At 31.8% G+C, this 134,788-nt stretch overlaps 15 protein-coding genes, 2 long non-coding RNA genes and 3 other non-coding genes across 28 annotated transcripts; 17 read left to right on the forward strand and 3 right to left on the reverse strand.

Moving 5' to 3' along the window:
- The first annotated feature begins 7,024 nt into the window (after positions 1-7,024).
- LOC128035977 (uncharacterized) lies at positions 7,025-10,469 on the forward strand. Of its 2 annotated transcripts, XR_008192675.1 has the most exons (3): positions 7,108-7,732; positions 7,830-7,969; positions 10,343-10,469. It is a non-coding gene; the product is annotated as an uncharacterized LOC128035977 (long non-coding RNA). The 2 variants fall into 2 exon arrangements; XR_008192674.1 differs by lacking the exon at positions 10,343-10,469 and having other exon boundaries at positions 7,025-7,732; positions 7,830-8,761.
- Positions 10,470-13,592: 3,123 nt separating this feature from the next.
- On the forward strand, positions 13,593-17,271 carry LOC105781329 (palmitoyl-acyl carrier protein thioesterase, chloroplastic). The gene is made up of 7 exons (XM_012605868.2): positions 13,593-13,782; positions 14,563-15,146; positions 15,274-15,407; positions 15,641-15,754; positions 16,082-16,253; positions 16,348-16,416; positions 16,781-17,271. Exons 2-7 carry the CDS (start codon positions 14,649-14,651, stop codon positions 17,030-17,032), a joined length of 1,239 nt encoding a protein of 412 aa, XP_012461322.1. The 5' UTR covers positions 13,593-13,782; positions 14,563-14,648; the 3' UTR covers positions 17,033-17,271.
- Positions 17,272-22,466: 5,195 nt separating this feature from the next.
- Positions 22,467-26,116, forward strand: LOC105781326 (serine/threonine protein phosphatase 2A 57 kDa regulatory subunit B' kappa isoform). 2 transcript variants are annotated; one of them, XM_012605861.2, is made up of 3 exons: positions 22,467-22,704; positions 23,454-24,714; positions 25,380-26,116. In XM_012605861.2, exons 2-3 carry the CDS (start codon positions 23,551-23,553, stop codon positions 25,734-25,736), a joined length of 1,521 nt encoding a protein of 506 aa, XP_012461315.1. In that variant the 5' UTR covers positions 22,467-22,704; positions 23,454-23,550; the 3' UTR covers positions 25,737-26,116. The 2 variants fall into 2 exon arrangements, with proteins under 2 accessions (XP_012461315.1, XP_012461314.1); XM_012605860.2 differs by having other exon boundaries at positions 23,473-24,714.
- A 100-nt stretch (positions 26,117-26,216) lies between these two features.
- On the reverse strand, positions 26,217-42,652 carry LOC105781327 (sodium/pyruvate cotransporter BASS2, chloroplastic). 6 transcript variants are annotated; one of them, XM_052626572.1, is made up of 13 exons: positions 42,317-42,652; positions 42,104-42,212; positions 41,450-41,567; positions 30,009-30,050; positions 29,810-29,923; positions 29,641-29,703; positions 28,947-29,074; positions 28,170-28,251; positions 27,593-27,644; positions 27,400-27,497; positions 27,154-27,312; positions 26,641-26,730; positions 26,217-26,548 (listed from the first exon to the last, which is right to left on the reverse strand). In XM_052626572.1, the coding sequence occupies exons 2-13, from the start codon at positions 42,169-42,171 to the stop codon at positions 26,471-26,473; spliced, it is 1,092 nt and encodes a 363-aa protein (XP_052482532.1). In that variant the 5' UTR covers positions 42,172-42,212; positions 42,317-42,652; the 3' UTR covers positions 26,217-26,470. The 6 variants fall into 6 exon arrangements, with proteins under 6 accessions (XP_052482532.1, XP_052482530.1, XP_052482529.1 ...); XM_052626570.1 differs by having other exon boundaries at positions 42,104-42,219; XM_052626569.1 differs by lacking the exon at positions 30,009-30,050 and adding an exon at positions 41,322-41,363 and having other exon boundaries at positions 42,104-42,219.
- On the forward strand, positions 37,854-40,696 carry LOC105781325 (disease resistance protein RGA2). Its single transcript, XM_052626564.1, has one exon. The coding sequence runs from the start codon at positions 37,956-37,958 to the stop codon at positions 40,476-40,478; it is 2,523 nt and encodes an 840-aa protein (XP_052482524.1). The 5' UTR covers positions 37,854-37,955; the 3' UTR covers positions 40,479-40,696.
- Positions 42,653-45,947: 3,295 nt separating the features above from the next.
- LOC105781324 (probable inactive receptor kinase At2g26730) lies at positions 45,948-48,767 on the forward strand. Its single transcript, XM_012605857.2, has 2 exons — positions 45,948-47,400; positions 47,649-48,767. The coding sequence occupies exons 1-2, from the start codon at positions 46,107-46,109 to the stop codon at positions 48,239-48,241; spliced, it is 1,887 nt and encodes a 628-aa protein (XP_012461311.1). The 5' UTR covers positions 45,948-46,106; the 3' UTR covers positions 48,242-48,767.
- A 3,380-nt stretch (positions 48,768-52,147) lies between these two features.
- Positions 52,148-58,796, reverse strand: LOC128036229 (uncharacterized). Its single transcript, XM_052627155.1, has 3 exons — positions 58,549-58,796; positions 57,495-58,174; positions 52,148-53,232 (listed from the first exon to the last, which is right to left on the reverse strand). The coding sequence occupies exons 1-3, from the start codon at positions 58,794-58,796 to the stop codon at positions 53,177-53,179; spliced, it is 984 nt and encodes a 327-aa protein (XP_052483115.1). The 3' UTR covers positions 52,148-53,176.
- A 707-nt stretch (positions 58,797-59,503) lies between these two features.
- Positions 59,504-61,173, reverse strand: LOC128036036 (uncharacterized). The gene is made up of 3 exons (XR_008192824.1): positions 61,045-61,173; positions 60,494-60,580; positions 59,504-59,703 (listed from the first exon to the last, which is right to left on the reverse strand). It is a non-coding gene; the product is annotated as an uncharacterized LOC128036036 (long non-coding RNA).
- Positions 61,174-62,052: 879 nt separating this feature from the next.
- On the forward strand, positions 62,053-62,124 carry TRNAG-UCC (transfer RNA glycine (anticodon UCC)). The gene has a single exon. It is a non-coding gene; the product is annotated as a tRNA-Gly (tRNA).
- Positions 62,125-64,599: 2,475 nt separating this feature from the next.
- LOC105784831 (putative disease resistance protein RGA3) lies at positions 64,600-76,855 on the forward strand. Of its 2 annotated transcripts, none has more exons than XM_052626566.1 (2): positions 64,600-67,365; positions 76,840-76,855. In XM_052626566.1, exon 1 carries the CDS (start codon positions 64,773-64,775, stop codon positions 66,414-66,416), a length of 1,644 nt encoding a protein of 547 aa, XP_052482526.1. In that variant the 5' UTR covers positions 64,600-64,772; the 3' UTR covers positions 66,417-67,365; positions 76,840-76,855. The 2 variants fall into 2 exon arrangements, with proteins under 2 accessions (XP_052482526.1, XP_052482525.1); XM_052626565.1 differs by lacking the exon at positions 76,840-76,855 and adding an exon at positions 67,488-67,676.
- LOC128036230 (putative disease resistance protein RGA3) lies at positions 66,608-67,357 on the forward strand. Its single transcript, XM_052627156.1, has one exon. The coding sequence runs from the start codon at positions 66,608-66,610 to the stop codon at positions 67,355-67,357; it is 750 nt and encodes a 249-aa protein (XP_052483116.1).
- Positions 71,548-74,394, forward strand: LOC128036035 (disease resistance protein RGA2-like). Its single transcript, XM_052626573.1, has one exon. The coding sequence runs from the start codon at positions 71,868-71,870 to the stop codon at positions 72,813-72,815; it is 948 nt and encodes a 315-aa protein (XP_052482533.1). The 5' UTR covers positions 71,548-71,867; the 3' UTR covers positions 72,816-74,394.
- Positions 73,011-74,067, forward strand: LOC128032036 (putative disease resistance protein RGA3). The gene is made up of 2 exons (XM_052627157.1): positions 73,011-73,447; positions 73,491-74,067. The coding sequence occupies exons 1-2, from the start codon at positions 73,011-73,013 to the stop codon at positions 74,065-74,067; spliced, it is 1,014 nt and encodes a 337-aa protein (XP_052483117.1).
- A 5,839-nt stretch (positions 76,856-82,694) lies between the features above and the next one.
- On the forward strand, positions 82,695-83,729 carry LOC105784832 (disease resistance protein RGA2-like). The gene is made up of 2 exons (XM_052627158.1): positions 82,695-83,247; positions 83,377-83,729. The coding sequence occupies exons 1-2, from the start codon at positions 82,695-82,697 to the stop codon at positions 83,727-83,729; spliced, it is 906 nt and encodes a 301-aa protein (XP_052483118.1).
- Positions 83,730-85,791: 2,062 nt separating this feature from the next.
- Positions 85,792-85,863, forward strand: TRNAG-UCC (transfer RNA glycine (anticodon UCC)). The gene has a single exon. It is a non-coding gene; the product is annotated as a tRNA-Gly (tRNA).
- A 2,457-nt stretch (positions 85,864-88,320) lies between these two features.
- Positions 88,321-90,043, forward strand: LOC128036231 (putative disease resistance protein RGA1). The gene is made up of 2 exons (XM_052627159.1): positions 88,321-88,688; positions 88,742-90,043. Exons 1-2 carry the CDS (start codon positions 88,321-88,323, stop codon positions 89,994-89,996), a joined length of 1,623 nt encoding a protein of 540 aa, XP_052483119.1. The 3' UTR covers positions 89,997-90,043.
- Positions 90,044-93,326: 3,283 nt separating this feature from the next.
- On the forward strand, positions 93,327-96,312 carry LOC105781333 (putative disease resistance protein RGA4). Its single transcript, XM_052627220.1, has 2 exons — positions 93,327-96,023; positions 96,146-96,312. Exon 1 carries the CDS (start codon positions 93,454-93,456, stop codon positions 96,013-96,015), a length of 2,562 nt encoding a protein of 853 aa, XP_052483180.1. The 5' UTR covers positions 93,327-93,453; the 3' UTR covers positions 96,016-96,023; positions 96,146-96,312.
- Positions 96,313-106,911: 10,599 nt separating this feature from the next.
- Positions 106,912-109,920, forward strand: LOC105781321 (disease resistance protein RGA2-like). The gene has a single exon (XM_052627222.1). It carries the CDS (start codon positions 106,992-106,994, stop codon positions 109,302-109,304), a length of 2,313 nt encoding a protein of 770 aa, XP_052483182.1. The 5' UTR covers positions 106,912-106,991; the 3' UTR covers positions 109,305-109,920.
- Positions 109,921-112,194: 2,274 nt separating this feature from the next.
- Positions 112,195-112,266, forward strand: TRNAG-UCC (transfer RNA glycine (anticodon UCC)). The gene has a single exon. It is a non-coding gene; the product is annotated as a tRNA-Gly (tRNA).
- A 14,688-nt stretch (positions 112,267-126,954) lies between these two features.
- On the forward strand, positions 126,955-129,922 carry LOC105781320 (putative disease resistance protein RGA4). The gene is made up of 2 exons (XM_052627160.1): positions 126,955-129,526; positions 129,719-129,922. Exon 1 carries the CDS (start codon positions 126,955-126,957, stop codon positions 129,523-129,525), a length of 2,571 nt encoding a protein of 856 aa, XP_052483120.1. The 3' UTR covers position 129,526; positions 129,719-129,922.
- Positions 129,923-134,788: the final 4,866 nt, after the last annotated feature.

The following is a 134,788-nucleotide window of genomic DNA, read 5'->3' on the forward strand; positions in this document are numbered from 1 at the left end:
CTTACCAAAGTGTTCAATGCGAGAATTGTTGGATCGAGAGGCTCATAGTGGTGGTCTTATGGGTCATTTTGGAGTCACTAAGACTTATGATATTTTACATGAGCATTTTTATTGGCCTAACATGCGAAAACTTGTTGAAAAATTTTGCTCTACTTGCATTACTTGTAAACAAGCTAAATCCACTGTGATGCCTCATGGTCTATATACTCCTCTTCCTGTTCCTAGTTCACCTTGGACTGACATTTCAATGGATTTTGTAATAGGTTTACCAAGGACAAAGCGTGGACGAGATAGTATCTTTGTGGTTGTGGATCGATTTTCTAAAATGGCTCATTTCATTCCATGCCATAAGACTGATGATGCAACCCATGTTGTCGATCTATTTTTCCGTGAAGTTGTGAGATTACATGGAATCCCTAGGACTATCGTTTCCGATAGAGATGCAAAATTTCTTAGTCACTTTTGGAAGGTGTTATGGGGTAAGTTAGGTACTAAACTACTTTTCTCTACTACATGCCACCCTCAAATTGATGGTCAAACCGATGTGGTAAATCGAGTTTTGGGATCTTTGCTTAGAGCCATAATAGGTAAGAATGTTAAATCTTGGGAAGAATGGATACCCTATGTTGAGTTTGCTTATAATCGTTCTGTTCATTCTTCCACAGGTTTTACTCCTTTTGAGATTATATATAGCTTTAATCTACTTACTGTTTTAAATTTGCTTCCTTTACCTTTGAATGAGATTGTTAATTTAGATGGTGAAAGGAAAGCTGATTTAGTGAAAGAGATCCATGAGAAGGCTCGTAAAGCCATTGAGAAAAAGAATGAGTCCAATGCACATCGAGCTAATAAAGGGCGAAAGCAAGTCTTGTTTGAACCTGGAGATTGGGTATGGGTGCATATGAGGAAGGAACGATTTCCTTCTAAGAGAAAGAATAAACTTGATGCACGAGGAGATGGACCATTCCAAGTACTCGAGAAAATAAATGACAATGCTTATCGCATTGATCTTCCCAGTGAGTATAGTGTTAGTGCTACTTTCAATGTTTCGATCTTTCTCCTTTTGAATTTGATGCGTGTTGATTCGAGGACGAATCTTCTTGAAGAGGGGAGAATGATACGAGCCAAGGAGGTGACACTCAAGGGGTTGTTTTTCCTAGTGGTCCAATTACTCGAAGCAAGGCACGACAATTAAAATTAAAGATGAATGCTTTTGTCCAAGACTTTGTTGCTACAAATTTAATTCATCCTGTTCGTGACATTGACAAATACGAGAATGCAATTCACTGGACCAATCTTGGAATAGTGAAAGCCCATAAATTGGTGGATTAATCTTTTATGTATATTATTATTATTATTATTTACTTAATTCTCATTGGTTGGGACACATCATTTATGAGTTAAGTAATTTTATTGGTTAGGTTATTATTTATTTATTTTCTTAGATAATTTTAAAGAGTTTTATTAGGATTCAATTACTCTTTAAAGAGTTTTTATTAGGATTCAATTACTCTTAAAAGAGTTTTATTAGGATTCAATTACTCTTGTAATTTGCCTATAAATAGGCTTGTTTTCTACACATTGGGGGAGAATAAAAAAGAAGAGTATTTGTTTTCTTTCAAATTTGTGTGAGGCAAATTTTTTTGGGAGTAGAGTGATTCTTCTCTTGCTATTTAGTTTGGAGTTTGTTACTTTCGAGGGTATTTCGGAGTTGCAAATATTCAAATTTCTTTCTCGTTCATCGGTGTTTCTAGAGGTTATTCTTCTAGGGGTTTCGTAGAGAGCCGCTCAATCATTGGCGTTTTTGGTTACAAGTTAACCAAGGGTTTCATAGGGCAAATCTATCCTTTTTATTATTTATTTATTTATTATTATTTTAACTAATTTTATTTATTCTCGTTTTATTTCTAATTTGTGTTTCTCTTGTGTCTAGATCCGGGATTCCGTATCAATTCCAATCTCAGCTTTTAAAATAAAAAAAAATTGTAAAAAACAATCTCATACGTACAATTTTACATTTTTTTAAAAATTTTGATGCAAAATAAAAGTTATAATGGTATCGGTAAGAAAGAACCATGTAAATATGGACCAAGATTTTTGACGAACCTTACAAACCATATCTTCTAGAAACAGAATTTCTGTTATTACTGCACCAGCTTTATATATATATATATATATATATATAATTGAGAAAGGAAATTGAGTTGTTTGAGATCGGATCCAAACTCTAATACGCATAATATAGTGTGGTGTTTTAATTTTACACTTTCTTTAAAATTTTTGGTGCAAAGTATTAATAAGAATTATCTGAATACGGACGCAAGGTTGTTGACGAATCCTACAAAGCACATGTTAAAACAGAAAATTCTTTTATTGCACTATATTCTGTCTATGTTCTGAAATTTTTCTATATTTGATAGTTGGTATTAAGTTTTAATTAAATTTAAAGTTAAGTCGGGTTGGACATCTAAAATAATTGGTGAAGTTTGCCTAATGTTATTTTTATGGCAAAAAAATTTAAATGGAGGAGAAAATAATTTTTTATAAAGTTAGAGGTCAAATAAGTATTTACATATTTTTATTTATAAGACTCGAACTTAATACATCATTTAAGAGAGAATAAATTCTTTATCATTCGATCTAACAATTAGTAGTAACTAATTCTAATACACATCTGTACAAATCTATATGAGTAAATTTTAGATGTTCGTAACAATATTCTAGATGACCATTTTATTGATAACAATTTTTTTATTAATGTGCTACGCTTTAATTACATAAAACGTTTATAATTATACAATTTTCGTAATATTTTGTGTAAATAACAAAATGTTATTTGATTACACAAATTATTATAACATTCATATTTTTTTAAAAAATTACACAAAATATTATCTAATTATACGAATATGTGAAAATAAGAACGATTATGTGGTACGCTCGGTCATCTTTCCGTTTAGAAGAGATTAGCATAATAATTATTTTGAGCAATTTAACTAATGACAATCATTAAATTAACAAATAAATAAATAAATAAATAAAATGATCAAAATAAAACGAGATTGAATTAAATTTTTGAACTTAAAATGCATCATTTTTAATTATATTTAAGTAAGTCTCATTTTATATTAAATATTAAATATGGTTTTTTTAAACAATTAATTTCAATTTTCTATTAGTCAATATCGTTTAAGCTCAATTATTTTGTACTTAAAGAAATATGGTATAGTATTTAAAGGATATTCGTATTTTTTTGTTTTGTTTTGCTTGACAATATGAGAGCATCACTTAAAAAAATAATTTTTTTCACTTGAAATGATTGGTTGATAATGAGGTATGAGGTTAGTGCCGCTTGACACATTGGAAGCACTTAAGCTTACTGTTGAAAACATACAACTCTTGTAAATAATCTATAACATGTCTTATTTTCGTAATTAATTTTTTTAAGGATACTATTCATGCAAAAAAAGACCCACCAATGTTTTTGCAATCGAACTGGTTAGGTCACATGTTCTCGGTTTGACCAGTTGATTCAGTTTGATTAAATAATTTATTAAAAATTCATAAAAAAATATTAAAAATGAAAATATTAAATTTAACCAGAATTTTAGCCCGATTTAATATGTTTGTAGCAGTTCAACCTCTTTTTTCAGGCTAATGTACTAGTTGGTTCCCGGTCCGATTGACCAATTTGGTTTGATTCTAACAACCTTGGTCCGGGCAACTACTAAATAGAATTAAAAAAAATACAAAACACAAATAGATGAAAAATAAGAATATAATGAAATGAAACCGAAACTAAACAATTGCACATCTGATGAAAAATAAGAATATAATAGAACAAAACTCAAACAGAATAACTATACATGTAGTGGCAGAGCTAGAGAATTTTTTGGGAGGCCGAAATTAAATTGTACATTTTACGATAATAAAATATAATTTCACTATTTTAATAGCATATATTTTTATAATTTTAAAAGATTAAATAAACATTTTATCATTTTAGGAGGTCAAAATATAATTTTATTATTACTAATTTAAAATTTTATAAATTATTAAAAAAATTATAAATTACTTTTCAATTTAGGAGAGCCAGCGCCTTAACTCTGCCATTATATACATGATAAAACTAAAAACTTACACATATCATTACATATAATAAGACTCCAAACTAGATATTCAAAGTCTTAGCCTTTTTTTTTTTTTTACTGTATGTCTGAAAGGGATTTTCCAAATAAAAGTTTACCGCTTCTTCTTCGGAAGCTCAAATCCAAATGAATTTTACCGATAAAATTTTTTTTTACCACCGAACCAAACACGAGATTTAAGCTATTTCTAACAATGCAACTAGAAAATTCGAAAGTTTGGTAGCAGTAGGATGGGCTCTCTCGTCCGTGCAATGCCGACCGACCGACCGACCAAACAACCCTCAACTTCAACGGCCCTCTGATTTCTAATCTCGACAAAAGAAACATCAATGTTCTGTCGAGTGCGTGAGCGAATGAAAGCCCCCTTTTTTTCACTTACGTGGGCCGCCGAAAACGTGTGCAAAATGACGACAAGGCCACCACGTGGGGGGGAGAGAATAGAGATTGTTGGTTAGACGAGTATTGAAGGGCCTTGTGGGGGACTCTGCTTCTGCTGCTGCTGATTCCCTGTATCTGGTTCCTTCTCTCTACACGTTTTTTTACGGTTTCGCTACCACAATCAGAATAAATTAAATTCTCCTCTCTTTTTTATTTTACCATTTTATCTTCTTTTTTTCTTAATATCAATTTTACTTTTTAAACCGTGCGTTGACATGATGGTTAAGGTATTCACCGTTTTTGGTAAATTCACGTCCTCCTACTTTAGCAGCAATGTTTATACCAATCGAGTTAATAATAACATAACATATAATTTGTTCTTATTAAGCATAGTATACATTTTGATAAAATGAAACAAAATTGATAATTTAATTATTATTTTTATAAAAAACTTTAAACACTTAGATGAAAAATACAGCATAATGTGCGGTCAATTTGTAATTAAGTCTTTATTAATTAAACAAGTTTATCATTATCGAAAATTTGTGGTTGTTTAAGGGTTCAACATGCGTATTAAACATTATATGAAAATCACGATGTATAAAGGGCTCAAAATTGCAATTAATATGATATATCGATTAATTATTATCCATTTTATATTTCATAACATGTCAATCAAATATAATTATTAGTTCTTTTCCAAAAAGATAATCATATATATCATATATATTATAAAAGAAGGTATGGAAGTAAAATTGGAAATTTTGAGTTTTAAAATACTTCCTTTTAAAATATATTTAAAGTGGATCTCTTTTTAATTAATTTTTAAATATTGTTTCCTTGCCATTTATAATAATAATAATAAACAACTTTAAACAAGCAGTTTCTATGTTTAATTTCTAATATCATGCTTTTATGAAATTACATAATTGTTTTTAAAAATTAATTTAAAAAAATTAGCATGCATATTTTAAAATAAATTATTTTTAATTTTATAAAAGTTTACATAAATAATTAAAAAGTGAGTAAAATATATTAAAACACATTACAATTTGTTAACTATTATTGTACTTTAATTAAATATAAATTTCATAAAACTTTATTTAAGTGAAAAATTAAATTTTTTATTTATTTTAAAAATTACAAATTTAATTATAAATACAAAATTAATCTGTGCATCGCACGAAATAAAAATTAAATAGTATTATATGTGTGAAGAGAATATTAACAACAATTCATACTTATAAATTTTTAATGTCAAATTTCTTGTTGACAACCCATTATCCATAACAACACTCAATCATGAATCTATTTTTTCATATTTTAATTAGAAAATTTTAATAATTCATCATCTCATTCTTTTAATTATCATGCAAATTCTTCTGTCATCCATTTTCCTCAATTCTCAATTTACTTGAACCACAATCTAATCTTTAAATGCTACTCCAATAATGGCATTAATAACTTTAATTATCTTGGTATGTTCCCATTCAATTTTTTTTTTTCTTTTAAATTATTGTACTTACCAATTGAATTTTACTTCAGTTAAAATTTTTATAAAAAATTCATTATTTTTACAAAGTAAAACATAACACGATAAGGGTATTTTGTTCTTTTAATTATATAAAATTTAAAAGTTACGTATATGATAAATTTTGAAATTAAGGTACCAAAATTTCAATCAAAACTTCATAAATATATTTGTTACATACATGTTTTCAATTTACGTTATCATGTATTAATAAAGTTTTAAAAATTCGTTAGATCAAGTGTTAAAAAGTTTAATGCTTGTTGAGGATCGACCCGTATAAGCAATGAGATAGTAAAAGTGGAGAATAATAAACACAAATATTTTACGTAGAAAATCATCAAAGAGAGAAAAATCACTGGCAAATGATGTTTTGATTCTTCACTAAATGAGTAAACAAACGAGAGTATAATATGGAGAAAATAAACCTAAATGTACTAAATATATATTACCAAAAACCTCGAATATAAAGCTCAAAATCCCAAAGAGCAAACCGGTAAACAAAACTCTAAATCTCATAAAACACTCACGAAAAGGGTATAAAATGATCTCTATAATGACCACACAAAACTCTTACCAAAACTCATATGCGACTACATTTTGTCAAATAAAAGTCCTTGTTGATTGATATATCAAAACACGGATTCAAGACCCCTTTAAATAAGTTAAGATTAGAGTTTTAATCATACTAAAATATCACAGCAATAATCAAAGTTTAATTAGAGAAAAACAACGGAATTTAACTGAAAAAGAATACGATAATACTTCTTAATTAAATTCTCCACTTTAAATATTATAGATTTAAATATTATAGATAGAAATATTAATAAAGAAAGAGGTTTATCCCATTTAAAAAACTTGACTTAACTTCACTAAAATTTAGTCAATTTTAATTGTTAATATAAAAGAAAAAAAAAGCAAAAACAGCAAAATTGTAGTGGAATAAGGGTAAACATGTCATTCAAAAAAAATGAAAGGCTAGCTTCTACGAAATTGCACATTTAATCTGCGGAAAGTTAAAAAGGAACAAACAACAATCGTCAAACGTCTTATATATAAGTGAAGTAGTAACTTAAAGCAGTCATTAGCTATAAGTGCTTCAAAATCACAATCACATCATCATCAACTTCTTCAATCAAACAGTTCTGAGTTTCCGCCATGTCTGCAATCCCTAACTTTCTTTCAAGCTCCAAATCGACCCTTCGTTGCTGCAGCAAGTCTCAGAATCCTCGAGAAAAACCCAGTTTCAAAACCCGTTGTTCCTCGATGGCGAAGCAACAGAAAACTAGGTTTTACATCCTCAGACGTTGTATCACCATGCTTTTGTGTTGGCACGAACCGTCATGAGATCGTCTTCGTTACTGTTTCAGTTGATCGCCTCTAGTTTAGTTAGTTAGGTTAAGAGACAAAACATAACCCTGTTTTCTTTTCGGACATAGTTAGAAGACAAATCTGGGTTTCGAGATTGAGGAGAGCTGTGGGATATTTGAGGAGGAGAAGTTCGTGAAATTCAAGTGCTGCCGCTGCCGGCGGCGATGTTTTCTTCGTCTCGATATCCTGGGAAACTTAGATTAGTTATATGATTAGGATGGGATTGAAGAAAAAAGAGGTTTTCGAGGGGCATTTTTTTGATAAATACAAAGTGTAACTTCTTTAATTTTTACAAGTAACTAAAAAGGTATATTTTCTCATATTGCACTGATAAAGTTAAAAGTTTTATTGCCGATCACAAGTTCTAATTTTCGTATCTGATTCCATTCTTCTATTAACACTAGAGAATCTAGAAGAAAATCAAATTCTAATACTCGGAGTCTTCCGCTGAAGGGAAGAGTTGTTTATGGGCCGGGCTGTTTATTTATCTCGATTTGCCCGACTCAAGATGGACTGGACATGAGTTTACATCGCTTAATCTACGGTCAGTTCGACTTATTTTATTATATTTTATATTAATATTTATATATTTCTAGATTTAAAATAAAATAAAAATAATTATTTTTTAAGCAATAAGATGAGCTTTTTAGGCTGATTTTTAGTTTCTTTTTTTCAAAAGTGCTTAAAATTTCAGTCAAAAGCAACCTGTTCTGCACAGCTTTTCTTTCAAAAGTATTTTTTTTAAGCAATGAAGAACAGACTCTTAGATGAATTAGGCTTGAGCCTGAGTTTGGAAATTTTCTAAATTAGATTGCGATCCGTCTTGGTTCATGAACATCTTTATTCCAAAGTGTTTCCAAATACATGAAAAAAAAAATTATTGTTTGATCGATGGAATTTAATACTATCTGAGAATACATTTTACTAAATTATTTTCATATTATAATATTTTATTTTACTAATTAATTAATGTATTTCTCTATATTAATTTTTCTCGTCATATAATAATAAGTATAGCTGAAATGTTATTTGGAGAATATATTAAAAATATTTAGAGAGTTTCACCAAAAATTTTTCAAGAGTTTAATTAATTAATATTTAATTTCGATTTAAATAAAATGAATCACAAACATTAAAATGAGGGTAAAATTGCCAAAAAATTTTACATTATTATTGGTATATAAGTTTATGTAAGGAAGAGGTGGTATTGAAATATGTCAATGTTAACGGCGCCACTTTTTGCAACCACAAAAAAGTGTCGTGACTTCAAAATAAGAAAACTACCGTTGTTTCCTCTATTTGCTATAGTGAATTACAGTCTTAAATGTTAAAGTTACCTGTCGAGCACATTATTTTAACTAAAGCATGATTTGGTTTGCATATAAACCTTTAACAAGTATACTTTTTATATAATATTTTTCATGTGTGCATGTACCCTAATTTATATTAGAATTGATAAATAAATATCAATATTAGTAGCGGATTTGTTCAAAAGTTGAGCTATCTGTCTAAGTTTAAAGTTTCGTTCGAAATTTGAGAGGATTTGAATAAATATATTAGGTTTGAATAATGAGCTTAGGCTAAAAACATTGGACCTATTCGGAATATAGGTTAGGCTTGGGCTCAAATATTCAAGCCCAGTACTCAACCCGACGCTATTATATTATATAAATTGTAAAATTTAAAAATTAAATATATAGTAATATATAATGTTATGATGTAAATATTAAAATTTATTAAGTTGTTTGTATATAAAATTTTAATGAATAAAAAATTCAAAAAATTAAAAATAATATAGACGGATCTAAAATGAGTATGGGTACACTTTGACAAAATTTTATGCTTATATTTTGGCTGAATCAAAATTAAATAATCATAAAATCTATTAATAACATATTTAAATCCAATTGAACCTAATGTCCATGAACATCTTAATACATAGTTATTCCCTTCTTCTTCTTTTTTTTTTAAGTGTAATGAGTACAGATACAAGTTTGAGTAATCACAAGTATCAAACTATTACAAACGTACAGTCTAAGTAGTCACAATGCAGAACCAAACCATTACATTACAAACAGGCTAAGAGTTGATACAATCTTGATTAAAATCAACAAATTGATTGAACTAGACTAAAACTATAATAAGGTGCCAAACTTTTTGTACACCTAATTAATGTCGGTCTTAGGGTTTGGTATTAGTCTTTATAGTTTGTGAAATTTGTAAATTTAATCATTATACTTTAATTTGATTAATTTTAGTTTTTTTAATTATAGTTTGTCAATTTTAGTCCTTACTATTTTCAAATATTGGAATTTAATCTCGCCCAAATAGTAATGATTATATTCGTTTGGTTAATTTAATTTATTAATTATGTACTATGCATACAATTGTAGATTTGGTTCATATTCTCTAATTGGATCATTTTAAGTCTCTTTACTTTTCAAAATTTAAAATGTCAGTTTTGATGCCAATGACAAGTGGTTAATCTATTAATGAGATTTTAATCAAGTAATATGTGAAAATAATAAGATGATATAATATTACACATATGATACTATGTTTGGCACATTAGATCTTAGAAATAGTAAAAATTAACTTAATGAATTTGGTGACAATTGAAAATATAAAATTAAAATAAATTAAAATATAAGGATTAAATTCAAATTTTCACAAAATATAGAAACCAACAGCAGAATTTAACCATAAAAATGGATGGGATCTTTCACGCCAACATTAACATTGATAAATCGAATATTTAATATTATTATAAATTATATATGATATTACCATGTAAAATATGACAAGTGTTTGATGTCTTAAAACTGAATAAAAGAAATTTTAATGTATATAATGGTGCAAAATTAAGATTTTTATAATGGGGATATTTACGATCAGACCCAATTATCAACGCGTGTAGGTACCTCTTGGTCCACAATTAATTTCGCCCAATGGTGGCAGCTTGCATATGAGTGGCATCGTGGTATATTAATGACTCGCCGAGGTGGTCAAACGAAAAACCCGTGTGACGTGCAAATATCACTTTCATTTGAAAACTTTTTATTTGTTTATTTTGAAATAAACTTTTATTTATTATGATAGTTGTATTTTAATAAATTTAAAAATTTAAAAACTTTTATTTATTTGTCGCAGAATTATAATCCATTATATAAAGACTAATTATTTTATACATTATTAGTGAAATAAAAAAAATTTCACAACGAACCTCATGCGATAATTTGATACTTAAGGGTGTTTACCATTTTAAATATAATATGATTTAAATTACGCTAATAACGTTTATTGTTCAAACTTTAACCTATTATTATAATTTATTAAAAAATCCACAACCAAATTTAAGAAATTATCGTGTCTTTCAAAACTTCCACAAGCAAATATTATATAAATATTTCTACGTAATATTGAGGCGGATGAGAGGCTTTCTAGAATTTTCCTTTGACATGAATTTCCAAAAAGGTTGTTTCGACGAAGGGAACGAAGATTGAAATAAAAAGTAGACCGCAGCCAATTCTTTTCGACTCTAATTCAATTACAAGTCAAACTCCTTCCCAAGGGATTTTAGGACTGATAAAAAAATTTAAAAATAAAAAATCTACTTAAATACTAATATTCAATTCAATTTAATTTATGGTGAGCTTGGATGGGCGATTGGGTGCGGTGCGGTACGTTTAGCTTATTTTTTGTCTCACGCTACAGTATTTAATCTCACTGTCACCGCTGTTTTTACATTAACCGCAAGTAAACGCACCGTCCATCCAAATTCACCCTTAATTTCATTTTACATTATCTTTGATTATTAGTTAAATATATTTGATTCGATTTTTTTATTTCCATTAAACAAATTTAGTTATCCTTAAAAATAGTTATTTTAATCAAACTAATTTTTATATTTTTGCTGTGTCAGGGCCTCGGCCTTCCTAAAATAGAAAATTTTTCATTTAAATTTTTTAAAATTTTTAAAATTCTAAATTAGTAAAGATAAAATTATACTTTAGCCCTCTTAAAAATGATAAAAAATTGATTTAATCCTTTAATGATTATAAAGATTTAGGCTATTCAAATAGGGAAATTCTATTTTTACTATCGTACAAAATTACAATTTAATTTCACCCTCTTCTGGTTTCGTCCCTGATTGAGTATTAGCTTGATTGGTATAGACATTGCTGCCAATGTAGGAGGACGTGAGTTTTAATGCGTTAAAGCGCATTATCCTCTTATTTATAGATTGATGAGGGGTTATGGGTAGTTCTAGGCATTATACAAAAAAGAGATATGATCAGAACCTATAATGAGATTGTTAAAAAAAATAATTTTAAATTTTACAATATAAATATTTTAAATTTAAATCAGTAAAATAAATTTAAAATACTACAAAAACTAGTTATTTTAAAAGAATTAAAATTTACTAAATAAAGTGGTATAAATAAGAATTTATACGATTATTTAATCTCTTGATTAATCTAGAGTTATATAAAATAAATTATATTATTATGAATGTGCTTTATCTTTTTTATATAAAATTAATAAAACATAATATTTTTTTAAAATTTTAATAAATATTTTAAAAATATATATTTTTAATCATGTGGTAGTTGTGTCTTAATCTGATATTGGATGAGGATTGCCCCAAATTATGGTTCCACTAAATTGACGTATTGGGTGAGGATCGCCCCAAATCATATATATTATTTTATTTAAATTTAATTATTTTATTCTAGTCAAAATTGACATACAAGCCAAATATTTCAATTTATAAAAATAGAAAAATGAAGGAGAAAATGGAATCCCATTTTTGGTTAGCCATTTGTTTACCTAACTTCGTCCTAATGGCCAATGGGTCAAAATTTCTTTCAAATCATGAATATTTATTATTATTTTAATTTATTTCTTCTCCAACTTGAAAAAGAAACTATTATGCCCCCAAGCTATGTATTTTTGACTTTACCTTATTTACTTATTTTTATAAAAACCTTCCATTTCAAGTTTTATATATTCTATTTTTTTACTTCAAATGCCATTTCAATTTTTTATACTTATTATATGAATTATTATTTGTATATTGCGGAAAATTTTAATTTTATTAATAATTTACCATATGTTTTATTTTTTAGTTTTAAATACAATTTAAAAACTAATTAATGTCAATTTTCAACCCGCTTGTGAAATTAAAAATACAGTAAAATGATAAATTAAAATTATAATAATAAAATAAAATTAAAACAGTTACTATTTTTTAATATATTCTTTTAAAATTACAAGTACAATCACAAGTCTAATACATATAATGAACATATGAATAACTATTATCATAAGTAATTATTATAATGTATGATCAAATTGATAATCGAATAATATATGTATCTAAACTATAATAAATTTGGACATAGTCTTGTATGACCGAATTTAAAATAGACTAAAATTTAAATTAAGAAACCGCTCATGTTATTTATATGGGGTTATGTATGTTGTATTTTGGTTCTATTATTCACATCTTCGATTAATACCAATATTAAAAAAAATAAAACTCTAGTAAGTAAACATGTAGTATATGATGAGACTCAAATATAATCGCTTAAGATTTTAAGACCTTAATTCTTACTGAGTTTTGTAAAATTTTATTTTCATTTGATAAATAAGTTTAAACCTAATAAAAATATTTTAAAGTCTAAAATAAAATAAAATCAAAATCAAAATTGGATAAAAATATAACAACCTCTTAATAAAGGGCAAATTAGATATATATATATATATATACATGCCGTTATAGAAAAAATTAGGATTTTAGATAAATTTGAAAAAATTTAAAATAGATCGCTTTTATTAGATATCGATGACATATGATAAAAACGTTTTTATCACATGTATAAAAATGGATTTATTTACTTAAATTTCAAATCAAACGAATTATTCCCATAATTATTAATTAAAAGTGGCATATATGGCTAAACCTCTTAACTAGATCGAGGACAAAAATGTTTAATAGGAATTTAAAATTTAAAAATGTTAACCAACATGAATTAAGGGGTAAGGGCAACATGGTAAATAAGCGAAAGTGGTGTTACAAATTTGGAAAATTGAAAACAAAAAACGAAACCGATAGGCGGGAGGGACAGGGTGTACGCTATAAATAGAGGCGTTGGAGGCCGTTTCCCTACCACGTACTAGACAGCTGGCCTTGAATCTTCTCTCTTTATAAATTAAAAAGAAATTTAGACGAAATATAAAAAACAACACGAAAACCAGAAGAAAATAAGGATTTGAGGATTCTAAGTGAACTTTCTCGTCTTTGCAATTTTCTCGAGAAAATTGCCCCTCGATTGATTCTGTTTTTTGTTTGAGGTATGGACGCAAATGCTTTAGTTATATTTTAATTATCATCTTGTTTTTTTTTTCCCGTTTTTTTTTGGTTTGATTCGCGTTTTGCTAGTTGAAGTGTTGTTGCTCTGTCTGGTTGGCGAGAAACGGAAGGAAAATTCTAGATGTGCTTTTGAAAAAAAAAGGTTCTGAGTGATGGTTAGGTGTCATAGGAGAGTTGTTTTTCTTTTCATAGCAACCAAATACAGCTCAAAATGGTTAAGTTTTTCCTTCTTTCTTTAGAATGTCTGTTTCTCCGTCGTCTTTTCTTGTGATTTAGTGAAACAGGGAAACGTAAAAGATTTTTGAAAGAATGCTATGTTCTGTATTATAACGGATAAGGAAGCTGATATGTGTTCATGAATTGTTTGCTTTTTTTTTTTTATTATCTCTATTCTTTTATTTTTAAACTTTTTTTGGCTTTTTGTTATTTAAAATATTTTTACAGCTTAGATCTGTTTCTTTTTCTTTTTTTGGCTGTTCTGCTTCGTTTGTGGCATATTTACTGTGGTGCTCTGTTAAATTACTTTGTTTTTTAAGAAGATTTAAAACGATGGTTTCTTTGTAGAAATGGATAACTTGATTTTTCAAATATATGTTCTTTGGTTAGACTATAGAGAAAACTAAATTGGTAATTTGTGATGTTGCATTGAATTATTGAATATGTGAACATTAGAGTCATAATTTGAGGATTTTGTCATTATCTGCATTTGTTAACGCGACTTTTAGAAATATTCTGATTCTCTATTATAATATGTTATACAGTGCAGATGCAGCAGATGCTTTTCTAAAAAGCTTGCACGTCGTAAAAGAGGGAATTTGATAATAGTTAGTTTTAATTTATAAAAAACATGGTTGCTACTGCTGCTACATCCTCATTCTTTCCGGTCACTCCATCTCCTGACTCCTCTGACTCGAAAAAGAAAAGGCTTGGAAATGGATCAATTAACCTCGGAGGTGTCAAGTCGAAAACTTCTTCTGGAAACTTGCAAGTCAAGGCAAATGCTCAAGCCCCTCCAAAAATAAACGGAACCAAAGTCGTTACACCTCCGGCGGAAGTTTTCAAGAACGAAGATGGTGTCAGTTTCCATCCTCCGAGGACGTTTATCAATCAATTGCCTGATTGGAGCATGCTTCTTGCTGCTATCACAACCGTTTTCTTGGCTGCTGAGAAGCAGTGGATGATGCTTGATTGGAAGCCGAAGCGACCTGACATGCTTATTGATCCATTTGGTATAGGAAAGATTGTTCAGGATGGTCTTGTTTTCCGTCAGAACTTCTCGATTAGGTCTTATGAGATAGGTGCTGATCAGACAGCTTCCATAGAGACAGTAATGAATCATTTACAGGTTCGGTTTTTGTTACTTGGCTAGGATGTTTGAACAGTTTAAGGAATTATAATTTATATTTATTGATTCTTCGTGTGGAGGTTTGGCTAAGAATGAATTCTAATTAATATATCTTTCCTTTTGGCAGGAAACAGCACTTAATCATGTTGGAAGTGCTGGACTGCTTGTAGATGGTTTTGGTTCAACCCCAGAGATGTGCAAGAAGAATCTAATATGGGTAGTCACTCGGATGCAAGTTGTGGTTGATCGCTATCCTACTTGGTAAGATGTACTTTCTTGCTCATAGGTTTCTCTTATAGCAACAATTCATGATAAACCACTTCTTGCTTACCATGTGGTTGAATGTGATGTTACTAAAACTTGTGTTTTGCTGCTAGTTGGTGTAGCTCTTGAAAATTGAATTTCACCAATAGTAGTTTTCTTGCTTGGATGATACATAAACTGCTATGGCAAGCTTAACTCTTACATTGGACTTATTTGTGTCTTTCTTGCAGGGGTAATGTTGTTCAAGTAGATACTTGGGTCAGTGCATCCGGAAAGAATTGCATGCGAAGGGATTGGCTTGTAAGAGATAGTAAAACTGGTGAAGTTCTAACAAGAGCTTCAAGGTAAGCCATTGTATGGCTGGTTTTTGTTCTTACCTTTAAACAAACGATGCATTGATCTTCTGACTCTGGCATGAAAAGATCTCGCATTCATTGTATATTATCATGATATATAGTCTGATGCTCGTTTTCTTCTCAAAAGATGGAAATGGGAGTAGCCTAAATCAAATATCTTTGCTAAATCTTTGCATATTCGTTTTGCAATCATTTGCAAAACCATTGCTCGATACGTGGTTGAGATTTTGGTTTCCCAGGCAACATAGAGTGATTGTTCTTTTTATCTATGTTTATCGATTCCTCTGTTTTGATTTTGGTTTTGGTGATCTGCAGTATCTGGGTGATGATGAATAAAGTGACTAGAAGGTTATCTAAAATGCCAGAAGAGGTCCGAGGGGAAATAGAACCTTATTTCATGAATTCCGAACCTGTTGTTGCCGAGGATGGCCGTAAATTAGTGAAACTCGATGACAGCAGTGCAGAATTTGTACAAAAAGGTTTAACTGTAAGTCCAGCTGCTCTTATCACTCTTCTTCAGCTTGGTTTCGGTTGTCACCACTTATAAGCATTCTTATTGAAAGTTTATGTCTAATTTGCAGCCTAGATGGAGTGATTTGGATGTCAACCAGCATGTCAATAATGTGAAGTACATCGGCTGGATCCTCGAGGTACATAACAATTTAACCGTCTTAAATTTTTAATGTTTGTTTCATATACCTGTGATTCCAAGGAAGAACTTGCTTCGGCTCTAGAAAAATTCGAACTGATAAACCGCATTTATGATCCAACCTAAAAGCAAAAGTTATTTTCTGTACATTCCTTTAAAGTGTTTAAGTTGCATTCATTGATGAACACAAATCATTTGCCGATTTCTTTGCATTCCCTTAGATGTTTCCTTGGAACCAGTAGCTTCCCACTAAGAAACCGCGGTTTAGGAACTCGATGCTCGGAATCTGATTTATGCAGTATTATTTCTCCTGATTTTCACCAATTTGACATGCATTTTAATCGGAAAACTAATACTGGTTGCAGAGTGCTCCATTGCCAATCTTGGAGACTCATGAACTATCCTCTATGACACTGGAGTATAGGAAGGAGTGTGGTAGGGACAGCGTGCTGCAGTCACTAACTGCTGTCTCCGACAATGGTACCGATGAGATCGAGTGCCAGCACTTGCTTCGTCTCGAAGGCGGGTCCGAGGTCATGAGAGGGAGGACCCAATGGAGGCCTAAGAATGCCAAAATTTCTGGGAATGTGGGTCAGATTCCAGCTGATACTGCCTAGAAATCCAAGTGTTCTTCCGAGTTATATATGTTTCTATATTTTTTCATGTATGTATTTATCAATGTAGTATATGTATGTAGCTTCACTGTATATCTCTTATTTATTCTTTCTTTCTCTCTCTCAACCTTTTATTCATTGAATCAAGAAAACTGTCCAAGGAAATTAGGAGCAGACCATGCCAGAGAAGCATATTTAGTTATTCTTTATTGTTTTATTATATAGTTATCATGTGATGTGTATTTTAATTTCTTTTATTAGATTGCGATTTTTTTAAATTAATAACAGAAGTAAAATCCTAAATAAGTATTTCTTATAAATATCATATGGTATAATGTCATTCTACTAACCTAGAGTGTAATGATTTCCTTACTATTTATAATCAAGTGTTACGGTTCAACATTTGATGACTTTGATAATTTTGTGTTATGATTAAAACACGAATCTATACAAATTTATTAATGATAAATATATGATATAAAATATATCACATAAATACGTAAATTTATGGATGTATGTATGTAATAATTTTACATAACTCATAGATCTTTTTGTCTTATAACAATCAATTTAACATACTACAATTTGTTTATGGATTATCATTAAATAAAACTAATATTGAAATTAAAGAAGTCTACAATTAGGTCGATTGAGTCTTAATTTGATTAATATCGACATTGTTGCCGGTGCAAGAAGACGTGGGTTTGAGTGTATTGAAGCGCATTATTCTGTTATTTAAGGGTTAGAGAGGGGTTATGAGTAGTTCTAAACATTGTATCAAAAAGAGTAGATAAGATAAGAATCTATAAACTATAATTGAGTATTATTTATTTATTAATTTTTGTTTTATGATGTTATTTAAAGAAACTTAATAGTATTTTTTAAATCATTGGTAGAATTTTTTAGCTTCACTCACAATATAAATTTTATATTTGACATGTTTTTTGTAACACCTCTTACCCGATACCGTTGCCGGAATCGAGCACGAAGCGTTACGTAACTTAACTTACTAATTCGGAGCATAAAAATTTACTTTTAAAATTAATTCGCTCACGTTCAATCAATATGTCCCTAAAAAGGATCCTCGAGACCCTAAAACAAGTAATGAAAACGGTTCGGGTCCAAACCGGGAACATTAAAAATTTTCCAAATACTTAAACAAATTAAAATAATTTATTTCACTGTTCACAATAAAACTGTCTAACTGCACAGCAGTCGCTAAATTAATTATAACTCGAGTTAAGAAACTCAAAATTTAAATCCGTAAATTTTTCCTAAAACTAGACTCATATATCTTATTATCATAAAATTTTCAGAATTTTTAAATTGGCCAATTAGTACAGTTTATTAGTTAAATTTTCTCTATTTCACTGTTTGACAGTTTTGACCTCTAGTCACTAAAAATTAATTTTCTCTTTGTACAGATTTCATATGGTGCTTCCGCTAGTTTCTACTGAAAATAGACTCACCAAGGAATTAAGAAATATAAATTATAACTCATAATTCTTTCTGTACAATTTTTAATGATTTTCTAAATTCAAAACAGGGGACTTCATAAACCATTCTGGCTCTGTCACACTAAAATTCAGATATCTCATAATATAAAAGTTCTTTGCCTGCACTGTTTCTTTCATATGAATTAGACTCAATAAGCTTTAATTCTATATCTCATTCACTCTCTAATTCCATTTATACTAATTTTGGTGATTTTTCAAAATCATGTCATTGCTGCTGTCCAAAAACTTTACCATTGCAAATTTTTACTCTTTTATTATTTCTTTTAACTATCACATCAAACATAATCCTAATTAGCCATTTCAATAGCTAATTGTTATCGAATATTTTCGTGTCATCCTTTAGCCATAACATAAAGACATACACACAAAATGACTAAGTCCCTATACATGCCATAACTTAAAACATTTGTCAATGAAAATACTCAATTGGTAACTTACTAGTTGATAGTGTGAAGTGATCTTCCACGACCTCCAACCCGAGCTTGTTTGATAAGACTCTGGAACAAAGGAAAGGAAAGAGGTAAGCTTATAAAGCTTAGTAAGTTCACATGTAAAATAACAATCATTAGTAATGAATTTAGCTTATTACTAAGCTTTCATAATTTGCATAAATAATGCTAAGTTCATACTTTCTGTCTTACTCATCGGTAACCTTACCGAAAGCTCAGAATAAAAAAATAAAGCACCTTACTTAATAGCTTGCTTACGTACCTGCAACATCTCATTTAACACATTAATACTCTTTCATAATATAGGCATATTGCCAATCATGTCACAATGCGTCATAAGTATAACTGAAAACTTATCACTTACTTAATACTTGAATATACTCATTAAAATACTTTTAATATCATCAACTTATAACCTCAATATTATTAAGCCTTATGTACATACCTGTACTCTTTCCTCATGATCTTACCTTGTCATCTCTCTGAATTATTCTTTGGATTACTCAAATTCCTTTCCTTTGGAAACTTACCATTGCAATGTCTTGACATGGTCTTACGTGGTATCCTTGCCTTATAAACTCACCAATGCCATGCCTTGAAATGGTCTTAGATGGGATGTTTCCTTGCTACATTCGGCCATGTAGAAAAGAAATGAAGAAGACGATAGCTTATTTCATGTTATTTTGTCTTTATTCATTAATTAAGACATTTTACTAAAATGCCCTTAAATACCTTACTTACTAACCATGTCTATTTTTGTCCATCAAACTTTAATGATCTAATTACTATTTACGGACCTCTACTTTAAACCCCCATTTCAATTAAATACTTTATGAATTAGAACACATATTTTGCAACTTTTGCAAATAAGCCCTAATAGACAAATTAAACATGCAATCTATAAAATTTCTTATCGGTAGTCTAACACATGCATCTAATCAATCGGTAAATCATGATAATTCATCGTAATAAACTTTTCTATTTTAGATTTGTGGTTTCGCAACCACTATTTCGTTTAGGCCTATTTCGAGATGTTACATTTTTATAGTTGATTTTTTTACAAACCAAAACAAATGGATAATTTACAACCAACTATAAAAACCAGTCTAAAAATTGAAGTATAATTAAGGATCAATTTATTAATATTAAAAAAAAGACCCAACTTTCGTGAAGATCTTGGCGTTTATTTACTACCACTTTATTTATTTTTTGACTAAAACTGTCGCTATGCGAGATTAATTATTAATTTAGCTGAGACTATTTTTATTATAAAATTTAAAGATCACGTTGATTTAAACGTATTTAAGTATATATTAAATTAAGATTATGAGTTGATTATTTAGGAATTGTAGGAAAAGGTGTGTATATATATATTTAGAAAGAGTTCGCGTTGGGCCTCGGCCCAAAACCTTACATGGTGAAGCCACCGCCAGAAACCGGGCTTGTTATTTGATTTGCGAGGTTAAAATGAAGGAAAAAAAAGATTCTCATACGACGAATACGAAAGCGGCACGTCCCCGACATTCCAGCATTTGGCACCTGCGTGTCGGAGATTCATTTCTTGCGTTGACTTTAAAAGTTTGGACACCTTGGTCCTACTTTATCTTTCATTTGACCTTCTTACCCCTTTTTTTTGACTTTCTTACCTATATGGACTAAAGTAAATTTGTGTATCTAATTATCTTTTAACCTAATATTATAAAAATAATTTTATTTCTAAGAAATATTGAGAGCAGTTTACCATATTTTATTTTATCAATAAATGAATGCATTTTTTTATTTTTTCAAATAAATCATTTCTTATCGAACACATACTAAATAAATTATTAATAGTACATAATGAGACACTCACAATAATGCGAGTGAAAAATAAATTTTACGTAAAAATTTTAAAAATAATAATAAGACTTTGATTAAAATAATAAAATTAAAGTTTAGAAAATTCGAATGTGTCTTAACTTCAAATATTGAATACACATTTATTTTGAATTTAAATTTGTGTTTATATATAAAAATATAAATGATAAAAATCATAATAATATTTATTAATTATTTTAAAATTTAAAATTTTAATTCTTTAGTCAAATTAATATCGACTTGACTAATAATATTAACTCAATAAAATTAATAAATAATAGTATAAAATGTAAAGTTTTCATAATTAGTTACAAATAAGAAATAAAAGTTTGATATTATAAAAAATTTAAATACTAATTTAAATACAAAATTTCATAGATTTTTTAATATTTTGAAAACATTAAAACCCTAAAATAATATTCCGTGTGTAAAAGATCATTAGTGCTAAAATTGATTTTTTTATATTCTATTGTTCTTTTGGATGAACTCATATAATATATTATTAAATTATGCTATATTCATTAAAATTATATAATAAATATATTTATTAAAACTATAAATATATTTTAATTAAAATACTAAGATTAAAGGTTTAAAACTTATGGTAACTTTAATTCAAATATTATTATGTGCAATTTTATTATAAGTTTTATTGATTTATAAAATATAAAAATAAATAATATTTTGAAGTTTAAAAGATTAGATTTGGGGTAAATTGAATTTCTGAACTGAGTTAAATTAAATTTTAGTAAAATGACAGTTGACATTAAATTCAGAAATTAAATTTAGATAATTTAATCTTTTCATTATAAAAATATAATATAACATGAAATTAAATATTTTTCACATTTATTTCTGCTTGTTTTGACTTACAAAGACAAGTCGTTCAAAGAGAATTGACTAATTAATGTATAATATAACAAAGCCAAAATTCATTTATAAGAAAAAGTTTCTTAGTATAACCTAAAGATTCTCTTTAATTAACCACGATTTCATTCACAAATACTCAAAGAGATGAACTATAATTGTGCTAAGACAACATGTCCCGAACTTAATCATTAGTTACTAATTATTATTATCACCATTATTATATTTATAATTATTAAACCCCAAAAATAATGTATAATGACTTTTTTAGTCCTTTAACTTTACAAAAAAGTCATTTTAGTCCACAATTTAGTTTTTTGCCTCTTTTAATCATTGAACTTGTGTTTTTTGTCAAATCACCCAAAATAATGGAACATTTAACGTTTGTTAACTATGCTGATGTGCCATACACGTGGATAACATGTTAGCATTTAATTTATTTTTAAAATTATAAAAATTATTTTTAAAAATTTAAAAAGTGTAAAAAATATAAAAATAAATATTTAAAAAAATAATTAAATGTTGATGTGTTATCCACGTATATGCCACATCAACAAAGTTAAAAAAATGTTAACTTTTCCATCCATTTTGGGTGATTTGACAAAAAAACATAAGCTTAAGGGCTAAAAAAGATACAAAATTAAATGGAGAGCTAAAATGACTTTTTTGTAAAGTTGGAGAGTCAAATAAGTTATTATACCAAAAAATAAAAACACATATTGTCCTTCTGGGAAAATGCCATATTCATCATTCAAAGAACCTAAACGACTGATCTTACATGGAGAGATCCAATACCTGCAAACTAATCTCTTTTTCATCACTTTCAAACTCAGAACACTAATCCCATTTCTTCCCTAACCTTAAAACTACTGAAAAAAGAATCAAAATGCTGTTCTTTGTCTAAAGTTTAAACCTTTTTTTTTTTCATTTCTTTTTCACTTCCTTCTTTGTTTTAAAAACCCTTTTGACAGCTCAATAAATACAGGTATATTTATTCTTGGCTTAGCTGCATGATTGGTTTATTTGTTGGTCCTTTTGGGTCCAAATGTTTACCTAAATTTAGAAGCTTGATGATGACATTTTGTGTTGTTAGTTAAAAGTTGCTATTTTTTTTTTATAAATGAGATCTGGGTTTCTTTCCCCCCTTTTGGAGTAAAGCTTGTGGTTTGGTGTTAGATCTTTGGTGATTTTACTCTTTTGTTTTCACTTCATGTTTACCAGATCTGAAATTTATATGAAAATTTCCTATCATGAAACAAGATTCTATCTTTTTTTTTTCTTTTATAGTTTTATCACAATAATGCTGCTATTAGGTCCTTGTTTGTTTCTGAAGTTTATGACTTTTGTTTATGGAGAACTTAGTTTTCAAGTGATATAGTAGCAAAGTGAGTGCTTTTGCTTGATTTCTGCCAATTTTGAAGACTAGCTGGTTTTGGATAATTTCTACTGAATTTTCTTTATGTTTTTCATTTTTTTTAATCAGCTTTATATGGCTAGAAGCTTATTTTTCTAGCATCTGATAGTTGGGATTTCCCCAATTTTTTAGTTGCTGCATTGAGTATTATGCTTGTTGTTTAAAGCCTGTTATTAATCTTAGCATGGTTTCTCATACCGGATATCGAAACGATATGATTGAAAATATCGGAAGTGAATCCATTTCTTGCTAGATTATCATTACTGTATGAAATCTTCATGTTTTTTAATCCATTTTTGAATCCTTTTTTTCACTTACAGTTTAGAATTTCATTAACAGATCGAGTCACTGTAAGTCTGAAACTGTTGTAATCTGATTCGGGACGTTTTTGTTGCTGGAAGTTGATATATTGTCATCATGATCAAACAAATTCTAAGAAAACTCCCACGCAAGTCGCAAAAATCTGACTCGTTAGATTCAGCTGGAAATGATTCAGACAACCATGCTTCTAACTCGGATGATGGAGTTCAATGTACAAATTTTGGGAATAAAATATCAAGTCGATTACGTGTGGTTAAACGGGTGTCCTCAGCTGTTTTTCCTGCTAGCATTATGGCTGGAGTGGAGGCGGTTGAGCCAAATCTGTCTTTCAATAATGTTTCAAATCCACAGAAACCGAACCTGTTTATCAGTAAATTGAACCTCTGCTGCGAGGCTTGTAATTCTAGTGATCCTGATAAAGGTACTGCCGAGCAAGATCTTAAACGGCGAACATTGATAGAGCTTGTTGATTTTGTTTCTTCGGGGTCTGCAAAGTTCAATGAAGCAGCAATTGCTGCAATGTGTAAAATGTGTGCTATTAACCTGTTCCGAGTTTTTCCACCTAAATATCGGTCCAATACCGCTAGTGGTGAAGCTGACGATGAAGAACCAATGTTTGATCCCGCCTGGTCCAGTTTACAACTCGTATATGATCTATTTCTTCAGTTTATCAGTTACAGTTCTCTTGATGCAAAGGTCGCAAAAAAGTACATAGATCAGCCTTTTATTTTGAGATTACTTGACCTATTTGAGTCCGAGGATCCCCGGGAAAGAGACTGTTTGAAAACAATCCTGCATAGGATTTATGGGAAATTCACGGTGCACAGGCCCTTTGTACGAAAAGCTGTTAGCAATATCATCTATACTTTCGTTTTTGAAACCGAAAGGCATAACGGTATTGCTGAGCTCTTGGAGATTTTCGGAAGTATTATTAGCGGATTTGCTGTACCATTGAAGGAGGAGCACAAGATGTTTCTATGTCGAGTCCTTATTCCTCTACACAAACCGAAATCAGTAGGTGTTTATCATCAACAACTTACATACTGTGTTGTGCAGTTTATCGATAAGGACCCGAAGTTAGCTAATAGTGTGATTACGGGACTGTTAAAGTACTGGCCGGTTACGAATAGCCAAAAGGAGTTGATGTTTATAAGCGAGTCAGAAGAGATTTTGGAGATGATTAGCATGACTGAGTTCCAAAAGATCATGGTTCCACTGTTCCGGCGTATTGCATGCTGCTTAAACAGCTTCCATTACCAGGTAATTTTCCTTCAAACCACTACAATAAATGTCAAAGAGTATTTTTGCTGGTTTTGCTTTTGGTTGATTGAGAATCTATTTTTAAAAGCCAGTATAGCATTCAATCTATTTTTCATGGTGATCTATGTCTCTTTTATCAGCTGCATGCTATTGGGAAGAGTGGTTTTACATTCTTATAGAATCATTGTAGTACATGGCTCGATTCTTTTAGCCTTTTTCTTATGCAAACTGCGATGGTACCCCAATTCCCTTCGGGATCTGCTCTTTTAGGAGAAAGAGGCAAATTAGTTTTGGGACAAAATTTCCATGCAGTGAACTGTATGTTAGTACAATTTTAATCACAGAAATCGGATTCATTTTGTTGGTATTAGCATTTCTGTTTGCCTATCGATTATTCTCCTACATACTCGGTGAAAAATGTATATTGGCTAGACAAATTAATTTAATGGTGATGGACTATGTTATTTGGACTTGAGTGTGCGAGTGTTGGATAGAAGTATTTAGAGGGTTCTTGGATGGTCATATTCTGATTCTCGTGTATGGATATGCATTGGACATTCGTATTTTTAAGAAAAAAGAAGGGTCAGAACAAAGTAGATGATCGACGTCATGCATTGAAATGGCAATATGAATTTGTTTTCACCTTAATTTTTCCTCATTTTCAGGTGGCTGAACGAGCCCACATGCTATGGAACAATGAGCATGTCCTTAATCTTATCAAGCATAACCGGCAGGTAATTTTCCCTCTCATCTTTCCAGCCCTCGAGCGGAATTCACGGAATCATTGGCACCAAACTGTGCTTAATCTGACAAAAAACACGAGAAAAATGTTGTCTGAGATTGACGATGAGCTCACACTTGCCTGTGAGCGTAAGTTGGAGGAAGAAAACTCCCAGTCAAACGAGGCATCCGAGAAGAGGAAACTAACATGGGAACGCCTGGAACTAGCTGCTGGTTTCGAACCCGCAGCTGCTAATCTCGTTCCTCCTCTAAAACCGGCTACCTGCTCTGTTGCCTGTTAATCATCGGAGTAACTTTGTCGTGAAAGGTGAAAGGAAAAGGTAATACGCATATACATTTCTAGCTGCTATGATTGCAGCCATGGATGTTGCTTCTTGGATTTGGTCAGGTTTGTGAAAAAGGGATTTGTAGACAGAGTTGAAGATTTGCAAGCTATGTTACTCGGTTTGAGTTTGAGTATCGATACGAGTATGTTTAATTTTTTTTCTTTTGCATCTTTAGATGGGCATCGAAGGGTTATATCTCCGTACTTATGTTTGTTGTATTGAATATGGGTACTCGAAAGCAACAAAAGTTGCAAGAAGTATGTATTGGCATCGTATGTATTGATTATGGGCTGTTTTTATCTGTCCATATTTTAGTCTATTTACATTTGAAGTTATTGCTTATGGTTCCATTAAAAAAATGACTTGCAACAATGAAACTTTGTTCTTCTTTTTTAAAAAAATGTCTTTGGGGGTCTTCGAAAAATCATATCCATATCCGCAAAAATCAGAGCAACATTGTTTGCATTCAAGAAAAATGAAACTCAGAAATGTATTTGATGAAAGTTCAATGATGTAATTTGATGAAATTATTCATGATTGATTTACAAGCAGTCGCTTCGTATCTGTGATTCGACTCCTAAGCTTATAGCCCCTCGACTGCTTTGTATCCGTGATTTGAATCCTAAAGCTTATAGCCCCTCTTCAAGCTACGACCTCTTTTGTGCCAAAAGAAAATAGAAGCAATCTTGTCATTCCTTGAAATCATCCTTGTCATCCAAAGGAATTGGTCGGTTCCTCCAAAAAACAGCAAGGCCACTCCCTCCAAGCTGCATCAAATTAAGACAACCTCAATGGAAATGCAAGAAAATGGTGCAATGCTGGGATTATTGTAAGAGAAAAAAAATGGTCTTGTACTTACCGCCATGAAAACAACACTAACAGCAGAAGGAACCATTACAAGGGGATTAGTGAAATGTTTCTTGGCAAGCAAGAAACCAAGTGCAGAGCTCTGTGCATGTATAAAACAGAATACAGTCATCAATAAGCTCCACATGAAACTTTTGGTTACCCCGATTCTTTATTTTCTGTAAAGTACCCGTGTCCGATATTTATGTTTGACACGAATTTGAACATGGATATGGAGAATGGCCCTCTAAATATAATTGGAAAAAAAGTAAGAAATCATCATAAAAAAAAAGTAAGAAGAAATCATCATACACATGTTGGATGCATACTCCAACACTAGTCCCGAGTCCCAGTAAAACGAAATATGATGCATTAGAGATTTAAAAAGAGAACAATTTATCATTCCCTAAGGTTTTCTTTATTTACAAGGAAAGTTCCAAACATCAGTCGTGTTTTTCCTGATTACTTAAAAAGTTTCAAGAAATCAGATGATGTCTTGATATTTGTAATGAAGAAATCTTGTTACCTGCATTCCACATTCAATGGATATGGTACGAGAGGTGGATTCACCGAATGATATTTTAGAAACCCAATAACCAATTGCAAAAGCAGCAGCATGTAGGAGAGCAACAGGGAATATTAGCTGAGCTCCTTGGGTTTTCAACACTTCAGACACTAGGCCAATCTAAAGGCATGAATTTAGTTCTTTGTGTGGAAATAAGTTTCAGTATATTGTAAATATAGTTCATGAAAGAACGTCCTAAGAACTTACAGGGCTTGCACAAAGAAGAGTAGTCAGAACAACTCCGATTAATGGAGTCACTGAGATGATTTTTGAAGTGAATTTGGGAAAGTATTCATTGGCCAAAACTGCCACAAAGAAAGGCATTTGAATCATATGATTGTGTGCTAAGATTCATTAGATTTCATGATAATTGTAAGTGCAAAGAGTAACCTTCGATTACCTCCGATAACTGTTGGAACTAACACAACCTGAAAAGTGCTCAATGCAAGATCCTGCAAAAGATTTTTGGAAAAAAAAATCATTGCATTAGTGGAATCACCATAAATGAGAAGGTTAAAAATGACACTTTGAGATCTTTATCATCACTATAACGTACACTTCTAATGTCTTAGTGGATAAACAAGTCTAAAAAATTTGGTAGAGAAAACAAAGAGGCAAGTCCCATTATTGTGTATGTCAGTCATTGCACTATGCTCATGGTCTTTCTGGGATATTTGGCGAAAAGATCGGAGTACATTGATAGTGTAGTTAGTGGAAGTTTTTCAAAAAAGTTATATTAACTCTACAATACCAAGGTGTCCATGAGCATGGTGTAGTGTTTTCTCATGTTTCAGTCCATGTTAGTTCTAGTAGCTTATGAATTTAAAAACATGACTAAAGCCATGAACAAATGAGATATGTCTCCGATGTCAGAATAACTCAAAGAGATATTTAACCACTTTGACTTCTACACTGCATGCTACATGTATTCGCGAATTTTCTATGAAAAGACAATTATCTGATAAGAATAAACATACTACAGCTTTCACAGGAACAAGCTGACCAGCAAGTAGCTTTGTGAGGAGTGGTGTCATAACTATTGCTCCAATAGTTGAACACCTGCAAATATTCCAAAGGAAAATGGGGGAACTTTGAAGCTTGTTGTTTAATTTCAAGTTTCAGAAATATTGAAAATGCCTTAACAAATCTTTATGTCATTAAGTTAGTATACAAACGTAGTTCATGTTTGTAGTAAATTGTCCCATTAGTTATCATTTCAGTCATGCAGGTCAAAATATAACATAACAAAAACTAATTCATCCTCATAACCCTATATTGTTTGAAATAGAAGGCACTTTTCAGGCCAAGTTTAACTTCAAGGACATCATATGAAAATTGACAAAAGGTCCATCAGGTGTTGAACCAGTCAAATCTCAAGTTCCTAGTCCAACTGGTTGAATATGATGATTTCGTAACTTTTATGTCCAAAAGTCAATTTAATGTTAAAAAAATATCAAGTATAGCTGATAATTAACAAAAAAAGAATTCGAATTAATAGTTCAAATCTCATCAACTATAAATAGAACTTTAGAAAAATATATATATATCTGTTCTTTTTAGTGGACAGACAGATTTTCGACAAGTTTGACCATTACCCAATTTTTATATAGTCACTGGACTAGACAGGTTATACATTCCTGTTTCAACTGTTCTGGTTTCTTATTCCATGCCATAGGTAAGTAAAATATCACAAGTCTACACTATCAAAAACAAGCCCTTATATAGTTAGATGCATGGATGCAGTTTGATCTTACGTTGTCATGAGAACAGAAAGTGCCACATTCCCTTTAGATATATAGGTTGCAACATTTGATGCTTGACCACCTGGGCAGCATGAGACCAAAATAAGACCAGTTGCAAGAGGAGCAGAAAGTTTCAGTGTCTGAAAATCAAATTAGATGTTGTTCAGGATTCACTTATTCAGACAAGCTTACTAGGAAGCATTATAATGATGATGAACGAAATTTTATATATATACCAGAATCGACATTACAATGAATTTTACAAATGACGAGTTTAGACAACATTATGTCATATTTTATGCAGTTTTCAACCAACCTCTTTAATGGGAGATTTCTGAATCTATTAATAGCACAAAAGTTTTAACCAGTACTCTATAACTCAAATCAAATAACACAAAGGTCATCGTTGTTTGAAGTAATGTGTAATCTCTTCTTGCTATGAAGATGAAGTTTATCTCCACAATAAGTATAACCTATGTTGGACTTTTAATGTGAGAGCCAGATACATGTATCTGTCTGGTACCCGTATCTTCAAAATTTCCAAGTTTTTTTCATGTTTTGGAGGGTCCTTGGAGAGATATATCTCCATAACCGTATTTGAAACTGTGTTATACATGAGGAATTCAAGAAAAATAAAGAATCATAGCAACATAGAGTTTAACTCAACCAGCCTTAAGTATTGAGGCAAAAGCAAAATACGAATTACCGTTGCAATAGCAAATCCTAGCATAGGCTTGATTAGGTATTGAGCAAGAAAACCTACACCTACCTGCAAAATTGAAAATCAATACCATTAACAATGTAAACACTAAAACAAGTTCATTTATTTGTTTTACCAGCAATCTACCAACTCATGTGTGAATATTTTGGCTTACAGTCCATGGATTCCGTAGACAGCGTCTGAAATCTTCAAAGGTTAATGTCAGTCCCATTGAAAGCATGAGGAAACCTAGGCCAAGGGTGAAAAGATCTGTCTCTAACCATGTTACCTTTAGCATGGAATAAATGGTTAGGTAGCTAAGCAGCATTTGAATCATTGTTCACTAAAAGCAATACGAAAGAACTGAACTTTACCGCAGCTGGCTTGTAGATGCCAACAATAGCTCCCAAGGTAACCTGTTCATTAAATTATAGTTATAATGTAAAATTCAATACAAAATGCAGAGAGTTTTATCAAAACACTAAGAAAATCAACACACACCCACACTGGGAAAAGAGTTGTCAAAGTTTCAATTATTCTCTCGTACTGGTTCATCCCTTTCGGTGTCGGACTATCTCCGGAAACATTAGCAGCAGCCTTGCATTTAACTTTGGAGTTCCTGGATATAGAGATCATATTAGCAAGCAAATCCATGAATATTGGAGCTAAAATGACATGAACTACCAACTTCATATGTTGCTCAGAATCTTCATTTCCCCTAAATCACCCCTATCCAACACTCAAATTGGACATGTATTGGATATAAGTATGGGAGTATGATACCACAAATATATGGGAAAAATTAGAAAAAAAGTGAGCATATTTGGGCATATACTCATACGTGAAACTCACCTTCCAGTCCACGTAACCCTACTAAAGCAGGTATTAGTCATTGGTGAAGGGGCAATAGTAAGAAAAAAAGGAAAAAAGGTAAATGGGAAGTTTTAAACAAACATGGGAGACAGGTTAATAAAAATCAAGCCAGCGACCTCACAAGGTTCCTGAAGGCAAACTACTTCACTAACCAACAATTTGTTCTTTTTAACAGTCAACTCTATGATTGTTGAATCAGCCAGCTTTACTTCCTTGGGATGATCAAAGCAATGAATTTAACAGTGAAAAATGCAGTCTCGAGATTTTATAAGAAAGAAATCGCATTTAATCAAACACCTTGTGCTCAAAAAACTACCTTGAATCTAGAATAATGGAGGAAGGGGCTAAAAGAGCAGCAAGGGGACTATTTGGCTTGCTTTGCATTGACCAACCATTTCCATACAAAGAAATCCCAGCTCTAACATCTGAAAATTTCACATTCAAAGAAAATAAGAAAAAAATCACAAACAAATCCATTGGATAAACAATAAAAAATGAAGTCAAATCAACAAAGACAAAGAAAAGTTACCTAGCTGAGCTGACAGTACCCTTCTTCCAGGAATCAAGGACCATGGTCTTCTACGTATTACAGCTTCATATGCATGCAGATTGGTATCTGTGACGACAAATCTAGACAAAGCTGCCATCGTTAAAAGACAAAATAAGGAGCTATAATCTAAACAAGAGACGATTTTCAAGGGGTTATATTTGATTTCAAGGGGTTGAATTATGAAGGGTTTTTTTTTTAATTAAACCGAGGTATACAAGAAAATGGGATCAATCCCAATGTTATCGGTTAAGTCATCATCTTGTTGCTGCTGTCTTCTGGTTTTTCCTGTTGACAATTTCAGTGATATTTTTGTCGTTAGGTGAACTTGTGAGACCGACGATTCAACCGGAAATATGTTCTGCTGTTTATGATGTGGTGAAATACTGTTATTGTCCTTGTAATAAGCATAACTTGTGGATTTAGTCCAATACTTTAATTTGGTCAGTTTTAGTCCCACAGTTTTCCAATTGATCAATTTTACTTTAGTCTATTTAGTTAAATTATGCTATTAGTCTTGCACTATGCGTAAGGTCGTAGATTTAGTCTACTTCTCTAATTTGATCATTCTTAGTACCTAAAATTTTTGAATTTTAAAGTTTCAATTTTGACGCAAATAACAACTATTAAAGTCCTTAATAAACTTTTTGTGAATAATATGTGGAAATGCGATAATATGTTTAACACATAAGGTTTTAGAAATAGCAAAACTTAATGAATTTAACATCTATTGTTTGATCGGGACTAAAATATTAAAATTCAAAAAGTACAATGACTAAAATGACCAAATTAAAGTATAAGGATAAAATTCATGACTTATATATAGTATAGGGACTAATAACAAAAATAACCTTTTAATGTATTGGAAATGAATATGGAATACAATTAAAATTTTAATTAAATAAATTATTGCGAATTTAATAAAATTTAAAATTTACTTTAAGTCAATTTAATATTTTAATAATAAAATAAGGTTAAACTCATGCAGAAATATGTTTCTGATACAAATATGGGACACCAATATTATACAAAATATATTGAAGAGCTGCATTTTATTTAATTTTGTCCCTTTAAACCAGCTAAAAGTTCAAACATTAGGGTTAAAGTATTTGGAAGGTCCTTCTAGTGTAGAGATTAGATTAAATTAGTCCCTTTATTATTTAAATGGATTGATTTAGTCCTTACACTATTAAAGAATTCAAATAAATCTAAATTATAATAGAGTTAATATTTTCCGTATAATAAAGCGTCTTGAATTTTTTTTCAATTGCAGTTCAATTCTAAATGAACATTTCATTTATAGAGCTATAAAAATTTTAAAAATATTAACTCATTAAACAATAAATGTTAACTCTATTCCAATTTGACCTTATTTGATTCTTTTAATAGTACAATGACTAAATTGATCCGTTTAGTAGTAAAAAACTAATTTGATCATGTATCTATGATAGAGGGGCCTCTTAAGTACATTCACCGGCTAAATAGTATAATGTAATAATAGTCTTGTGTAATTTTTAATAGATTTGTCTAAGGGTTGGATTACTCATCTAAATTTAAAGTCTTGTTCGATATTTAGGAGTAGGGGTGTTCAAATTTCAGTTAAAATCAAATTAACCGGCTGAACCAATCTAATTCAATTAATCTATCAATGAGTCGATCTAATTTGGTCGGAGGTCAATTAATGATTTTTTGGAAGCTTGGTTATCGGTTAATTCAGTACGAAATTAGGTAATTAACCGAACTTAATTATTAATAATACAAGTTATATGTAGTTTTAATTCGGTTTTAAACTGATAAATTACCCTATAGATAGCGGTGAGATCTGAACCCGCATTTCAAAACTTTCGTTTCAGTGTTTATTGTTTTTTCGGTTTAGGAGATAGACTTCATCGTCTCACAAAATTATATTGGCATAAAGTTAAAAAGAGTTTGTTGATTCAGTATTGATAGCCATACAGTTGGAAATACCGAGTTGATCGTTTATCGTATTCAATCTACTGAAGAACACATTGACATGTCCAATTAAGTAGTTAGTTAGATTCTGTTAGGAGGAAATAGCAATCAGTTTTGAAACGGTTGGGCCATTCTAGTTCGCAAGGTTATCGGAGTTAAATCGTAGACTCGTGTTTCGTAGTTATTCATTCAATAAAGGTTAGTTGTTGGACATTCTTGCAATAAATTTACACATAGAAAGGTTAATAGTCCAAGGCATCCTCGATTATTATAATTGACTTATCGATCAAAGGAGAAAACTTGCTATTAAAATACTTATCGTAAATTTAGTCATATATGAACCCTAAATAAAATACTTCTTATACCCGTTAAAACCAGGGCAATTTACCAAAAAAAACCTTTTTTTAAAAAATTACTGAAATGGACCCGATATTTTATTATTTACCGGAATGGGTCATTTTCCGGCAAATCGCGTCCACGTCAGCGCGTTTGGTTGACGTGGCAATAAATCGCGTCCACGAGGGGGCGATTTGTTGCCACGTCGACAAAGCGCTACATTGACGTACGCTGATTTGCCCCCCCCCCAACAGTCCAAAAAAAACTATAAATACCCCTCACACCTTTTTTTTTTTCACAAACTAATCCCTATCAAATTTTCTCTCAATTTCCTCTAAATTTCCTCTCAATTTGCTATCAAATTCCTTCCAAATTTCTCTGAAATCCATATTTAATCTCAATTTGCTCTAAAGTTCCTCTTAAATTTCTCTTAAATCCTTTTTATATATATATATTTTTAAAATTTTTTAATTTTTTTAAACCGTAAAATTTTGTACTATTTCAGCAATGGCTGGAGAATTGACTCGTCTTGATAAGCATCACATATCGGTGGAACAAATGAAAATGGTAAGCGTTAAATTTAATTTTTAAATATTATTTAAGAATTTTTTATTTATGCATTTTTAGATAATTATTAATTTATTATTTGTTATAAAAGTCTGTAGATCGGATATTGGAATGCAATATCCGGAATATGCATGGTCCTCCATCACCGTTGGTAGAGAACTACCTGCGGGAAGCGAGTTTTTGGCACGTGGCGACTGTACTCGGTAGGCCGGGGATGTAAGGTGAACCCAAAACTAATCAGTGCGTTGATCGAGAGGTGGAGACCCGAGACGCACACATTCCATCTTCCATGTGGAGAGTGCACTATCACTCTGGAAGATGTCAGTCTGCAATTGGGATTACCGATGGACGGTTACCCAGTCACCGGGTCTGCCCAATCTAGCGATTGGGGAGCGGTGTGCTACGAGCTTTTGGGAAAAATCCAAAAACCTAACATGGGAAAAACGGGCAAATCGCGTCCCCCGTAACGCGCTACGTCAGGAAATTGCAGCCACGTCAGCAAAGCGCGCTGACGTGGCTGCGATTTCCTGGCACGTACCCTGACATCGCGCTGACGTGGATGCGATTTGCCGGAAAATGGCCCATTCCGGTAAATAATAAAATACCGGGCCCATTTCGATAAATAATAAAATACCGGACCCATTTCGGTAAATTGATAAAAAAATAAGCTTTTATTGGTAAATTAGCCTTAAAACCAAACCATTTATTTATCTAACTTATATTTATTTTGGTAAAAGAAGACTTATCTTTTAAGATTTAAAAGGAGGTTTAAATTTTATTTTTCAACCATTTAATTTAAAAAATATTTTCTCAATCCAAAACAAATATTTAAATTATATTACCATATATAATTTATGAATTTTATTTAAATAATATTTTAATCCATATACCTTTTAATGGGTAAACTATCAAAATAGTTATTTTGTTTACCTCAAGTTACATTTTAGTTACTATTGTTTGAAATATTATATTTTAGTCACTTACATTAACATTTTTTATGAAATCATCACTCTGCCGTTAAGATTTGTTATTTCTCAAATGATAGTCCAATATGACAGTTAAAATGGGTTTTAAATGTCAACGGTAAAGTGACCGTTCTCTTTGTAAAATGATAACAAAAGTAATTAAAAATAACATTTTAAATGTAAATAATTAAAATGTAGCCTAAATCAAATAAAAATGTTTATTTTGATTGTAATAGCCAATTTTGGATGGCCCGATACGGATAATTTAAAAACCAGAAACAAAATTAAAAGTCCAATAAACATGTCCAGTTTTTTTTTACAAACTCAAAATCAATACAGCCCAGCAAACTAAACCCTATTAACCTAGCCCAAACCTAAACCCATTAAGCCTAGCCCAGCAAACCAACTTAGCCCAAATCCCAACCCGATTGCAGAAACCCTAGCAGCAAACAACTTCCAACGCCGCAGCCACCAAGGCCTTCGTCCCCACGTGCCGAGCCTTTGCCCTCGCGCGCTCCTTCGCACGTGCGCCACCGCTAAATGCCACGCCTCCATGCGCTGCGTCGATCCACGCCACGTTACCGTACGACCTCTGTATACCTGCAAGAAGGACAAACAAACGAAAAAGGCAGAGAAAGCAAGCAAAAAGAATAGAAATCGCCAGCAAATCAGAAAAAATAGGAAAAAAATAAGAAAAATGTAAAAAAGGGATTCGGGGGGATTTCATTTTTTTGATCTCGGCCTATAAAACAAGGGTAGAACTTTTTTGTAAGGGGTTACAGAGACAAAAAACGCAAAAAAAAAAGCATACACAGATATTGTATACAAAGCATTCAGAGAAATCGAAAAGAAAAGTGTTTTGAAAGGTGATTCCTTTTTGATTTTTGAGTGTTATTTTCCTTTTTTTTGGTATTCGTCTTCCTTTTTATTATTGTAAGAGGAGAGTAAAAAGGAGGGAAGGAAAAACTCACCTTCGAGGTGGGAGCACCGGATCCTGGTTCACTCCGCCGTAATTGGAGTTCGGACTGGGCGAAGAGGGGGCTGAGGCGGCGCGACTCTTCAATGGAAGGGGATTAAGTTTTAGGGACTTTTTTTTATTTCTGTTTAGGTTAACAGATAGGGTTTTAAGGTGGGCTTAGGGGGAATCACAAAACGACACCGTTGAGGTCGGATTCAATGGCTCTGAAATGGTGCCGTTTTAAGCCGCGACCCGATGACCCGACCCAGACGCGGCTAGATCCCCGTGTTCTGGCGTAGGGAGGGATATTTGCGCGACCAGTCCTTCCCTTTTCTGGCATTTTTGAATCGGTGGTCTTCTTTCTTTTCGATTTAGCCCCCATATTTCGTTTTTGTTTCATTCCGACCTAGCTTGCAACGCCGCGTTTTAGGGAGCGGGATATTTCCCAATCAGGCCCCTCATGTAATACGCGTGTTGCAGCATGGTCCCCCGCTTTAGCTTAATTTTATTTATGCTCGGTTAATTCGATTCTGTTTGTGATTTAATCTTTCTTATTTTTTTTAGGAAATTATTGTTATTTTTATTTTTATACTTATTTTTATTATTATACTTTCTCTATATATTTGTTTTATATATATAAGTAACTATACATCTTTATAGAAAGTTAATTTTAATAAAAATACTTTATGTTTTTATATACATGCATATAACATGATTTCTTTTTCTTAGTATACGTGTATATATATATAATAATATATTATTATTTTCAAATGATATTTTCTTATGAATGAAAACTTTATTCCTTTTAAATTTGTTATTTTATTATTTATTTAACTTTTACACATTATTACTAGGTACACACTATTATTTCTACTAAGTTTTATTTACATAAATTAGAATGTAGACATTAATTTCAAGTTATTCATTTTTATTTTATTTCCTTATTATTTCTTTCCTTTATCAAATGGTATCAAATATTTGTATTATTCATTGTTATTATTGTCCTTTTGTTTTTAGTTGATTATGAATTTATGGGTTGCTTAAATTTTTTATGGATGTTTGTATAATATGATTTAAATCAATGTCGTATTGGCATATTATTCGTTTAATTGCTTCTAGTTTAAGTTTGAATTATTAGATGTATCGTTATTCAATCATGTTCCGTTTGTAAGAGTTGAATTTCATTAAAGCTTCATAATCGTTTTATTTTATAAACTTTCCAAAAAAGCTTGGTATTCATAGTTCTTGAGAGAATTGTACCCTAATTTACTGAGCTTCAATTTTTCTAGACGAATTTAGGTATCCAAGTGTTTATTTTATTTAAACCATACAATTTTAAAATAAAGCATTTAAGATTTCAAAATGTTGGATCCTAACTTACTGGATATGACATTTTGTTATCTCGATTTTAAAATAAAGGCAATATTCGGTGTTTAGGAATTTTAAGAAATTGAACCCTAACTTACTGGGTTTTGATTTCTCGATTGACCCAAATAACTAAATATCCTTCTCAAAACGTATGAATTTTTAAAACTTAAAAAGACGAATCTAACTTCGAAGATTGAATCGTTGCACTCTAACTCACTGAGTATGACGATTTATTTCTTTAAAGTGGGTAGGTCTTATTTTCCAATTCGATTATTAAAATTCTCTTTTCAAAGGATCGTATTTTAAAATCCTTTTCAAATTCTCGACACTAAGACATTAAACAATTGATTCGGTACCAATTTTGGGCGTCACGAGGGTGTTAACCCTTCCTTGTGCGTAACCGACTCCCGAACCCGTTTTCTCAAATTTCGCAGACCTAAAATTATTTTCAAGGTGATCCGATCACACCTCAATAAAATATTGGTGGCGACTCCCAGAACTTTCATTTTTAAAAGTCGATCCCGTTTGTTTTTTCAAAACTTAAAAATGGTTTCGACATTGATAGTTTACCTTCTTTCTTTTTTTTAATTTATCAACACAACGTAGTTAAGTTCCAGCAAGTAAACTATGAAGCCCAGTCAACAATCAAAAGCAGATATTTGGCTGAAAAAAATAAAATCATTATTGAGTGCCTCGATCATTCATTTGCCTTCCTTCCCCTCAGTCATTCAAGCTTTGCTCTAGAAATTCAATTATGGCGGAAACGTTTCTGTTCAATATTGCAAAAAGGGTTCTCGCCAAAATTGGCAATCTCTCTGTAGACGAAGTTCGCTTGGCGTTTAATGTCAAAACCGATCTGAAAAAGCTGGAGGACACCATGATCAGCATTAAAGCTGTGCTCTTGGATGCCGAGCGGCAACAGCACCAAAATGAAAAGCTGCGCCTCTGTATGTGGAAGCTCAGAGACATCTTTTACGATGCTGAGGACGTTATTGACGATTTCAAGTGTGAAGCTCTCCGGAAACAGGACGCCATCAATCATCGCGACAACAACTTAAAGGTGAGAGTTTTAGGTTCCTGTTGTTTGCCTCTTTCATTCTCTTTAAAAATGAGTCATAAAATCAAAGACATCAATGGGAGACTAGGCGAACTTGCCACTGAGTGGAAAAGCTTTGATCTAAGACAGTGTAGCGACAATCGACATGTTTTTCGCAGAGAGACCATCTCTTTTGTGGATTCTTCTGATGTTATTGGTAGAGATGAGGATAAAGAGAACATTATTAGTATGTTGATGAAGCCAAGTGAGGCTCGAAATGTCCCTGTCATTCCCATTGTTGGAATTGGGGGTTTAGGAAAAACCACGCTCGCTCAATTAGTTTACAATGATGATCGAGTTACTAGCCTTTTTCCTTTGAAGATATGGATCTGTGTTTCTGAGGAATTTGATCTTTCTAGATTGCTCAGGCTGATTATTCAGTCTGTAAATAAAGGAGAAAGATGTGATGATTCAACACTTGACGCCTTGCAAGCTCGTTTGAGAAGCCTTTTGACTGAGAAGAAGTTCTTGCTCGTCCTGGATGATGTGTGGAATGAAAATAAAGCAAAATGGGTTGAGTTAAGAAATTTGTTGAGATCGACGGATGGATTTTCTCCAAGCAAAATTATTGTCACCACTCGGAGTTTGAACGTGGCCTCGATAATGAGTTCAATTCCCCCTTACATTTTGAAAGGTCTCCCTCTTGAAGACTGTTTGACCTTATTTACAAAATGGGCTTTTAATGATGGTGATGAGAGACATTATTCAAATCTCATTAGAATCGGGGAAGAGATTGTGAAAAAATGCAAAGGGGTTCCTTTGGCAGTAAGAACATTGGGAAGCCTACTGTTTCAGAAAACGGATGAATCTGATTGGATCTATATAAGAGAGAGTGAAATATGGAGACTTGAGCAACATGAAAACGATATTTTACCAGTGTTGAAGTTGAGTTACAATCATTTGCCATCTCATTTGCAACGATGTCTTGCTTTTTTGTCCTTGTACAAAAAGGATGAGATCTATTATAGTGATAGAGTTATCTATCTTTGGATGGCAAATGGACTCCTTGAGCATCCAAAGCAAAATCAAGAGCGGGAGGATGTTGGCAAACGATATTTGAATGAATTACTGTCAAGGTGCCTCATCCAAATGGAGCAGGATCTGGTACATGATCTTGCATTAGATGTGTCTCAAAAAGAATGTAAAACAATGAATTCCGAAACAGAAACGGTTGATGAAAATGTTCGACATTTATTATTATGTGATGAGAAGTTGGTTGAAGTTCCACGTGTTTTGGGGGAAATGAAAAATGTTAAAACAGTAATTATCCAAGATGCTTCAGAGGCATCAAAGACTATTCATGAATCACTTATAAATCTATGTGTCTCCAATTTCAAGTATCTACGAACATTAGAATTAAGGGATTCACCATTAAGCGCTTTACCGAATTCCATTGGTACCTTGAAGCACTTACGAGACCTTGACTTGGCCAAATGTGAGGGTATACGTGAACTTCCGAGGTCTTTCTATAAGCTTCGCAGCCTGCAATTTTTAAATTTGGAAGGTACTGGTTTGAAGCAGTTGCCTGACAGCGTGCAAAGGTTGATTGAGCTTAGACATCTAGTAATAACCATTAAAGCTACTCATTTGAAAGAAATACGAGCAGGATGTTGGACTTCTCTTCAATACTTGAAATTGCATTATTGTACAAAATTAGAATGTTTGCCTGAAGGAATGCAGTATCTGAAGTCACTTCGGACACTTGTCCTGAATGATTGTGTTAAACTTGTCTCATTGCCAAGGAGCCTGAAATTCCTAAGCAAGTTAGAACACCTTGAAATAGTTGGTTGCCTTCTAATCAATTTGAAAATGGAACTAGAAGAGGAAGAAAAAGACCTTCAGTTAAGCCTTAAAACTCTCTCACTCTTCGTATTACCTGCATTAAGAGATTTGCCACGATTGCTTCTTCAAGGATCTTCTTCCACTTTGCAGCAATTACGAATTCAGTTTTGTCAAAACTTGTCCGTTCTACCAGCATGGCTACCGAATCTCACTTCTCTTCAAAAACTTGAGATTTTTAATTGCTTTAATTTGTGGGATCTACCGGAGGGAATAGACCGCCTCACCAACCTTAGAGAATTGAGAATTTACGGATGTCCGGAGTTGAGCAAAAGATACAGAGAAAATGGGGGTGAAGATTGGCACAAAATTGCTCACATCCAAAAGGTTGTTATTTGCTAATGAAGAATGAGGTATGTGGTAAAATTTTAATTTCTCTATCAGATTCGATTCCATATTATCTTTCAGTTGTAATTCTAAGAAGTGAGCTGTTGCTTTGGATATGTATCAACTTTTAGCTTTATGCATATTTACCTTTTCTCTTTATGGTTTAGCATCAACTAATTGTGTTTGTATTTTTTAGTTTAATTTTATTAATTGTTTATTTTGTGATGGAGAAATGATGCGGTTGTTATAAAATTGCGTAGTAGAGTTGAGAAATGACAAGAAAGAAAATAAAACATTTGAAAAAAATGTACACATCTCTCTCTTATTCTCTCTCCATTCACCATTCCAATTTGAAAGAAATAATTTTTCAAAAAAAAGTACCGAGGATCTACACACTATGAAAGTATCCACATTCGCATTGGTTTTTTCTGAAGATTGAACACAATTTAGTTAGTTCAGTTGGAACAAATTGCCGTTATTTTTGAGTTTGTCTTAATATATATAAAAGTAAGAATTTAATTTTTTTTTGAATCACGATAACATCCTTTAATGTTCATTTAATTACTAAATAAACATTAAATAAATAATTCATTTTTCTAAAAAAATAATAGAATTTTTCTTCATTTGAACTATATGGTTAAAAATATTAGATAAAATCATATCAATAATTCTTTTTATAATAGAGTTCTTATTGATTTGAGTTACACAGTTGAGTGTATTAATTATTAATAATATATATTATTTTAAATCAATTATCATTTAATTAGTGTTACCTTTAGCATGGAATAAATGGTTAGTTAGCTAATCAGCATTTGAATCATTGTTCACTAAAAGCAGTACGAAAGAACTGAACTTTACCGCAGCTGGCTTGTAGATGCCAACAATAGCTCCCAAGGTAACCTGTTCATTAAATTATAGTTATAATGTAAAATTCAATACAAAATGCAGAGAGTTTTATCGAATAAACTAAGAAAATCAACACACACCCACACTGGGAAAAGAGTTGTCGAAGTTTCAATTATTCTCTCGTACTGGTTCATCCCTTTCGGTGTCGGACTATCTCCGGAAACATTAGCAGCAGCCTTGCACTTAACTTTGGAGTTCCTGGATATAAAGATCATATTAGCAAGCAAATCCATGAATTGGAGCTAAAATGACATGAACTACCAACTTCATATGTTGCTCAGAATCTTCATTTCCCCTAAATCACCCCTACACTCAAATCGGACATGTATTGGATATAAGTATGGGAGTATGATACCACAAATATATGGGAAAAATTAGAAAAAAAGTGAGCATATTTGGGCATATACTCATACGTGAAACTCACCTTCCAGTCCACGTAGGTGAAGGGGCAATAGTAAGAAAAAAAGGAAAAAAGGTAAATGGGAAGTTTTAAACAAACATGGGAGACAGGTTAACAAAAATCAAGCTAGCGACCTCACAAGGTTCCTGAAGGCAAACTACTTCACTAACCAACAATTTGTTCTTTTTAACAGTCAACTCTATGATTGTTGAATCAGCCAGATTTACTTCCTTGGGATGATCAAAGCAATGAATTTAACAGTGAAAAATGCAGTCTCGAGATTTTATAAGAAAGAAATCGCATTTAATCAAACACCTTGTGCTCAAAAAACTACCTTGAATCTAGAATAATGGAGGAAGGGGCTAAAAGAGCAGCAAGGGGACTATTTGGCTTGCTTTGCATTGACCAACCATTTCCATACAAAGAAATCCCAGCTCTAACATCTGAAAACTTCACATTCAAAGAAAATAAGAAAAAAATCACAAACAAATCCATTGGATAAACAATAAAAAATGAAGTCAAATCAACAAAGACAAAGCAAAGTTACCTAGCTAAGCTGACAGTACCCTTCTTCCAGGAATCAAGACCATGGTCTTCTACGTATTACAGCTTCATATACATGCAGATTGGTATCTGTGACGACAAATCTAGACAAAGCTGCCATCGTTAAAAGACAAAATAAGGAGGTATAATCTAAACAAGACACGATTTTCAAGGGGTTATATTTGATTTCAAGCGTTGAATTATGAAGGTTTTTTTAAAATTAAACCGAGGTATACAAGAAAATGGGATCAATCCCAACGGTATCGGTTAAGTCATCATCTTGTTGCTGCTGTCTTCTGGTTTTCCCTGTTGACAATTTCAGTGATATTTTTGTCGTTAGGTGAACTTGTGAGACCGACGATTAAACCGGAAATATGTTCTGCTGTTTCTGATATGGTGAAATACTGTTATTAGTCCTTTTAATAAGCATAACTTGTGGATTTAGTCCAAATACTTTAATTTGGTCAGTTTTAGTCCCACAGTTTTCCAATTGATCAATTTTACTTTAGTCTATTTAGTTAAATTATGTTATTAGTCTTGCACTATGCGTAAGGTCGTAGATTTAGTCTACTTCTCTAATTTGATCATTCTTAGTACCTAAAATTTTTGAATTTTAAAGTTTCAATTTTGACGCAAATAACAACTATTAAAGTCCTTAATAAACTTTTTGTGAATAATATGTGGAAATGCGATAATATGTTTAACACATAAGGTTTTAGAAATAGCAAAACTTAATGAATTTAACATCTATTGTTTGATCGGGACTAAAATATTAAAATTCAAAAGTACAATGACTAAAAATGACCAAATTAAAGTATAAGGATAAAATTCATGACTTATATATAGTATAGGGACTAATAACAAAAATAACCTTTTAATGTATTGGAAATGAATATGGAATACAATTAAAATTTTAATTAAATAAATTATTGCGAATTTAATAAAATTTAAAATTTACTTTAAGTCAATTTAATATTTTAATAATAAAATAAGGTTAAACTCATGCAGAAATATGTTTCTGATACAAATATGGGACACCAATATTATACAAAATATATTGAAGAGCTGCATTTTATTTAATTTTGTCCCTTTAAACCAGCTAAAAGTTCAAACATTAGGGTTAAAGTATTTGGAAGGTCCTTCTAGTGTAGAGATTAGATTAAATTAGTCCTTTATTATTTAAATGGATTGATTTAGTCCTTACACTATTAAAGAATTCAAATAAATCTAAATTATAATAGAGTTAATATTTTCCGTATAATAAAGCGTCTTGAATTTTTTTTCAATTGCGTTCAATTCTAAATGAACATTTCATTTATAGAACTATAAAATTTTAAAAATATTAACTCTGTTAAACAATAAATGTTAACTCTATTCCAATTTGACCTTATTTGATTCTTTTTAATAGTACAATGACTAAATTGATCCATTTAGTAGTAAAAAACTAATTTGATCATGTATCAATGATAGAGGGCCTCTTAAGTACATTCACCGGCTAAATAGTACCATGTAATAATAGTCTTGTGTAATTTTTAATAGATTTGTCTAAGGGTTGGATTACTCATCTAAATTTAAAGTCTTGTTCGATATTTAGGAGTAGGGATGTTCAAATTTCGGTTAAAATCAAATTAACCTTCCGAACCGATCTAATTTGATTAATCTGTCAATTAGTCGATCTAATTTGATCGGAGGTCAATTAATAATTTTTTGGAAGTTTGGTTATCGGTTAATTCAGTACGAAATTAGGTAATTAACCGAACTTAATAATTAATAATACAAATTATATGTAGCTTTAATTCAGTTAAATAAACATTATCAATTTGTTGTTTTTTTATATGTTTTATACTTGTTTTAACCAAAAAAATAAAAAAAATATATAAGTTTTGGTTAATTTGATTAATCGACCGAATTAATTGAAAGATTTCAGTTCGGTTAACAATTAAATGATTAAAAAGTTCGATTAATTCGATTAATACTAATTCAGTTCGGTTAACCGTTTGAACACCCCTATTTAGGAGATTTTGAACAAAAAATTTAAGTTCAAAAAAATGAGCTTCACAAAAGAATAATAAAATTAAAATATGAGTTGAGTTTGGACTCTAACATTTAAGGCTCTAGTTTGACTTAGTCCAATCTATTTTAGATATTGTCATATATTTTGTAATTTATAATATATAATTTTAAGTTGTTTCTATTTAAAATTTTAATAAAATAAAAAATTCTTAAATATTTAACAAAAAATAAACTTTATAAAAATTAAAAATAACTTGGGTGGGTCTAGGCGAAGCCACAAAATATTGTTGGAAGGTCGAAATTAATTTGTATATTTTTATGATAATAAAATACAATTTTACCATTTAATAGTCCATATCTTTATAATATTTAAACAATTAAATTAAATATTTATATTTTTAAATCACTAATGTAAAAATTTACTATTGATGCGGCCTTAGGACCTGATGAGCAGAGCTGGTGTGGCGAATCCCAAGGTCCGCCGAGCTTCGACTAGTGAGGAATCAACGTAGCAACAACGCCAACCAACACCCTTGTGAGCAAGGGAGAGGAGAAGCACTTCAAGCCAAAAAGAAACAACAAAAGAGACCCAAGAGGCGGTTGAATAACCAAAGCATGGGATGGGCAAACAAATGTTGGTGAATTAATTAGACACTAAATTAAGAAATTATTAAAAGTTTTTTTTTTAATTACAAAGGGCATTTTTATCTCTTTACTTTTTTATATATAAAATCTATAAAAAATAACTTAAAATAAATTTATAAAAAATACTTAAAATTAAGACACCATGGCATTTAAAGTTATACCATTTCAACAAAAATTAAAATGAGGTTTTCTCATCAAACAACAATTCAATAGAGTTAAACCGAAATACATATTAAAAATAAACCTTCCTAATTTCTCTTTAATTAATCGAAGTGTAAGGAAATGAATTAACTCATAAGAACTGATAGTTAAGCTTAAGCAATACAGCTTCACAAAGACCTATAAATATTAAGATGAATAAATTGGTGAAATATAAGTCCATTCTCCATTATTTTCTTTTGATATCTTCACCAACTTAAAACATTGAAAAATATTTCAAAGAATGAGTGTGATATTTGGTAATAATTTTATAGGGTTGCAACCCACCAACATTGTAACCTACTACAAGTAAATCCCAATAACTTTTTATAAATATACATTCACCTTAATTTTTCTCACAGTTTAAGAGTAAATAAATGAAAAATAAACCAAGTGGCGACGAATGAAACAGACCATGGCAGTAACGAAGAGCGGCTGTCAAATGCTAGTTATTACTGATTGACGAGGTCTTGAATCGCCTGTTAATCACAATTATTATAAATCAAGTGATAAATCGGGTCTTATAATTAAAAATATAATAAGAACGAAAATGATAATTATAAAATATAAAATCAAAACGTGTACATTGTTGTACTTTATAATTATAAAATGATAACAAGGAATACTTATATTTGAATGTATGACATATGCCATCTATTTTTTTCATCTATAAAATGGATGGGATTTATTAACTTAACCCAATTTTATATTTTTAAAAATTAATACTTATCATATAAGTAGTAATATTTTTGGAGGCCACTGAATACAATGCAGCTGTCTTTAAAGTTAAAACAGTTCCCTTCCACATTACGTTCCTCTTTCTTTTATGGGTTCTCACCGGAAAATCGTTTCCGGTTCCGACTAGCCACCGAAGGAAACAACGGCAACTTAAAAGAAAACCATTTCTTTCCTCATTGTTTTACTACTAAAATCCCATCATGCCGGTCGTGAATTTTGTCTGTGTTTTTTTAGTTTCAGTTGTGATGTTTAATTCGAGAGTAAGCTCAGAACCGGTTGAAGACAAGCAAGCTCTACTTGCTTTCATTTCGGGAATTAGACATGCCGACCGGGTTAAATGGAATTCATCGACCTCAGCCTGTGATTGGTTCGGTGTTCAATGCGATGCCAACCGGTCTTTCGTCTACACTTTACGGCTCCCCGGTGCGGCCCTCATCGGTTCGATTCTGCCCAATACAATCGGTCGGTTGAACCGACTTCGAGTTTTAAGTCTACGAGCAAACCGTTTGTCCGGTGAGATCCCTGCCGATTTCTCCAATTTGACTCAGCTCCGTAGCCTTTATTTGCAAGGTAACGAGTTCACCGGTCCGTTCCCACCTAGTGTGACTCGTTTAACTCGTTTGACTCGCCTTGATCTTTCTTCTAATAATTTCACCGGTCCAATTCCTTTGGGTGTCAACAGTTTGACTCAGTTGACCGGACTCTTCTTGCAAAATAACAAGTTTTCCGGTTCTCTCCCGAGCATCGACTCGGACGGTTTAAACGATTTCAATGTGTCTAACAACAACCTTAATGGTTCAATTCCCGATTCGTTATCTAAATTCCCCGAATCTTCATTCGCCGGAAACATTGGGCTTTGCGGCGGTCCACTCCCGCCATGTAACCCATTTCCTCCATCTCCATCTCCGACCGAGCCCATTCCGCCCACAACTTCCGGTCAAAGCTCGAAAAGCCTTCCCACCGGCGCCATCATTGCCATTGCCTTGGGGTCAGCAATTGTTGCGTTACTGTTATTACTATTCCTCATTATCTGCCTCCGTAAATGGAAACGGAAGTCACCAAGGCGGCAGAAGGCGATACCATCGACGACACATGCAAGTCCGGAGGAGGAGGCGGGGACTTCCTCGTCGAAAGATGATATAACCGGAGGCTCAATGGAAATCGAAAGGATGATGAATAATAAGCTCGTGTTCTTCAAAGGTGGCGTTTACAGTTTCGATTTGGAGGATTTGATGAGGGCGTCGGCTGAAATGTTGGGAAAAGGCAGCACCGGAACGTCGTACAAGGTGGTTTTAGCGGTGGGGACCACGGTGGCAGTTAAACGGTTGAAAGACGTGGCAGTTAGTAAACGAGAGTTCGTAATGAAGATGGGAATGTTGGGTAAAATCATGCATGAAAACGTGGTTCCTTTGAGAGCGTTTTATTATTCCGACGAGGAGAAATTGCTGGTTTATGATTACATGCATGGTGGTAGCTTGTTTGCGCTGCTTCAAGGTAAATTATTTCATTATTTTGCTCCTTGCGGCTCATATTTGAAAAGAAAAAAAAATAGGTATTTTTTGAGCTTATTATTATTTTTAAAATTAAAAAATGTATTTTTTAATAATTTAATAATAAAATAATTACTTTATATTAATTAAATATTCTAGTATCTGTGTCATATATATATTATCATACTTCATATTCTCTTAATTATAAGTTCAAGTGAGTAAATTTTTAATTATAATGTAATAACTTTATAGGTAGCAGAAACTCGGTTCGTACACCGTTAGAATGGGACCACCGGATAAAAATAGCCCTAAGCGTGGCTAGAGGCCTCGCGCACCTCCACAGTTCACAAAACATGATCCACGGCAACATTAAATCTTCCAACATCCTTCTCCGACCAGACCACGAAGCCTGCATCTCAGAGTTTGGTCTTAACTCTCTTTTCAACACCAACACTCCACCTAGTCGCATCGGGGGTTACCAAGCACCTGAAGTAATTCAAACCCATAAAGTTACGGTGAAATCAGACGTTTATAGTTTCGGGGTGTTATTATTGGAATTATTAACCGGTAGGGCACCAATCCAACCATCAATAACTGAAGAAGGGTTTGATCTTCCGCGTTGGGTCCAATCCGTGGTTCGGGAGGAATGGGCCGCCGAGGTGTTTGACGCAGAGTTAATGGCATACCACAACATCGAGGAAGAAATGGTGCAAGCGTTACAGATTGCAATGGTTTGTGTCTCAACAGTGCCCGATCAAAGACCCGTCATGTCGGAAGTGGCACGTATGATCGGAGATATGATCGATAGAGGGGGAACAAATGGCGGTACGGCAGCCGCCATATGATCCGCTAAACAATGAAACAAAATTCAAAGTGTGTTGACCTTGAGAAGCCAACAATGGAGTTGAAAGTTTCAATTAAAAAAAAAAATCAATTCCATTTGCAGGCCATCTATAAAACGTTAAATGCTTGTATTTGATTTATTTTAATTAATTAATTAATTTTTTTTAATTGAGAGTTGGAAAGGTCGGCTAATGTACAAAGTGGAACCCCGGTCGTGCACTGGTTGATGGGTGATTACTGATTAGTTCATGATTTTATTATTTTAACACTTAATTAATCTAATTAGAATCTGTTTCAAGGATGGAATCAACACCGTTCAAGACCAGATCAGAGGCCTGGAGATGTTACGCGTGGCGAAATGGTGAGCTGGCTAGGCCGGCTTTTTGTCTTTTTCTTTTATTTAATTTCTAGAAAAAAAGAAATGTGAAACAAAATAGGGTGGAGGGGAAATTTGAAAAAATAAAATAAAAATCTATTTTTTGTGGTGTTCAGGTTACTTTTTATTTAATTTAGATGGATTTCAGTTTTTTTATTTAAAAGATGAATACTATAATTAATTGAATAAAGTCGAATACATTCGAGTATCAATTTATATAAATTATAAGTGATTTTTTTTCAAATTTTATTTTAATTTGAGTTTCATCATATTATATTTATTCTTATTTAAGTATATTCTAATTTAAGTTTAGTTGTATTTTGTAATGGTTTATCGTGATTATAGCTATCCAGGTGTGTATTGTTTATAATTATAATTTTATTTGTATTTATAAATTTTTAAAATGTGTTTAATTGCAATTGCAATTTCAAATATATATATAAATTAATATGTATATCTAAAATAGTGAAAAAAATCTTAAATTTTTTCTTTCTTTTTACGCAATTTGCTTCTTCTTTTTTGTTTTGTTTAGCAACAGTATCAACATTTTAGCTAGCTATCGCTCGCCATTTTTTTCCTCCCACCAACCCTCTCCGTCATTTTTCTCCTCATTCACTTTATGTCGTGGCAGAGCCAAAAGGGGTTGGTAGGGACCCCGACCGCCTTAAAATAGAAAATTTTCTATTTAGGCCCTTTATAATTTATAAAATTTTAAATTAGTAATAGTAAAATTATAATTTAGCCCCCCAAAAATAATAAAAATTTGATTTAATTCGTTAAAAATTATAAAAATAAATTATTAAAATGATGAAATTATATTTTTATTATCGTAAAAATATACAATTTAATTCTCACCCCCCAAAAAATTCATTTTGGCTCCGCCACTAACTCCATGTATCTTCTCTCTTTTTAGTTTGCAAATATATTTTGTGGGTACCTTTATTATTTTCACAAGTTGTGATGGACAAATGATGATGCTTGTCGTTATTGAAACTCCACCAGCCATCAGCTGTTTCTCTTGAAAAGTAGGTAGCTCTTCCTTGGTTTCCTAATCTTTTTCTATTTTGAGAGGATTTTAGAATAATAAATGATTTCATGAGTTAATTTGGACTCTTGTTGTCTTAAGTTTTATATATTTTTTATTTTTATTATTTTCCCTTGTTTAATAAGTCTTCGCTTTTAAAAATTGTTATCATCGTTAACAAAGTTTTGGCTTCAAGCAAAATGTTAGAGCTAATACGGATATAAACCACAAAACACATTATGAACTCAATAAAAATTCATATAATATGAATATAAAAATATTTTAAACACAATTATAAGATAATAAAATATACTTAATTGCTAAATCTACGAAATAGAAACATAAATATATTTTGAGCTTTTACAAGGATTTAACTTTTGTGTGATTCATGAAAAAAACCTTATAACCGAAACCTCAATCCAATTAATTTATGCATTTATCTATAATGAATATATTTTAATCTCATTTCGAATTTTAATATTATTTTTATAATATTTTTATCCAAATTAAAACTTTTTTAAAATAAATAGTTGTCTAAAATAGCCAAATAGGCATATTGGGCATTGGATTCTGCATATACAACTGGGTAATTTATTCCCATTACAACTCACCTAATCTTTGTGTTTTTCACCCCACAAACACACTTCACCTAAACTCTTTTAAGGTGCCATATAACTTAGGCTTTGGCATATATATATACATTATTTTATAAATATGTTTAGTTTGAAGTAAATAATAATTTTTTTATGTAAAAAAATTCATTCGTTAAATATATATTAATATAAACATTATTTTAGATCAATATGATAGAGACATCGGATTAATTCAAAATTTTATATGTATGACGAGTATAATTATAACATGAAATTCAATAGTTAGATTCTTAAATGATCAATCATAAAAAAAGTTATTTAAGGGTGTAACCATGTTAATTTTATATTAATGTAATTGCATTCATGTGTACACTCAATAATAATTTTCCATGCTGTTGGTTATTGTGTTAATTTTGTTAGTACGATGTTTAAAATACTTATAATTTTATCTCAAACCTTTAAAAATGAAAAATATCACGTGCTTAAACACATTTGAGCTCAAGAGTGTGACTAGAGGGAGCAAGTAGATCAGTTTCAATCCCTTATCGATAATGAGTTGCTGATTTTGTCCCTGTCTGAACCCTCCTCCTTCAAATTGTTACAATATCAATAATAACCCGAATCAACATTAAAAAAAAATCATACATTTAAAATATATTAGAATAATTATGTTACCATAAATACACATTGAATGTGACCATATGAGTCATTGAAAATCTCACCAATCTCATATTTGATGTAATTTATGATAATTCATTTAAATCAAATAAAATGAGTGGAGGGTTTGATTGAAACAATAATAAGGTGAAACACTGAATAAGGGAAGGTGGTTGAACATCATCTAATTCCTAAGAACAAATTAATAAAATATAAATGTCAATGAATTACTATACAGAAAAACCACAAAATTACAGCCTAAACCATTAATCTCATTTTGTCTTTTCATTGGATTTGGATTTTATTTTATTCAGCTGTTTGAATTTGGATGCTAACTACATTTCTTAATATAATATATGACATAAATATGAAAATAATAATAATGAAGAGCGGTGTAATATGAATTATTAATATATTTAAAATTTATAAATACATGTAGATTGAGTCTTAATTTGATTGATATCGGTATTGTTGTCAGTATAAGAGAATGTGCGTTAAAGCACATTATCTTTTTATTTAAGAGTTGGAGAAAGGCTCCATGAGTTCGAGTTGTTTTATAATATATTTTTTTTCAATAAATAAAGCTGAAATTAGTTAAAGCATTAATTTATTATTAATCCAAATATAATCAAAGGTATTAAGCTGTTCTGTGGCAGCTGCATTTGTTAAGGTTTGGGAGAAATTTTTTGTAACACCCCTTACCCGAGACCGTTTCCGGAGTCGAGCACGAGGCATTACTTAGCTTATCTTACCAATTCGGAGCATAAAAACTAGGATTGAAAATTTATTTCACTATTTACAGCAAATCTGTCCAATCGCGCAGCAGTTACTAAATTAATTATAACTTGAGCTACAGAACTCGAAATTTAATTCCGTAAATTTTCCCTGAAACTAGACTCATATATCTACTCACCATAAAATTTTTAAAATTTTTGGTTCAGCCAATTAGTACAGTTTATTAGTTAAAGTCTCCCCTGTTTCACCATTCGACTATTCTGACCTCTTGTTACTAAAAATAAGTTTTCTCACTGTAGGATTTTCATATGAAGTTCTTACTTGTTTCCACAGAAAATAGACTCAACAAGCTTTAATTCCATATATCATTCACCCTCTAATTCATTTTATACTATCTTGGGTGATTTTTCAAATTCACGTCACTGTGCTGCCTGAATTCTGTTTCTTTGCAAAATTTTATCCTTTCATGATTTCCATGCATAATTTATCACCTAATCTTTCATAACAACAAACACCTTCATCCTTAACCATTTTAATGACCATACATCATCAAATACTTACACATCACTCATTAGCAAAATCATCATTACAAACATACAAAATAACTAAATCCCTATACATGCCATAACTCAAACGTGTTTCGATATAAAATACCGAGCAGTTGTAGTTGATAGTGTGGACGGTCTCCGACTTCTTTAGGATCCTTGAAGTAGATTTGCAATACTATAAGAGAAAGAGAAATAAAAGAAGTAAGCATAAAGCTTAGTAAGTTTACTAGCAAATAAATAACAATATTTAACTTAAATAATTAAACTCAATGTCTATATCTCTAGTTTACTCTTTAGTTAATCTCATACTAGTTCTCTTACTTGTTTACTTAGAATACTTGTGTGCATAACTTACTCAATCCTTGCTGCATCGTTGAACATCAATTGATAGTATAATAAGTTCTTAAGTCTTACAACTTACCTGAGCTTGCCATTTATGCTTTAAACTGAACTTTCATGAACATGATTCATTTACAAGCCCGTTGAGCTACATTGGAATAATAAGGATACTCGGGTCTCTTCTGATAATAACATGCCAAAGCCATGTCCCAGACATGGTCTTACATGGGATGTTCTCATGTTGGTGCCCATGCCATGTCCCAGACATGGTCTTATAGGGGACCTCTCATCTCGGTGCCAACGCCATGTCCCAGACATGGTCTTACATGGGACCTCTCGTCTCGGTGCCCATGCCATGTCCCAGACATGGTCTTACAGGGGACCTCTCATGATCTTAAGGATGCCAATGCCATGTCCCAGACATGGTCTTATATGGGATCTCTTTACCCAAATGTCATGACATTCGTATCCAGTACCATCCTTATGTATCAACGGGACTTTCAAATTTTAATTCTCTATCATCTCATGCTTGGATCATCATCAAATAAATTCATAAAATAAATTCATAATTGCTGGAAATTAACATCATTGATAATAAATATTGAAATATTGCATTTATTTACCGTAAACTTACCTCGGTACCAATTATAGCCAAATTCACCAACTTAGTCTTCAACTTTATTCTTCCCTTTGTCTAACCTCGAGTTTCGTACTTCTTGATCTAAAATAGTAAATTTAACTTATTTGATAATCAAATTCATCAAAACAGCCCTCGACTCTAACATTTTCAAAATTACAATTTTGCCCCTAAACTTTTACATAATTACATTTTTGCCCCAAGGCTCGGAAATTAAACTTCATCTCTTATTCTTATGTTTTATAACATTCTGAACATTTTCCCTTCTATGGAAACATCAAATTCCCACTCTAACATGTACTTATGAACATTAGGTATTTTTACCGATTATGTCGTTTTACTCGTTTGCACTTAAAATCGCTTAGCAAAAGTTGTTTAACATAATTTATAGCTTCATATTCTATCATAAAACATCAAAATAAACACTTTTCACCTATGGGTATTTTTCCAAATATAAACCCTAGGCTAAATTATTGCTAGAATAAACTAAATTAAGCTACAGGGATCTCAAAACGTAAAGAACATTAAAACGGGGCTTGGGATCACTTACTATGGAGCTTGGAAGCTTGAAAACCCTAACTATGTCTTCCCCTTGCTGATTTCGTTCATATGAAGAAGATGAGCATAATTTGTCATCTTTTTCCTTTTAATTCATTTTAATTACTAGATTACCAAATTGCCCTAACTTAAAAATTTTCTATTTCACTTATCTCATGTCCATTTTGTCTACCAAGTTACCAATGGTATAATTACCATATAAGGACCTCCAATTTAAAGTTTCATAACAATTGGACACCTCTAACATGTAGAACTCAACTTTTGCACTTTTACAATTTAGTCCTTTTGACTAAATTGAGTGCCAAACGTCGAAATTTTCGAACGAAATTTTCACGAAATCATTTTGTGAAATTGTAGACCATAAAAATATAAGAAAAATAAAATTTTTCTCATCAGATTTGTGGTCCCGAAACCTTTGTTCGATAACCTCAAATTTGGGCCATTACAACTCTCCCCTTTTTAGGATTTTCGTCCTCGAAAATCTTACCGATAAAGAGATTCGGTATTGCTTCCTCATTGTCTCTTCCGGTTCCCATGTTGCTTCCTCAATCCGTGCTTTTGCCATAGCACTTTCACCAGTTACCTTTTTGTTTCTAAGCTCCTTTGTTTCTCGTGCTAATACTTTAACCGGTTCTTCATTATAAGTCATATCCGGCTGAATTTCTACTTCTGTTGGAGTAATAACATGTGAAGGATCTGATCGATACCGTCGTAGCATAGATACATGAAATACATTATGAATTTTGTCGAATTCCGGTGGTAAAGCCAATCGGTAAGCAACTGGTCCAATTCTTTCTATAATCTCATATGGTCCGATAAATCTTGGACTCAATTTACCCTTTCGACCGAACCGGAGAACTTTCTTCCAAGGAGACACTTTTAAGAATACTTTATCACCCACCTGAAATTCAATCTCCCTTCGTTTAAGATCGGCGTATGACTTCTGACGATCGGAAGCTGCTTTTAAACTATCTCGAATCAGCCTTACTTTTTCTTCTGTTTCCCGGATCAAATCAACCCCGTGTATTTTCTTTTCACTGAGCTCTGTCCAATATAACGGTGTTCTACATTTTCTACCATACAAAGCGTCATACGGAGCCATTTTAATACTAGACTGATAACTGTTATTGTAAGCAAATTCAATCAAAGGTAGATATCTTTCCCAATTACCTTGCAACTCTAATACGCAACATCGAGACATATCTTCCAATACCGAATTACGCGCCAGATTGGCCATCATGTCGAGGATGAAATGCGATCTTGAAATACAACCGAGTACCCAAAGCTTATTGTAATTTGTTCCGAAGCGAGACGTAAATCGGGATCTCATGCGATATAATGGAGACAGGCACTCCATGTAGTCTAACAATCTCGAGATATATACAATTCACCAATTTATCTAAAGAATAATCCATACATCTTGGGATAAAGTGCGCGGACTTTGTCAATCGATCGACAATTACCCAAATGGCATCTTTCTTCTTTGGAGACATCGGCAACCCAGATACAAAATCCATAGTGATTCTTTCCATTTCCATTCCGGTATAGTGATTGGCTGAAGCAACCCCGAAGGTACCTGATGTTCAGCTTTAACCTGCTGACATACTAAACATCTTGATACAAACTCAGAGATATCACGTTTCATACCCGGCCACCAATACATCTTTTTCAAGTCATTATACATTTTATTACCTCCCGGATGTACGGACATAATACCACTGTGTGCTTCGTGTAAAATCTTCTGTACAAGTTCTGAATTCTTCGGTACACATACTCTGCCTCTGAATAATAAACAACCATCAGTTCCAATCTGAAATTCTGAATCATTACCTGACTCACAATGCACCCGTTTAGCCTGTAATTTCTCATCATTCCTCTGAGCTTCACATATTTGTTGACGAAATGTCGATTTAGCTCTCAATTCAGCTATGATTGAACCATCATTAGACAGTGACAACCGGGTATTCATAGCTCGTAAAGCAAATAGAGATTTCCGGCTCAAAGCATCAGCTACCACATTAGCCTTACCCGGATGGTACTCAATAACCAAATCATAATCCTTTATCAGTTCAAGCCACCTGCGTTGTCTCAGATTCAAATCTTTCTGTGTCATCAAATATTTCAAGCTTTTGTGATCAGTACAAATATGACACTTTTCACCATACAAATAATGCCGCCATATTTTCAATGCAAATACAATAGCAGCTAATTCGAGATCATGTACCGGGTAGTTTCTTTCATGTGGCTTAAGTTGTCTTGAAGCATAGGCTATTACTTTATCTTCTTGCATCAAGACACAACCCAAACCATTTAATGATGCATCACTATAAATAATAAATTCCTTACCCGATTCAGGCTGTACCAACACAGGTGCTTTCGTCAACACCTCCTTCAATCGGTCGAAACTTTGCTGGCATTTTTCTGTCCATTCAAATTTAACATCTTTCTGTAATAAACGGGTCATTGGAGAAGCTATTATAGAAAACCCTTGTACAAATCTCCGATAATAACCAGCTAAACCCAAGAAACTTCTAACTTCAGATACATTCTTCGGTGGACTCCAATTGACAATAGCTGAAATTTTACTCGGATCTACCTTGATGCCTTCTGCGGATACAATATGTCCGAGAAAACCTACCTCTCGAAGCCAAAATTCACATTTACTGAATTTAGCATAAAGTTTCTTTTCACGCAGAATTTGCAACACTATTTTCAAATGTTCTGCATGCTCAGTTTCATCCCGAAAATAAACTAAAATGTCATCAATAAAAACTACTACAAACCTATCTAGATACGGTCTGAATATCCGGTTCATCAAATCCATGAATCTGCAGTGCATTAGTCAACCCAAACGGCATAACCGAAACTCATAATGCCCATACCGGTTCGAAAGTCGTCTTTGGCACATCCGCTCTTTTACCCGAATCGATAATAACCCGATCGGAGATCAATCTTTGAAAATATTGTGGCACCTTTCAGTTGATCAAATAAGTCATCAATTCGAGGCAACGGATACTTATTCTTTATAGTTACCTTATTAAGCTGCCGATAGTCAATACACAATCTCAAAGACCCGTCTTTCTTTTTCACAAATGCAATCGAGCACCCCAATGTGAATGACTGGACGAACAAAACCTCTATCAACAAGTTCTCAGAATCGTGCCTTTAACTCTTTTAATTACAGAGGAGCCATACGATACGGAGCTATAGAAATTGGGGCGTTCAGGAATCAAATCTATAGAAAATTCCACTTCTCTTTCGGTGGCAACCACGTAATTCCTCCGAAACACATCGGAAAATTCACATACAATCGGCATCGTCAGTATCTTTGACTCGAGATACTTTAGTATCCAACACATACGCCAAATAAACATCATACCCTTTTTCGACACACCTCGGTGACATCACTAAAATTACATCGATAATTCATCGTTCGATCGATTTAACCAAGTAATTCTCCATTCGCACTTCAAGACAACATATTTACATCTCAGTTTACTCTGCGTCATCTTTGAGTTAACCAATCCATGCCCAATATCACATCAAACTCATCAAAAGGCAATAACATCAAGTCAACCGGAAACAAATACCTTTTATCATCAGTGGACAATTTTTACAAACTTTATCCACCATCACAAACTGGCCCAGGGGGTTAGAGACTTTAACCATAAATTCAGTAGGTTCAACAGACAAATTTTTAACAAATGCTAATTTCGTGCATATATATGAATGTGCAGAGCCAGGATCAATTAATGCAATAACATTAGTATCATAAAGAGAAAATGTACCCGTAATTATATCAGGAGAGGACGCCTCTTCACGAGCACGAATAGCATACGTTCTCGCGGGTGCTCTAACATCTGATCTCGCTGCTGAATCTCTGGATGAACTCCTATTACTCGCCCCCACTCCTGGGTTTCTCTGCGGTCTACCTCTGGTAGGAGCATTACCTGATCTCGCACTCGTTATTTCTTCTCTTTTAGTTGTTTCAAGACAATCCCGAATAAAGTGATCGGATGCTCCACATCTAAAACAAACATTTTCACCTGCTCTACACTCTCCGGGGTGGCGTCTCCCACATTGAGAACATTCAAGCCTAGGAGGTCGAGTACTGCCTGTACTTGCAACTGTAGTGGTTTGAGCTCTAAAACCCTCGAATCTTCTACTTCTGCTTCGGCTAGAATATATCTGTGGAAAATGTGATCCGCTAGAGAGCTCCCTAGGCCTCTTAGATGTAGACTGAAATGATTTACTCATTTGCCTCTTCTTTGTATCCTGCGCTCCAGCTTCAGCTTTGCTCTTCTCTTTTTCTTTTAACAAGTCTTCTACTTTACAAGCTCTTTCTACCAGAACAACAAACTCTCTGATTTCCAATACACCCACTGATAGTCGGATGTCATCATTAAGCCCATCTTCAAATCTCTTGCACATGTTGGCTTCGGTGGATACAAATTCTCGAGCATACTTACTAAGTCCGACAAATTGCGTTCATATTCATCACGACATTTTACCTTGTTTTAGTTCAAGAAACTCCTTCCTTTTCGATCTATAAATCTCGGTGATGTACTTCTTTGAACTCCTCCTGAAAGAAATCCCATGTAACCCTCTCACTTGGTACTACTGACACGAGGGTCTTCCACCAATGGTAAGCTGAATCTCGAAGAAGTGAAACAACACACTTCATACATTCTTCCGGTGTACAAGATAATTCTTCAAAAACCCTGATTGTATTCTCAAGCCAGAATTCTGCTTTTTCCGCATCATCATCTTTGGTAGCCCGAAATTCTTCAGCCCCTTGCTTCCTAATCTTATCAACAGGTGGTCTCTCCCTGATAACTATACCTGCAGTTGGGGAAGCTACATGGGGAACCTGTGATTCTTGAGGGGGTGGAGGTCTTATAGCCGGATTCGCATTTAACGAACTCGGCAAACCAATCAGTCATGGCTTGGAAGAAGGCTTCTCTAGCTCCTCCTCCCTGTCTATCTGATGCAGGTCTTTCACTAACATTAACATCTGATGGCACCGTCCCTTCTGCGGGAATAGGCGCATTACTCTCTACTTCATCTGTACTAGCTCGTTCAGGATCCATAACTATAAAAGAAAACATTTTAAAATCGTCAGGAGTCGTCACACTATCAAAATATATAAGTATGGCATGTATAGGTAGACTCTTATTCATACTACATATTTCCGAGAATAGACTAAACCTGCTCTGATACCAATAAAATGTAACACCCCTTACCCGAGACCGTTTCCGGAGTCGAGCACGAGGCATTACTTAGCTTATCTTACCAATTCGGAGCATAAAAACTAGGATTGAAAATTTATTTCACTATTTACAGCAAATCTGTCCAATCGCGCAGCAGTTACTAAATTAATTATAACTTGAGCTACAGAACTCGAAATTTAATTCCGTAAATTTTCCCTGAAACTAGACTCATATATCTACTCACCATAAAATTTTTAGAATTTTGGTTCAGCCAATTAGTACAGTTTATTAGTTAAAGTCTCCCTGTTTCACCATTCGACTATTCTGACCTCTTGTTACTAAAAATAAGTTTTCTCACTGTAGGATTTTCATATGAAGTTCTTACTTGTTTCTACAGAAAATAGACTCAACAAGCTTTAATTCCATATATCATTCACCCTCTAATTCATTTTATACTATCTTGGGTGATTTTTCAAATTCACGTCACTGTGCTGCCTGAATTCTGTTTCTTTGCAAAATTTTATCCTTTCATGATTTCCATGCATAATTTATCACCTAATCTTTCATAACAACAAACACCTTCATCCTTAACCATTTTAATGACCATACATCATCAAATACTTACACATCACTCATTAGCAAAATCATCATTACAAACATACAAAATAACTAAATCCCTATACATGCCATAACTCAAACGTGTTTCGATATAAAATACCGAGCAGTTGTAGTTGATAGTGTGGACGATCGCCGACTTCTTTAGGATCCTTGAAGTAGCTTTGCAATACTATAAGAGAAAGAGAAATAAAAGAAGTAAGCATAAAGCTTAGTAAGTTTACTAGCAAATAAATAACAATATTTAACTTAAATAATTAAACTCAATGTCTATATCTCTAGTTTACTCTTTAGTTAATCTCATACTAGTTCTCTTACTTGTTTACTTAGAATACTTGTGTGCATAACTTACTCAATCCTTGCTGCATCGTTGAACATCAATTGATAGTATAATAAGTTCTTAAGTCTTACAACTTACCGAGCTTGCCATTTATGCTTTAAAGCGAACTTTCATGAACATGATTCATTTACAAGCCCGTTGAGCTACATTGGAATAATAAGGATACTCGGGTCTCTTCGATAATAACATGCCAAAGCCATGTCCCAGACATGGTCTTACATGGGATGTTCTCATGTTAGTGCCCATGCCATGTCCCGGACATGGTCTTATAGGGACCTCTCATCTGATGCTAACGCCATGTCCTGACATGGTCTTACATGGGACCTCTCGTCTGGTGCCCATGCCATGTCCCTGACATGGTCTTACAGAGACCTCTCATGATCTTAAGGATGCCAATGCCATGTCCAGACATGGTCTTATATGGGATCTCTTTACCCAAATGTCATGACATTCGTATCCAGTACCATCCTTATGTATCAACGGGACTTTCAAATTTTAATTCTCTATCATCTCATGCTTGGATCATCATCAAATAAATTCATAAAATAAATTCATAATTGCTAGAAATTAACATCATTGATAATAAATATTAAAATATTGCATTTATTTACCGTAAACTTACCTCGGTACCAATTATAGCCAAATTCACCAACTTAGTCTTCAACTTTATTCTTCCCTTTGTCTAACCTCGAGTTTCGTACTTCTTGATCTAAAATAGTAAATTTAACTTATTTGATAATCACATTCATCAAAACAGCCCTCGACTCTAACATTTTTAAAATTACAATTTTGCCCCTAAACTTTTACATAATTACATTTTTGCCCCAAGGCTCGGAAATTAAACTTCATCTCTTATTCTTATGTTTTATAACATTCTGAACATTTTTCCCTTCTATGGTAACATCAAATTCCCACTCTAACATGTACTTATGAACATTAGGTATTTTTACCGATTATGTCGTTTTACTCGTTTGCACTTAAAATCGCTTAGCAAAAGTTGTTTAACATAATTTATAGCTTCATATTCTATCATAAAACATCAAAATAAACACTTTTCACCTATGGGTATTTTTCCAAATATAAACCCTAGGCTAAATTATTGCTAGAATAAGCTAAATTAAGCTAGGGATCTCAAAACGTAAAGAACATTAAAACGGGCTTGTGATCACTTACTATGGAGCTTGGAAGCTTGAAAACCCTAACTATGGCTTCCCCCCTTGCTGATTTCGTTCATATGAAGAAGATGAGCATAATTTGTCATCTTTTTCCCTTTTAATTCATTTTAATTACTAGATTACCAAATTGCCCTAACTTAAAAATTTTCTATTTCACTTATCTCATGTCCATTTTGTCTACCAAGTTACCAATGGTATAATTACCATATAAGGACCTCCAATTTAAAGTTTCATAACAATTGGACACCTCTAACATGTAGAACTCAACTTTTGCACTTTTACAATTTAGTCCTTTTGACTAAATTGAGTGCCCAAACGTCGAAATTTTCGAACAAAATTTTCACGAAATCATTTTGTGAAATTGTAGACCATAAAAATATAAGAAAAATAAAATTTTTCTCATCAGATTTGTGGTCCCGAAACCACTGTTCCGATAACCTCAAATTTGGGCCATTACATTTTTAGAGTTGACAAACATATTATTTAGTTTATATAGTTATTTTAAAATTAATAAAAATATATACATTTGGAATGAATCTGAATAAATTATTATTCAGATTTATTTAAATTTAGATAACTGATTGTCCAGATTCATTCTATATGAGTGTAAAAGTTAAAACCATAAAAAAAAATTTAAAATTATAAAGAGATTCAAATATGTAAAAGATTAAAAAAATTATAAAAAATTAATTAAAGCGCACATTTAGAATGAACCAGAGCCGTCCTCGGGTGTCTTCTTGTAGTGCTACGTGCTGCGTCGGGTGAGGGTATAACAACACTAATCAATTAAAATTATGTATAATCAACAAAAAATATTTATTGTGATTAATTTCTTTTATTTTCTGATTTTTAAAATTGATAGGGACTAAATTGCTCAAAATTATTGAGAAGGACCAATTTTCTCACCATCAAAATTGAGAGGGACCGGAGATATGTTTTTACCAATCTACATAAAAAGCCCTTCAATATATTGAAATTTAATTTCACTTGCAAATTGTGTCATCAGGCGTTTGTAGTCCAACGGTTAGGATAATTGCCTTCCAAGCAATAGACCCGGGTTCGACTCCCGGCAAACGCATTTGAAATTTTTCACCTTTTTTCCTTGTTCTCCGATGGAATGAAGGTGGTAACTGGTGAGTTAGTGTTTGGTGGATGAAAACATGAGGGCCATTTGCCTACCAAAACGAAATCACACACACACAAAAAGAGAAGCATTTGTGATATTCGAAAGAGTTTGCTAAATTCTGTAGTATAACCCCCCACCTCTACACATCTAACCTTCTAACAATTTCTCCTTTTTTCTATTCATCAAAGCTTCACCATTTAATTTCTCTAAGGAGAGAGATGAAAAAAGAGTAGGGAGTGTGAAAATGGTTGAATGATTTACGTAATAATTTTCAAATGTAAACATCATATGAATAAAATAATAGTTGCTCTTACTCTTTATATTTCTTTAGGTGCTCGACGTTAGTATCCCAATAAATATTCAAATCCATAATAAGTCTTTAATAAGTTATGTGTTATGGTTTTAGAGACGAGCCATGAATTAGTTGTGTATTGGAGTTGATTTTGAGATAGAAGTGTTTAAACCACTTTCAACTTATAAGTTACTGTTTATCGACAAAATTATAAAGTAAAAAGTTTGAAGTTAAAAATACATCTTCCATCATAACACTGTAGAATAAAGTTATCTTTAGTATAAAATTTCTCTATTTTCAATACTTTTTTGGTAAGTTGGTATTAAGAATGAAAATGACATTAAATCAGACAAATACCATATATGAAATGAAGCAACAAAGAATATCACAAATTTTGCTTAATAGTGAAAAGGGCTACCCATGTTTTTGGATTAAGATACTGTCAAAGTTGAAGGGGTATTAGAGATTTCATAAACCCGGACACTCTTGTCTAGTGTGGCTCAAACAAGAATATGCTTATCAGGTATTTTCTCTATCTTAATTGCCTTCATAATTATTGTTACCATTCGATTTGTCTAATATTATTGAACCGCAAGATGACAGTTCGATGACTGATAATTGATAAAAAAAACTCCCTTGTGATAGCATGAAAAGAAGGCAAATAAACCGTTTCGATAATGATTGTTGCCAAATATGCAAATGCCCATGAATCTGCAGTCAAAGCAAAAGCTGAAATTTTCATTTTTCTTCGAGTACGTCTATCCTATATATAACTATACAACTATGCTCTTTTAAGTAACTACTAATCTCTGTATCCAGTGGCGAATTTAGGGGGGTTGGCAAGGTCCTGCTCCCTAAAATGTAAAATTGTTATCTAGGCCTTTAAGTTTTTTTTAAAAAATTTTAAATTAATAAAATAAAATTACATTTTGACCCTCTAAAATTATAAAATTTAATTTAATCCTTTAAAATTATAAATATATAGATTATAAAAATTAAAATTTCATTCAGCCCAAAAACTGTTCGGTTTCGCTCATGTCTGTACCATCCATTAGCTAATCTTTCTTCTTCTTCTTTTTGTTTGAAATTACAGTTCTAATTGAAATAATTAAATTTATTAAATTTAATTTTATTATTTCTAAAATTTTATGCGACAAATATATGGTAAGATGTATAATATCATGCCAATTTATTATTCTCACATAATACTCACAAAAGACGTTATTTTTTAATTTTATGAATTTAACAATTATCGTTTGAGCTATGATTAAAATTTTAAAATTCGAAAAGTATAGAGACTAAACATAATCGAATTGGAAAAAGAAACTAAATCTATAACTTATACATAGTACAAGACTAATAGCAATATTGAAGTTGAATTACGATCATTTGTTACGATGTCTTACCATTTTGTTCTTGTAAAAAAGGATGAAATATGATCCCAAATCTTGAATAATGTAATTAATTAGAACATGAATTAATTTCTTTACCATGTCACTGCCAATCAAGTCATAACATAAGGTTTTTTATTATATTTTTTCTCTCCCTTTAAAATTAATATTAGATAAATCCTTGATATTGAATAAGATAAGGTTTTTTATTGTGTTAATTAATGTAATCAATAGAATAATCATATCATTTGTCTTATTAAAGTTTCTCGCCATTGCAGCGTCAATCTCTGTAACCACCTAGATTTATAGCATCTTCAATCACAACTTTGTCGCCTTCATCGTACGGTTCACGTTCAAGAACATAAAAATAAAGCACTTCACCAATCAATAGTAGCCGTTGAGATGTAAACCGGTAGTTCACCCCCCAATTTATATCCTCAAATTAGAATATTAAAGTTGGCTAAATTTTTTATGCATTTTTTTATGAAATCGAATGGATGATTAAATTAGTTACATCATTAATTTTCAGTCTATCGTGTTGAAATTAAATTCATAAAAATTAAAAAAAATATATAAAATCTAATTTAATTGATTTTTTAACCAATTTGTAGTTGAATTGATTGTTTAGATTATTTTAAATTGATATAATCGATGGATTCTCTATCCATGTGATTTGTCCAGCTTTCAAAACACTAAACTCGAGTAATAGGTACGAAGAAACCCACCCCGGATCCACTGGCACAAATATTTTATAGCTTATAGAAACCCGCTCCTTGGAATTTTACAGATTTTAAGTCCCAGCCAAGGAAAGTCAAGTATCAAATACGATCTACCGCCACCAAGATATCTTGCTCAAAGAAAGAAAAAGAAAATCATTTGTGAGTGCTTTATTGATTGCCTTGCTTTCCCCTACATTTATGGCGGAAACGTTTCTGTTCAATATTGCAGAAAGGGTTGTCGAGAAAATTGTCGGTCTCACTGTAGACGAAGTTCGCTTGGCGTTTAATGTCAAAACCGATCTGAAAAAGCTGGAGGACACCATGATTAGCATTAAAGCTGTGCTCTTGGATGCCGAGCACAAACAGCATCAAAGTGAAAAGCTGCGCCTCTGTATGCGGAAGCTCAGAGGCATCTTCTACGATGCTGAGAACGTTATTGACGATTTCAAGTGTGAAGCTCTCCGCAAACAGGACGCCGTCAATCATCCCAACATCAACAACTTAAAGGTGCGACTTTTAGGATCCTGTTGTTTGCCTCTTTCATTCTCTTCATTTTCTCTTTCATTCTCTTCAAAAATGAGTCCTAAAATCAAAGACATCAATGGGAGACTAGGAGAACTTGCCACTGAGTGGAACAGCTTTGATCTAAGACAGTGTAGCGACAATCGACATGTTTTTCGCAGAGAGACTATCTCTTTTGTGCATTCTTCTGATGTTATTGGTAGAGATGAGGATAAAGAGAACATAATTAGTATGTTGATGAAACCAAGTGAGGATCAAAATGTCCCTGTCATTCCCATTGTTGGACTTGGGGGTTTGGGAAAAACCACGCTCGCTCAATTAGCATTCAATGATGATCGAGTTACTAGCCTTTTTCCTTTGAGGATATGGATCTGTGTTTCTGAGGAATTTGATCTTTCTAGATTGCTCAAGCTGATTATTCAGTCTGTAAATGCAGAAGTAAGATGTGATGATTTAACACTTGAAGCCTTGCAAGCTCGTTTGAGAAGCCTTTTGAATTATAAGAAGTTCTTGCTCGTCCTGGATGACGTGTGGAATGAAAATCAAGCAAAATGGGTTGAGTTAAGAAATTTGTTGAGATCGACGGATGGATTTTCTCCAAGCAAAATTATTGTCACCACTCGGAGTTTGAACGTGGCCTCGCTAATGAGTTCAATTCCCCCTTGTATGTTGAAAGGTCTCCCTCTTGAAGACTGTTTGACCTTATTTACAAAATGGGCTTTTAATGATGGTGATGAGAGACATTATCCAAATCTCATTAGAATCGGAGAGGAGATTGTGAAAAAATGCAAAGGGGTTCCTTTGGCTGTAAGAACATTGGGAAGCCTACTGTTTCAGAAAACGGATGAATCTGATTGGATCTATATACGAGAGAGTGAAATATGGAGACTTGAGCAACATGAAAACGATATTTTACCAGTGTTGAAGTTGAGTTACAATCATTTGCCATCTCATTTGCAACGATGTCTTGCTTTTTTGTCCTTTTACAAAAAGGATGAGATCTATTATAGTGATAGAGTTATACGTCTTTGGATGGCAAATGGACTCCTTGAGCATCCAAAGCAAAATCAAGAGTGGGAGGATGTTGGCAAACGATATTTGAATGAATTACTGTCAAGGTGCCTCATCCAAATGGAGGAGGATTATTGGTTGTATTTTACCTTCAAAATGCATGATCTGGTACATGATCTTGCATTAGATGTGTCTCAAAAAGAATGTAAAACAGTGAATTCCGAAACAGAAACGGTTGATGAAAATGTTCGACATTTATTATTATGTGATGGGAAGTTGGTTGGAGTTCCACGTGTTTTGGAGAAATGAAAAATGTTCGAACAGTAATCATCCAAGATGCTTCAAAAGAATCAAAGACTACTCATGAATCACTTATAAATCTGTGTCTGTCCAATTTCAAGTATCTACGAGCATTAGTATTAAGGAAGTCACCCTTGACGGCTTTACCGAATTCCATTGGTACCTTGAAGCACTTACGAGACCTTGACTTGGGCGTATGTATGAGTCTACGTGAACTCCCGAGGTCTTTCGATAAGCTTCGCAGCTTGCAATCGTTAAATTTGGGAGATACTGGTTTGAAGCAGTTGCCTGACAGCGTGCAAAGGTTGATTGAGCTTAGACATCTAGTAATAACCATTCAAGCTACGCATTTGAAAGAAATACGAGCAGGATGTTGGACTTCTCTTCAATACTTGGAATTGAGGTACTGTATGGAATTAGAATGTTTACCTGAAGGAATGCAGTATCTGAAGTCACTTCGGACACTTATCCTGAGTTATTGTCTTAGCCTTGTCTCATTGCCACGGAGCCTGAAACTCCTAACCAAGTTAGAACACCTTGAAATAGTTGGTTGCTTTCAAATCAATTTGAAAATTGAACTAGAAGAGGAAGAAGACAAAGACCTTCAGTTGAGCCTTAAAACTCTCTCACTCCTCGGATTACATGCCTTAAGAGATTTGCCACGATTGCTTCTTCAAGGATCTTCTTCCACTTTGCAGCAATTACGAATTGCGTTTTGTCCAGACTTGTCCGTTCTACCAGCATGGCTACCGAATCTCACTTCTCTTCAAAAACTTGAGATTGAGCATTGCGTTAATTTGTGGGATCTACCGGAGGGAATAGACCGCCTCACCAACCTTAGAGAATTGAGAATTTACGGATGTCCGGAGTTGAGCAAAAGATACAGAGAAAATGGGGGTGAAGATTGGAACAAAATTTCTCACATCCAAAAGGTTGATATTTACGAATGAAGAATGAGGTATGTGGTAAAATTTTAATTTCTCTATCAGATTTGATTTCATAGTATCTCTCCCTTTTATATGTTTAATGTTCGTTAAGTACTCATTGTGTTTGGAAACATTGCATGTATGGAATGTGAAGATGGAGATGGATGAATGAAGCAAAGGGTGAGGCTTTTACTTTATTTGCATTCAGATTTCACAGTTGAGAGATGTAATTCTAATAACTGAGCTTTTTATTTGGATATTTCAAATGCCTTCATGCTATAGATTGTAATGTATAAAATTTTATGCATATTTATGTATTCTCATGGTTGGTTTGTCTTTATAATTTAGTACATAAATAAATTGGTTATCCAATTATAAAAAAGTTACAAAATGTATGAGGTGCTAAATTGGTACATTTTGATTTGGTAATTATAATTATAGCATTGGTAGGTTTTTGAGCCACTTCCAAATCTTGATTTTGTAATGAGATCAAAAGATTTATTTTTGAGCTACACAGATTAGCACATAGCTGTGTGTTACGCATGGGTTGATGATATGACCATGTGACCTTTAAAAATTAAGATTCTTTTGAACTACACAGTTTTCGCTTGTCACACGGGCTGACGACATGCCCGTGTGGGTATTGTAGGTTAAGTTATATAATTTGTATTAATTATACGGTTTAATCACACGGCCGTGTGATTTTTGGGGAATTCTTATATTTTGGTCCATACGGTTACAATGAGTTCACACAATCAGGATATATGGCTGTGTGACTCCTGTTTGTTGAAGTTTCAATGTTTTTTGCTAAATTTTCAATTAAGTCTTTATTTGTTCCCATGTATATTCCAAATATACAGTTTTTTTTAGAGTAATGGATTAATGTAAATTTGATAAACTAAAAATATTTTAAATTAAATATTATTAAATAATTTTATAAAATTATTATATTATATTAAATATAAATATAATTAGTGAATAATATATAAAAACTAGTTTTTACCGTGTGATTCAAAGACCTACTGTATAAATTAATTAATTTTAAGAGTTATAAAATTATATAAAAATTAAATATAATAATAAATTATTTAATTAGTAAATTTAAACAATTTAAATGTGCATATGGTAATAGTGATTATGGGTATAAAATAATCATTGCACCTTTAATTAATAATAGTGTAAATTAATACTTATATATAGACGTATGAGTTTATTATATTCAAATTAAAATATATTATTTAATTAATTTGTATTTTTATTTATAAAATATTTTCATATATATATAAATTAGTACATATATAAAGATTTAATTAATTCATATATTTTATATAAAAATATTTATACACTATAATTTTAGTGTATATACTAAGATTTAATTAAATTTAATTTTAATTTTAAATTTCTTATTAAAATAAAAATAAATATAAAATTAAAATTAAATTAAATTAAAATTATTTTTAATAAAAATAGTGAAGAAATTTATCTCTATTTATATGGTAAAATAGTAAAGAAATGAACATTCATTCATATAAGGTAAGTAGGGAGTATTCTTTAACAAATGTAAGGGTAAGTGTGAGTACGAGAGAGTTCTCTAGCTAGTGTGAGAATAAAAGTGATATATAAGAATATATTTTAGTTAATACGATATTAAAATTAACTTTTAAATAAAATAGTACTAAAATTAACTTTTTTAATGATAAAAGTAAAGAAATGAGCTATGAGAATATTCTTTAATTAATGTGGGTTAAAATTAAATTTTAAAGAAAATAGTAAAGAAATAAATGCTTATTTATAGAGTAAGTGTGAGCTCGATTTTCAAAATTGATAGGATTAAATTACTAAATTTTTTGAGAATGACTAATTTTCTCAATATTAAAATTGAAAAGGAGTGGGGAGATGTTTTTACCAATCTACATAAAATTGAAATTTATCCTATTGAGCTATTAATGATAATAAAACAATCAATTAAAATCTTTCGTTAATGAAAATTGTTAGTTGATCGGTTTGACTATTAATAGTAAAAATTAAAACATCATTTTAAAATTAAAAAAATATATACATCTAGAATGAACTTGGATAATAATTTGTCTAAATTCATTCTATATGAGTGTAAAACTATAAAAAAATTAAAAATTAAAAATATTATAAAAAGTTTTAAATATGTAAAATATTAAAAAATAAAAAATAATAAAAATTTATAAAAAATAATAAAAACAACACATTTAGAATGACCTAGAGCCGTCCTCGACTATCTTCTTGTAATGCCATGTGTTATGTCAGGTGAGGGTATAACAACACTAATCGATTAAAATTATATATAATTGACAAAAAATATTTATTATGATTAATTACTTTTATTTGTTGATTTTCAAAACTGATAGAAATTAAATTACTCAAAATTATTGTTCAGGTTCATTTAAATCTAGATAATCAATTATCTAAATTCATTCTATATGAGTCTAAAATTATAAAAAATTAAAAATTAAAAATAATTTTTTTCACTTTGGTCTTTACAACTTTTTCTATCCCAAATTAGGGCATAATTAGAAACATGTGTATACAAATGAATGAGATTACATTTATACATAAACTTATTCAATTAGATCAATTATTAATTGATAATTAGATAATTCAATCAATTATGTTTGTAGTTAGACACATGTATATACAAGTTTATTTGTCTACATTTTTACATAGAATAATTTAACTAAATCAATAATTAATTGATTAGTTCTATAATTTAATCCATTCAAGTATCTCGACTCAATTTGTAATTAGAGGAATTTACAAGATTACAATCATCAATAGAGAAATATACAACTAATAAATACTCCTAAAATTACTTATACACCATGACATATACATTCATATATCCGATTGATTCAATAATGGTTTTACAATTAATCATATATTTTAAATTACTTGTACATCATTAATTCTATATAAATTACTTGATTTACAGTTTATTTTAATTTAATATAATATTCTGAAAAGTTTATAAAATAATAAATGATAAATAATATTAAACTTGGTATGAAAAGTGATAATGCATCCAATTTACATGTTTATCACGCTTAATTTTGATAAATCCTTGAATGAGATGCTACTAATTTTGGACCTATTATTTGATTTTTGATTAGGTGCAAAAGCAAACCCGAAAAGTTAAAAAGTCGAAAATGCAAGCTGTTGTAAAAGTTTTGAGCCAAAGAACGAGTTAATGGATAATGATCTATTTTAAGAACTTTTATTTTGGATTTATTTGTAAAATAAATACTTTTAATTTTACTTTATTTTTAAATAACTCTTCAATAGTAGATTGATGAGTATAAGTAGAATTAGGGTTTTAGGCGAGGTACAAGGAAGGGAGAATGGAATGGGGAATTGAACCTTCCTTGTTCTCAATTCTGTTATAACTCTTTTCTTTACTTGTGTATTATTGCATCATTTACCTTTTTGTTTTAAACTGATAAATAACCCTATAGATAGCGGTGAGATTTGAATCCGCATTTCAAAACTTTCGTTTCAGTGTTTATTGTTTTTTTTATTTAGGAGATAGACTTCATCGCCTCACAAAATTATGTTGGCATCAAGTTAAAAAGAATTTGTTGATTCAGTATTGATAGGCATACAGTTAGAAATACCGAGTTGATCGTTTATCGTATTCAATCTACTAAAGAACACATTGACATGTCCAATTAAGTAGTTAGTTAGATCCTGCTAGGAGGAAATAGCAATTAGTTTTGAAACGGTTGAGGCCATTGGTTCAAGTTGGGCCATTCTAGTTCGCAAGGTTATCGGAGTTGATTAAATCGTGGACTTATGTTTTGTAGTTATTCATTCAATAAAGGTTAGTTGTTGGACGTTCTTGCAATAAATTTACACATAGAGAGGTTAATAGTTCAAGGCATCCTCGATTATTATAATTGACTTATCGATCAAAGGAAAAAACTTGCTATTAAAATACTTATCGTAAATTTAGTCATATATAAACCCTAAATAAAATACTCCTTATACCCAATAAAGCCAAACCATTTATTTATCTAACTTATATTTATTTTGGTAAAAGAAGACTTATATTTATTTACTTTATTCCTAAAACTTCAAAGAAACCCCATCTTTATCTTTTAAGTTTCAAAAAGAGGTTTAAATTTTATTTTTCAAACATTCCCCCTTTAACCTAAAAAAATCCTTCTCAATCCAGAACAAACGCTTAACTATGCAAATATTCAAATTATATTACCATACATAATTTAAGAATTACAAAATTTAATGCATGGCTACTTCGATATGAATAGAAAAAAATAAAAGCATTATTGAGTGCCTCAATCATTCATTTGCCTTCCTTCCCCTCAATCATTCAAGCTTTGATCTAGAAATTCAATTATGGCGGAAACGTTTCTGTTCAATATTGCAGAAAGGGTTGTCGAGAAAATTGTCGGTCTCACTGTAGACGAAGTTCGCTTGGCGTTTAATGTCAAAACCGATCTGAAAAAGCTGGAGGACACCATGATCAGCATTAAAGCTGTGCTCTTGGATGCCGAGCGGCAACAGCACCAAAATGAAAACCGATCTGAACGTTATTGACGATTTCAAGTGTGAAGCTCTCCGCAAACAGGACGCCGTCAATCATCCCAACATCAACAACTTAAAGGTGCGACTTTTAGGATCCTGTTGTTTGCCTCTTTCATTCTCTTTAAAAATGAGTCCTAAAATCAAAGATATCAACCGGAGACTAGGCGAACTTGCCACTGAGTGGAAAAGCTTTGATCTAAGACAGTATAGCGACAACCGACATGTTTTTCGCAGAGAGACTATCTCTTTTGTGCATTCTTCTGATGTTATTGGTCGAGATGAGGATAAAGAGAACATAATTAGTATGTTGATGAAACCAAGTGGGGATCAAAATGTCCCTGTCATTCCCATTGTTGGACTTGGGGGTTTAGGAAAAACCACGCTCGCTCAATTAGCATTCAATGATGATCGAGTTACTAGCCTTTTTCCTTTGAAGATATGGATCTGTGTTTCTGATGAATTTGATCTTTCTAGATTGCTCAAGCTGATTATTCAGTCTGTACATAAAGGAGAAAGATGTGATGATTCAACACTTGACGCCTTGCAAGCTCGTTTGAGAAGCCTTTTGAATGATAAGAAGTTCTTGCTCGTCCGGGATGATGTGTGGAATGAAAATAAAGCAAAATGGGTTGAGTTAAGAAATTTGTTGAGATCAACGGATGGATTTTCTCCAAGCAAAATTATTGTCACCACTCGGAGTTTGAACGTGGCCCCGATGATGAGTTCAATTCCCCCTTATATTTTGAAAGGTCTCCCTCTTGAAGACTGTTTGACCTTATTTACAAAATGGGCTTTTAATGATGGTGATGAGAGACATTATCCAAATCTCATTAGAATCGGGGAGGAGATTGTGAAAAAATGCAAAGGGGTTCCTTTGGCAGTAAGAACATTGGGAAGCCTACTGTTTTAGAAAACGGATGAATCTGATTGGATCTATATACGAGAGAGTGAAATATGGAGAGTTGAGCAACATGAAAACGATATTTTACCAGTGTTGAAGTTGAGTTACAATCATTTGCCATCTCATTTGCAACGATGTCTTGCATTTTTGTCCTTGTACAAAAAGGATGAGCTCTATGTTAGTGATAGAGTTATCTGTCTTTGGATGGCAAATGGACTCCTTGAGCATCCAAAGCAAAATCAAGAGTGGGAGGATGTTGGCAAACGATATTTGAATGAATTACTGTCAAGGTGCCTCATCCAAATGGAGCAGGATTTTTGGTCGTATTTTACCTTCAAAATGCATGATCTGGTACATGATCTTGCATTAGATGTGTCTCAAAAAGAATGTAAAACAGTGAATTCCGAAGCAGAAACGGTTGATGAAAATGTTCGACATTTATTATTATGTGATGGGAAGTTGGTTGGAGTTCCACGTGTTTTGGAGGAAATGAAAAATGTTCGAACAGTAATCATCCAGGATGCTTCAGTGGAATCAAAGACTACTTATGAATCACTTACAAATCTGTCTCTCCAATTTCAAGTATCTACGAGCATTAGGATTAAGGAAGTCACCATTGATGGCTTTACCAAATTCCATTGGTACCTTGAAGCACTTACGAGACCTTGACTTGGGCGGATGTAGGAGTAAACGTGAACTCCCGAGGTCTTTCGATAAGCTTCGCAGATTGCAATCGTTAAATTTGGGAGGTACTGGTTTGAAGCAGTTGCCTGACAGCGTGCAAAGGTTGATTGAGCTTAGACATCTAGTAATAACCATTAAAACTACGCATTTGAAAGAAATACGAGCAGGATGTTGGACTTCTCTTCAATACTTGGAATTGAGGTGCTGTATGGAATTAGAATGTTTACCTGAAGGAATGCAGTATCTGAAGTCACTTCGGACACTTGTCCTGAAGCACTGTGATAGTCTTGTCTCATTGCCACGGAGCCTGAAATTCCTAAGCAAGTTAGAACACCTTGAAATAGTTGGTTGCCTTCGAATCAATTTGAAAATGGAACTAGAAGAGGAAGAAAAAGACCTTCAGTTGAGCCTTAAAACTCTCTCTCTCACTCTTCGTATTACCTGCCTTAAGAGATTTGCCACGATTGCTTCTTCAAGGATCTTCTTCCACTTTGCAGCAATTACGAATTCAGTTTTGTCAAAACTTGTCCGTTCTACCAGCATGGCTACCGAATCTCACTTCTCTTCAAAAACTTGAGATTTTTAATTGCTTTAATTTGTGGGATCTACCGGAGGGAATAGACCGCCTCACCAACCTTAGAGAATTGAGAATTTACGGATGTCCGGAGTTGAGCAAAAGATACAGAGAAAATGGGGGTGAAGATTGGCACAAAATTGCTCACATCCAAAAGGTTGTTATTTGCTAATGAAGAATGAGGTATGTGGTAAAATTTTAATTTCTCTATCAGATTCGATTCCATATTATCTTTCAGTTGTAATTCTAAGAAGTGAGCTGTTGCTTTGGATATGTATCAACTTTTAGCTTTATGCATATTTACCTTTTCTCTTTATGGTTTAGCATCAACTAATTGTGTTTGTATTTTTTAGTTTAATTTTATTAATTGTTTATTTTGTGATGGAGAAATGATGCGGTTGTTATAAAATTAATATCATAACCTATTTAATTTTAAGAATTACATACTTTATTGATTCGATCATGATTATAAAAAAGTAATTCTAAAGAATTAAAATATATTTATAAAATTTAAAATACAAATTACAAAATAAAAAATAAAAAATGTTATTCTTAAATATTAATAATTTCTTTTAAAATTTTAAAACATAGTTTGTAACTTGAAATTTCTAACCCTAAATATTGACATCAACATTGTTTCTTTTTCTTTTTTTGCTCAATGCTTTGCTTGGTAGACAGGAAAAAATTGAAAATATAATTTTTCTGGTAGAAAAGAAAATTTGATAGAAAAAGTAATTATCTTTCTCACCATTGCTTAGTAGAGTTGAGAAATGACAAGAAAAAAAACATTTGAAAAAATGTATAATTTTGAACTAACATACACATAACTCTCTTATTTTCTCTCCATTCACCATTCCAATTTGAAAGTATTAATTTTTCAAAAAAAGTACCGAGGATCTAAACACTATGAAAGTATCCACATTTGCATTGGTTTTTTATGAAGATTGAACACAATTTAGTTAGTTTATTTGGAACAAATTACCGTTATTTTGAGCTTGTCTTAATCTATAATATATATAAAAGTAAGAATTTAAAATTTGTTTGAATCGATGATAACATCCTTTAGTTGGTTTGAAGAATGATAATGGCATTAAACCGAATAATCAATAGCTATACCAATATAGAAACCAAGAAAATGCATATTCTTCAATTGTCAATGATTGATAAATGATTAGTACATGAAGCAACAAAGAATGCCAATTTTTGGAATTTTATAATGAGTATTTGCTATTTTTTTATCTATTAAATTTATTTTTGTGATACAAAAGTTTCCACCAAAAAGAAAAAGAGATGCTTCATTGGCCTTCTTTAAAGTTCAAATATGGCGGAAAGGTTTGTGTTTGGTATTGCAGAATTGTTTTTGTTTGATGCAGTGACTGAGGCTCCACCAACACCCTTTAAACCCAACTTCTTACTATTATATTCTCCAATCTTTGGCTTTTCACCAACCCATTAAAATGGGGCATATGGCATGCAATTCGCTATGCCATGCACGCACTTACATTATAATCTCTTCTCATACTTTGTTTTGTAGAATACATCTCAGATTTCTCAATTCTAATAATATCATTAGGAGATTATTAAAACCCTAAACATTGACACATTGTCTCAATTTAATTCTAATTTTAGTAAAATTATAAAAATAATTTTTAAAAATTTAAAAAGTTAAAAAATTAAAATATATTTCCAAATTTTAAAAATAAAAATAGATAAATTTATTATAACTACAAATTAATAATTACTTTTAGAACTTCAAAACATTGTTTGTAACTTAAAGTTCTAATCCCCAAATATTGAGATGAACTTCTTTTTTTTATTCAGATAATCTCTTGTTTGGTAAGGTGGAAAGAAAATTGGAAAATAAAAGAATTAAAGTGGTCAGAAAAATAGAAAGATTGGAAAATATAATTTTCTTTCTATAAATGTTCTTGCTAGGAAAAATAGAAAATTGAGAGAAAATGTAATATTTTTCTCGTTCATTGCTTATTATATTTGAAAACTGAAATGAAAGAAAATAGAACATTTGAAAAAAAGTATAATTTAGAATTAACACGTACACATCTCTCTCATTTTTTCTCCTATCATCATTCCAATTTAAAAGGATAAATTTTTACTCGTTAAAATAGAAAATGGTCATCATTCCATGGTTGAGGCAGGCCACCCAAGACTTTTACTTAAATTGCATTTAGATTTCACAGTTTAGAATTGTAATTCTAATAACTCTAGCTTTTGCTTTGGAGATTTCAAATGGCTTGATTGTAATGTTTGTTTGATATCTCAAATGCCTTCATGCTATGCCTTCTAACTCTTAACTTGTAACGTCTTTTGTATATGTATCAACTTTTAGCTTTATGCATATATTTATGTTTTCTCATCCATCCTTTCTCTTTATGATTACGAATTTAGCTTAATGCATCATTTAATCTCTACAATATACTAATTTTTTTTCACTTTGGTCCTTACAGCTTTTTCTATCCCAAATTAGGGCATAATTAGAAACATGTGTATACAAATGAATGAGATTACATTTATACATAAACCTATTCAATTAAATCAAGTATTAATTGATAATTAGATAATTCAATCAATTATGTTTGTAGTTAGACACATGTATATACAAGTTTATTTGTCTACATTTTTACATGGAATAATTTAATTAAATCAATAATTAATTGATTAGTTCTATAATTTATGGTTTTGCTTAGAAATTTGGTATGTTTAAAGTCTGTTAAGTACTCATTGTGTTTGGAAACATTGCATGTATGAAATGTGAAGATGGAGATGGATGAATCAAGCAGAGGTTGAGGCAGGACAAGGAAGACTTTTGCTTTATTTGCATTTGGGTTTCAGTTGTAATTCTAATAGGTGAGCTTTTGCTTTGGATATTTCAGACTCTTGCTTAATGGCTTCATGCCATGGATTGTAATGTTTGTTTGACATGTACATCAACTTTTAGCTTTATGAATATTTATGTTTCTCATGGTTTATTTGTGTTTATGATTTCGTATACTTTCTTCTTATTTTTGTTCATTAGTATCAATCGTGGAGCTATGATATTAATCTTGGGGTAAATTAAAACATATGAAAATTTAAAATATATATATCTATCTCGGACACGTACTTAAAACTGATATTTAAATTGAGTTCAAATAACATAAAAAAATTACATTCCTCTAACTTGTATAAGATCTTCAATTGCAAAGTCATATGTAAGTAGAGAAAAATTGTCTCCGAACATATAATTTAATACTCAATGCACACTCAATTAAATTTGAAATTTTAGTCCTGCAAGATTTTCCTTTTGGTGAATTAGCAAGTTGAAACACATGTTAATAATTTTGTATCATTAATAATCAAGATAGTAAAGTATAAGCAAATATTAATTCATTAATGTTTTAATATTTTAATTAATATTAAATTACATTCTGTGGTTGGATCATAATATGAGAAAGACAATTTTTATCAATAGATAATCTAAATAGTCCGCATTCTAATCAAAATTGAAGTGGATAACTCCCTGAAGATATTGACATGGATGTCATTGTCTGGATTGACAATAGTCGAACATGACCCAAGTTGAATTTATAATTAATTCTTTTACGGATTTATTCATTTGTGATATTCATAGTGTGTTATACCTTAATCCTGAGTGGATGATGGATTATATATGCGCGACTTGTGTAACACCCCTTAACCGTATCCAACACCGGAATAGGGTACGAGGCATTACCAAAACACATACACTTGTAAACGTATTTAACCGAGTTATAAAATTTCATCGTTTATGAGTTATAATCAAACATATGACCATTTATACACGAATCATTCATATATTTCCCAATTTTCCTCCTCCTCCTCTCCATTCCACATCCTTAATGTGTATAACACACTTAAACAACATTAACCATAATTTCAATATTCACTAACATGTATATTCAAAGCTGTTTATCCGAGTCAGAGTCACTAAATTATTTTTATCCGGAGCTACAGAGCTCCAAATTAAGATCCGTTAATTTTCCCTAAAACTAGACTCACATATCTTCATACCATAAAATTTTCATAATTTTTGGTTCAGCCAAATAGTACAGTTTATTCTTTAAAGTTTCCCCTGTTTCGCTGTCTGACAGTTCCGACCACTCTTCACTAAAAATTAATTATCTCATTGTACAGAATTCGGATGATGTTTTAGCTTGTTTCTTCTAAAAATAGACTCATTAAGGATTCTAACCATATAAACTATAACTCATAATCATTTTTTACAATTTTAATGATTTTCCAAAGTCAGAACAGGGAACCTGAATTCATTCTGACCTTGTCTCACAAAATCTATTATATCTCATGATTTACAATTCCATTGCTCACATCATTTCTTTTATAAGAAACTAGACTCAATAAGCTTTAGTTTCATATTTTATTCATCCTCTAATTCAATCTCTACAATTTTGGTGATTTTTCAAAGTTACACTACTGCTGCTGTCCAAAACTGCTTTAGTGCAAAATGTTGATTTCCATTTTGCCCCAAATTTCACAGTTTATACAATTCGGTCCTTTCTCAATTAACCCTCAATTAATCTAATTTTCTCAATTAGTACTTTACTAGACATTATAAGTTGTTACACAACTATTGAAATTCAGAATTTCCACATATAACTCTATCTTCAAACTCTTTTACTTTTAGGTCCCAAACATTCACTTTCTATTCAATTCTTTCAATAAAATCAGCATATGAACAATTTAAAGCTCTAATTTCATGCTAAATCATCATATACTTCCAGCACATATTCATATCAACTTTCAACTTCTTTCATAAAATCAAAACTAATGAATTTAACAAGTGGGCCTAGTTGTAAAAGTCATAAAAATACAAAATTTCAAGAAATAGTCAAGAATTGAACTTACTTGTAATAAAAATATAAAGAACCAGCTTGAAGAAGCCCTTCCATGGTGTTTTAGCTGATGAGAATTCAGAAAATGAAGAGAAATCTAGATAATTCCACTTGGGTCCTAACTTTATTAAGCAAATTTTGCAATTTTCCAATTTTGCCCTTAATTCTCCTTACTTTCTTGCTGATTTCATGCCTCTGCCGTCCAGCCCAAATAGACATTGGGTCTATTTGTCTTTTAAGCCCTCTTCCTTTTATCATTTAAGCTATTTAATCATTTTCCAAAATTTTGCATTTGTTACAATTTAGTCCTTTTTGTTCAATTAATTATCGGAACTTTAAAATTTCTTAACGAAACTTTAATACTAACTTTTTAACACTCCATAAATATTTATAAAAATATTTATGGCTCAGTTTAAAATCCCCGAGGTCTTGATACCTCATTTCGATTCTAATTATTTTAATATTTATTTCTAGTGCACTATTCACTATTTCAAAAATTTTCCTAACTTCATATTTAACTTATACTTACTAAATTAATAATATTTTCTACCCATTTGTCGAATTTAGTGATCTCGAATCACCGTTCCGACACCTCTGAAAATTCAAGCCATTACATTTTTTTTTCGTCGGATTTGTGGTCCCGAAACCACTGTTCCGACTAAGCCTAAAATCGGGCTATTACAACTTGTATGCTTTGATATAAATGAAAGCCCGAGTTTAAATAGATAAAAAAACCGAAAGGTAGTATACTACTTCTGCATGATATAGCACCATTCCACAATAATGGAATTCATAGTCCTCTAAAGACAAATGATATTCTCTCATTGACATTACATGATCGATGAAAAAAAAACAGTGACTACGAGTCATTTGTCATAAGACAAATGATTTAATTACTATACGTTAATAATTACTTTTTTTATATCAAAAGATGTAATGGAAAGTATGAGATAAGATAGAATCATACAAGAAGAACATATTTTATCTCAAAAAGATTAAAGATATCCTATAAGAGTAATACACTTATGGCAAGGTCATTAGACGGACACTAAATAAAGCAGCTTCCGTAATGATGTACAATAAGAGAGAGTTCAGTCATTATATTATAGTGGAATGACCCATGATTAAATAAGTTGTAATTAATAGGTCAAGAGTTGGAACTTAATTACAACTTATTTGAGCTCTAATTACATATGTCCAATAAGTCCCTTCGCTAGCTCGAGATAACCCAAAACGAATTGCATATAGAATTGATAGATTGTAGAATGAACGAAAATGATAAGTAAAGAAATAGATCGTATGTATCATTATCTGTAGTAAATGTCTTTTCTCACTAAGTACAAAAGATAACTTAGAAATTAATTTTAATTAATTGTAATTAAATAATTAAAGTTCAAAGAAGGAATTAAATTACTTGGTTTGAATAAGACAATTAAATTAATTTTCTTATAAATTCTAAGACAATAAAATTGTCAAGACTTTAATGAAATTAGAATTGAATTAAGAAAATAATTAATTGAAAAATTAATTTAGTTAAATTAATTAATTAAATTAAATTAAAAATATTTTAGATGATAAAAATAGTTATTTGATTGGATAAATTATAAATGCTGGATAAAAGTTCACTAACACATATAATTGTATCCAATATACAAAAAGCTCAAATAGACCTAGATACTACAAAGGGGTGGTAAACCCTAGTGTATGCTAGGGCATGTCGCCACCCCCTAGTTCTACTTCAAGTAGAACTCGTATTTTTATTAAAATATTATTATTGAATTAGACATTGTTCAAACAAAACTCTTGTATCATTTTTCTATAAATAAGAACTACGAGTAAACCTATGAACATACTTTGCATACACTTTTGAGTATCGATATTCTATCTAAAAATAGTGATAATTTTTAAGAATAAATTCTATTTTTAATAAGAGTACTCTTAGTTTTTAATTTATAGAAAGAATTAACTTTCCAATTGAAAGTTAAATGAAAATTTCATTTTGTGCACTAATTTGATTTGTTTGTGCTTCTTTTTTAAAAAATGGATTGTGCCTTAGGTAAGACTTTTTTAGCTCGGCCAGGCTCGGATTGGCAAAAAGACAAAAAAATCTACTATTTTCTTATTGTTTTCCTATTGTTTTCTCATTATTTTGCTACCATTTCACTATTATGTTACTATTTGTTTGTTATTGTTTGGATATATTGTATAACTCTTATTTTATTGTTAATTATGTTACTACTTTTGAGGCATTTGCTTGATAAGTTACACCCATCTTAGTGTTATTTAAGTATAAATTTTTTTAATTTGTTAAGAAATATTTATTTTAATGTTTTTAGTATTTTTGATGTATTATATTTTTAATTTTTATATACAAAATAATATAAAAATTAATTCAGCTGAACCGAGCATGGGTTTTAGTACTTTTATCCGATTCGAACTTAGGCAAAAATTTAAGCCCATTTTTCGGATCGAATTGAGCTTGGACCTAGTAAATGAGCCTAAATTTTGGAGAAGACAAGACCTAGCTCATATATTGGTCTGTAACAGAAAATGATTAGTGGTGACTGTTTTGTTATTTTTTGAAAGTTGAGTGACTAAATTGAAACTTGAATGGTTGTTTTGCCAATTACTCCAAAATTGAGTAATGGTTGGTGTAATTTACCCTATTTATTTCTTTCATATAATAAGGATTTTTCCTTTTTCCGAATTATATACCCCCAGCTCAGTCAAGTAAAGCCAATCAAAATGACAGATATTTGGCTGAAACTTCGATTTTGTTCAAAAAATTATTTTCCCGAGAACGAGAAGGTTTGTTTTATTTTTTTCAGATTTTGGGCTACAACAAGAAATTCTTTGTTTGATTTCCTACTACAAAAAAAGAAGAAGAAAAACTAGTCAATCTCTCTGTACGACCTTTCTTCGTTCTTTGCTCTAGAAATTCAATTATGGCGGAAACTTTTCTGTTCAATATTGCAGAAAGGGTTCTGGAAAAACTAGTCCATCTCTCTGTACAAGAAATTCGCTTGGCGTTGATTGTCAAAACCGAACTGAAAAGTCGGAGGACACCATGAGCAGCATTAAAGCTGCGCTCTTGGATGCTGAGCGGCAATAGCACCACAACGAGAAGTTGCGCCTCTGTATGTGGAAACTCAGAGACATCTTTTACGATGCTGAGGACGTTATTGACGATTTCAAGTGTGAAGCTCTTCGCAAACAGGACGCCATCAATCAGGGGCCAAACCAGAACAATTTTTTAGCGGCAGGATGAAATTTTAATTTTTTATAATATATATTTTTATAATTTTTAAAGGATTAAATCGAATTTTTGTAATTTTAGGGAGGCCAAAGTGTAATTTTATTTTTACTAATTTTATTTTATTTTTTTAAAATCTCAAGAGCTTAAATGACAATTTTACATTTTAGGGCCGAGCCCCTGCCAGCCCCCAGATTCGCCACGACCATCAATCATCCCAACATCAACAACTTAAAGGTGCAAGTTTTAGGTTCCTGCTGTTGCCAGTAAGAACATTGGGAAGCCTACTATTTCAGAATACGGATGAATCTGATTGGATCTATATAAGAGAGAGCGAAATATGAAGACTTGAGCAACATGAAAACGATATTTTACCAGTGTTGAAGTTGAGTTACAATCATTTGCCATCTCATTTGCAACGATGTCTTGCTTTTTTGTCCTTGTACAAAAAGGATGAGATCTATTATAGTGATAGAGTTATCTATCTTTGGATGGCAAATGGACTCCTTGAGCATCCAAAGCAAAATCAAGAGTGGGAGGATGTTGGCAAACGATATTTGAATGAATTACTGTCAAGGTGCCTCATCCAAATGGAGAAGGATTTTTGGTTGTATTTTACATTCAAAATGCATGATCTGGTACATGATCTTGCATTAGATGTGTCTCAAAAAGAATGTAAAACAGTGAATTCCGAAACAGAAACGATTGATGAAAATGTTCGACATTTATTATTATGTGATGAGAAGTTGGTTGGAGTTCCACGTGTTTTGGAGGAAATGAAAAATGTTCGAACAGTAATCATCCAAGATGCTTCAAAGGAATCAAAGACTACTCATGAATCACTTATAAATCTGTGTCTCTCCAATTTCAAGTATCTACGAGCATTAGAATTAAGGAAGTCACCCTTGACGGCTTTACCGAATTCCATTGGTACCTTAAAGCACTTACGAGACCTTGACTTGGGCGGATGTAGGAGTCTACGTGAACTCCCGAGGTCTTTCGATAAGCTTCGCAGCTTGCAATCGTTATATTTGGGATATACTGGTTTGTAGCAGTTGCCTGACAGCGTGCAAAGGTTGATTGAGCTTAGACATCTAGTAATAACCATTAAAGCTACGCATTTGAAAGAAATTTCTCTTCAATACTTGGTATTGTATGAGTGTTCCGAATTAGAATGTTTACCTGAAGGAATGCAGTATCTGAAGTCACTTCGGACACTTGTCCTGGGTGGTTGTGTTAAACTTGTCTCATTGTCACGGAGCCTGAAATTCCTAACCAAGTTAGAACACCTTTATATAAATATTTGCTCGAGCATGAATTTGAAAATGGAACCAGAAGAGGAAGAAGACAAAGACCTTCAGTTGAGCCTTAAAACTCTCTCACTCGTCGGATTACTTGCCTTAAGAGATTTGCCACGATTGCTTCTTCAAGGATCTTCTTCCACTTTGCAGCAATTACGAATTACTGGGTGTCCAGACTTGTCCGTTCTACCAGCATGGCAACCGAATCTCACTTCTCTTCATTAACTTGAGATTAAGGGTTGCTTTAATTTGTGGGCTCTACAGGAGGGACTAGACCTCCTCACTAATCTGAGGTAGTGAACACCTTTAACTATTAGACCATCACACAGGGTTCATCGTTAACAAAATTTTGTCTTCAAGCAAAATATATAATGAATATATTTATGCATTTATCTATAATGAATATATTTTAATTTCATTTCGAATTCTAATATTATTTTTACAATATTTTTATCCAAATTAAAACTTGTTTAAAATTTTTTTAAATAAATAGTTGTCTAAAATAGCCAAATAGGCATATTGGGCATTGTATTCTGCATATACAACTGGGTAATTTATTCCCATTACAACTCACCTAATCTTTGTGTTTTTCACCCCACAAACACACTTCACCTAAACTCTTTTAAGGTGCCATATAACTTAGGCTTTGGCATATATATATATATATATATATATATATATATATATACACTATTTTATAAATATTTTAAGGTTGAAGTAAATAATTATTTGTTTTATGTAAAAAATTCATCCGTTAAATATATATTAATATAAACATTATTTTAGATTATTATGATAGAGACATCGGATTAATTCAATATTTTATATGTATGACGAGTATAATTATAACATGAAATTCAACAATTAGATTCTTAAATGATCAATCATAAAAAAAGTTATTTAAGGGTGTAACCATGTTAATTTTATATTAATGTAATTGCAGCCATGTATACACTCAATAATAATTTTCCATGTTGTTGGTTATTGTGTTAATTTTGTTAGTACAATGTTTAAAATACTTATAATTTTATCTCAAACCTTTAAAAATGAAAAATATCACGTGTTTAAACACATTTGAGCTGAAGAACGTGACTAGAGGGAGCAAGTAGATCAGTTTCAATCCCTTATCGATAATGAGTTACTGATTTCGTCCCTATCTGAACCCTCGTCCTTCAAATTGTTACAATATCAATAGTAACCCGAATAAACATTACAAAAATCATATATTTAAAATATATTAGAATAATTATGTTACCATAAATACACATTGAATGTGACCATATGAGTCATTGAAAATCTCACCAATCTCATATTTGATGTAATTTATGATAATTCATTTAAATCAAATAAAATGAGTGGAGGGATTGATTGAAACAATAATAAGGTGAAACACTGAAAAAGGGAGGTGGTTGAACATCATCTAATTCCTAAGAACAAATTAATAAAATATAAATGTGAATGAATTAATATACAGAAAAAGCACAAAATTACAGCCTAAACCATTAATCTCAATTTGTCTTTTCATTGGATTTGGATTTTATTTTATTCAGTTGTTTGAATTTGGATGCTAACTACATTTCTTAATATAATATATGACATAAATATAAAAAATAATAATGAAGAGCGGTTTAATATGAATTATTAATATATTTAAAATTTATAAATATGTGTCGATTGAGTCTTAATTCGATTGATATCGGTATTGTTGTCAGTATAAGAGAATGTGCGTTAAAGCATATTATCTCCTTGTTTAAGAGTTGGGGAAAGGCTGCATGAGTTCAAGTTCTTTTATAATCTAAATTTTTTTCAATAAATAATGCTGAAATTAGTTAAAGCTGTTTTGTGGCAGTTGCATTTATATAAATCTAGATAACTCATTGTCCAGATTCATTCGATATGAGCGTAAAAGTTAAAACCATAAAAAAATTAAAAATTATAAAGAGGTTCAAATATGTAAAATTATAAAAAATTAATAAAAGCGCACATTTAGAATGAACCAGAGCCGTCCTCGAGTGTCTTCTTGTAGTGTTACATGTTGCGCCGGGTGAGGGTATAACAACACTAATCAATTAAAATTATGTATAATCGACAAAAAATTTTTATTGTGATTAATTTCTTTTATTTTCTGATTTTTAAAATTGATAGGGACTAAATTGCTCAAAATTATTGAGAAGGACCAATTTTCTTAATATCAAAATTGAGAGGGAGTGGAGAGATGTTTTTACCAATCTACATAAAGCCTTTCAGTATAGTGAAATTTATGTTCACTTGTGAGTTTGGTCATCAGGCGTTTGTAGTCCAACGGTTAGGATAATTGCCTTCCAAGCAATAGACCCGGGTTCGACTCCCGGCAAACGCATTTGAATTTTTACCTTCTTTCCGTTTCCTCCGATGGAATGAAGGTGGTAACTGATGAGTTTGCTAAAAGAGACATTTGTGATATTCAACAGAGTTTGCTAAATTCTGTAGTATGACCCCCGACCTCTACACACCTAACCTTTTAACAATTTCTCCTTTTTTTTATTCATCAAAGCTTCACCATTTAATTTCTCTAAGGAGAGAGATGAAAAAAAAGTAGGGAGTGTGAAAAAGGTTGAATGATTTACGTCATAATTTTTAAATGTAAACATCATATGAATAAAATAATAGTTGCTCCTACTCTTTATATTTCTTTAGTATCTTAATAAATATTCAAATATGTAATAAGTCTTTAATAAGTTATGTGTTATGGTTTTAGAGAAGAGCCATGAATGGAGTTGATTTTGAGATATAAGTGTTTAAACCACTTTCAACTTATAAGTTGCTTTTTATGGATAAAATTATAAAGTAAAAAGTTTAAAGCTAAAAATATATCTTCCATCATAACACTGTAGAATAAAGTTATCTTTAGTATAAATTTTTCTCTATTTTCAATACTTTTGTGGTAAGTTGGTATTAAGAATGAAAATGACATTAAATCAGACAAATACCATATATGAAATGAAGCAATAAAGAATATCACAAATTGTGTTTAATAGTGAAAAGGGCTACCTATGTTTTTAGATTAAGATACTTTCAAAGTTTAAGGGATAGTAGAGATTTCATAAACCCTGGCACTCTTCTCTAGTGTGGCTCAAACAAAAATATGCTTCTAAGGTATTTTCTCTATCTTAATTGCCTTCATAATCATTGTTACCATTCGATTTGTCTAATATTGTTGAATTGCAAGATGACGGTTCGATGACTGATGATTGATAAAAATAAAAACTCCCTTGTGATAGCGTGAAAAGAAGGCAAATAAATCGTTTCGATAGTGATTCTTGCCAAATATGCAAATGCCCATGAATATGCAGCCAAAGCAAAAGCAGAAGTTTTCATTTTTCTTCGAGTACGTCTATCCTTTATATAACTATACAACTATGCTCTTTTAAGTAACTACTAATCTCTGTGTACCTAGTGGCAAATCTAGGGAGGTTGGCAAGGCACTTGCCCCATAAAATGTAAAATTTTTATTTAGTCTCTTAATTTTTAAAAATTTTAAATTAGTAAAGATAAAATTACACTTTACCCCTCTAAAATTATAAAAATTCAATTTAATCTCTTAAAAATTGTAAAGATACTATAAAAAATTAAAATTTCATTCAGCCCCCAAAAAGTTGTTCTAGCTTCGCCCCTGTCTGTACCATCCATTAGCTAATCTTTCTTCTTCTTCTTCTTCTTTTTTTTTGAAATTTCAGTTTTGATTGAAATCATTAAATTTATTAAATTAAAATTTATTATTTCTAAAATTTTATGCGACAAATATATTATAAGATGTATAATATCATGCCAATTTCTTATTTTCACATAATACTCACAAAAGACGTCATTATTTTAATTTTATGGATTTAACAACTATCGTTTGAGCTATGATTAAAATTTCAAAATTCGAAAAGTATAGAAACTAAATATGATCAAATTGGAGAAAAGAAACTAAATCTATAACTTATACATAGTACAAGACTAATAGCAATATTGAAGTTGAATTACAATCATTTCTCATCTCATTTGTTACGATGTCTTACCATTTTGTTCTTGTAAAAGAAGGATGAAATATGATCCTCTAGAGACCCTACTGAATACATGAGAAAACTTGAAAGGATTAGTATTCAACACTTAAATCCAAATCTTGAATAATGTAACTAATTAGAACATGAATTAACGTCTTTACCGTGTCAATACCAATCAAGTTATAACATAAGGTTTTTTATAATATTTTTTCTCTCCCTTTTACATTAATATTAGATAAATCCTTGAAGTAAGTTTGATATTGAATAAGATAAGGTTTTTTATTATATTAATTAATGTAATCAATAGAATAATCATATCGTTTATCTTATTAAAGTTTCTTGCCATTGCAATGTCAATCTCGGTAACCACCTAGATTATAGCATCTTTAATCACAACTTTGTCGCCTTCATCGTACGGTTCACGTTCAAGAACATAAAAATCAAGCACTTCACCAATCAATAGTAGCTGTTGAGATGTAAACCGGTAGTTCACCCCTCAATTTATATCCTCAAATTAGAATATTAAAGTTGGCTAAAATTTTTTATGCATTTTTTTTTATGAAAACAACTTATTGAAATCGAATCGATGATTAGATTTATTATATATCGATGGATTCTCGATGTATCTGATTGGTACAGCTTTCAAAACACTAAACTTGAGTAATAGGTAAGGTTATGAAAGAAAAAAAGAGAGAAAAGCAAAGAAATTAAAGAAATTAAATTCACCGGGTACCGGTTACACTAGACTTTTAGGGTCCTGTTGTTTGCCTCTTTCATTCTCTTTAAAAATGAGTCCTAAAATCAAATACATCAACGGGAGGCTAGGCGAACTTGCCACTGAGTGGAAAAGCTTTGATCTAAGACAGTATAGCGACAACCGACATGTTTTTCGCAGAGAGACTATCTCTTTTGTGCATTCTTCTGATGTTATTGGTAGAGATGAGGATAAAGAGAACATAATTAGTATGTTGATGAAACAAAGTGAGGATCAAAATGTCCCTGTCATTCCCATTGTTGGACTTGGGGGTTTAGGAAAAACCACGCTCGCTCAATTAGCATTCAATGATGATCGAGTTACTAGCCTTTTTCCTTTGAAGATATGGATCTGTGTTTCTGAGGAATTTGATCTTTCTAGATTGCTCAAGCTGATTATTCAGTCTGTAAATAAAGGAGAAAGATGTGATGATTCAACACTTGACGCCTTGCAAGCTCGTTTGAGAACCTTTTGAATGATAAGAAGTTCTTGCTCGTCCTGGATGATGTGTGGAATGAAAATAAAGCAAAATGGGTTGAGTTAAGAAATTTGTTGAGATCGACGGATGGATTTTCTCCAAACAAAATTATTGTCACCACTCGGAGTTTGAACGTGGCCTCGATAATGAGTTCAATTCCCCCTTATATATTGAAAGGTCTCCCCCTTGAAGACTGTTTGACCTTATTTACAAAATGGGCTTTTAATGATGGTGATGAGAGACATTATCCAAATCTCATTAGAATCGGGGAGGAGATTGTGAAAAAATGCAAAGGGGTTCCTTTGGCAGTAAGAACATTGGGAAGCCTACTATTTCAGAAAACGGATGAATCTGATTGGATCTATATACGAGAGAGTGAAATATGGAGACTTGAGCAACATGAAAACGATATTTTACCAGTGTTGAAGTTGAGTTACAATCATTTGCCATCTCATTTGCAACGATGTCTTGCTTTTTTGTCCTTGTACAAAAAGGATGAGATCTATTATAGTGATAGAGTTATCTGTCTTTGGATGGCAAATGGACTCCTTGAGCATCCAAAGCAAAATCAAGAGTGGGAGGATGTTGGCAAACGATATTTGAATAAATTACTATCAAGGTGCCTCATCCAAAAGGAGGAGGATTTTCACTTGAAGTTTACCTTCAAAATGCATGATCTGGTACATGATCTTGCATTAGCTGTGTCTCGAAGAGAGTGTAAAATAATGAATTCCAAAACAAAAACGGTTGATGAAAATGTTCGACATCTGTTTTTATGTGATGAGAAGTTGGTTGAAGTTCCGCGTGTTTTGGAGAAATTGGAAAAAGTTCAAACAGTAATCGTCCAAGATAGTTCACTAAGATCAAAGATTTTTGATAAATCTCTTATAAATCTTTGTGTCTCCAATTTCAAGTATCTACGAGCATTAGAATTAAGAGATTCACTACTGACAGCTTTACCGAATTCCATTGGTAACTTGAAGCACTTACGAGAGCTTGACTTGGCCCGATCTGAGGATATACGTGAACTTCCAAGGTCTTTTTATAAGCTTTACTGCTTGCAATCGTTAAATTTGGGAGCTACTAGTTTGAAGCAGTTGCCCGACAGCGTGCAAAGGTTGATTGAGCTTAGACATCTTGTAATAACCATTGAAGCTAAGCATTTGAAAGAAATACGAGCAGGATGTTGGACTTCTCTTCAATACTTGGAATGTATAACTGTTTCGAATTAGAATGTTTACCTGAAGGAATGCAGTATCTGAAGTCACTTCGAACACTTCTCGTGAGTTACTGTCATAGTCTTGTCTCATTGCCCCGGAGCCTGAAATTCCTAACCAAGTTAGAACACCTTGAAATAGTGAGGTGCCTTCGAATCAATATGAAAATGGAACTAGAAGAGGAAGAAGACAAAGACCTTCAGTTGAGCCTTAAAACTTTCTCACTCTTCGGATTACATGAATTAAGAGATTTGCCACGATTGCTTCTTCAAGGATCTTCTTCCACTTTGCAGCAATTACGAATTAGGGGGTGTCCAAACTTGTCCTTTCTACCAGCATGGCTACCGAATCTCACTTCTCTTCAAAAACTTGAGATTGCTAATTGCATAAATTTGTCAGCTCTACCGGAGGGAATAGACCGCCTCACCAACCTTAAGGAATTGAGAATTTACGGATGTCCGGAGTTGAGCAAAAGATACAGAGAAAATGGGGGTAAAGATTGGCACAAAATTGCTCACATCCAAAAGGTTGATATTTACTATTGAAGAATAAGGTATGTGGTAAAATTTTAATTTCTCTATCAGATTTGATTTCATATTATCTCTCCCTTTTATATGTTTAATGTTCGTTAAGTACTCATTGTGTTTGGAAACATTGCATGTGTGAAATGTGAAGATGGAGATGGATGAATGAAGCTAAGGGTGAGGCTTTTACTTTATTTGCATTCAGATTTCACAGTTGAGAGTTGTAATTCTAATTACTGAGCTTTTTATTTGGATATTTCAAATGCCTTCATGCTATGGATTGTAATGTATAAAATTTTATGCATATTTATGTATTCTCATGGTTGGTTTGTCTTTATAATTTAGTATATAGATAAATTGGTTATCCAATTATAAAAAAGTTACAAAATGTATGAGGTGCTAAATTGGTACATTTTGATTTGGTAATTATAACTATAGCATTGGTAGGTTTTTGAGCAGGTTTATAATCATCAAAATGTATCTTAGCTCACTTCCAAATCTTGATTTTGTAATAAGCATCAAAAGATTTATTTTTGAGCTACACAGTTTAGCACATAGCTGTTCGTTACACATGGGTTGATGATACGATCATGTGAGCTATAGAAATTAAGATTCTTTTGAACCACACAGTTTTCGCTTGTCACACGGGCTAACGGCATGCCTATGTAGGTACTGTAGGTTAAGTTATATAATTTGTACACGGTCACAATTAATTATACAGTTTAATCACACGGTTACATAGAATAATTTAATTAAATCAATAATTAATTGATTAGTTCTATAATTTAATCAATTCAAGTATCTCGACTCAATTTGTAATGAGAGGAATTTACAAGATTACAATCATCAATAGAGAAATATACAACTGATAAATACTCCTAAAATTACTTATACACCATGACATATACATTCATATATCCGATCGATTCAATAATGGTTTTATGATTAATCATATATTTTAAATTACTTGTACATCACATTAATTCTACATAAATTACTTGATTTACAGTTTATTTTAATTTAATATAATATTCTGAAAAGTTTCAAAAATAATAAATGATAAATAATATTAAACTTGGTATGAAAAGTGATAATACATCCAATTTACATGTTTATCACGCTTAATTTTGATAAATTCTTGAATGAGATGCTACTAATTTTGGACCTATTTTGATTTTTGATTAGGTGCAAAAGCAAACCCGAAAAGTTAAAAGAGTCAAAAATGTAAGCGGTTGTAAAAGTTTTGAGCCAAAGAACGAATTAATGGATAATGATCTATTTTAAAAACTTTTATTTTTGGATTTATTTGAAAAATAAATACTTTTAATTTTACTTTATTTTTAAATAACTCTTCAATATTAGATTGATGAGTATAAGTAGAATTAGGGTTTTAGGCGAGGTACAAGGAGGGAGAATGGAATGGGGAATTGAACTTCCTTCCCTGTTCTCAATTCTGTTTTAACTCTTTTCTTTACTTGTGTATTATTGCACCATTTACCTTTTTGTTTTAAACTGATAATTAATAACCCTATAGATAGCGGTGAGATCTGAACCCGCATTTCAAAACTTTCGTTTCAATGTTTATTGTTTTTGCGGTTTAGGAGATAGACTTCATAGTCTCACAAAATTATATTGGCATCAAATTAAAAAGAGTTTGTTGATTCAGTATTGATAGGCATACAGTTAGAAATACTGAGTTGATCGTTTATCATATTCAATCTACTGAAGAACACATTGACATATCCAATTAAGTAGTTAGTTAGATTCTGTTAGGAGGAAATAGCAGTCAGTTTTGAAACTGTTGAGGCCATTGGTTCAAGTTGGGTCATTCTAGTTCGCAAGGTTATCAGAGTTAAATCGTGGATTCGTGTTTCGTAGTTCTTCATTCAATAAAGGTTAGTTGTTAGACGTTCTTGCAATAAATTTACACATACAAAGGTTAATAGTTCAAGGCATCCTCGATTATTATAATTAACTTATCGATCAAAGGAGAAGACTTGCTGTTAAAATATTTATCGTAAATTTAGTCATATATAAACCCTAAATAAAATACTTCTTATACATATTAAAGCCAAACCATTTATTTATCCAACTTATATTTATTTTGGTAAAAGAAGACTTATATTTATTTACTTTATTCCTAAAACTTCAAAGTTTCAAAAGAGTCTTAAATTTTATTTTTCAACCATTCCCCATTTAACCTAAAAAATCCTTCTCCATCCAAAACAAACGCTTAACTATGCAAATATTCAAATTATATTACCATATATAATTTATGAATTTAATTTAAATAATATTTTAATCCACATATCGGTAAACTATTAAAATAGTTACCTTTTTTATTTCAAGTTACATTTTAGTCACTTACGTTAATATTTTTTACTTAAATCATCACTCGCCATTACATTTAAATAATATTTTAATCCATATACCTTTTAATGGGTAAACTATCAAAATAGTTACCTTTTTTACTTCAAGTTACATTTTAGTCACTATTGTTTGAAATGTTACATTTTAATCACTTACGTTAATATTTTTTACAAAATCATCACTCTGCCGTTAATACTCGTTATTTCCCAAACAAGAGTCCAATATGACAGTTAAAATAAATTTTAAATGTCAAAGGTAGAGTGACCATTTTCTTCATAAAACGATAACAAAAGTAACCAAAAATAACATTTTAAACATAAATAATTAAAATATAACCTAAATCAAATAAAAATGTTTATTTTTAATTTATCAACACAGCGTAGTTAAGTTCCACCCAAGTCAACTATAAAGCCTAGTCAACAATCAAAAGCAGATATTTGGCTGAACCACAACCACAAAATTTGGTGCATTGCTGCTTCGATATGAACAGAAAAAAATAAAATCATTATTGAGTGCCACAATCATTAATTTGCCTTCCTTCCCCTCAATCATTCAAGCTTTGCTCTATAAATTCAATTATGGCGGAGTTTCTGTTCAATATTGCAGAAAGGGTTGTCGAGAAAATTGTCGGTCTCACTGTAGACGAAGTTCGCTTGGCGTTGAATGTCAAAACCGATCTGAAAAAGCTGGAGGACACCATGATCAGCATTAAAGCTGTGCTCTTGGATGCCGAGCGGCAACAGCACCAAAATGAAAAGCTGCGCCTCTGTATGCGGAAGCTCAGAGACATCTTTTACGATGCTGAGGACGTTATTGACGATTTCAAGTGTGAAGCTCTCCGGAAACAGGACGCCATCAATCATCCCGACATCAACAACTTAAAGGTGCGAGTTTTAGGTTCCTGTTGTTTGTCTCTTTCATTCTCTTTAAAAATGAGTCATAAAATCAAAGACATCAATGGGAGACTAGGCGAACTTGCCACTGAGTGGAAAAGCTTTGATCTAAGACAGTATAGCGACAACCGACATGTTTTTCGCAGAGAGACTATCTCTTTTGTGCATTCTTCTGATGTTATTGGTAGAGATGAGGATAAAGAGAACATAATTAGTATGTTGATGAAACCAAGTGAGGATCAAAATGTCCCTGTCATTCCCATTGTTGGACTTGGGGGTTTAGGAAAAACCACGCTCGCTCAATTAGCATTCAATGATGATCGAGTTACTAGCCTTTTTCCTTTGAAGATATGGATCTGTGTTTCTGAGGAATTTGATCTTTCTAGATTGCTTAAGCTGATTATTCATTCTGTAAATAAAGGAGAAAGATGCGATGATTCAACACTTGACGCCTTGCAAGCTCGTTTGAGAAGCCTTTTGAATGATAAGAAGTTCTTGCTCGTCCTGGATGATGTGTGGAATGAAAATAAAGCAAAATGGGCTGAGTTAAGAAATTTGTTGAGATCGACGGATGGATTTTCTCCAAGCAAAATTATTGTCACCACTCGGAGTTTGAACGTGGCCTCGATAATGAGTTCAATTCCCCCGTATATTTTGAAAGGTCTCCCTCTTGAAGACTGTTTGACCTTATTTACAAAATGGGCTTTTGATGATGGTGATGAGAGACATTATCCAAATCTCATTAGAATCGGCGAGGAGATTGTGAAAAAATGCAAAGGGGTTCCTTTGGCAGTAAGAACATTGGGAAGCCTACTGTTTCAGAAAACGGATGAATCTGATTGGATCTATATACGAGAGAGTGAAATATGGAGACTTGAACAACATGAACACGATATTTTACCAGTGTTGAAGTTGAGTTACAATCATTTGCCATCTCATTTGCAACGATGTCTTGCTTTTTTGTCCTTGTACAAAAAGGATGAGATCTATTATAGTGATAGAGTTATCTGTCTTTGGATGGCAAATGGACTCCTTGAGCGTCCAAAGCAAAATCAAGAGTGGGAGGATGTTGGCAAACGATATTTGAATGAATTACTGTCAAGGTGCCTCATCCAAATGGAGCAGGATTTTTGGTTGTATTTTACATTCAAAATGCATGATCTGGTACATGATCTTGCATTAGATGTGTCTCAAAAAGAATGTAAAACAGTGAATTCGGAAACAGAAACGGTTGATGAAAATGTTCGACATTTATTATTCTGTGATGAGAAGTTGGTTGGAGTTCCACGTGTTTTGGAGGAAATGAAAAATGTTCGAACAGTAATCATCCAAGATGCTTCAAAGGAATCAAAGACTACTCATGAATCACTTATAAATCTGTGTCTCTCCAACTTCAAGTATCTTCGAGCATTAGAATTAAGGAAGTCACCATTGATGGCTTTACCAAATTCCATTGGTACCTTGAAGCACTTACGAGACCTTGACTTGGTCGGATGTAGGAGTCTACGTGAACTCCCGAGGTCTTTCGATAAGCTTCGCAGCTTGCAATCGTTAAATTTGGGAGATACTGGTTTGAAGCAGTTGCCTGACAGCGTGCAAAGGTTGATTGAGCTTAGACATCTAGAAATAACCATTAAAGCTACGCATTTGAAAGAAATACGAGCAGGATGTTGGACTTCTCTTCAATACTTGGAATTGAGGTGGTGTATGGAATTAGAATGTTTACCTGAAGGAATGCAGTATCTGAAGTCACTTCGGACACTTGTCCTGAAGCACTGTGATAGTCTTGTCTCATTGCCACGGAGCCTGAAATTCCTAACCAAGTTAGAACACCTTTATATAAAATTTTGCAGTAGTATGAATTTGAAAATGGAACCAGAAGAGGAAGAAGACAAAGACCTTCAGTTGAGCCTTAAAACTCTCACACTCTTCGGATCACATGCCTTAAGAGATTTGCCACGATTGCTTCTTCAAGGATCTTCTTCCACTTTGCAGCAATTACGAATTGCGTTTTGTCCAGACTTGTCCGCTCTACCAGCATGGCTACTGAATCTCACTTCTCTTCAAAAACTTGAGATTAAGGGTTGCTTTAATTTGTGGGATCTACCGGAGGGAATAGACCGCTTCACCAACCTTAGAGAATTGACAATTGACGGATGTCCGGAGTTATGCAAAAGATACAGAGAAAATGGGGGTGAAGATTGGCACGAAATTGCTCACATCCAAAAGGTTGATATTTACGAATGAAGAATGAGGTATGTGGTAAAATTTTAATTTCTCTATCAGATTTGATTTCATAGTATCTTCCCCTTTTATATGTTTAATGTTCGTGAAGTACTCATTGTGTTTGGAAACATTGCATGTATGAAATGTGAAGATGGAGATGGATGAATGAAGCAAAGGGTGAGGCTTTTACTTTATTTGCATTCAGATTTCACAGTTGAGCTTTTTATTTGGATATTTCAAATGCCTTCATGCTATAGATTGTAATGTATAAAATTTTATGCATATTTATGTATTCTCATGGTTGGTTTGTCTTTATAATTTAGTATATAAATAAATTGGTTATCCAATTATAAAAAAGTTACAAAATGTAGGAGGTGCTAAATTGATTATCCAATTATAAAAAAGTTGTGCTAAATTAGTACATTTTGATTTGGTAATTATAACTATAGCATTGGTAGGTTTTTGAGCAGGTTTATAATCACCAAAATGTATCTTAGCTCATTTCCAAATCTTGATTTTGTAATGACCATCAAAAGATTTATTTTTGAGCTACACAGTTTAGCACATAGCTGTGTGTTACACATGGGTTGATGATATGATCGTGTGACCTATAGAAATTAAGATTCTTTTGAACCACACAGTTTTCGCTTGTTGCACGGGCTGACGACATGCCCGTTTGGGTACTGTAGGTCAAGTTATATAATTTGTACATGGTCACAATTAATTATACAATTTAATCACACGGCCGTGTGATTTTTGGAGAATTCTTATATTTAGGTCCACACGGTTACAATGAGTTCACATAGTCTAGATACATGGTTATGTGACCCTTGTTTGTTGAAGTTTCAATACTTTTTGCTAAATTTTCAATGAAGTCTTTAGTTGTTCCCTTGTATATTCCAAATATATAGTTTTTTAGAATAATGGATTAATGTAAATTTGACAAACTAAAAATAATTTAAATTAAATATTATTAAATAATTTTATAAAATTATTATATTATATTAAATATAAATATAATTAGTAAATAATATATAAAACTAGTTTTTTCACCCGTGTGATTCACAGACTTACGGTATAAATTAATTATTTTTAAGAGTTATAAAATTCTATAAAAAATAAATATAATAAATTAATTAATAAGTAAATTTAAACAATTTAAATGTGCAAATGGTAATAGTGATTATGGTTATAAAATAATCATTGCACCTTTAATTAATAATAGTGTAAATTAATACTTATATATAGACGTATGAGTTTATTATATTTAAATTAAAATATTTGTATTTATAAAATATTTACATATATTATAAATTAGTACATATATAAAGATTTAATTAATTCATATTTTTATATAAAAATATTTACGCACTATAATTTTAGTGTATATGCTAAGATTTAATTAAATTTAAATTTAAATTTCTAATAAAATAAAATAAAATTATTTTTAATAAAAATAGTAAAAACATATTTTTATTTATATGGTAAAATAGTAAAGAAATGAACATTCATTCATAAGGTGAATGTGAGTACGGGAGTATTCTTTAGCAAATGTGAGGGTAAGTGTGAGTATAAGAGAGTTCTCTAGCTAGTGTGAGAATAAAAGTGATATATAAAAATATATTTTAATTAATACGATATTAAAATTAACTTTTAAATAAAAATAGTACTAAAATTAACTTTTTTATGATAAAAGTAAAGAAATGAGTTATGAGAATATTCTTTAATTAATGTGGGTTAAAATTAAATTTTAATGAAAAGTGAAGAAATAAACGCTTATTTATAGAGTAAGTGTGAGCTTTGATTTTCAAAATTGATGAGGATTAAATTGCTAAATTTTTTGAGAATGATCAATTTTGTCAATATTAGAATTGAAAAGGAGTGGAGAGATGTTTTACCAATCTACATAAAATTGAAATTTATCCTATTGAGCTATTAATGATAATAAAACAATCAATTAAACTCTTCCGTTAATGGAAATTGTTAGTAGATCGGTTTGACTATTAACAAGAAAAAAATTAAAACATCATTTTAAAATTGATAAAATATATACATCTAGAATGAATCGATAATAATTTGTCCATATTCATTCTATATGAGTGTAAAACTATAAAAATTTAAAAATTATAAAGATTATAAAAAGTTTTAAATATGTAAAAGATTAAAAAATAAAAATAAAAATAATTTATAAAAATTAATAAAATGCACATTTAGAGTGAACTTTAGCCATCCTCGAGTATCTTCTTGTAATGCCACATGTTATGTCGGGTGAGAGTATAACAACACTAATTGATTAAAATTATATATAATTGAAAAAATATTTATTATGATTAATTACTTTTATTACTGATAGAAATTAAATTACTCAAAATTATTGAGAAGGAGTGGAGAGATGCTTTTACCAATATACATAAGAAGCCTTTTGATATATTGAGATTTAAATTTACTTGTGGGCTGTGCCGACAGGCGTTTGTAGTCCAACGGTTAGGATACTTTCACACCAGATAAATTATTGTTCAAGTTCATTTAAATTTAGATAATTATTTATCTAAATTTATTTTGTATGAGTGTAAAATTATAAAAAATTTAAAAATTATAAATTTTATAAAAAGATTCAAATATGTAAAAGATTCAAAAAAAATATTAATATTAATAATTTATAAAAAATTTAATAAAAAACACATTTAGAATGAGCTTGAGCCGTCCTTGGGTGTCTTATTGTAGTGCCACGTGTTGCGCTGGGTGAGGATATAACAACACTAATCAATCAAAATTATATATAATTGCCAAAATAATATTTATTGTGATTAATTGCTTTTATTTGTTACTTTTCAAAATTGATAGGGATTAAATTGCTCAAATTTTTTAGAAGGACCAATTTTCTCAATATCAAAACTGAGAGGGGGTGAAGAGATGTTTTTACCAATATATCATGGGGGACATAGAGACTATTAATATATTTAAATTTTAAGTTTAACTTATGCAGCATCAGGGGTTTGTAGTCCAACGGTTAGGATAATTGCCTTCCAAGCAATAGACCTGGGTTTGACTCCCGACAAACGCAGTTGGATTTTTCATTTTAAGCAATTTCCTTTTTTCCTTGTTCTCCGATGGAATGAAGGTGGTAACTGGTGAGTGTTCGTTGGATAACAGTCTGATAACTAATAGTTCATAAAATACTCCCTTTGAGAACGCAAGATGCAAATGTCCATGAATATGCGGTCAAAGCAAAAGTATAAGTGTTCATTTTTCTCCAAGAACATCTATCCTATATCTAAATATAGAGCTATAATCTTTATGAAAATCTAGAAAAAGAAGTTGATATATTTATTGTACAAGCCCATTTGCCCGGGCCCAACAAACAAAACAAAATAGACCTAACTATCCAATTACGCCCACCAGCTCAATAAGCCCAAAATTTAAAAAGCCCAATGCCCATTTTCAGAAAAAAACAAATCAGCCTAGGGTTTCAGAAACTGAAACCCTAGCCCCTAACTAAGTGGCGCCGCAAGCCTCTTCTGACTCTTAGTCTACTGGCCGCCGCCCTCTGTCGACATGGCCCACTTGCACCGCCACGGTCACATCCGTCCTCACCTGCCCTCTGCTACTGCCAGTCTCCTGCAAATACACAACAAAAATCAACAACATAAGGGAAAACAGAGATTCATTGTGATTTTCTTTTCTTTCGGCTATAAAGCCGAAATTGTAAAAACAAAGAAAGGGGGGAGGCTTCATCACTGTAATCGGGTCTTTTCCTTTTCTTTTGTAACATTTTCACAACACAATAGTTAATGAAAAAAGGCAGAGAAAACATTTAAAGGTTGATTCAGACTTTTTATTCTTTTTTTCTGTTCGTTTTTATATTTGTTTGTTTTTTTTATATACGAATTTATCTCAACAAAAACGAAATAAAAAAGGAGAAAGAACCTTACCTGAATCGTCTCGCAAGCGTCGTCGCCGGAGTCCTACTTCGGGTCACCGAAATTGGACGGGGAAGGCGGCGATTTGATTTTTCTCTCGCGACCCCGAGGCCATGAAGACTTGGTCTTCAGTTGGTCCTTGAAGCAGGGTTTAAAAACCCGACATTTGGGCTTCTGACCACCGCTCACGGCGGGGTCGACGGTGGCCCATTTGGCCGGCGACGGGGGGGAGTTGAGAGAAGAATGGTTTCTTTCTTTCTTTCTTCTGCAGTTTTTTTAAAGAAACCCTAGAAATGATTTTTTTTAAAGAAAATTGGGTTTAAATATCCTAAACAAAACGACACCGTTTTAGCCCCTTCGACCCGCGCGGTGACCCGACCCAGGGGGAGGATCCGCATGTTTTCCTTAAATGGTATAATTGCACGCGCAGTCCCTCAGACTTTACAACGCGTTGCAATTTGGCCCTTGTTTCGTTGTTTTCTGTTATTTTAATTTGGCCACAAAGTTTTATTGTTGTTTCAATTTAGTCCATTGCAGTGCTGCGTTTTGGATGTCTTGGTTTATTTACTTTTTTGGTCCCTTTCCTTTCGGCGCACGTTGCAACTTAATCCTTCTCGTTTTTTTTAAATTCGCCCAGTATCTTCATCTCTATTTCAATTTAGTCCCTTTTTTAGTAATTCTATTATTATTATTATTATTATTATTATTATTATTATTATTATTATTATTATTATTATTATATTTGTTAGTATTATTACTAATATTATTATTACTAATTTATATTTACACTTACATTTACTTACGTAAATTTTAGATATTATTATATATTTGCTTATATATGTACATACGTATATGTATATGTATGTTTTCTTTTGTTTGTTTTTCTTAACCTCTTTAATATATACATAAATACTTTTTTTATATGTATATCTATATATATGTATATCTCATCTTCATAAATGTATATTTATATGTATATAAAGATATATATTCTTATATATTCATCATATTTTAAAAATATATTGTTTATATGCTTTATACTTTGTGATTTGTATATATACTTATACTTACATGTATATATATATATATATTTATATTTGATTATGGTTATATACATGTATGCGCATATGTGCTTATGTATTTTCATGTATAATAGTTTCAATATGTGTACATGCATATGCTTTTTCATATTTTCATAATTTTATACATGTATACATGTCTTTTATTGTTTTTATAATTTTGTTAGTCTTGTTCGCTTATTTATGTACATGTTTGTTTTTCTTGCTTTAGTTTTTATCTGTTTATCATTTTGTTCGTTTATTTATGTACATGTTTGTTATTGTTTTTCTTGCTTTAGTTTTTGCCTGTTTATCATCATCATGATGCCTGCCTTGATTGCTTTTATATTAGTCTTATCACTTATTTATATTTTGTTTTGCATGATTATTTTACTTACATTATCATCATCATTTCATTACACCCAATTTTTTAGATTTCAAGAAAGAAATTTTAAAATATAAGTAATATTCGATATTTTAAATCTTGAAAGAATCGAGCCCTAACGTATTGGGTTTCGATTTTCTTCGTTGAATCTAAATAATCGAGATTACTCTTTTAAGAATAATAATAAAAGCTCATTATCGGAATTCAATATGTTATGTCCTAACGCATTGGATATGACATTGTTTTCTCGATATAAGAATTTTTCTAAAAAAATTCAAAATAAGGCAATATTTTGCGTTTAGAAATTCGAGAAAACATGTCCTAAGGTCTTTGGTATCGATTTTTTTCGTTCAACCAAATGGCTTAATATCTTTTTTAAAAATTTCAAAATATGGCAATGTTTTGCATTTGGAAATTCGAGAAAACATACCCTAAGGTGCTGGGTATCGATTTTTCTCGTTCAACCAAATGGCTTAATATCCTTTTTAAAATTTTCAAAATAAGGCAATGTTTTGCGTTTGGAAATTCGAGGAACGTACCCTAAGGTGCTGGGTTTCGATTTCTCGTTTAACCAAGTTGCCAAATATCCTCTTGAATTTTAATTTATGCCATTCGAGTTTTTTTTTTGGATCGTATTTTAAATTTCTTTAAAGTTTTCAGTTTTTTGACACTAAGGCATTAATTAATCAACTAGGTACCAATTTTGGGCGTATCGAGGGTGCTAATCCTTCCTCGTGCGTAACCGACTCCCGAACCCATTTTTTTGAATTTCGTGGACCAAAATCGTTGTTTTAATAAAATTAAATCGTTTATTAAAAACAACCACTTTTTGAGGTGATCCGATCATACCTCATCAAAAAGGATCGGTGGCGACTCTCATTTTCGTTTTCATTTTCTAAAATCCCAGTCGACCCCGTTTTTCATCCAAAAAATAGTGTCAACATTTATATTAGACATATACCAAAATTAACTCTTGAGTGAAAAACTACATTAGTCTTAACTTGAATAAGATGTTGAAATGCACATCATTTTTCAGTTAATGAAATCATTATATTTTCGACTAATGTAATTTCTCGTTAACTTGAAAAATTACAATAATTCATGCATTAAAATTTATGTATAATATAAATGAAATAAAATATTTTATTTTTATAAATTTTATATTTAATTATTCTAATACTAGATATTGATTATTTAAGATATGTATTGATTGTCTATCATATTTGATCTATCGAAAAACACATGGCCATGTGTAGTTCAGTAGTTGGTTGGATTCTGTCAAAGGAAATAGTAATTAGATTTGAAGCAGTTGAGGTCGTTAGTTAAAGTTGGACCCTTCTAGCTCGCAAGGCTAAAGAGCTAAATTGTGGACGTGTTTCATGATTGTTCGTTCAGTAAGGATTGATTGTTAAATATTCTCGCAATTAATTTAAAAACAATTTGAGTTTGAACATAATGAAAAAGATCAATAGGTTGAAAGTCGAAAAACAAATTAGACTGCTATTGTAAAAAAATATAAATACAATTTCAATTAAAGTTTATTAATATAATGACTTGATTATAATAAAAAATATTAAATTTTCATTGTGACTCAAACCATTATTTTTAATCCGATAAAGGTAGTGATAGTTTTGATGAAATTATGACGCGAGGGGGAGTGTTGGGGTTACTCTTTATTAGACTTTTAACAAAAAGATGAAAGTTTTGATACAAGGTACGGAGCCAACAAACTGAAAATATGATTGTTGAAAGATTCACATGAATGCAAGGATGAATCTAGCTAAATTGGGAGGGTTTGGAAAAAATATAGGTTCAAAAAATAAGTTTAGACAAAAAAATTGTTTAAAAATTAGGTTGGATCTCGAGTAAAATTTTTTTAGCCCAAGCTCGGTTTGATTTGAATTAGCAAAAAGACAAAAGAAATCTACTATTTTCTTGTTATCGCATTGATTTGTTACCATTTTTTGGATAGAAGAAATCTTGTTTTATTGCTAATTTTATTACTATTTTAGAGGTATTTTTTATTTAAGTATAAATATTTTTAATTTATTTTCCAATTTTTAGGAAACATTTAATTTACTATTTTAGTATCTTTAATGTATTAATTGTTTAGATTTTTTAATATGAAAAATTTTAATTTTGCCACATTGGATTAAGCCTGAATTTTAACATTTTTATTTAAGTTAATTTAGATAAAATATTAAATCTAATTTTCAAATCGAGCTTAAAATTTTGACAAAACTTAACGCAATAAATAAATCCAGCAAATCACATCCTATGAGAGAGAAATTGTATTATATAGGATAAATGGTAATCTAAGTTAGAGAAGCTTTTTGTGGAAATTCATGAAGCCAATAACAGGGTGAAGTACACAAAGAATGAAGGTGGTTGGAAAGGAATCTAACATCTTAACAAAAGTTAATAAAATACACCAATGTAAATGTTAATTAATTAAATACACATCAACAACAATTTTTTTATTCTTCTTCAAAAATAAAATATTAATACTAGTACTAAAAATTAAAGTAACATTTGATAATTATTAGTCTTAAGATATTATTAAGAGTATTCAAGGATCTTGAAGCATTAGTATTTATGAACAGTTAAATAGATTAATTTTGTAAAACAAAATGAAGAGTATTAATAAGGCAAAATCTTATTTTTCCTAAGAATTTTATAACCCAAATTTGTTTATTTCTTTAATAATTTTACTATTTATATTTCAAATTCATGAATAGTTGATGTTACATCTTTACAAAGTTACACTTCCCCCTATAAAATATTCATAGGTTTGATAATTTCTTTCCTACAAGATTTCAAGGACCCGAACAATATGTTAGCGTTAGCAGGTTAAGTCACAGGCACGTCGAACAGGAAGGCTTGTTTTTGTTTTTTTCTTTTTTCGAATTTCGGGCTACAACAAGAAGTTCTTTGTTTGATTTCTTACCACAAAAAAAGAAGAAAAAGAGAAAAAAGGAAGGGTCTTTCTTGAATGCTGTACTGCCTCTCTTCTTTCTTTGCTCTTGAAATTCAATTATGGCGGAAACGTTTCTTTTCGATATTGCAGAAAGGGTTCTCGCCAAAATTGTCCATCTCTCTGTAGACGAAGTTCGCTTTGAAACATTGCATGTATGAAATGTGAAGATGAAGATGGAAGAATGAAGGCAAGGTTGAGGCAGGCCACCCAAGACTTTTACTTTATTTGCATTTAGATTTCACAGTTTAGAATTGTAATTCTAGTAACTCTAGCTTTTGCTTTGGAGATTTCAAATGGCTTAATTGTAATGTTTGTTTGACATCTCAAATGGCTTCATGCTATGCCTTGTAACTCTTAACTTTATGCATATTTATGTTTTCTCATCCTTCCTTTCTCTTTATGATTACCAATTTGGCTTAATGCATCATTTAATCTCTAAAATATACTATTTTTTTTCACTTTGGTCCTTACAACTTTTTCTAGCCCAAATTAGGGCATAATTAGAAACATGTGTATACAAATGAATGAGATTACATTTATACATAACCTATTCAATTAAATCAATTATTAATTGATAATTAGATAATTCAATCAATTATGTTTGTAGTTAGACACATGTATATACAAGTTTATTTGTCTACATTTTTACATAGTATAATTTAATTAAATCAACAATTAATTGATAAGTTCTATAATTTAATCAATTCAAGTATCGACTTAATTCATAATTAGAGGAATTTACAAGATTATAACCATCAATGGAGAAATATACAACTGATAAATGCTCCTAAAATTACTTATACACCATGACATATACATTCATATATCCGATTGATTCAATAATGGTTTTACGATTCATCATATATTTTTAAATGACTTGTACATCATTAATTCTACATAAATTACTTGATTTACTATTTATTTTAATTTAATATAATATTCTGAAAAGTTTATAAAATAATAAATGATAAATAATATTAAACTTGATATGAAAAGTGATAATACATCCAATTTACATGTTTATCACGCTTAATTTTGATAAATTCTTGAATGAGATGCTACTAATTTTAGACCTATTATTTGATTTTTGATTAGGTGTAAAGCAAACTCGAAAAATTAAAAAAGTCGAAAATGCAAGCTGTTGTAAAAGTTGTGAGCTTTTATTTTGGATTTATTTGTAAAATAAATACTTTTAATTTTATTTTAAATAACTCTTCAATATTAGATTGATGAGTATAAGTAGAATTAAGGTTTTAGGCTAGGTACAAGGAAGGGAGAATGGAATGGAGAATTGAACTTACTTCCTTGTTCTCAATTCTGTTTTAACTCTTTTCTTTACTTGTGTAGTATTGCACCATTTACCTTTTTATTTTAAGCTAATAAATAACCCTATAGATAGCGGTGAGATCTAAACTTGCATTTCAAAACTTTCGTTCCAGTGTTTATTATTTTTTCAGTTTAGGAGATAAACTTCATTTTCTCACAAAATTATATTGGCATCAAGTTAAAAAGAGTTTGTTGATTCAGTATTGATAGGCATACAGTTAGAAATACTGAGTTGATCGTTTATCGTATTCAATCTACTGAAGAACACATTGGCATGTCTAATTAAGTAGTTAGTTAGATTCTGTTAGGAGGAAATAGCAATCAGTTTTGAAACGGTTGAGGCCATTGGTTTAAGTTGAGCCATTCTAGTTCACAAGGTTATCAGAGTTAAATCGTGGACTCGTGTTTCGTAGTTATTCATTCAATAAAGGTTAGTTGTTAGACGTTCTTGCAATAAATTTATACATAGAAAGGTTAATAGTCCAAGGCATCCTCGATTATTATAATTGACTTATCGATCAAAGGAGAAGACTTGCTATTAAGATACTTATCGTAAATTTAATCATTTATGAACTCTAAATAAAATACTTCTTATACCCATTAAAGCCAAACCATGTATTTATCTAACTTATATTTATTTTGGTAAAAGGAGACTTATATTTATTTACTTTATTCCTAAAACTTCAAAGAAGCCCCATCTTTATCTTTTAAGTTTCAAAAGGAGGTTTAAATTTTATTTTTACTAAAAAACATTTTCTCAATCCAAAACAAATATTTAAATTATATTACCATATATAATTTATGAATTTAATTTAAATAATATTTTAATCCATATACCTTTTAATGGATAAATTATCAAAATTGTTATTTTGTTTACCTCAAGTTACATTTTAGTTATTATTGTTTGAAATGTTACATTTTAGCCACTTACATTAATATTTTTTAACGAAATCATCACTTTACCGTTAAAATTTGTTATTTCTCAAACGATAGTCCAATATAACAGTTAAAATGAGTTTTAAATGTTAACAATAGAGTGACCGTTTTCTTTATAAAATGATAACAAAAGTAACTAAAAATAATATTTTAAACATAAGTGATTAAAATGTAACCTAAATTAAATAAAAATGTTTATTTTGATAGATTACCTCTTTGTTTTTTTAATTTATCAACACAGCGTAGTTAAGTTACAGCCAAGTCAACTGTGAAGCCTAGTCAACAATCAAAAGCAGATATTTGGCTGAAAAAAATAAAATCATTATTGAGTGCCTCAATCATTCATTTGCCTTCCTTCCCCTCAATCATTCAAGCTTTGCTCTAGAAATTCAATTATGGCGGAAACGTTTCTGTTCAATATTGCAGAAAGGGTTGTCGAGCAAATTGTCGGTCTCACTGTAGACGAAGTTCGCTTGGCGTTTAATGTCAAAACCGATCTGAAAAAGCTGGAGGACACCATGTTCAGCATTAAAGCTGTGCTCTTGGATGCCGAGCGGCAACAGCACCAAAATGAAAAGCTGCGCCTCTGTATGTGGAAGCTCAGAAACATCTTTTACGATGCTGAGGACGTTATTGACAATTTCAAGTGTGAAGCTCTCCGGAAACAGGACGCCATCAGTCATCCCGTCATCAACAACTTAAAGGTGCGAGTTTTAGGTTCCTGTTGTTTGCCTCTTTCATTCTCTTCAAAAATGAGTCATAAAATCAAAGACATCAATCGGAGACTAGGCGAACTGGCCACTGAGTGGAACAGCTTTGCTCTAAGTCAGTGTAACGACAGTAGACATGTTTTTCGCAGAGAGACCATCTCTTTTGTGGATTCTTCTGATGTTATTGGTAGAGATGAGGATAAAGAGAACATAATTAGTATGTTGATGAAACCAAGTGAGGATCAAAATGTCCCTGTCATTCCCATTGTTGGACTTGGGGGTTTAGGAAAAACCACGCTCGATCAATTAGCATTCAATGATGATCGAGTTACTAGCCTTTTTCCTTTGAAGATATGGATCTGTGTTTCTGAGGAATTTGATCTTTCTAGATTGCTCAAGCTGATTATTCAGTCTGTAAATAAAGAAGAAAGATGTGATGATTCAACACTTGACGCCTTGCAAGCTCGTTTGAGAAGCCTTTTGAATGATAAGAAGTTCTTGCTCGTCCTGGATGATGTGTGGAATGAAAATAAAGCAAAATGGGTTGAGTTAAGAAATTTGTTGAGATCAACGGATGGATTTTCTCCAAGCAAAATTATCGTAACTACTCGGACTTTGAAGGTTGCCTCGATAATGAGTTCAATTCCCCCTTATGAATTGAAAGGTCTCCGTCTTGAAGACTGTTTGACCTTATTTACAAAATGGGCTTTTAATGATGGTGATGAGAGACATTATCCAAATCTCATTAGAATCGGGGAGGAGATTGTGAAAAAATGCAAAGGGGTTCCTTTGGCAGTAAGAACATTGGGAAGCCTACTGTTTCAGAAAACAGATGAATCTGATTGGATCTATATAGGAGAGAGTGAAATATGGAGACTTGAGCAACATGAAAACGATATTTTACCAGTGTTGAAGTTGAGTTACAATCATTTGCCATCTCATTTGCAACGATGTCTTGCTTTTTTGTCCTTGTACAAAAAGGATGAGATCTATTCTAGTGATAGAGTTATCTGTCTTTGGATGGCGAATGGACTCCTTGAGCATCCAAAGCAAAATCAAGAGTGGGAGGATGTTGGCAAACGATATTTGAATGAATTACAGTCAAGGTGCCTCATCGAAATGGGGCACGATTTTGGGTTGGTTTTTACCTTCAAAATGCATGATCTGGTACATGATCTTGCATTAGATGTGTCTCAAAAAGAATGTAAAACAGTGAATTCGGAAACAGAAACGGATGATGAAAATGTTCGACATTTATTATTATGTGATGAGAAGTTGGTTGGAGTTCCACGTGTTTTGGAGGAAATGAAAAATGTTCGAACAGTAATCATCCAAGATGCTTTAAAGGGATCAAGGACTACTCATGAATCACTTATAAATCTGTGTGTCTCCAATTTCAAGTATCTACGAGCATTAGAAATAAGGCAGTCACTATTGACGGCTTTACCGAATTCCATTGGTACCTTGAAGCACTTACGAGAACTTGACTTGGTCGGATGTTGGATTATAGATGAACTCCCGAGATCTTTCGATAAGCTTCGCAGCTTGCAATCGTTAAATTTGGGAGATACTGGTTTGAAGCAGTTGCCTGACAGCGTGCAAAGGTTGATTGAGCTTAGACATCTAGTAATAACCATTACAGCTACTCATTTGAAAGAAATACGAGCAGGATGTTGGACTTCTCTTCAATACTTGGAATTGAGGTACTGTATGGAATTAGAATGTTTACCTGAAGGAATGCAGTATCTGAAGTCACTTCGGACACTTGTCCTGGGTGGTTGTGTTAAACTTGTCTCATTGCCACGGAGCCTGAAATTCCTAACCAAGTTAGAACACCTTGAAATAGTGATGTGCCATCGAATCAATTTGAAAATGGAACCCGAAGAGGAAGAAGACAAAGACCTTCAGTTGAGCCTTAAAACTCTCTCACTCATCGGATTACTTGCCTTAGGAGATTTGCCACGATTGCTTCTTCAAGGATCTTCCACTTTGCAGTAATTACGAATTATGGAGTGTCGAAATTTGTCCGTTCTACCAGCATGGCTACTGAATCTCACTTCTCTTCATAAACTTGAGATTGTGGGTTGCAGAAACTTTTCAGCTCTACCAGAGGGAATAGACTGCCTCACCAACCTTAGAGAATTGAGAATTCACGGATGTTCGGAGTTGAGCAAAAGATACAGAGAAAATGGGGGTGAAGATTGGCACAAAATTGCTCACATCCAAAAGGTTATTATTTGTTAATGAAGAATGAGGTGTGTGATAAAATTTTAATTTCTCTGTCAGATTCGATTCCATATTATCTTTCCGTTTAGAGTAGAGTAGAGACGTGGCTTTTGTCCAGAATAGTCCGTTCTAACAGCATGGTTTTGGTTGGAAATTTTGTATGTTTAAAGTTTGTTAAGTACTCATTGTGTTTGGAAACATTGCATGAATGAAATATGAAGATAGAGATGGAAGAATGAAGCAGAGGTTGAGGCAGGGCAGGGAAGACATTTACTTTATTTGCATTTGGATTTCAGTTGTAATTCTAAGAAGTGAGCTGTTGCTTTGGATATGTATCAACTTTTAGCTTTATGCATATTTATCTTTTCTCTTTATGGTTTAGCATCAACTAATTGTGTTTGTATTTTTTAGTTTAATTTTATTAATTGTTTATTTTGTGATGGAGAAATGATGCGGTTGTTATAAAATTAATATTATAACATATTTAATTTTTAAAAATTACATACTTTATTGATTCGATCATGATTATAAAAAAAGTAATTCTAAAGAATTAAAATATATTTATAAAATTTAAAAATACAAATTACAAAATAAAAAATAAAAAATGTTATTCTTACATATTAATAATTTCTTTTAAAATTTTAAAACATAGTTTGTAACTTGAAATTTTAACCCCTGAATATTGACATCAACATTGTTTTTTTTTTTTTGAAATTCAAAAAAAACATTGTTTCTTTTTTTTTTTTACTCAATGCTTTGCTTGGTAGACCAAAAATAAATAAAAATTGAAGTGGTAGAAAAATTGAAAATATAAATTTTCTGGTAGGAAAGAAAATTTGATAGAAAATGTAATTATCTTTCTAACCATTGCTTAGTAGAGTTGAGAAATAACAAGAAAGAAAACAAAATATTTAAAAAATGTATAATTTTGAAACTAACATACACATATCTCTCTCATTTTCTCTCCATTCATCATTCCAATTTGAAAGAATTAATTTTCCATAAAAAGTACCAAGGATCTAAGCATTATGAAAGTATCCACATTCGCATTGGTTTTTTGTGAATATTAAACACAATTTAGTTGGTTTATATGGAACAAATTGCCGTTATTTTTAAGCTTGTCTTAATCTATAATATATATAAAAGTAAGAATTTAATTTTTTTGAATCGACGATAATATCCTTTAATGTTCATTTAAGTACTAAATAAGCATTAAATAAATAATTATTTTTTAAAAATAATAGAATTTTTCTTCATTTGAACTATATGGTTAAAAATATTAGATAAAATCATATCAATAATTTTTTATCATAGAGTTCTTATTGGTTTGAGTTACAGTTGAGTATATTAATTATTAATAATATATATTATATTAAATCAGTTACCATTTAATTAGTGTTACAATTATATTATCAATTTAACTTAAATTTATCATTATAATTAGCATTCAAGGGAGAATATTAAAATTAGTAAATTTGAAGTCTCAAAAATAATAAAGTTTCTTTTCTCCTTTTTCCATTAGTTGGTTTGAAGAATGATAATGGCATTAAACCGAATAAGTCTCTGAAACTAATCCGAGATCGAATAATCAATAGCTATACCAATATAGAAACCAAGAAAATGCATATTCCTCAGTTGTCAATGATTGATAAATGATTAGTACACGAAGCAACAAAGAATGTCATGATACTGTCAGTAATGTTTACCTGGCATTTTCTTATCTTGATTGTCTTCATGTTCATCGTTATCACTCGCATCACCGGTTTGCTTGGATGCTGTTGAATCACGAGGTAGTGGTCCGGTAATTGACAGCTGATAAAGAACCCCTACGGACAGCGTAAAGAGGAGGCACGTGTAATGCCACGTGTTATGTCGGATGAGGGTATAACAACACTAATTGAATAAAATTTATATAATTGACAAAAAAATATTTATTATAATTAATTACTTTTATTTGCTGAATTTTAAAACTGATAGAAGTTAAGTTAGTCAAAATTATTGAGAAAGAGTGGAGAGATGCTTTTAACAATATACATAAGAAGCCTTTCTATATATTGAGATTTAAATTTACCTGTGGATTGTGCCAATAGGCGTTTGTAGTCCAACGGTTAGGATACTTTGATAGTGCGTTTGTAGTCCAACGGTTAGGATACTTTGATAGTGGATAAATTATTGTTCAGGTTCATTTAAATTTAGATAATTATTTATTTAAATTTATTTTATATGAGTGTAAAATTATAAAAAAAATAAATATTAAAAATATTAAAAAAAGATTCAAATATGTAAAAGATTCAAAACAATAAAAATAAAATATTAATAATTTATAAAAAATTAATAAAAAAACACATATAGAATGAACTTGAGCCGTCCTCGGGTGTCTTCTTGTAGTGCCACGTGTTGCGCTGGGTGAGGATATAACAACACTAATCAATCAAAATTATATATAATTGCGAAAAGTCTATTTATTGTGATTAATTGATTTTATTTGTTGCTTTTCAAAATTGATAGGGATTAAATTGCTCAAAATCTTTTAGAAGGACTAATTTTCTCAATATCAAAATTGAGAGGGACTGGAGAAATGTTATTACCAATATAATTGGGGGACATAGAAAGCCTATTAAGATATTTAAAACTCAAGTTTACTTGACAGCTGCAGCACCAGGCGTTTGTAGTCCAACGGTTAGGATAATTGCCTTCCAAGCAATAGACCCGGGTTCGACTCCCGGCAAACGCAATTGGATTTTTTCATTTTAAGCAATTTCCCTTTTTCCTTGTTCTCCGATGGAATGAAGGTGGTAACTGGTGAGTGTTCGTTGGATTAAAAGATGAGAGAGCCATTTGCCTACCAACACCAATCACACACAAAGAAACATTTGTGATACTCAAAAGAGTGTGCTAAAATCCGTGGTAGAACCCCCTACCCCTACATATCAAGCCTTTAAACAATTTATCCCTTTTTTTTTTTTTATTCATCAAAGCTTCACCATTAAATTTCTCTAAGGGAAGATGAAAAAAAAAATAGGGAATGTGAAAAAAAGGCTGAATAATTTACGTAATAATTTTCAAATTTAAACATCAAACTATAGTTGCTCTTACTCTAAAGTTTTCTTTAGGTACTTCATATTAGCATCCGGATACATGATAAGTTTATAGTAAGTTATGTATCATGTTTTTAGAGAAAAGTCATGAATATTAGAATTAGTCTTGAGATATAAATGTCGAATCACTTTCAACTTATGAGTTACTTTTTATGGACAAAATCGTAAAACCAAATAGTTTGAAGAAAAAATACATTTTCCATCATGACACTATAGCATAAGGTTATCTTTAGTATAATTTTTTCTTCATTTCCCATAACATTTTTCCATAAATTGGTATTAAAATGAAAATGATATTAAATCAGACAAATGCCATATATGAAATGAAACAACAAAGAATACCACAGATTTTATTAAATAGTGAAAAGGGCTAATCATGTTTTTAGATTAAGGTACTTTCATAAGTATGAAGTATACTAAAGATTTCGTAAACTCTGATATTCTTCTTTAACGTGGCTTAAACAAAAACATGTTTATCAAACATTTTTCTTATCTTAATTCTCTTCATAATCATCATTATCATTCAATTTACCTTGAATCGCAAGATAACAGTCCGATAACTAATAGTTGATAAAGTACTCCCTTTGAGAAGGCAAGATGCAAATGCCCATGAATATGCGGTCAAAGCAAAAGTATAAATGTTCATTTTTCTTCAAGAACGTCTATCCTATACCCAAATATAGAACTATAATCTTTAATGACCTTCCAAATATATCAAAATTTTGATAAAAGTAAATGTAACTTATGAAAATCTAGAAAAAGAAGTTGACATATTGATTGTAACAGTCCGGTTTTGACCCTAATCAGTGTTGACACCATTTTTTTTGTGAAAACGGGGTCGACTTGGATTTTGAAAACGAAAATGAAAATGGGAGTCGCCATCAATCTTTTTTTATGAGGTGTGATTGGGTCACCTCGAAAAATAGTTGCTTTTAATAAACGGTTTAGATTTATTAAAACAATGCTTTTGGTCTGCGAAATTCAGAAAAAAAATGGTCGGGAGTCGATTACGTACGAGGAAGGATTAACACCCTCGTAACGCCCAAAAATTGGTACCTAGTTGATTAATTGGTGTCTTAGTGTCGAAGATTTGAAACTTTGAAGAGTTTTAAAAATACGATCCTAAAAAATCTGTATAAATCAAATTACCCGTTAAGGCCCTCTCATTTCGGAGAGAGAAAATGTCACACCCAATGAGTTAGGGCATTATGTTTCACCTCCTCAAAAATGAGCTTGTCCAAAAAAACTCACGCAATAAAATTTAAAAGGATATTCAATTGTTTAAGTCAGATGAAAAAATCGCAACCCAATACATTAGGGCACAATTTCTCAAAATTCTAAACATTGAATATTGCTTTTTTTTTTTTTTTAAATCCTCATCTCGAAAAAAAATGTGTCATATCCAATGCGTTAGGACACAACGTATTGAATCCCCGACAATGGGCTTTTTATGTTATTATTATTATTATTAAAGAGCATTCTCGATTATTAGATTCAACGAAGAAAATTGGAACCCAATACGTTAGGGCTCAATCCTCTCGAATCTAAACACGAAATTTTGCTTATTCAAAAGTTGAAACTTTTGCGTCGAGATAAATTAATCTAATTTGGAATAGTGGAAATGAAACACGAGGTAAATATGCGTACAAAGCAATATTAAATGCGATAGTAAAAAATAATACAAGCAACAACAATAAAAATGAATGGATAAAGAGGACAAATTAATAACATGTAGAATAACAAACATATGAACAAATTAGATTGAAATATTCTCTTAAAACTAATAATGAAAACATGAATAAATAATTAAAATGAACATGAACAAAGTGATAAAAATATTAAAATATAAATATGTACATATATATGTATGTGGAAATTATAAAATATAAAAACAAGACAACAAGGATATACGTAAAATATATAAATGATGTATGTGTATATAAATTATAAAATAAAAAATATATAAAAGGGCACTTTTCAAAATATAAAAATATATAAATAGGTATATATATATTTATGAAAAGAAGATGTGTATGTAGGTATATATAGTCGTGTGTATAAATTATAAAACATATAAAATATAAAAATATGTATATATGCATGTATATAAATAGGTTATACATATGCATATTTTAAAATTGTGAAATATAACAAATATATATGTATAAATATAAATTATAATATATGTACATATGTGTATTATAAAATGTATATAAGTATACGTATATTTTAAGATTATAAAGTACATATAAAAGAATATATTTATGTATATATATTTTAAAGTTATAGAATAAAAAACGTATGTGTCTGTATAAATATAAAAACATAAAATATATGTGCGTATATATATATGTATGAGTAATTATAATAATAATAATATAATAAGACAAATATATTTACAATTTTCATAAATAAGTATAAATGGAGATATAACAATAATAACAATAATATTGATAATAATACTAATACTAATACTAATAATAATAATAATAATAATAATAATAATAATAATAATAATAATATATTAGTTTTAATAAAAATATATGATAATAAAAATAATAGCGCATATTAAAATAACGTATATATATAAAGATAAATGAAAATATAAATAAAACAAAAATTAATAGTTAAAAGAAATAAAAAATACGAAAGGGATTAAATAGAAATCAGAAATAAATTTAAGGGTGAGAAAACGAAACTAAATATTGTTTGGGGATCAAATCAGGAAACGCACAGAAAAGAAAGGACCAAAACAGTAAATATCCCGGTCCATTCTATACATAGCGTTTCAGTAAGGACCGAATTGAAAATACAAGGAAAAAACGGGGTGAAATTGCAAAAGTGAAAGATATTCAATTGAAAACGCAAAGAAAAGCGGAAGGACTAGGGTAGCAATTATACCCTAGTCACAAAACACGCGGATCTTCCTGGTAAACGGGTCAGGTCGAGTCAAATGGCCTCAAAACGACATTGTTTTGAGGCCGAATGAAACAGGCCAAAACAGCGCCGTTTCAGAGTCTTTAAAAACCCTAAAAAAAAACCTAATTACATTTTAGCAGCCTCAACAATAAAAAAAGGACAGAGAGCCTCCACCTCTTTTTGGCCCCCCGAACTCCGGCGCCAACCTCAACGGCGGTCCACCGTGTGGCCACCGTGGCCAAGGGCCGACGCGGCTCGAGAAGGTCCCCTTTTGACCGGGTCCAAAAATAAACCCGAAGATTCGGGTTTTCGACCCCCAAAACTAAAAAGGAAGGCCCTTAACCTTCTCCCTTTTTTATTTTATTAATAGTTTTTTTAAAAGAAAAAACTGATTTAAAAAGAAGAAAAAAATGATAAAATAAAAAAATCGAAAAACAGTAACCTTTGCTTTTATTTCTGATGTTTGTTCTCTTAATATTTGATTCTTGATGTCCCTCAATTACATTCATTTGTTTGGCTTTTATAGCCGTATTACATTGTTCTTGTGCTACTGCTTTTTCTCTGTTTCTTTCTCTGCTTTTGTCTTTCTCTTTTCTTGCAGGTGGTGGAGTCAATGACGATGGAGGGGCAGATCCCCTTGCTATTTTGGTGAAACATCGACAGAGAGGGTCAGGCCTCGGGACGAGACGAGAGCGGAGTGCCCAATGAGGAGCGGCGCACATGGGAGCTAGGGTTTCTGAGAATGAGTTTAGGTTGTCGGCCAACGGGCCGCTTAAGGTTTTGTTATTTTGGGCTATTTGGGCCTCTTTTGTAAATGGACTTTTTTATTAGTTTTATTTGGTTTTATTTTATTTAGTTTTTGGCCTTACAATCAGAACAGTAGTTTTGGGACCATAAATTCGAGTCAGAAAAATATTTAAATATTATTATTTGTGTTTATACTATGTGAATTTATATCCATGAAATTTTCATGTTTTAATTTTGTCGTTTGAGTGCTGATTTAATAAAAATGTTCAATTGCGTAAGATGAAAAAGTTGATAGTTAAATATGTAAGGGCCGAATTGTTGATGTCTTTATAGCATGAGGTATTTATGATGCAATTAGACCATTTAATTCATGCATGGACACTTTTGGACATGAGTTAGTGGAAATGGAATAAAATTATAAAGGTTAAAAATGAAAATAAATAATTATATGATAATTAAATAAAACAAAAGCATAAAATAAAGCCATTATCATCTTTGTTGGCCGAATATAGCAAAGAAAGAAAATCATCCATGGCTTTTTAGGTTTTGGCTACTATCAAGCTTAATTCAAGATTTGTTTTTGCTCGGTTTTTGATAATTTTTACGTTTTTGAGATCGTTGCTATGAAATCTGTAAAGCCCATGTTGTAATTTTTTAATTTGATGATGATTTTGTGTTTTTCTATTGATGATAGCTTGTGATTTTTGTTATTTGTTGATAGAAAATAAAAGATATGTGATAGATTATAATGTTTTGTCTTTGGATTTTTGATAAATTTGAGTAATTTGGGTTAAATTGTGAAAATAATATTTTGAGGGATTAAAATGTGAAATAAATGAAATGCATGGACTTTTATGAGAATGGTGAAGATTCGGGCTAAGCATGATGTGTGCAAAATTTGCATGTTTTGTGTTTTGTGCAATCTGGACTAAATTGTAAAAAGTGTTAAATGTTAGGGGCAAAATGGTAATTTGTCCATTTATGTGTTTTTGGGTGAAATTGAGTGGAATAATATTTGAATGAGTTTAATTTGAATATGTTTAGATCAAGAACCAAAGAAATTGGATTTGGATCGGGAAAAAACAAAAATAATCGAATAGTCGTTTATTTCCGTCCGTCGATATCCAAGGTAAGTCTATAGCATATAAATGCTGTTAATTTTGAATATATGTAAATTTTATATGCTGAATTGAATTTTATGAATATAAATATGTATTGGCAGAAAGTGTATAAGCTTAGGAAATATGGTTACGAGATTGATTCAATTGAGTTACACCGTCCGAAAGTCCCATGCGAACCTTAGGAATATTTAGGATACATATGTCATGAAATAGAATTTTGTTATGTGTTATCGTGTAAGACCACGTCTGGGACGTTGGCATCAACTTGTGACTTACGTGTAAGACCTTTTCTGGGATAGTCGCATCGATATGTGATTACATGGAAGACCACGTCTGGGACGATGGCGTTGTACGAAATGTTCGATTATCCGAGTATCCTTTTTAATTTCGAATGGTTCAACGGGCAATAGTAAGTTAAGATCGAGTGTAAAATCGAGCTAGAAAGGATCAGGTACGTACTCATACTAAGTTATAAAAAAAATTAAGATAAGATGAATGTTGAATTGGTGGTATAATGTTATATGTTAATGTGAATTATGTGATAGTATATGTGAATATATATATATATATATATATATATATATATATATATATATTTGGCCTAATGATGTAAATGTATTATAAAAAGTAATGGTTAAGTGTACTAATATTTGAATGAGTATTTGGCCAAAGGAGAATTTATGCAAATTTTATATATTTTGACTTAGGAAATTATAAGTTGGAAATGTACATGGATTATTAATAGATTATTTCGATTTGACTAGATTAATTTTGTATATGATTAAACGTTTCCATTGCTTATGACTTACTAGGCTGTTAAAGCTTACCGTGTCTATTTGCTCTTTGTTTTTTTTTTTAGATTTTGAAGGTTGGTTATGAGCTCGGGGATCATCAGAGAAGTCTCTATCGACTCCTTTCGGTATATTATTAAGTTGAATTCGAACTTATGGCATGGATAGGCTAGTTATTATACTTGATTTTTGGGTATGTAAATATGAGTCATGCGAAAATGGCTTATTCATTTTGGTTAAGCTTGGTTTTTATGCTTTTGGTCTAATGAATATATATATATATATACATATATATATATGATGCTTAAGCTTATGCAAAATTTCGGTTATGATATATAAGTGTGATGTGTTTGGCATATTTGTTAATAGTTGTATAAATTAGCTATATTTGAGCCTATTTGAAAGCAATATGTGTATCATAGTTATATGATGTATTTAGTATATGCATGAAAATGTAGTCTCAAAAGTTGATATAATTTTCTATTATTTGGTTTTGATTGAATATGAAATGAATAGTCTTATATTACGGTTAAGTAATGGGGAAAATGATGGAAGTATTATTGACTTATGATATGTGTTAGTAATTTCCTTGGAATGAATATGCTATGTGTAATACTCAACTTTGCCCAGGGCCCAATCTAAAACCCAAAATAAATAAACATCAAAAAATAAAACAATAAACAGTCTATTTTTACAAATAACCCAAACCCAAATGACCCAATACCTAGCCCACTAACCTAAACCCTAGCCCAACTGCAATGTGGTCCTCAACAAAAACACAACACAGCAGAAACCCTAAGCAGTGGCAACAAACCGGCCATAGAATCGCCCCTTTGCTCGCCTCCGTCGTAGCACCCACTCACAAGACGTCGCAAGACGTTCTCCTCCAAAGACGCACTGTAACGAACCACGAATAGCAAATAATAACAAAAAATATAGCAAGAATTAAGGGATTTTTTTATTTTTTTCTCTAAGATTCGGCTATAAAGACCGAATGATGATTTTGTAAAGAGGGAGAGGAGTAGTATCGAAAAGAGTATTAAAAATACAAAAACAGAGAATCTAAAGATTTTTGGAGGTGATTTGTTTTTTATTTTGCTCTTCGAGTTTTCTTCTTACTACTTATATATACTTTTTGTTTCATTTTTTAAAGAAAATAATAAAGAAAGAAAATGAACGGCTTACATGGCTTCGAGCACCGTTTGCGGTGGCTCCACGGTGGGCATGGCGGCTGCCTGGGCAGGGTATAAAACCCTAGCAGAGAACCCCATTTCTCCTCTGCTTTCCTCTTAAAAGAATGAATGTTGTGGAGTGAGATCTGAAAAGAAAGCAAAAGAGAAATAGGGAGGAAGAAGAAGAAATTAAGAGAAATAGAAGAGAGAAGTCAGCAGAAGAATACTTGCTTTTTCATTTCATAACCTCCCATCGATACTGTTTTGGTGTATATAGAAACCAACTAACAGAATTCAACAATAAGGTCTAAACACATCGTTTTAGAAACATCATAAAAGGCACCGTATAACTAAACTAAAACAATTATAAAATGCAGCGTTTAAGACTCAAACAATTAAAACAATTATAATGAAAATGTAGATAAAATGACCGTTAGCTGTTGCCATAACAATTGCCCCTCCTGCAAAAATATCCTTGTCCTCAAGGATCAAACGTTGGAAAGCGTTGTTGAAGCTCCTGAAGCTTCTCCCATGAAGCATCCTCCGGAAAGGTGTCCGCCCATTCGACCAGGACCTCCACAGCAGCATGATTCCCCTGTTTAACTAAAAGCCTATCCAGAATTCGCACGGGTGTCTTAAGAAGAGTGCCATAAAACCCAATCGGTGGAAAATTTGAAGCACTCACCGCTGAGCCTATATGCTTCTTCAATTGTGAAACATGAAAAATAGGATGAATACGAGCCGATGATCGTAGCGAGAGTTTGTAAGCAACCTAGCCGACTCGAGCTTCTACCGGAAAAGGTCTAAAATATCGAGGTGCTAACTTTTGATTTTTAAACTTACGCAGGGAATGTTGACGATATGGTTGCAGCTTCAAGTAAACCAAATCGCTTACCTGGAATTCACGTTCAGACCTTCGTTTGTCAGCCATCTGTTTCATCCGATCTTGTGCCCGAGTGAGATGGAACTTCAGAACCTTGCGCATAGCCTCCCTATTTTGCAATGTTCTATCCACCGTAGCCACCGGAGAAGCCCCCGCCACATATGGTAAGTGGAGAGGTGGTACTTGCCCATAAATAGCCTCGTACGGAGTAGTGTAGATAGCCGAATGATAGGTAGTATTGTACCACCATTCAGCCAATGGCAACCAAGCTGACCAAGTAGAAGGTTTCTCACCTACCATACATCTCAAATACCCTTCGAGACCTTTGTTAAGAATTTCAGTTTGGCCATCCGTTTGAGGGTGGTATGCCGTAGATCGTTTCAATTTGGCGCCCATTTGTTTGAACAATTCCTGCCAGAACGAACTTAGGAAAATTTTGTCCCTATTAGACACAATAGACTCAGGAATTCCATGCAATTTATAAACATGAGTAAGATATGCGTGAGCCACAGTAAGAGCAGTGAAGGGGTGAGCCAATGCAATAAAATGACCATATTTGGTCAAACGATCTACCACGACCAAGATGGTCGAATTACCCTGTGATAGTGGAAGACCCTCAATAAAGTCCATACTGACATCACTCCACGCCCGGTCTGGTATAGGTAAGGGCTGCAATAATCCTGGTGAAGCAGAATTTTTAGCTTTGCAACGCTGACAAATAACACACTCACGTACCCATTATTTAACGTCCTTCGACAACCCTTTCCAATACAAATATGCTAAAATTCTATTACGGGTGGCATGGACCCCTGAATGATCTCCTAAGGCTGTGTCATGGAAAAGACTAAAAATATGTCTTCGAAGTTGAGAATCATTACCGACCACGACCTTGCCCAACCGGCGAAGAAATGTACCATGCCATGAATATTTTGGGTGCATTTGAGGCTGATTTCGAACGTCCTGACACAATTGAAAAAGCTTCTCATCTGTTGTGTATGACTCAATGATACGCTCCCATATCGTGGACCAATCCGGCTCAACATTCCCCACACATTGCAGCAACTGAGAATCAGGGTCAAGGGGTTTCCTAGATAACGCATCAGCCACTGTATTTTGAGCCCCCTTGCGGTAAACAATCGAGTAATCATAACCCAACATCTTAGCGACCCATTTCTGTTGGAATGGTGTAATAGCCTGCTGATCAATCAGAAACTTCAAGCTTTGGTGGTCTGTTTTAATAAAAAAATGCCTTCCAATAAGATAAGAATGCCATTTTTTAACAGCTAAAATTACCGCAAGCATTTCCTTGTCATAAATGGATAAAGCTTGATATTTGACGCCTAATGCCTTGCTAAAAAATGCCACCGGTTTACCCTTTTGTTGTAGGACAGCTCCCACCCCATGACCGCTCGCATCCGTTTCGACACAAAAGGGTTCTTGAAAATTCGGTAAAGTTAAAACAGGCGCTTGACACACAGCTACCTTTAGTTGGTCAAAAGCTATTTGTTCCACCTCTGACCATTGCCATGGAACATTCTTCTTAAGTAAGGTGGTAAGGGATGTGGCTAGAAGTCCATACCCTCTGATGAACCTTCTATAGTATCCCGACAACCCTAAAAAACCCCGCAACTCTTTAACTGATTTCAGAATAGGCCAATCCAACACACCATTTACCTTAGTTCGGTCCATACTAACTGTACCTTTCGATATTACATGCCCTAAATATTCCACCTGTACAACTCCAAAAATACATTTCGATTGCTTAGCATAAAGTTGATGGGTCCTCAATACCTGTAATACCTCCTGTAAATGAGTCAAATGGTCTTTCCATCCCCGAGAATACACAAGTATATCATCGAAAAAGACCAGTACTGATTTTCTCAAAAAGGGTCGAAAAATTGAATTCATAAGTGACTGAAAACTTGATGGAGCGTTGGTCAAGCCAAACGACATTACCAAAAATTCGTAATGGCCGGTATGAGTTTTGAAAGTTGTTTTATGCACATCCTGCTCACACATTCAAATTTGATGGTAACCCGAACGTAAATCTAACTTGGAAAAGAAGTGAGCCTCCCCCAACTCATCCAACAGTTCCTCGATGATCAGAATAGGAAATCTGTCTTTAACCGTCAATTGGTTAAGCTGCCGATAGTCTACACACAGCCTCCAACTACCGTCTTTCTTTTTAACCATCACCACCGGAGACGCAAACGGACTATTACTGTCTCGGATAATTCCAGCTTGCAACATCTCCTGTATGAGCTTCTCAATGTCAGTTTTTTGAATTACAGGATATCTGTAAGGTCGTACCTTAACCACCTTGGATTCATCCATCAAAGGATTTTTGTGATCGTGTAACCGTGGAGGTGGTAAACTGGTAGGAGTTTGGAAAACGTCTTCAAATTCAATAAGCAGGCTACTTAGATCGGAAGACAACTGCGTTGGACGCATGGTCAAAGTGGTCTGCTCGCAAAAAGCTAAAAGCATTGGGCAAGGGTCGTTACCCACTAAGCTCAGGCATTTAGATAGTTTTCGACTAGGAACAATGTGCATAGAACCCGGTACAGTACCACGCAAAGTACAGCTCTGTGCCAAATGAGTAAACTGCATAGTCAAGTTAGAAAAATTCCACGCAATTGAACCTAAAGATAATACCCACTGAATACCAAGTACCAAATCAAAACCCTTCACAGATAGAACTAAGAAATCCGTTGTGAACTTATGTCCTTGTGCTTCCCAACCAACAGCCCTGCATAGCCCTTGAGTACATAGTCGGACTCCGTTTGCCACCATAACTCTCTTATTAGGACCCGATTCTAATGGTAACTCCAACCGTTTCGCCACCTTGAAGTCTATAAAATTGTGGGTACTACCCAAATCCACCAAGACGATCACTTCCATATGATTAATAACAGCAGGAAATTTCATAGTGCTATGCCCTTGCAGCCCCTACAGCGCATGTAACGACAGTACATGAGTAGGACTCTCTAGAGCCTAGTCCACTGAATCTAACTGCTACGGACAGTCTTGGAAGTCTTCAAGAGAAGGGCTCTTCGAATCAACATTATAATCCCCTAACAGCTCCACTACAAGTTGGTACACCTGAGATTTTGAACACTTGTGGCCAGGTGAATACTTCAATCCACACCAAAAACACAAACCCTTTTTCCTCCTATCTTCTAACTCCGCCTGGGATAGGGATTTTGAAGGAATTCGTTGCCCCGGTTTACTATTGTTCACAGGTTCCCCTGCTGCAACCACGTTTCCACCATTACGCTGCAATTTGGGTGTAGGGAAAAAAGACCTTGCTGTATGAACTCCGCTACTAACAGGAGGCTCTTTTTTCAAAGACCCTAACACAATGTTCTCCACTTGTCTTGCTAAGTTATAAGCCTCCACCAATGTTTGAGGTTTAAACAAACGGAGATATTGGCCAATTTCAGTTTTGAGATTACTAATAAATATGCTTAACGCATAAGGTTCTGGTAGATTCAACTAATTTAGCAGACTCAAGAATCCATCATGAAACTGATCCACTGATCCATGCTGTTTGAAAGTTACTAGTTCAGCCATAGGATCTAAAAAAGTCTCAGATCTAAATCGTTCTCTAAGTCCCCTTGCATACACCTCCCAAGTCAACAATGGTAACCCTCCATGCCTACGTACAAAGAAATGATGCCAATCTAGTGCTCTCCCTTCAAGATGCAGCATAACCACCCTAATTTTTCCGTGGTCACCCACACCCTCAGCCTCAAAATATTGTTCCAATTTTGACCACCATCCCCTAAAATTATCTCCATCAAAATGAGGACAATCAACCCGAAAAGAAGAATGCTCAACCTCAGCTACACCCCCCCGAGAAGACAGGCTCGAATGACCAAAATCATGCATAGGAGACACTACTAAGGGTTCCTTTGCTGGAAACCCAGGAGGAGAACCTAAAACTCCTTTTCCCTTCCCGATCACTGAACCCGAGACAGCCCCTGGTAGATGCTGACCAAAGTATTGTTCAAATAAAGACTGGATCTCCGAACGAAGCTCCGATCGTACTTCAGAACGTACCTCTGTTTTAATTCCTTCCTGAAATTCTTTTAATCGCGCATCAATTTGAGCATCCAACTGAGTGAGCTCTATTTGCATTTGCGAAAACTCCCCTTGCAATGTGCCTAATTCCCGCTGCATTCTGGTGGTTACTCCATCCCCGGCCATGAGAATCGACGGCTCTGATACCTTTGTTGTGGAGTGAGATCTGAAAAGAAAGCAAAAGAGAAATAGGGAGGAAGAAGAAGAAATTGAGAGAAATAGAAGAGAGAAGTCAGCAGAAGAATACTTGCTTTTTTATTTCATAACCTCCAATCGATACTGTTTTGGTGTATATAGAAACCAACTAACAGAATTCAACAATAAGGTCTAAACACATCGTTTTAGAAACATTATAAAATGCACCGTATAACTAAACTAAAACAATTATAAAACGCAGCGTTTAAGACTCAAACAATTAAAACAATTATAATGAAAATGTAGATAAAATGACCGTTAGCTGCTGCCATAACAATGAAATAGAAATGGTTTTTCAAGAAAAATTTTGATTTAAGTATTAAAGGAGAACGGCACCGTTTTGAGGTAAAGCCATCAGTGCCAAAACGATGTCGTGTAAGGCTACCCGCGTGAGACCCGACTCGTTTTCTCAGGATCCCGTGTTTTTACTTTTAATGGTCCATTTTCGCAATTGGTCCTTCGATTTTTAGAAGCGTGTTTAAATCAATTTTTTTGTTTCTTTTAAATTTGGCCGCATGCTTTATTTTTGTTTCATTTCGATCCTTATTAAAACGCAGTATTTTGGGGAAAAGGGTAATTTCCCTTTTGATCCCCCTCTGTTATGTGCGTGTTCAATGGGGTTCGCATATTTGTGTTTATTTCGAATTTGCTCTTAAATTTTTGCCTGAATTTCAAATTAGTCATTCTTTTTATTTTTGTATTATTATTATTATTATTATTATTATTATTATTATTATTATTGTTATTGTTATTATTATCATCATCATCATCATCATCATCATCGTCGTCGTCATCGTCATCATCATCATCATCATCATCATCATCATCATCATCATCATCATCATCATCATCATCATCATCATCATCATCATCATCGTCATCATGTATATCTTTAATGCCAAATTTTATTATATATACATGCATACATTTTGTAATATTTATGTACATATTTTTATAATTTATATATATACGTACACTTTTTAAAATTATTATAAATACATTTTTTGCATATTTCATGTTTTATAGACATATAAATACTTATATACATGCGTATTTTGATACATATATATACATATTTTCATAATTTCCTTACATGTTATACTTATACATTTTTATTTTTGTAAATACATATACATATATTTTAATATACACATGTGTATGTACATTTCATGTTTTTCATATCTATATGTTTTTTACATATTTCATAACTTCAAAATATACATGCATACACATACTCTATATTTTATATATATATATATATATTTCAACTCATACACATACTTATGTGCACATATGTATGTACTTATATTTATATATATTTCCTAATTTTAAAACATATATACATATATATTCTTCTTGTTTTTATAATTTTACGTATATACATATATATATATATTTTATTTCTTTCACGATTTCGTTGTTTCGCACGGTTTACTTCTTTGTCTTTATGTCCATTTTATTCAAATAGCTTGTCTACTTATTGAGTTGTTTTTATTTTTCATTGGTTGTTGCTCGTGCTACTCTCATTTGCATCACTGTATTTATCATTGCTTGTCTTGCACGTCAACGATACAATTTATTTTCGCATTTTTATGACTTCGTGTTTTATTTTACTCGTTACATCAAAATTTGTTTCGAATAAATAACATTTCGTGTTTTGAGATTCGGGAAAGTTGTACCCTAACTTAGGGGGTTTCGATTTCCTCAATAAATCCAAATACACGAATTTTCTCAAACATTTTTTGATAATCTCGGGAACTAATAAAAGATTGTGTTCTAACTTACGGAATATGGTCTCTTCTAAAACTCGAGATAATTAAATTTTTTTCAAATAAATATTTCGGCATTCATTCTCGTATCGGGAATTTTAAACATTGCGTCCTAACTTACGGGACATAACTTTCTTTCTCGCTTAACGTGAAAATAAGTCTGTGTCTCAAAAATCCACAATATTTATCTCAAGTTACATGTTAGTCATTATTGTTTGAAATGTTACATTTTAGTCACTTACATTAACATTTTTTTACGAAATTATCGCTCTGCCGTTAAAATTTGTTATTTCTCAAACGATAGGCCAATATGACAGTTAAAATGAGTTTTAAATATTAACGATAGAGTGACCATTTTCTTTATAAAACGATAACAAAAGTAATTAAAAATAACATTTTAAATGGAAGTAATTAAAATGTAGCCTAAATCAAATAAAAATGTTTATTTGGATAGTTTACCTTATTTCTTTTTTTTAATTTATCAACACACCGTAGTTAAGTTCCAGCCAAGTCAACTATGAAGCCTAGTCAACAATCAAAAGCAGATATTTGGCTGAAAATAATAAAATCATTATTGAGTGCCTCAATCATTCATTTGCCTTCCTTCCCCTCAACCATTCAAGCTTTGCTCTAGAAATTCAATTATGGCGGAAACGTTTCTGTTCAATATTGCAGAAAGGGTTCTCGCCAAAATTGGCAATCTCTCTGTAGACGAAGTTCGCTTGGCGTTTAATGTCAAAACCGATCTGAAAAAGCTGGAGGACACCATGATCAGCATTAAAGCTGTGCTCTTGGATGCCGAGCGGCAACAGCACCAAAATGAAAAGCTGTGCCTCTGTATGTGGAAGCTCGGAGACATCTTTTACGATGCTGAGGACGTTATTGACGATTTCAAGTGTGAAGCTCTCTGGAAACAGGACGCCATCAATCATCCCGACATCAACAACTTAAAGGTGCGACTTTTAGGTTCCTGTTGTTTGCCTCTTTCATTCTATTTAAAAATGAGTCATAAAATCAAAGACATCAATGGGAGACTAGGCGAACTTGCCACTGAGTGGAAAAGCTTTGATCTAAGACAGTGTAGCGACAACCGACATGTTTTTCGCAGAGAGACCATCTCTTTTGTGGATTCTTCTGATGTTATTGGTAGAGATGAGGATAAAAAGAACATTATTAGTATGTTGATGAAACCAAGTGAGGCTCGAAATGTCCCTGTCATTCCCATTGTTGGAATTGGGGGTTTAGGAAAAACCACGCTCGCTCAATTAGTTTACAATGATGATCGAGTTACTAGCCTTTTTCCTTTGAAGATATGGATCTGTGTTTCTGAGGAATTTGATCTTTCTAGATTGCTCAGGCTGATTATTCAGTCTGTAAATACAGGAGAAAGATGTGATGATTCAACCCTTGACGCCTTGCAAGCTCGTTTGAGAAGCCTTTTGACTGATAAGAAGTTCTTGCTCGTCCTGGATGATGTGTGGAATGAAAATAAAGCAAAATGGGTTGAGTTAAGAAATTTGTTGAGATCAATAGATGGCTTGCCTCAAAGCAAAATAATCGTGACTACTCGGAGTTTGAAGGTTTCCTCGATAATGAGTTCAATTTGCCCTTATGAATTGAAAGGTCTTTCTTTTGAAGACTGTTTGACGTTGTTTACAAAATGGGCTTTTAATGATGGTGATGAGAGACATTATCCAAATCTCATTAGAATCGGGGAGGAGATTGTGAAAAAATGCAAAGGGGTTCCTTTGGCAGTAAGAACATTGGGAAGCCTACTGTTTCAGAAAACGGATGAATCTGATTGGATCTATATAAGAGAGAGTGAAATATGGAGAGTTGAGCAACATGAAAACGATATTTTACCAGTGTTGAAGTTGAGTTACAATCATTTGCCATCTCATTTGCAACGATGTCTTGCTTTTTTGTCCTTGTACAAAAAGGATGAGATCTATTTTAGTTATAGAGTTATCAATCTTTGGATGGCAAATGGACTCCTTGAGCATCCAAAGCAAAACCAAGAGTGGGAGGATGTTGGCAAACGGTATTTGAATGAATTACTGTCAAGGTGCCTCATCCAAATGGATCAGGATTATGGGTTGATTTTTACCTTCAAAATGCATGATCTGGTACATGATCTTGCATTAGATGTGTCTCAAAAAGAATGTAAAACAGTGAATTCGGAAACAGAAACGGTTGATGAAAATGTTCGCCATTTATTATTATGTGATGAGAAGTTGGTTGGAGTTCCACGTGTTTTGGAGGAAATGAAAAATGTTCGAACAGTAATCATCCAAGATGCTTCGAAGGAATCAAAGACTACTCATGAATCACTTATAAATCTATGTCTCTCCAATTTCAAGTATCTACGAGCATTAGAATTAAGGAAGTCACCATTGATGGCTTTACCAAATTCCATTGGTACCTTGAAGCACTTACGAGACCTTGACTTGGTCGGATGTAGTAGTATACGTGAACTCCCGAGGTCTTTCGATAAGCTTCGCAGCTTGCAATCGTTAAATTTGGGAGGTACTAGTTTGAAGCAGTTGCCTGACAGCGTGCAAAGGTTGATTGAGCTTAGACATCTAGTAATAACCATTAAAGCTACGCATTTGAAAGAAATACGAGCAGGATGTTGGACTTCTCTTCAATACTTGGAATTGAGGAGCTGTATGGAATTAAAATGTTTACCTGAAGGAATGCAGTATCTGAAGTCACTTCGGACACTTGTCCTGGGTGGTTGTGATAAACTTGTCTCATTGCCACGGAGCCTGAAACTCCTAACCAAGTTGGAACACCTTTATATAAATTTTTGCGCGAGCATGAATTTGAAAATGGAACCAGAAGAGGAAGAAGACAAAGACCTTCAGTTGATCCTTAAAACTCTCTCGCTCTTCGGATTAGATGCCTTAAGAGATTTGCCACGATTGCTTCTTCAAGGATCTTCTTGCACTTTGCAGCAATTACGAATTAGGGGGTGTCCAAACTTGTCCGTTCTACCAGCATGGCTACCGAATCTCACTTCTCTTCAAGAACTTGAGATTGTTAATTGCATAAAATTGTCAGCTCAACCAGAGGGAATAGACCGCCTCAGCAACCTTAGAGAATTGACAATTCACTTATGTCCGGAGTTGAGCAAAAGATACAGAGAAAATGGGGGTGAAGATTGGCACAAAATTGCTCACATCCAAAAGGTTGTTATTACGGATGAAGAATGAGGTATGTGGTAAAATTTTAATTTCTCTATCAGATTCGATTCCAGATTATCTTTCCCTTTAGAGTAGAGTAGAGACGTGCCTTTTGTCCAGAATAGTCCGTTCTACCAGCATGGTTTTGGTTAGAAATTTGGTATGTTTAAAGTTAATTAAGTACTCATTGTGTTTGGAAACATTGCATGTACGAAATGGGAAGATGGAGATGGAAGAATGAAGCAGAGGTTGAGGCAGGGCAGGGAAGACTTTTACTTTATTTGCATTTGGATTTCAGTTGTAATTCTAATAAGTGAGCTTTTGCTTTGGATATTTCAGACTCTTGCTTAATGCCTTCATGCCATGGATTGTAATGTTTGTTTGATATGTATCAACTTTTAGTTTTATGCATATTTATGTTTTCTCATGCTTTATTTGTGTTTATGATTTCCTATACTTTCTTCTTCTTTTTTGTTCATTAGTATCAATCGAGGGCAATTTAAAACATTCTTAAATTTGATATTTAAATTCGAGTTCAAATAATATTAAAAAATTACATTTCTTTTAACTTGTATAAGATATTCAATTGCAAAGTCATATGTAAGTAGAGAAAATTGTCTCTGAACATATAATTTAATACCCAATGCACACTCAATTAAATTTGAAATTTTTAGTCCTGCAAGATTTCGAGGTTTTTTTTTTTCCTTTTTGGTGAATTGCATGTTGGAGTTAGCAAGTTGCAAGACATGTTAGTAATTTTGTATCGTTAATAATCAAGATAGTAAAATATAAACAAATATTAATTCATTAATAATTTAATATTTTAATTAATATTAAATTATATTATGTGGTCGGATCATAATATGAGAAAGACAATTTTTATCAATAGATAATCTAAATAGTCCGCGTTCTAATCAAAATTGATGCGGATAACTCCCTGAAGATATAGACATAGATGTCATTGTCTGAATTGACAATAGTCGGACATGATCCAAGTTGAATTTATCATAAATCTTTTTATGTATTTATTCATTTGTGATATTCATAGTGTGTTATACCTTAATCCTGAGTGGATGATAGATTATATATGCGTGACTTGTATGCTTTAATATAAATGAAAGCCCGAGTTTAAATTGATAAAAAAACCGAAAGGTAGTATGTCAGATATACTACTTCTACATGATATAGCACCATTCCACAATAATGGAATTCATAGCCCTCTAAAGACAAACGATATTCTCTCATTAACATTACATTGTTGATAAAAAAAAACGTGACTACGGGTCATTTGTCATAAGACAAATGATTTAATTATTATATGTTAATAATTACTTTTTTTATATCAAAAGATGTAATGGAAAGTATGAGATAAGATAGAATCATACAAGAAGAACATATTTTATCTCAAAAGATTAAAGATATCCTATAAGGGTAATACACTTATGACAAGGTTATTAGACGGGCACTAAATAAAGTAGTTTTGTAATGATATACAATAAGATAGAGTTCAGTCATTATACTATAGTGGAATGACCCATGATTAAATAAGTTGTAATTAATAGGTGAAGAGCTAAAACTTAATTACAAATTATTTGAGCTCTAATTACATATGTCTAATAAGTCTCTTCTCTAGCTCGAGATAACCCAAAGCTAATTACATATAGAATTGATATATTGTAGAATGAACTAAAATGATAAGTAAAGAAATAGATCGTATATATCACTATCCGTAGTAAATGTCTTTTCTCCCACTAAATACAAAAGATAACTTAGAAATTATTTTTTTAAATTATTTTTAATTAATTGTAATTAAATAATTAAAGTTCAAAGAAGGAATTAAATTACTTGGTTTGAATAAGACAATTAAATTAATTTTCTTATAAATTCTAAGACAGTAAAATTGTCATGACTTTAATGAAATTAGAGTTGAATTAAGAAAATAATTAATTGAAAATTTATTTTAGTTAAGTTAATTAATTAAATTAAATTAATAATATTTTAGATGATAGAAAATAGTTATTTGATTGGATAAATTATAAATGTTGGATAAAAGTTCGATAACACATATAATTATATCCAATATACAAAAAGCTCAAATAGACCTAAATAATACAAAGGGGTGGTAAACCCTAGTGTATGCTAGGGCATGTTGCCACCCCCTAGTTCTACTTCATGTAGAACTCGTATTTTTATTAAAATATTATTATTTAATTAGACATTGTTCAAACAAAACTCTTGTATCATTTTTCTATAAATAAGAACTACGAGTAAACCTATGAACATACTTTGCATACACTTTTGAGCATCAATATTCTATCTAAAAATAGTGATAATTTTTTAAGAATAAATTCTATTTTTCATAAGAGTACTCATAGTTTTTAATTTATAGAAAGAATTAACTTTCCAACTGAAAGTTAAATGAAAATTTCATTTTGTGCACTAATTTGATTTGTTTGTGCTTCCTTTTAAAAAGTGAGTTGTGCCTCGGGTAAGACTTTTTTAGCTTAGACCCGACCCAAATTAGCAAAAAGACAAAAAAATCTACTATTTTCTTATTTTTTTCCTATTATTTTCTCATTATTTTGTTACAATTTCACTATTATGTTACTATTTTTGTTGTTATTGTTTGGATATATTGTATAACTCTTTGTTTATTGTTAATTATGTTACTACTTTTGAGGCATTTGCTTGATAAGTTACACCTATCTTAGTGTTATTTAAGTATATATTTTTTAATTTGTTAAGAAATATTTATTTTAATGTTTTTAGTATTTTTTATATACTATATTTTTTATTTTTTATATACAAAATAATATAAAAAATTAATTCAGCAGAACCGAGCATGAGCTTTAGTACTTTTATCCTGTTCGAACTTAGGCAAAAATTTAAACCCATTTTTCGGATCGAATTGAACTTGGATCTAGTAAATAAGTCTAAAATTTGGATAAGACAAGACCTAGCCCATATATTGGTCTGTAACAGAAAATGTTTAGTGGTCACTGTTTTGTTATTTTTTAAAAGTTGATTGACTAAGTTGAAACCTGAATGATTGTTTTGTCAATTACTCTAAAATTGAGTGATGATCGGTGTAATTTACCGTATTTATTTCTTTCATGTAAGAAGGATTTTTCCGTTTTTCGAATTATATGCGCCCCAGCTCAGTCAAGTAAAGTCAATCAAAATGACAGATATTTGGCAGAAACTTCGATTTTGCTCAAAAAATTATTTTCACCTGAACAAGAAGGTTTGTTTTATTTTTTTTTTCCGATTTTGGGCTATAACATGAAATTCTTTGTTTGATTTTCTACCACAAAGATATTCTTTGTTTGCTTAGAATGTGTTACACACTAAGCTCATTAGCTTATCTTTTGTTTGTTCCTCTCAAGTAATCAGCAAACTTAGGAAGAGTTGGGTAGCAGGAGCTCGGATTAAAATATTGTTTTTAAATTTGTTTAAGTTAAATTATTATTTTTGAACTACTTTATCCTATTTAGAATATTTATTCCAAATTGCAAGATGTTAAATTTCAAAATCAAACTACGGTTTTCGAAACTCTGATCAACTTAAATTTTCTGTTGCAAAACTAAATGATTTTATAAGTGTTGTTTTGCAATAAAAATGAAGTAACTTAATAAGGCGTTTTTCTCTAGAAATTGAAAATATTATACAAAGTTTTGTTTTATGTTACACTTTCAATTTTAGTTATGGTTTTAAAACAAACGTATGTAATTTCTCAAAATTTGACCATAACGTCTAGGTCGGGTATGATGTGTTATATATTCTTTATTAGTTTATATATTTACTTAATTTATTATTATTATTAACTTATTTAATTGTATAAGTTTTTACACATTCTTGTTTTAGTTTAGATACAATAATTAATACCCATAATCATATCTCATTCTTAATATTTTAATTTATTTTACCCTTTTCCAATTAGGTCTTAATTTAATTAAAACACACTATTTTCAAATTAAATATCGTAATCAAGTTTTGTTTTAGATTAATTAATATAATAATACATGATTATTTTATTTTAATGCTTTAATTAATTTTTTAACCTTAATTTTGATATCCGTTTCAACCCCACGATTAATTATCTGATTCTTCTAACCCTTATATTTTGGGTATTTCAAATAATATTAAACCTTGAATGCAAAGTGATAATATGTCTAATTTACATGTTTATTATGTTTAATTTTGATAAATTCTTGAATGAGATGTTACTAATTTTAAACCTATTAATTAATTTTTAATTAGGTGTAAAAGCAAACCCAAAAATAAAAAATGTGGGCTGTCATAAAAGTTTTGAGTAAAAACTAAACTAACCATTAGTTTGAAAAAATAAAGTAACAATGGTGCTAAAAAAATTGAAGAAAAGAAAAGAGAATTCACCTAATACTTACTATATAAACTGTGGCATGGTTCACTTACCCACCTTAAAATCCCACTATCCAATATAAAATAAATTAGTGGTATAATTTAATTATATCAATAATTAATTGATTAGTTCTATAATTTAATCAAATTCAAGTATATGATTCAATTAATTACAAGATTACAATCATCAATATAGAGATATACAACTGATAAATACTCCTAAAATTACTTATACACCATGACATATACATTCATATATCGATTGATTCAATAATGATTTTACGATTAGTCATATATTTTAAATTACTTGTACATCATTAATTCTACATAAATTACTTGATTTATGGTTTATTTTAATTTAATATAATATTCTGAAAAGTTTATAAAATAATAAATGATAAATAATATTAAACTTAATTAGTATGAAAAGTGATAATACATCCAATTTACATGTTTATCAAGCTTAATTTTGATAAATTCTTGAATGAGATGCTACTAATTTTGGACTTATTATTTGATTTTTGATTAGGTGCAAAAGTAAACTCGAAAAGTTAAAAAAAGTTAAAAATGCAAGCTGTTGTAAAAGTTTTGAGCTTTTATTTTTGGATTTATTTGAAAAATGGATACTTTTAATTTTATTTTATTTTTAAATAACTCTTCAATATTAGATAGATGAGTATAAGTAGTTTTAGGCGAGGTACAAGGGAGGGAGAATGGAATGGGGAATTGAACTTCGTCCCTGATCTCAATTCTGTTATAACTCTTTTCTTTACTTGTGTATTATTGCATCATTTACCTTTTTGTTTTAAGCTGATAAATAACCCTATAGATAGCTGTGAGATATGAACCTGCATTTCAAAACTTTCGTTCCAATGTTTATTGTTTTTTCGGTTTAGGAGATAGACTTCATAGT

The sequence above is a fragment of the Gossypium raimondii genome, chromosome 13, assembly GCF_025698545.1.
Source record: "Gossypium raimondii isolate GPD5lz chromosome 13, ASM2569854v1, whole genome shotgun sequence".
Taxonomy (NCBI): Eukaryota; Viridiplantae; Streptophyta; class Magnoliopsida; order Malvales; family Malvaceae; genus Gossypium; species Gossypium raimondii.

Excerpts from the sequence above, each read along its gene's own strand:
- LOC128032036 (XM_052627157.1), top strand. The coding sequence starts at position 73,011 with ATGGCAAATGGACTCCTTGAGCATCCAAAGCAAAATCAAGAGTGGGAG. Across the intron at positions 73,448-73,490 it reads GGCTTTACCAAATTCCATTG|GAGTAAACGTGAACTCCCGA; the intron begins GTACCTTGAAGC and ends GGGCGGATGTAG.
- LOC128036231 (XM_052627159.1), top strand. The coding sequence starts at position 88,321 with ATGAGTCCTAAAATCAAATACATCAACGGGAGGCTAGGCGAACTTGCC. Across the intron at positions 88,689-88,741 it reads TTGCTCAAGCTGATTATTCA|CTCGTTTGAGAACCTTTTGA; the intron begins GTCTGTAAATAA and ends ACGCCTTGCAAG.
- LOC105781321 (XM_052627222.1), top strand. The coding sequence starts at position 106,992 with ATGGCGGAAACGTTTCTGTTCAATATTGCAGAAAGGGTTGTCGAGCAA.
- LOC105781320 (XM_052627160.1), top strand. The coding sequence starts at position 126,955 with ATGGCGGAAACGTTTCTGTTCAATATTGCAGAAAGGGTTCTCGCCAAA.
- LOC128036229 (XM_052627155.1), bottom strand. The coding sequence starts at position 58,796 with ATGGATCCTGAACGAGCTAGTACAGATGAAGTAGAGAGTAATGCGCCT. Across the intron at positions 58,175-58,548 it reads TGTAGCTTCCCCAACTGCAG|TAAGTATGCTCGAGAATTTG; the intron begins GTATAGTTATCA and ends TGTCGGACTTAG. Across the intron at positions 53,233-57,494 it reads CTCTCCTGATATAATTACGG|ATCAAGAAGTACGAAACTCG; the intron begins GTACATTTTCTC and ends TTACTATTTTAG.
- LOC105781325 (XM_052626564.1), top strand. The coding sequence starts at position 37,956 with ATGGCGGAAACGTTTCTGTTCAATATTGCAAAAAGGGTTCTCGCCAAA.
- LOC128036230 (XM_052627156.1), top strand. The coding sequence starts at position 66,608 with ATGAGTCTACGTGAACTCCCGAGGTCTTTCGATAAGCTTCGCAGCTTG.
- LOC105784831 (XM_052626566.1), top strand. The coding sequence starts at position 64,773 with ATGGCGGAAACGTTTCTGTTCAATATTGCAGAAAGGGTTGTCGAGAAA.
- LOC105781327 (XM_012605865.2), bottom strand. The coding sequence starts at position 31,154 with ATGGCAGCTTTGTCTAGATTTGTCGTCACAGATACCAATCTGCATGCA. Across the intron at positions 30,933-31,036 it reads GGTACTGTCAGCTCAGCTAG|ATGTTAGAGCTGGGATTTCT; the intron begins GTAACTTTTCTT and ends TGAAATTTTCAG. Across the intron at positions 26,731-27,153 it reads CCATTGAATGTGGAATGCAG|AGCTCTGCACTTGGTTTCTT; the intron begins GTAACAAGATTT and ends ATACATGCACAG.
- LOC105781326 (XM_012605861.2), top strand. The coding sequence starts at position 23,551 with ATGATCAAACAAATTCTAAGAAAACTCCCACGCAAGTCGCAAAAATCT. Across the intron at positions 24,715-25,379 it reads TAAACAGCTTCCATTACCAG|GTGGCTGAACGAGCCCACAT; the intron begins GTAATTTTCCTT and ends CCTCATTTTCAG.
- LOC105781324 (XM_012605857.2), top strand. The coding sequence starts at position 46,107 with ATGCCGGTCGTGAATTTTGTCTGTGTTTTTTTAGTTTCAGTTGTGATG. Across the intron at positions 47,401-47,648 it reads CTTGTTTGCGCTGCTTCAAG|GTAGCAGAAACTCGGTTCGT; the intron begins GTAAATTATTTC and ends ATAACTTTATAG.
- LOC105781329 (XM_012605868.2), top strand. The coding sequence starts at position 14,649 with ATGGTTGCTACTGCTGCTACATCCTCATTCTTTCCGGTCACTCCATCT. Across the intron at positions 15,408-15,640 it reads GTTGATCGCTATCCTACTTG|GGGTAATGTTGTTCAAGTAG; the intron begins GTAAGATGTACT and ends TCTTTCTTGCAG. Across the intron at positions 16,417-16,780 it reads ACATCGGCTGGATCCTCGAG|AGTGCTCCATTGCCAATCTT; the intron begins GTACATAACAAT and ends TACTGGTTGCAG.
- LOC128036035 (XM_052626573.1), top strand. The coding sequence starts at position 71,868 with ATGCCGAGCGGCAACAGCACCAAAATGAAAACCGATCTGAACGTTATT.
- LOC105784832 (XM_052627158.1), top strand. The coding sequence starts at position 82,695 with ATGGCAAATGGACTCCTTGAGCATCCAAAGCAAAATCAAGAGTGGGAG. Across the intron at positions 83,248-83,376 it reads GTTATATTTGGGATATACTG|AATGTTTACCTGAAGGAATG; the intron begins GTTTGTAGCAGT and ends GTTCCGAATTAG.
- LOC105781333 (XM_052627220.1), top strand. The coding sequence starts at position 93,454 with ATGGCGGAGTTTCTGTTCAATATTGCAGAAAGGGTTGTCGAGAAAATT.